Source organism: Psittacula echo (assembly GCF_963264785.1).
Source record: "Psittacula echo genome assembly, chromosome: 9".
NCBI lineage: Eukaryota > Metazoa > Chordata > Aves > Psittaciformes > Psittacidae > Psittacula > Psittacula echo.
In genome coordinates, this window is record NC_137745.1 from 7,059,808 (window position 1) to 7,203,986 (window position 144,179).

General features: G+C 44.1%; 1 protein-coding gene across 1 annotated transcript; it reads right to left on the bottom strand.

Annotated features, from left to right (window-relative positions):
- Positions 1 to 3,583: 3,583 nt before the first annotated feature.
- On the bottom strand, positions 3,584 to 83,429 carry ADAMTS9 (ADAM metallopeptidase with thrombospondin type 1 motif 9; the record flags this gene model as incomplete). The annotated part of the gene is made up of 38 exons (XM_080625664.1): positions 3,584 to 3,673; positions 5,707 to 5,811; positions 7,435 to 7,526; positions 8,965 to 9,098; positions 9,193 to 9,287; positions 9,447 to 9,541; positions 9,773 to 9,905; positions 12,406 to 12,600; positions 14,058 to 14,228; positions 19,781 to 19,954; positions 24,541 to 24,708; positions 38,425 to 38,601; positions 39,172 to 39,333; positions 39,960 to 40,244; positions 40,449 to 40,616; positions 40,763 to 40,867; positions 42,838 to 42,957; positions 43,810 to 43,974; positions 45,002 to 45,166; positions 46,083 to 46,293; positions 48,077 to 48,203; positions 48,767 to 48,896; positions 49,002 to 49,168; positions 51,444 to 51,539; positions 51,805 to 51,922; positions 52,870 to 53,006; positions 53,108 to 53,289; positions 58,859 to 59,004; positions 62,913 to 63,017; positions 63,448 to 63,589; positions 64,437 to 64,583; positions 66,349 to 66,454; positions 66,571 to 66,611; positions 67,015 to 67,136; positions 67,234 to 67,317; positions 68,272 to 68,558; positions 81,488 to 81,650; positions 82,836 to 83,429. The coding sequence occupies 38 exons, from the start codon at positions 83,427 to 83,429 to the stop codon at positions 3,584 to 3,586; spliced, it is 5,904 nt and encodes a 1,967-aa protein (XP_080481790.1).
- Positions 83,430 to 144,179: the final 60,750 nt, after the last annotated feature.

Sequence of the window (144,179 nt, forward strand, 5' to 3'; positions counted from 1 at the left end):
TCAAGCTTTTTAAATACCACCTGTTCTGTTTTCTGCATCTGACTGTTTCAGACAGCATGAGAAAGGTATCCTCTCTCCTTTTGGATTGAAAACATGGAAGCTGAAAAAGGCTGGAGCTGCCAGCAATAAGAGATCTGCTGCCTTTTCTGAGGCAAAGCATGAGGAGCATACAAGGGAGGACATAAAAATGCAGCTTCTTCACTCCCACCTGCAGCCTCTGGGGCAGAAGCAATGTAAGACTCTGCTGTAGTTTGTCACTTGGTTGCCCTCCACATTTGGTCCCCACATTTGCTTTCTCTCAACTCAAATTTCTTCTTCCCGAATTGTCTTGTAGATTTGATACTTTTTTTTTTTTAAAAAAAAACAACTTAGAAAAGTTGATTATTTTTGCAGATTTCTTTAAATAGCACTGCCAGCAGTGTGGGCCAGGTCTAGCATCCCAGCTCATCCTTCAGAAACATTTGGCTCCCTTATTGTCCCATGGAAAGGGATGTCCCTGGTGCATGGATGCCAGCACCAGCCAGACACCAGCTGCACAGGGCACCTCTGAGATATGCTCGTGTATGTTTTGTACCTCAGATCACTCCTCTTGTAGAAGAAATTGCGAAGCATCAGTCTATCCAGCTGGCAGGACACAAGTGGGTGGCTGGGGCCATTCTCCAAGATGGTCCCTGGTCCACAGACCCCAACGTACGTCTCCATATAAACAACATTATTATCCTCCCTTATTCCTTTTGTGTGGGACGATGAAACAAGGAACCCAAAGCTTAGAAATAAACACCAGCACAGAAAGGAATGTTTACCATTCAATGTATTATTCCCTTGTGTACAAAGTATTTTGCCTCTATAATAGCACACATGTATTGAAATACGATGGCAAATGCACAAAGACCATACGGACATGTCTTATGGGTCTTATGGGTCATTTTGTTTGAGTATAAGCAGAAAGAAAAGAAACACTGTACAGGAAAGTGCTTGCAAAAAATACCTCAGTTTGTAGAAAAATAATGACATTGATATAAAACCCCCAGAGTTGTTTCTTGAACAAGAAATGCCTAATGTCCTCAAAGTCTGTTCCTATTTAATGAAGCCCTTTAATGAACCACAGGATCAGTGCTCTATCATTTTTTTTCCCTTGTAGTTTATTTAATATTCTTTTAGGTTTCACTTGCTCTGTTAATAGCTGCTATGAAACTATATGGTAGAAATGAATGTGTACAGGTCAAAATAATACCTCTTTTTATAAATAGCCATTCACTTCATTAGAGAAAATATAAACCTGTACTTTCTAAGCACCACTGTTTCTTTCTAAAGTTCATAGTGCAATTTTCCTTTTTCCCCTACAGAAGTTATACATAAGCAATTATCATTTAAAAACAAATCACTTTTCCACTACTACTCCTTTCCCCTTTCCCTTTTTGCCTCTTTCTCTTTCCCTTTTCCCCTTTCCCATTTCCTTTTCTGCTTTTCTTTCATCAGGTCTGTAGCTGCTGGACTGTAACACAGCCCTACTTGTCTGCGAGATGTCTCCCAACTGACGTGGATGTGTCGATCCCTGACTGTCAGCCTGGCTGACAGGTTTCACTCTGAAGGCTGAACACAGCCCAGTGCACATGAGGTATGAATTCAGGGATCAGATCGTTTATCCCTATTTATCCAACTGTTTTGTAACAGACTGATTACACATCCTTTGGGGAGCTCTACGAAAGACTCACACAAGATCCTGAGGTTGCGTTTGTTAACTGTTTGCATCCAAAATTGAAAGAATTATCTGAAGTAGCAGATAAGCATCTTCGTTTTTCCAAACTGCTGGCAATTTTGTGCTGAAAAGCTTCCTTTCCTTGTACTTTGTGCTCCTGGCTGCCCCGACAGAGAAGGCAGAGGGGCAGCATCTTCCTATCGCTAAGTAAAATCGTGGAGAAAGAGATAAGGGACATAGTCATAGACTACAAAAATAATCTGGTCACATCACCCCCGTTCAATGTGCTACGAAGCTCTGCACAAAGGCGGCGTGCCATCAGCAGTGGGCTATGTACAGGCAGGAACTATTGCACAGCCGCATCTGGTGCCTATGGGAGATGGCTCCTCGATTTATATATATATATATATATACATATATATATAACAAAGCCAATACTAAAGGTCTGGTTGTACATAGGATGGCAAACAGGCAAGAAGCACAGATGCCTTACCAGGAAGATTCAAAGCAATACAGAAGTAGGCGTAAAGCAGCTTGTTTTTGAAGGGGGGGCAGAGTTATCTGTAAGTACAGAGTGATCTTGTTGAAATAAGGCTGAAGCTTCCCTTTGCAGATGGTCTGTGAATGAGTAGGAAGCTGGGGAAAAGCTGCAGGTGCCTGCAATAGAGTCCCCTGGCCAAGAGAAAGGGGTGGCTTGCTGTCCCACATCCCCTGCAGTCCACACTGGCCTCAGGGGAGATAGCACCGCAGGGGTGCTTTCAGCTTCCCTTTAGGATTTTGTGACAACGTCCATAAGAACCCCCATCACTTCTCAGCACACAGCCCAGGGAAACATATGGACTGATCAGCCTGTCTGGGATGAGTTAATACCCCGCTTCCAGATGGAGCAGGAAGCACAGTGGCACATGCAATTAGGAGACAAAGATATGTTTTTTAAAAAGCAAGTTCTCTTCAGAGCCCTATGAAAAAGGGGCTTGAGCTGAAGATCCATCTGCAGGAATTTTCCTAAACCTGGGGTAGATCTTAATTTAGAATCATAGAATCATAGAATAGTTAGGGTTGGCAAGGACCTTAAGATCAATTTATTTGAACCTGACAATTTTTCTGCTTTCTTCCCTTTTTCACCAATAAAGGCACTGGATTAACTAAAACTACAGAGCATTAATAAATACCATGTTAGCACCAAACCAGTGCTTTTAGCACTGGCCACAGAGGTCATGTGAAATTCAAAACATACCTAAAAGATAAAGATTGCTAATGCAACTAGCACTGTATTCATTGTCATGTTTTCCTCAAGTGCTGTCAGCCTAATCCCTAAAAATAAAATTTAAGCACATCTTGTCTATTTTCCTTAACATAAAGACAGATTGAAATGCCAAAAATACCCCTATGCAGATTGTGTAGCACCGTAGAGGGCAAAAGCAGCCCATAACTGAAGGAAAATTACTGATTGAAAGTAAACAACTGAATACAGTGACAATAAAGTATCACTTGTCATAATGCTACATATAATGTAGAGTACGCAAAATGCAGTGGTTTGACTGCAGGATTTAACAATAAAAAATAAAAATAGGAAAAGCAACCTTAATATAATGATTTTACGTACAAAAATATTAAATCAAAATAAATAATTCCAAACATAAATATTAACCTGTACATTAAGAATATGCGATCTATATACATACATAAACATAAAAAAGTGGAAGGCAGAGGTATTGCATCGCTATCCTTCATTCGTCTCATCTCCGCTTGCAGACAACCTAGAAAATACAGACAAGGTGCACATTAAAGTCAGACCATCATCTTCCAGAGCCGTATCTGCTCCTTTAGGATGTTTTGGGAAGGATTTCCCTTCATGCAGAAGCAGCAGGGAACTTACCATGGCTATAACACCTGAACATCAAGGCCTGTTCCAGATGATGGGGTACACTTCCCACAGTAACCGCCACATTTTCCTACTACTTTGGTACCATCCTGCAGGCAAAATCAGAAATAACATCTCAGGTAAGGGCTCAGGAACATCATGCTGTGGAAGGGCTAGATCTGGGTTATTCTAGTCAGGGGTTTTAATAGAAAATGCCTTGAAAGGAAAACAAATTATGTCTGAATCAGTGAAATCAATGTTATATTTAAATATATGCAAATGTAATTCTCTTTAGTGCTACCAGGTCAGATGGTGAACACAAATAAGAAAGGGTAGTTTTGATTTATTACATTGAAAGATGCCCAAAGAGAAGACCATTTGGAGGGGTATCTCAAGGGTATCTGCTTTCTCCAAACTGCCCCACAGTGAGTAACTGTAATGAGTGGAAAACTCAGCTCATGCAAAACCGCATCTAGAAAATAACAGCTTCTCAGCTGTGCCTGAGCACGTGAAGGGCACAGGAAAGGTATTTGCAGGCAATGCCAAGAAACATCCATTTGGAAGGAAAAGGTCTGGAGTGGCTGCAGCGACAAGAAGGAAAGCAATGGGCTGAGGCTCTGCCACTTGCTAAGGTGCTGTCCCTCCTCAGTTCTGCATTTCCGAGGCCAGAAAAGACAAAGGAAAATGTGGAGTGGTCCTGGGGTTAGCTTAGTCTCCAGGAGAGCTCAGCAAGGATGATGCAACTCTGGTCTTGAGTCAGGAGATCAACATCTCCATCTGACCTTCCTCATCCCACCTCTGCAAAGTCTTTCTCCTCTTGGTCGTTACGATGGACAGACAGTCCTTGAGGGGAACTCAGCCCTTAATTACCAGAAAATTGGACCTAAGTGCAGGACAAGCTTGCACAAAGCGTTTATTTTTAAACGAGCTCCATCCTGCCCTTGACACTATTGATCCGTGATTGCAGCAGGCTGCTATCATCTCTTCTCATGATGCCTGACTGTCTTCTGATCCTGCAGGCAATTACACCCTTGGAACAGCACTTGACAGATGCCAGTGGGTGATGGAGGTAAGAGTTGTCTCTTTGACCCTTATTCTTTAAAGTTTGTTTTAATTCTGTTAGCTGTGGTGGTGTCTGCTCTCCACAACCCCCAAGTTGGCTGCATTTTCTTTCAGAAAAGGAGAATAGCAAAGCACCTGCCAGAACTAAGCTACCAGGTCTGCGCTGGTCCTACCTGCACTGGAAGATGATTTGCTGCAAAGTGGTTGGACCAGTAGCATTTAATTCTCCTTTAAGAGCACCAGCACTGATGAGGCTCATGGGGCTCCCCGGAGCCAGGGATACTGATAGCAGTACAGGAGAGGATATTTTGCAAATTGCTTTCTGTGAAATGGTTACGGTGACATCCGTAAGTTTGGAGAGCTTTAACAGGGGCAGTTGGGATGACTCATATGAAGTAACAGCCAAAAAAGCAATCCTGGGTTTCTCCAGTTTCAGAACATGATGCAGAAGCAACAGTTTGTGAAGGCACACAGTGATGGGGGTGTTAACAGGCAGGCAAATTAAGCCATACAAGTTCAGATTTGGGTGTGGGGTGATCCTGAAGGTCTGCCTGGCTTACCCAGAGACTGCAGCTTAGAAAAGCCACAGGTAGATGCAGGGGACCGTGCCCTGAGATGCAGCTGTGAGGACTCAAGTCTCTCCCAAGCAGATAAACCCACCCCAGTGGGACAGCCCATGTCTTCCTCACTTTATTAGCAGCCTTTTGGGAACAATTCCTACTGAGGGCACTTGCCTGGCACACAGACCCTCTGCAGCAAGTCAGCCCCTGCTCTGCAGCCCTGACCACATGTGTCCTGCCTGCCGTGTGATATACACTTTGTGCTGGACATCTCAGACAACTAATTAAGGATATGGCTACCCCACAGCACTCATGGTTAAGCAGGCTTGCTAATTAATTGCAACAACTCACATCAAGTTAAACCCGCAAGCTCCCCCTCTCCCCATGCAATTACAGGCAACAATTTAATGTCAGATGCTATTCTTTTGTTAGTGTCTACTTGGAAGATGTTACCATGAAACACAACATGGCAATTAAAAGCCTTATGAACAGGTATAACCATAGGTAAAATTACAACTCACTGGGGATTTCTGGATTTCTGACACCGCATAATTCCCTTGTGAGAGCCACTTTGCTCTTCCTGTTAAGGACAGGCCTGTCCCGTACAGGTCGATGCTGAAGCGACCCTAAAAAGCAAGCAGATGAGCCTGGTTAGCCCAAAACACCATGCTTTGGCCTCCCGTGGCTTGCCATAGTGTCACTTTTCCAACAGGATCTTGCCAGCGATGTTTTAAATGTCTTCCATTGCTCTGACAGTGATTAGCACATCTTGTTTGAATCACAGCATGTCTCGGGTTAGGGATTTCCTTCTTCTTGGTGGCTGCAGGAAAGGAGGGGGTTTATCTTGGGTTTTCACTGCTTTTTCGCGGTTTGCCGGCTGAGGGCATTCTTGGCTTTTCCATGGCAAACTGCGGAGCATGACGTGCTCCGACAGCTGATGGGAAAGGTACCCCACGGATGCGCTGCAGCCGCTCTCACTGCTCCCTCCTCAACTGGAGAGGGCACACTTGTCCATGTTTTCCTTATTTTCCACTGGGCTTCCCCCCTCTGCACTTCAGTAAAATCAAAACTCTTTCAATTGCTTATTTCTTAAAAGTGTCCTTCACTTCATTCCACCCCATCTCCAAATCCCCAGAATGACGGAAAACTAATGGCTACGCCTTCATTCAACACACAGCCCCCTGGCCTTCCCTTTAGCCCCATGGCACACCCCAGCCCTTGCCTGTTTTGGGACTGTTTTGGGATCATTTGGACACATCCCCAGGCTGACCCACAACTCAGCGTGGTACCAGATGGTTGTTAGCTCTGCTCCTTGCACTTGCTGCCTTGAGAATGCTGATTTTCTGTGAGGATCAAACTGTCTGGGTCAGGTAGATGGACATTAACATTCATGAGCCTTCCTGAGGTAAGAAGTCAATCCCTAAGCTGCTGAGCTATGCAGAAAAGCGTCAGCTCTGAAAGTATGGAGGGAAGGAGATGGAGAGATTTGCCCTCTACTGTGTGTTTCAGTGACTCTTTGATTAATGCTCTTTGCAAACATGGTCCACTTAATAGCCTGGACTATCCAAACATAGAATCCTAGAATAGTTAGGGCTGGACAGGACCTTATGATCATCTAGTTCCAACCCCAAGCACATCACTTATCCTCCAGCTCCACAAAAGCTAATTGTGCTGGGGACAGGGAGCAATCCACCTATAGCAAAGTGTTAATCAGTCTCCTAAAGACTTTGAAGAAAGCATATTTTTTCCAAGCAACTGGGCTTGGAATAAAGATCCTACATCACCGCCTAGAGCTTCCAAGGAGGTAACATAGCCTGTGCCCAGCTCCATACTTTTATGGTCAGCACCTCATGGTGCTGGGACAGGCTGGATTTGCCCTGATGCACAGGAAATGTTCAAAGCCAGGTTGGATGGGGCATTGAGCAACCTGGTCTAGTGGAAGGTGTCCCTGCCATTGGAGCTAGGTGATCTTTAAGGTCCCTTCCAACCCAAACCCTTTTCTCCTTTACTGTTGACTGAGGCCCAGGGGAATGTCCCTTAGCCAGTCCCAACAGTGGCCTGATAATGACCTGACATTTTCCCTCATGAAAAATGGAAGGTGCTTCCTTCATGGACAAAATGAAGCTTCCAATCACTAAGATGAGAATGTGACGCTCACTGAGATTGGGCTAATGTGATCAGCAGTAATTAATAGAGGGCCTGAACATAACAAATGTCACCAATTGCTATGAAATGCGATTGTGAAATACCTGCGGGCACTTGGCTGCACTGTAGCAGTCCCCAGCAGTGGCATAAGGAACAGGTCGTCCATCATGTGTCCGTGCAAACTGTAAATCAGTTGCTGTGGAGAATAGTTGGTGAATAACATGGAAAGAAAGACGCAGGGGAAGAGACAACACAAGTGTAAATATGCTCTTTGCTAAAGTTTAAATTCACTGAAGCCAGTTTCACATTTTCATTTTTAATATTAAATCCCTCTATTCATCCCACATGTGACTCCCAGGATGTGAGCATTGACTTCAACAAGACACTTAAACACTCAAACTTCACGGTTCAGTTTAAGCACATTGGTGATTTAGGGCCTAGGTATAAATAAGAACAAAACTCAAACCCATGACTTGGGGTTTATTTCTCCATCAGAAAATTCCCCACTTTCAAGAAAGCCATGGAACCTCCTAAATCTCCCTTTTAAACAAAGGCAAACAACTATCTCAGTGCTCTCCTGGCTGCCTCAGCACAGGGGTCGGGGTTTCAAAGGGAATTGGGGTATTTTGCTCTGGAGGGATGTGAAGTAATCAAGACTCATTTAGATTGGGATGTGAGATAGCTCCTGCCTGACAGAGGTAGGTGCCCAGCTCCTTTTGAAATTCAAAGGGAGCTGGTATCAAATTTCCCAAGGGAGGTTCTTTTGAGCTCTTTACCTAGGAGCTTTTACAGACTATTAGTAGCTTTTTACAGACTTATAGACTGGGAGGTCTCACGGCTTGAAAATTAAGTGATAAAAAAAAAACCCTTATCAGATAAAGAGTCATTTTACAAGGAAGGATTTTTGATTCACTGAAAAACATCTCTGCTAGATGCTGAATGAACCCCCAACAATATGTTGTGCTTTTAAATCATTTGATGGAAACTGATAGTATCCCTGGAGTCTGTGGGACTGAAACCATGACCCTGTGGGATGCTGCAGGCTCCCAGCTCCCATGAATGATAAGAGAGACAGGGTATCACTTATACTGCACAGCTACATTCTCCTCTGCCCCTGCAAATCCAGGGCCTCAGCTCCATCACTCTCCACACAAGTTATTTCCCCATCATGCGGCTCTGTCAAGAGCTTCCTCCACCCTGGCCCAAAGGGACCAGCATTCTGATCCCAGAGCAGTCCCCTGCACTGGGATCTCCTGACACACATGTGTGTTAAATGAGGTTAAGCCTTTTGAGTCCCATCTGAAAATAGGAGATCAAATGAAATGAAGTCCTTAAAGAGCCCCATACACTGGCCTGCCAGGAACATGCAAATATTCATTCTGCACAGCAGATGTACCAGCAACTGTTTTAATGTCTTTCCATATTCTGGAGAATTAGTGTGAGCATCTCTGAGGTACTCAACTTGCAGTCTCTAAGCTTAAAGCAGCAAAGAAGTGACCAAGTTTCAAAGCAGTGTTTAACAGGAGAGCTCAAGAATGCTGCTCACTACAGTACTACTGCTTGCTTCTAGTTACAGCTACATTTGTGTAAAATAAACATATTGTTTTTAACGGCAAGGCCCTGTTTTTACTCACTTATTATTTGCATAGTGTTCAGGTCCAGCCTTACTTTGCTGAAGGTGGAAAACCCAGCTGCTGTGTAATCTTTCCTACACTGGCAGTCTTCTCGTCTGCTCCCGTTATACGGACATTCAGTCGGGTTATGCAATCTAAATCAAAAGAAAACCCTTTCTACTCATGACCGGAAAATATTGCCAAGGAAAATAAAACCACTGTGAAGCTCAGGATTAGGGGATTTCCTACCTGTATCCATACACTTCTGAAAAATTCTCTGCATCCCCATTTACAAGGGTCACATACTCCTTGGGGCTGTCAGTCTGCATCCCAGAGCAATACACCTGAGAAAGAGAAGCCAGAGTTTCGTCAAGCATCCTGTGCAAAGGGATGGGCAAGAAAATCAAAGGTAGAAAATCCAAGAGCAGAAGTGAAAAGCACACACAGGGTCCTCTTGCACCTTAGGGAAATGCATTAACTATCAATCTGTTGCTGAAATGCACCTTTAATGTTTTCCCTTTGACTTGAAGGAAATATTCACCATCTTCAAGGACACCTTTGAGATTTTTAATGTCCTTGCAACTCCTTGGTAATTCACCTGAAACAAAACAGAAACACTTGTAGTCACTGAGCAACTGTACATCAACATTTGTTTTGTAACACTGTGTGGCATCCAAAGCACCAAAACACCTTGTTTATCTTATAAGAGGTTTCCCTGAAGTGCCTTAGGGCTTAGCTGGATGGCTCCCAGTGCTTGGAAACGCTGCATATCTCTAGTTTGAGCGGAAAACATGTTGAAGCCACAAGAAAGGCAAATCTGCAGACTCACAGTCATGGACATTGTGGCATGTCCTCCTCTCTTCAGGTTTCAGATCCGCATGGCACAAGCTGCTGACCTGGTCATCGTTAGTCAAGCACTGCACTGAGCGGTGCATGACTCCAACTCCACAGGTGACAGAGCACTGCAAGACAGAGATTCATGCTTTATCTCCAGGGTTTATGGGCTTCAGAAGTACAGGCACAAACTGTTTCCCTTGTACCAAGAGACAGCAGCAAAGCCCCTGATCCTGCAAAGTATTCAAACCCAGACTTAATTTTAATCAAATGAGTAGTCCTTTTGATTATTAATCACTTCATTATTATCGTCATTAATTGTTTCAAGAAAATGACTGTACTTTGTTTAGCACTTGCACACTTTACTGGATGAGCGATTTGGTTAATGTCAGCCATGTGCTCATGAAATTGTTTATATTTCACATTAGGAAGGTCATACAAGGGAGAAATGTTCACCAGAAGGCCTGAATGGTAGAAATCCTCTCCTGGTGGCTGGGAGACATTGCTTGGGTCATAGAATCATAGATCATAGAATCATAGAATAGTTAGGGTTGGAAAGGACCTTAAGATCATCTAGTACAAACCCCCCTGACATGAGCACACTAAACCATGCCACCCAAGGCCTCAGCCAGCCTGGCCTTGAACACCGCCAAGGATGGAGCATTCACAACCTCCCTGGGCAACCCATTCCAGTGCCTCACCACCCTCTCAGTAAAGAATTTCTTCCTTATATCCTATCTAAACTTCCCCTGTTTCAGTTTGAACCCGTTACCCCTTGCCCTGTCACTACAGTCCCTGATGAATAGTCCCTCCCCAGCATCCTTGTAGGCCCCCTTCAGATACTGGAAGGCTGCTATGAGGTCTCCACGCAGCCTTCTCTTCTCCAGGCTGAACAGACCCAAAATTTCTCAGCCTGTCTTCACACGGGAGGTGCTCCACTCCCCTGATCATCCTCGTGGCCCTCCTCTGGACTTGTTCCAACAGTTCCATGTCCTTTCTATGTTGAGGACACCAGAACTGCACACAATGCTCCAAGTGAGGTCTCACAAGAGCAGAGTAGAGGGGCAGGTCACTGACAGGGTCCTCAGAACAAACACAATGTGGGTTGGTACTTTCTATCCATATTGCACCAAAAAACCCACATCCTCCCAACCCTCTCTCCCCTCACCCTCTGGAAAAATCTGTGCAAACAGCAAAAATCTGTCATCCTCAAACAGCCCAAATCAAGGGCAATCTTTATGCTGAAACTGCACAAGTTACTGGAGCTACGGAGCAGCAGCTTGTCTGAGTTGGCTGCTGCTAAGCTTGGGCTGTGGGAGTTGGGAGCATCTTGCTCCACCTTCACAGCTTATTCTTTCAAGTACTGGAGAACTCAAAATCAGCTCTTTCTACAGGTACCAAGCTGGGCCGCCAAGAAAATTATGCTGCTTGTCTATTGAGAAATGATTAGTCTAAAGGAGCACACCATGAAGGAGAAGGTCTTCAATGGCTCATGGTATTCACAGCTTGTCATTTATTCTTCATTAGGTCCAGATCCATAAAACTTAACTAAGGAGCTGAGCAGGACTCTCTTTGTCCATCAAAGGTGATGGTCTTTTACATTAAATCCCTTTGAAAATCAGAGATGAGAAGGGTCATGGCACGTGGTAGTCACTGGGGTGCTCAGAAGCCCAAAGTGAGGAGAAAGGTCTCGCTTTCTGACATAGATACTCTTTGCAATGAACTTGTATTAATGAGTTGGACATTTTACACTGAAATTCTGGGGGAAAATACCAATTAATTGAGGCTGAGCTCTTTGCTGTAACTCCTCTGCCTTGACTTTCAGGGATGATCTGAAACTTCCTATGGAGCAGGAGCAACTTAGGTTTCAAATGGCTCTGTCATTTACTTTGACAATCTCCACTACGTTTTGCTTGATTTGACCCTTGTTGCCTTGTAAAGGTTTGACAAATTCCTACAAATGCCTGAGCTGGGTTAATAAATCAAATTTATGGGAGGAACACCACATTTCAAAGGATGTCAGGAGCCCAAGAAGTGAAATGTTATCACCTTAACTAAAACCCGATCTTGCAGTTCAGGCCTCCAAAAGAGGCTCAACACAAATAACTTTAGCAGAAAGGCTAAGTTCTTTCCCCTGCCCTGTTCCAGCATTTATAAGGAGGAGGTCATGTGGAGGGGGAAGAAAGTAAAATGCTTTTAAGGCTCAGATTACCAGCATTTTGGCCTATAGGTGGTTCTCAAGTCATGGACAAGATCAACCCTAGTTGCCAGTTATCCATCAATCCTTCTAGCACCACACTTTCAAAACACTCCTTTTCTGGCAAAGACCCCACTTTCTGACTAAGCATTCAGCATGACCATCAACACTGCCACCAGTTTTGGCTACATCCAAACTTGAAATCATGATTCTACTTGTAGCTGCTGGGACTCCTCCATACGATGGGGTTCAATCTGGAGCACAGAGCCCTACACACACCAGGGCTGCTGCTACACGAGGGTATGCATTGCATTCATTTATGCAGCTTTTGAGCATTTCCCCACCAAACTTTCAGACCGTGTCTCCTAGTGTAAGGAAAAACAAGTTTGTTCCAATGATTTCGGTTATAAAAAGAAGTTTGCCAAACTCACGCTTCCCCAGTTGCCAACACGCCAGGATGCTGAGACAGGGCACTCCCCGAGGTAGCAGGGCTGGATGTTGGGTGGCTGCGTGCCGGGACAGTTGACTGTGTTCTGGTACCCGTACTCATAGTGGTCCTTCCCGGTGTAAATCTCGCTGCAGGACACGAGGCGCTGCTTGTATCCCTTCCCACATGTAACGGAGCACTGCGAGCAGAGGAACTGCCTGTTAGCACTGCATGCTTTAGGAAGGCTGCCCAAAATGGCAAGGAAAAGCAGGCTTGACAGCTTGAGGGATCATTAGTAACTATTTAAGCCAGCCATGAATACTGTGAGTGGCTACAAGTGGACCAGTGCCTGACACTGAGAACACTGTTCCTCCCTGTGTCACCCCTACAGCTTCTCCAGGACTTCCTACTCCAGGTTGGCTCCTGGGCACATGGAATCTCTCCCTAAGGGGAAAGAAAGGTGCACAAGATCCTTGGGAATTCAGAAGTGGTTCTGTTATTTGGGTTTTCTTTTTTTTTCTTTCCCCTTTTTTGTTTTGGTTTCGGTTTTGCCATGGAATGCACAGAGAAAGAAAATGGTCAAGATTGACCCTGAATAGCAGGTACTTGGCAGTAACTAGACAAAAAGTGAAGATTTTGCTTGTAATTTGAGGGCAGACAGTGCTCCTATCCTCTTCACCAACAGGCTGAGTGGGTGCTGCGGAGAGCTGAGCTCTGGCTCTGTGAGGCTTTGCCCACCTTTGTGTCTTCATGGGTCTGAAGGAGGGGGCTCACAGGAGGTGGGAGGGAGTGGTGGGTGTCTGGGCAAGGGGCAGCCAGGGCTTGATATTAGCACCTTAATATTTCTCTTAGAAAACCACCCAGGAAACCAGGCTTCTCCAATAAATTCTCATCTCTGCGTTTCTCCCTCCTGCGCTATCTTGGGTGGTTTGTCTCTCCTCCCCCTCAGCCCCAGCCTGTTTTCTTTTTCTCCCTTTCCTTGTTCTTTCTTTCTAATCAGTGCTGTGTCAGCAGCTGCCTTGTCATTTCCCTCTGCTGCTCCTCCATGTGGAAAGTAATCCTTCACTCGCAGCAGAAGGAAACAGGCTGAGATTAGCCCAGGTCCTCCCGCATGCAGCGCCTGCCACAAAGAAAACTCATCTGCTTTCCTTGCCGAGCCCTCTCCCAGCAGTGAGAGCGAACCTGCTGCCTTTGCTCATGCCAGAGACAACACCAAGGAAGGATGTCCCTTCTGTCACATCCAGGCTCACCTTTACCCCTTGATGCTCACCCAGACCCTTGCTCATGGAGCTCACTGGGAGGGGGTGGGAATAAAACCAAATAAATGAAATGTAATAGCAGAAACCCACAGAGGGTGCCTGTTGGAGGCAATGTGCTTTGGAAGAAAATTGCCTCTAGGTATTAGCTAGGATGCTGAGCATGCTGGCATTTATAGTCTTTAATATCCTGGTTTCTCCCACAGCCCTGCTCCTATGTCTCCAGCAGGGAAACTGCATACTGAAACAACCCCCAAAATAACAATTACACCACACAGCACTGCCCTGCCACTGTTGATTTGGGCTGTAATATCTCAGCGAGGCTGGTGGCAAGCGGAGGAGAGCGTGGCCTGGTGTGAAGCAGCACATCCCCTATGGAGGGAGAGGGATGGGGACTCACCTCCGACCACTCTCCGGTGATCCAGACATACTCGCAGGGTGGCAGCCCGCAGCTCTTGATCTCGGGAGGGCGTTTGCTGGCATCGCAGTAGCCACTGTTCTGCGGTTGCTTGTTCTCATCCACACAGAACACCTTGCGGTACCGGGACGCTTCCCCACATGTCTTCATACACTGTTTGCAACAAACAACAGCTCATGCAACACATCAGGGACTTTAGCAAATCAATCCACATCCAGAGTAAGCCCTTCTGGCAGCCTGAGTGAGTAGATGGCTTTGCGCCCGCCCCATGTTGGCATCTTCCATTGGTATCACCCAAGGCCAAATTTGATGCTGGGCATTGAGGAAGCGTCCAATGACAGGCTGCTCCCATCCTCTGGAGCAAATTCCAAATGCAGGGAGAGAAGAGAAACTGAGGTAGCAAGTATTGGGATGGGGCAGATGTGGAGTCCAGTGATGGGACCAAGAGATGCAGGGATGGGCATGCCAGGCCAGGAGATGCGGCAAGGGAGAAAGGGGCCAATCCTCAGCATTTGATAGTACAAGGGAAAACAGCTTTAAACTGAAAGAGGGGATACATAAATATTAGGAAGATATTAGACATTAGGAAGTTCTTCTCTGTGAGGGTGCTGAGGCGCTGGCACAGGGTGCCCAGAGAAACTGTGGTTGCCCCATCCCTGGCTGTGTTCAAGGCCAGGTTGGACACAGGGGCTTGGAGCAACCTGCTCTAGTGGAAGGTGTCCCTGCCCGTGGCAGGAGGTTGGAACTGAGTGAGCTTTAAGGTCCCTTTCAACAGAAACCATTCTGTGATTCTATTTCAGCCTTAGTAAATACAGCTGCTTGGAGAATGACAACCCAGTCATTTCCCTTCCAACATACGCCCTTGGCTGTGGCTGGTGTGGCTGGTGTGGGGGGTTCCCTTCCCCTGTTCCTGCCAGTGGGCGAGCAGCAGCATTCTGTCCTGCTATGGCACGGGGCACACCTCTGCAGCTGCTGCAGCAGAGGCAGCCCTATGGGTTTATTCTCTTTTCAACACTGTACTGAGCAATATTAAGAGCAACCCATGCTAACTGAGCACAACTGCTCCCTGGGGGCTTCTGGAGACTTTAAGGACTTAGTTCTTTCTCTGCCCATGTTGGAAAAAGCTATGCTTCTGGGAATGGGTCTGTGCTTGGAGAGCATCTTACAGAAAACACACATAAAACAAACTAAACCAGTGTTTGAGCAGCTGTCTGGATAAAGCCCTATTTTCTTAGAGTTATATCCTGAAATAGACTTCTAACACTTTCAACTAACTGGATTAACAACGAGAAACATGCATGAAAATAATCATTTTATGTAACACTCAGGAAATGTCTTCCCCTAAGGAAAAGGATAAAACATTCAATCAGACCATCCCTATTTGTACAGAAACACCACTTGAAGTCACCTAGGACTGTCCCAGTTTAATTTAGTTAGAGTCTCACCCTCCAAACATCATTTCCAGCCTCCCCAGAGTGACTCCTGCTTTCCTGACTGGCCCACAATTAGCAAGATCTTAGTGGGTTCAGCTAATTGCAAAGCACAGGCACTGTCAGGCCTTCACTTTCCATAATTAGCTGTCAGAACCAAGACTTTGAAAAATCAGATCAATCCATAGCAGGAGCAGCAAACCAGGAATGTCACAGCAACCTTGGCTGTAAATATTTAGTAACTGAGCAAAGCGGAGGGCGACAGTGAAGAAGAGGCAGCCCCACAAAGCAGCATCTCTTCTGAAGGAATAACTTAGGAGCTCTCAGGCAACAGTCAACACTGCAAAATCTGTAGTCTGCCAGAAGACCCCAAGGGCTTCGTGTGCTTTCGACCTTATTTACTCTCTTGCTATAAAAGTCCTTGGAGTGGAAGCTCCTCCCAGGTCTGTGCCGAAACACAGTGATCCTATGGGGACTGGAGGAGTTTGATTTCCCCAGACAGCAAACAAGCTGTGCTGTATTTGCCCTTCTCTGATATCTCCCTGTTATATAAGAAAAATCTGGAAGGGGTTTATGCATGTGAATAAGGAATCATTATGCTCCATCATCACGTAGCTTCCCTTTCAGGGGCAGCATGAACCCCAAACCTTCCTGCTCCTTCCCAGCAAGGGACTCTCCAATGCAGTGAGAGTGGTGCCATGGGATGCTCAGAGCCTGCCTTGCCTCTGGTTTGGGATACACCAGCCCAGCACATGGTCCTCAGCAAAGGGTGAATCGTTCCAGCCCTCTGCTGCTCACATTCAAAGGAGGCACCTTGTAAGGATTAGGAAGACACAAGACTGATTTTGTGTCCTCCCCTTAATGTATAATTAAGCCTAAATTTACAAAGTACATTGGATCAGGCTTAATTTTAAAAGGATGAACAACCTCTATGCCATCAACGCATCTTTTGACACTGTCTTTGAAGAGTTATCGTATCAAAAGCCCGTCCTTGTTTAAAATCATTAGTTGCTGATGAGAGATTGACAGCTTCAAGCACACACCAGCCTGCTTTGGGTTTCTCTGCAAATAATGGTTGCATGGCCAAATAAACTTGAGCTAGCCTCTGTGCATTTTATCATCATCAGTAAATTAAAGTTTGATTATTTGTATTTTTAGGTATAACTGGCAATTAAATTAATCCCATTGAGATATTAAATATGGCTCAAAGACAGCGAGGCCATCATAAAATAAATCAAAGAGAAGCACTGCAGAGTTTCCAATCAGCCACCCCAAGGTTATAAAACATTATTCATGTAGGAAGTGGACAGTTCAGCTAGCATGAAAAGGCTATTTTTCCTTTTAATATGGTGATAGATTTTGTATGAAATCTCATGTTCATGACTGATCTAAATCTCTCACAAAACAAAGGAGCCAGGGTATAAAAGCTATTGATAGCAAGGGCTGAAAAACAGCTCAGGCATTTGACAATATTCGTCTCTTTTGCCTCATTTCCCATACTCTGAATTGTTTTCCTGGCAGTTCAAATTAAGAACAATTTCAAACACTTCTGCAACTGTTTTGGAAGAGTAATAATAGTAATTAAAAACCCCAAAGGCATAGCTTTGCAAAAGCATTCTTTGGCATTTTATTTTAAATCAAAATCTGACACAGAGATGAAATGAAACCCCAGGCCACGAACACTCCAGACATGCCTTGGGTAACTCTTCAATCCCAGTCAGACAAGGGTTTTCCCCCAAAAGGCAAATGTCAAAGATTCAAGCACTGCACTGCAGCTTCCAGAGAGGTTCATATTAAAAAAACCCCTTTCTCTCCCCAATATTCCCTTTTTCTTTGTGACCATGGTCTGAGTTTTACTTTGACACTAACAAGGCCCTTTCTATTGAGTTTCTTCTCCCTGATGTGGGCATTGAGGACAGCTAATTAATGGTGATGCACCAACAGAGCAATAAACGGTTTCCAGTAAGTTCCCTATTCCTTTCATTGGCAAGACCAACCTTTTTTTCTAAAAATAACAACAAAAGGGAACAACACAAAACCCCATCTTTACAGTTTCCCTTTAAAGATAAGAAATCAAGAATAAGACAGCGCTGGGGTGTTATTTTACATCCTGCCTTTCATATCAATTAGGGGTCATTGCTGTTCCCTGCTCAGAGATACTAACGCAGTCTCTGCCTCCTCACTATAAATAATGTGTAGCCCCTACTTATGGCTGAGGAGAAGCTGCTATTACCTTCTTTCACCAGGTACATCAGAACAAAATAAGAAGTGCTCAGAACTGCTTGGAGTCAGCCAAAGGGCAGAGCTCACATTTGGGATCTCCTGCATGTCTCTATTAATGGTTATTTATGGGTGAGGAAACTTCCAGCCCAGCTTTCCCCTAGCAAAGCTCCCCAGGGGAAAAAAACCAAACCTCTGTAACACAGTAAAGTTTTTCCCAGTGCTGGGAAACTGAGGAAAACATCAGCATCCACCTCTCACCAAGGGCTTGGTGCGGTAGAGGCAGGCAGAGGCCTCTTGCCACTGGTTTGAGAAGCTGTAAAAGTAAAGTGAAGAAGCAAAATGACGGGGTAGGAGTCACGGCTTTTCAGAGCTAATTACACCATTGGATAAGGATTGCAACTGCATGCTGTTTGCTGACCTACTTTGCTGCCTGTAAATTTATTAGCTGAGGAAATTTAACGGGTTCTGTAAAAGCAAAAGTTCATTGCAAGGAATTTGCTCGAGCCCCCTGGGCTGCTCCTACGTTTCTTTTCCAGGCTGGGATGTTTCTGTTGCTTACCACTGAGCCATCAGCTCAGCTCTGAATCATAGAATCACAGAATGGTTTGGATTGGAAAGGACCTTAAGATCATCCAGTTTCAACCCCCTGCCATGGACAGGGACACCTCACACCAGACCATGTTGCAAGCTAAACTTATTTACACTGTTCCTACCAGGCCAAGGTGCCTGGTATATTAGGGGACATTAGACAATGTCACACACCCAAGTGCTTGCAGTCTGGGGTGCTCGGCACAATGAGGAGCCAAGAAATAGCTCATGAAGGAGGAAGGATGAGAGAAAAGCAGGTGCTGACCTCACCTTGAACCTTTCCTTGCCGCAGCAGAGAAACTGCATAGTCTCTGTATATGTGAGATGCTTTTTCTCTTATCAGTAAATTTGCTTTTCCTATCTTCCCCCTTCTTTTGTTTCTTTTTTCCTTAGCGACACAACAAGGGCAGGCTTTCAAGTGCCTGTGAACACCAAGGCTTTGAGCAGGAAGCCAGCAACACTTCTCTATCTTCTGCTACCAGAGCATGAGGCCCCGTTTTGCATTTACACCATGGCCTCTTTACAGTGTCTCAGCAGGCAAAGGAACCTCAGCCAATTTCATTCAAGACCTCCCTGGGCCATGCAGGAGCAATATAAAAGCAGCCTGACTGCCAGTGAATGCTGGACCCCTCCATCCCCTGCATCCCCATGGAGGGCCCATGATGTGCAATTCCCTCCTCCCTATGTGATGAGAACATCCTCTTCACAGGAGTGGTGGCCCCTTTGCAGGTGTGTGACACAGGAGTCAGCTCCCCAGAGCTGGCAGCTCCATCACCTTTCCCTTTTCCAAGGCTGGCAGTGCCTGGGAAGAGCCTGGGACAATACGACAGGGATGGACGAGGACTGGGGCAGGGATGACTGAAAACTGAATTAAGCCAGAACAAAAGTCATCATTTTGGTGCATGATCTTTGCTCTCTCTGCCAAAATCTGTTGTATACTCAAAGCCTACCACAGTGGGCACCATCTCCTGTGGGACACTGCATCTGAGCTCTGCTTATAGCTTGACAAAAAGCATGGACCAGGAGCTCAGTGAAAGCAAAGAGAAGGCAGAAGGAGCTGGGGGAAGGGGGCAGGAAAGTGGGAATTACCAGTCCTTCAAACCCAGAGGCACAGGGCTGACTGCTGGAGCAGTACAGCAGGGCTCAGCCTCCAGGAACAGACCCAAATCTGCCCTACCCAAAACCTGCTCACCATTTGCATAGGTCCCAGCCAAAGACAGGGCAGCACAAAGCCATATATTAACCCTATCGAGGTATTTCTCAGCTCCCCCTTCCAGCCAGCACATGCGAGTGTTTCCTCTGCTGTATCTTTTGGCAAGCCCAGATTGCAACCCCAAACCCCCATCCCTCCAGCACCGATCTCCAGCCTCAGCAACTCCCCATCTCCAGCACCATCCTGCACCGCACACATGAGAGCACAAGTGACGTGACCCCAGGGAAGGGAAGAGGGGGGACCCCGCTTACCGCTTGCCATTCGCCGGCTGCCCAGCTGTGCGTGGGGCACTCGGGGAGGTGGCAGTCCTGCTGCGGAGGGGGACGGCTGGACGGGTCACACTCTGCCTCCTCGGCTGCCTTCGGGGTGCCGCTGTGACAGTGCACGGCGCGGCGCTGGACGCCTCGGCCACAGGACACCGAGCACTGGAGGAAGGGACAAAAGGTGAGTGGTGGTCGCAGCCGTCACGGTAAATTCTATGGGTTCGCCCTCTGCTTTGAACTCAGCGGCTGTGATAGCAACGCGCTAAAGCCAGCATTTAAACTTCCAGGGGAGGCTTTTCTGCAGACAGAAACCCCTGCTCCGCTCAAGCCAGCAGGAATTTTTGCAGTGGGCTTCAGTGGGATCAGGATTTCCCGGCCAGGATTTCTGTTGCAAAAAACCTCTGGAGATAGATAGCCGCACTGCTAAACTTAAACCACAACATGCCAGAGACAGGCTCTGCCTATTACTTTACAGGCACTCAGCTCAAGAAGGTAATAGCTCAAAATATACCAAATGCCACAACTGGAGTGGACTTTAATGAAAAGCAAACTTGGATTATATAGAAGAAAGAGTGTAGCAGTGGAAAGGTAAAGGTATGATACAAGCTGGGGTTTCTTTCAGCGTGCGTCTAAACATGCCCACGCACACAAGCCTGTTAGTTTGTGAAAATAAATGCCTTTTTTTAATGAACTGCATTTCACATTTACTTCATTACACCGTGGGCACATTCCTCCCCACTTCTAGGCACAGCAAAAAGAGCCCGAATTCCTCTGTTTCTCAGACATCTTCAGATTATCATCTTCACCAAAATGCTTTTAACAGCTTGGTTTTAGTTTCATGCAACATTTCTTAGTGTTGTGGCTGCACACTGTGATATGTTTAGCAGTACTTAATGTCCCTTTGGTATGGGTTCTTCCTGGCTAGATCTTGAAGTATACTGTACAGATTTGGAATAAAGAGAATTTGCATTTATAGAAGAAAGCATGTAAAAATCAAAGGTATGTATTTACAACACAGCTATTACAGTTAGCCATCTGCTGAATTAACCATTAATATAAGTAATCTTATTAATACATCAGGAGCTAAGAAAACAAGTTTACAGCCCGTTATTGCAATACCCACAGAAGTGAGACTTCTTAAGGCAAGGAATTAAGCAGTGCCTAATGGGGAAGCAATTTTCTCTTCTGCAGAGTATTCCTCTGTAATTCTCTGTTTGCTTTACTATCCAAATGCCCCATAAAGCCAAGAAGACCAAAGAAAAGCTGACTGTGAATATCTGCCTGGCTCCAGATATTTGTTAGATGGTGGAAGGGACTTTTTTTTTGTGTAACTTTTGAAAGTAGCAGTGAGATTTCTGTCACTGGTGATGCAAATGCTTCCCATATGCTGCACTGCTGCCCTGTGATTAACAGCACTGTGTTTGTCCTATGCATTCCACAGGGAACAATTAAACTGAATAATGGCCACAAACTTGGAGAAACATGTACACCAGGATGCATACCATGCTCCAAAATGCCTTTTGGTTTGCATTTATCAGTCACCTAAAAGGCACATGCCCGGGTATGTTATGATAAAGGAGCGCTAGTGATGCAGTGGGTGACACAGAGCGGGTCTGGGGAGACAGAGGTTGGTCCCTATCTGTGCTGGGCAAAGCACGACACCAGGTAAAGCCACAGACTCATTTCACTGTGTTCCTAGGTGAAACTTGGCCCCTGTGTAAGCCCCTGAGAATAAATGCTGCACCCTGATCAAATGTGTGCAAGGATTTGCAGTGGGGGAGTGAAGTCTTTCACTGCATTTATGGCTAGCTTCAAAAATCACACCATTCCACTCTATTACAGAGGCAAGAAAACAAGGTTTCTAACATCATTTTCATCCTGTCTGTTTTAATCCAGAACAGCCAACCTGTGTCTACCTTGGGGAAATACAGCTGGTTGACACTGCCAGAAGATACTCAGTCTGGGGCAGACAGCTTTTGCTATACCTATATATATTCTCCTACAGGATGCCATGAGTCAGGCAGCCTGTTAGTCCTTTCAACAACGTCCATATGTTTCCCCAGGAATGCTCCTTTCCCCACTGAGAAAGTCAATCACCAAACTGCCAAGTGCCAACACAGCTATAGGGAAGTTCTACCTGATGCTCTACCTGTTTTCAGACCAGCCTGGATTTCAGGCTGTAGCTGCAATATGTAAATACCACACAGCAGAATAAATGTTGGTATTTTTGCTAAGTGAAAGGTAAATGGCCATAATTGATACCACTTAGGAGATGCAAATGTATTAAATCTGACATTTCAGTGCGGATACAAGCACATTTAAAACTTGGAGAAAAAGCCTTTTTTGCTTGCTTTCTGATATTACAGATATATTAAAAATGCTTTGCTGCAGGGAAGTGGATTCATAACAATCTAGAAAAGAATTATCCAGCCTCTGAATACAAAACATCCAGAGAGAAAAAAACTGGAAGCGAAGCACAGCTGCCAGCGGGGATTCAATTTAACCATTTCTGTATTTTTTAATTCTGATTTTTGAATCATTTGTTTTCCAAAATGAAAAAGAATAAACCCCCCCAAAAACCTTTAAGGTATATGAGGTCCTGTGCATATGTGGTGACAAAAAAGATGCACTCTTATGGGAAAACCCTGCCTTATTTCTTACACAGACTTTCACTGGTTTACCCAGGATGGATGGCAGCCAGCTCACAGCAGCTCAGCTTTGGGATTATCTTTCTGAGGTAATTAGACCTTCAGAAAGCTTTTTCTTGATAGGATCGAAGAGCAAACTGATCACAGCTCCTCTTTTCAACAGTGGCACTGGTGATGGGGAATGTGACACGGAGTTACGGTGCCCATTTCGACCCTGATCAATCTTCTGTGTATTCAGAGTGCCAAACCCCCTGCCTGTTCTATAGCCTTAATGAGAAGTTCTGCACCTAAATCCACCTTGGCTCTAAGGCATTAAATCTTCTGCAGAGCCGTGCAAGCCCTATGCTCTCACATGGCCATGGCCAGTGCCCTGAACGTGCGACAGCTGCAACTCTTCGTCTCTCACAGGAAAAGAAGCTCTGCCAGCACGAGTGAGGATCAGGACACAAGGAAGCCATGTCAGAGCTTCCAAAAGCACAGCTTGATCGTGCAGAATGAGTGTTTCTAACCCTTTATTTTTCCCCAAGCAAGATGCCGGCTGGCTGGCTGAGCACACCCAGCATCAGGGACCTGGGCTGAGGAGCCACCTCTGGAAATGCACTGCCTGTTCTTATCACTAGCATACAAATATTCCTTAATTGCCTAGTCACAAGAGATTACCTCAGGCCATAAATCACCTCATCCTCCTATTACCTTGGGTTTCTTTCTCCACTTACATAAAATTAACTCTGATCAGGCGGTAGAATGTTGGGAATTTTAAAACACATACTTGTATCAACTAATATTAGTGTGTTTTAATGCAAACAACAGACCATTACATTATTATGTTTACAGTTATTAGGTGTAAAAAAAACCCTTTAAATAAGGAGCAAATGGGATATGATGAGACTATCTAATGGCCTCAGGCTCCTTTTCAATCTAGCTTCCTGTACAAAATTGAGGTTTCAGTCCTGCAGGTAATAAAGGTAATAATATTGACTTGATTTCCAATATGGGAGCATTTCACAGGGCTATGCACAGCTACCTGAGTGCTCCCAGGCATACCTGGAGTAAAGGACCCAGACCTCAGTAACTGAACCTCCACACTTAGCCCTTGACACACATAATGGCAAGTACTCCTATCCTATGAATTCAAAGGTAAGCATTAAGAAAAAGTACAAGTCTGAAAACAATTACAGAACATCAGTGGCTTTATTGTCTTTTTTAATAGTCGACATTAAACAACGTTATGCTGTCCTAGTCCTAGCATTTGCATGTGTGCCTGTAGCAATGTTAATGGTTTATCTTTCAGGGAACTTGCATGCAGTGAGAACGGGTGTTTTGTACCTTAATTTGAAAGACAGACCTCAAGAGAACATGATGTTTCACAAGTTAACAGTTCATTTAGTCTAGGATTTTCAATAACTGCTGATTAGCACACTAATGAGGTAGAGGGGAAAAGGGAGGCTCAGAGAGAAAAATGTGATGCAGCAGATTCGAGGTGATGACAAAGACATTATTTTTCAGGAAAACAAGGATTTGAGGTATGCTTTCAGCAAACAAAATGCTTAATAACTCCAAGCACTTTCACATTTCCAGCAGCCTCTGCTCTATGCATCAGTGTCTGACTTTTTAACGAAGCAAAATCAAGCAATGAGCTTGTTAAGAAACAAAAGGCAGAGAAAAGCATTTTTAATGAAGAGCTCTGATTCTACGTTAAGCTTTCCCAGGAAGCCAATAATAAAATTAGTTTCAGATTTCTCAGAACTAAGGAAGGTTTTGCTTGGGATGTGACATTTTAAATAATAATGATATTAAAACCACAAATAAGTAGTAGATTCTCTTTAATATTATCTACTAATGCCTCTACTAGCAGAAACAAAATAAACAACAAGGAATTGACTTTCAGATAGACACTAAAAGCAAGTTGCTGTGTTTTCAGCTGGTACAAATCACTGCTGTCCAAGAAGCTACACTGTTTTATACCATCTAAGGATCTCACCCAAAACTTTTCACCCTTAAAAAACTCCAGATGACAGAAGTGATGGGAAAAGCAGCTTCCAACCAATTTGACGGAGGAAGAATATCCAAGGGTGCACAAGGGTATACAATGTGTCTCACCTGTCCCCAATCTCCTGCTTTCCACTTCGGACATCTGCCCCCTCTGCATTTCTTTTGCATGCTGGGCTTAGCAAGGTGCTTGCAATAGTCTTCTTCTATATGCCTCCCTTCCTTTGACAAACAGTACACACTGCGGTGCTTTTGGCCCCTTCCACAGGAGACAGAACACTGTAAATATAAAGTAACAACAGATCAGCTTTAATGCAGGGCCATCTATATGGTTATATATGGGCCATGGCTACCCAGGGCATTTTCGTATAACTGGACCAAAAAGCACATCCCCAGGTTCCCACAGCCTACACGAGGCTTAAGGGGGATACAGAAGGGCAGAAATAATATTCCCATTTGCACTTAATGTTGCACGATATTATTGGTCAAATCATCCCAAAATGCCAGTATCAAAATAGAGAAAGCAGCTGACATTCAGCAGGGATAACAGGCTGGATTCCTGGCAGCGCTCCAGTGGTTTCAAAGGAGCAGAGTCATCTTACAGGGATCAAGGCAAGAGCCCTCAGTATCTACTTAGAAGAACTTGAAAGGAATTATCTCCATTTACCTTGGTACAAAGGGAGGTAAAATGTTGGTAAATCAGGAGAGTAAAGTGTGATATACACCTTTACAGAGGGGAATAACTGCACAAAGGACGAAGCAGAAGAGAAAAATGCAGTTTTGCCATGCCCCTGTGTTAATGCTCGTATCTGTTTTACCAGTGTAGACTGATTTACTTGGTTTTTTTAACCTAAACAGACTGAAATCAGGACATGCTCATCCTTTAGATGTATGCATTATGAAACCAACTCAGAAGGTAGCAAGAAAGCAGAGCCTGAAGAATCAAAGCGAAAAGCAAATCAGCAGGTATGTTAGCTGTAAGCTTTGTAGTGAAGCAACCAATTTCAACCTCCCTCTGCAGGTTCACTGAACTTTTTCAAATGTGACCACTTCTGGCATGCAAACCCCAAGCAACTTCCCTTTGATTTCAGATTAGTCTCCTCCAAAAGATTTAGGAATCAAAGGGGTCTGCAATCACGACAAGAATTTAATATGACAGTTCCATGTAGAACAAGCCTCTTACTCAGCGTGATGTACCTAGAGACTCAGCTTCAATTTCTTCATTACATACTATGTCATAAGCACCCTGGTTTAATCCTTGAGCACAAACATGCTATTTCAACCACCTCTCAACATAAAATGTTCTGATTTCTTTACAGAACAGAGCAAACATTCAGAGATGAGGCTTCTACCTTCATTTTGGAGGCACTCCCATCAGTATATTTCCTAAGAAATAAATTACAGCCCAAGTTCTTCCCAGCCTATGAATACGTTTAAACTTAAAATCCGACAATTTATATATGTAACAGATCTGGAAGATCTGTTAGAACAGAAACTGGCATATGCATTGACAGCTGTGATTACTTTAAATTACAGCCATACTTCCAACTCATTCAGCCCACAAAGAATCAGTGAGAGAGCAGTAACTTGCTCCAAAATGGAAAAGTTCAGAGCAATGTGGAGAGAAATGGATGTACCTCATCAGATCAGACATTGCTGCTTAAAATCTTTTTATGAGCAACGTCCTGAAAGGGCTGTTTTTCTGCTACAAGGTGTTACAGATTGACAAAAGGTAGGTCACCTCCCTTGTGATCAATAAGGGTTTAAGGGCCAGTAATGATGCTCCTCCACCATTAGAGAGGTGGGGAAGCCAGCCCAGCCTGGGGCACGGATGGCCACCTCTGAGTTTTCCTGAGCCCAGATCCAATTTCAAGATAGGCAAAAAACCCCCAAAGAGCAACATTCAACCTTGCACTGAGAAACAGAGGAAATGCTGTCCCTTGTTCTAAAGTAAGACTTTCACAAGTTACCCAGATTCACAAACTTCACTTCTTTTCTTTAGCATCAACAGAAAAAAGATTGAGTTAATGCTATCCTATTTTTATAAGCCTTCAAATTTCATCAGAAGTTCATTTTTTTCACTCCTTCTAAATCTCTCCCCAGGCAATGAACGTCAGCAATAAGAAGGAAATGTCAAATCCTACCAAACCCAGTTGTAAACTTCTAATGCTTTTATCCATTTACTATCTTTGGACTAAGCAGCAGCACTGATACTTTAGCAATAATTCAAGTGCTCCTCAGTAAGTGCTTTCTATGCAGGTTGATGGCGTTTTACTGTGACAGCCAAAGCTAAACAGTAAATTCACAGATTTGATCAGGACTCTCTCTTGCCCCACATATCCCAGGCAGGTACAGCCTAATGCATCTTTTCTCTAATTTAAAAAATGTATTGGATCCACTACTTATTCTAGAAGAATAATATCGTTACTCTCAATCCTTATAATAATAGTTATTCTAAAGGAAGAATAACCACACTGTGCACAAATGCAAGCATTTTTCTGGGGACCTGAAGTTGGTTGATAAATATTCAATCTCACAAATAATACAGTGCTAGTAATTTCCAAAGTCATTATCCCCCATCTACAAATTGCTTAACTTCAGTATGGTGCCTGATTCTAACATTATCTCAGGATCAAACAAGACGACTGCACGGATACCTTGGTGGACTCAGAGGCTGAGGCCTAATTTGCCTAATTTTGTTAATACTTACATGTAATTCCCAGGATGCTGGAATTAATAATTTCTGTGTCTGTCTTCAATATAAATCAAAGTTAGGCAATGTGCATTTTTAGATCTAGATCACTCATTTGCTTTCATGCACATGTGAGTTATGATCTTATTTGCACTGACAGAAAAGAGAGACTGCATAATCCAATGTAGCCAAGTATCAGACTGAAAACTCCTTTGCAAAGAGACTACTTCATAATTGCTTTCCAATTCATCTCAGGTATTTCCAACTTTTATTTGGCACATAGATTTTAAGCATATGTGAGCTACATGCAGAAAACAATTTAATAATGGACTTCATCTCAATGCCATGTGACTTAGGGAAGCCACTGCCATCAGCCCCATCATTTATTTTGGACCCTGGAGAAACTTTGCATTTCATTATCAGGACTCCTCATTACTTATGATATCTATCAATAAGACTGCCATCGCGAGGTAAGCTTTGACCTTGCCTTCTTTACAAGATTCGAGTAGCACAGACAAACCTGCTCCTTTCATACTTCTCCTTTTCTTTCTTCCTTTACTATCTCCCATCTCCCAAAGGAAATACTTCCAAGTACTGGGGATGGACAGGCTGCACTCTGTGGAACAGGAGTCTCATCCAAGGTTCTTTGCAGTCAACAGAAATACTTCTACCGGTTTTCATCACCTGTGGATGCAGCCCTGGAGGTGTAGCCAAGGTACTGTATTGACTTCTTCCACTAACTCAGCTTTCTAGAGTCCAGGATCACAGTCTATTGTTGCCCATGGCAAACCCGACTCTGCCTCCACTCAAGTGGGGGGAAAATGTTGCTTTGAAATGCTGTTTCCTGCCTGTGACTGAGGCACAGCAAATAGCACCCCTTGGTGAACCTGGGAGGGTGGCCAGGCATGGAGAATGGTGTGGAAACAACACAATGTGTTGTTTCTTAAGAAAAAACCACAAGAAACAATTTGACTGTGGCACACAAAATAATAGAGAAATACTCTTTAAAAATAGCCATTACACTAAAGACTCTACTAAACCTTCCTCTTGTTGTTACCTTCATTATCTCCTAAACTCACCACAGTCACACCTGGTGCTTTACATGGAGAACAAGAACAAAAGGACTTTCCTAAGAGCATTAGAGCACAGATTTAAGGGGGTTATGTTTATTACATGATTAGTTTTTTTAACATGCCAAGGACTGGGGACTGGCATACTGCTGAATCATTGAAACAAATATACTGCCTAGCATAAATAAAGGCAAGAAAAAAGCTTAAATAAATATGACAAAAATATTTCCATATCAACTCTTTCCAGAAAGGTCAGAACATGATGCTAAATATCTCCTGCAATGCATCACTCTGCTTCAGCAAAGCAGCAAGCTTATGCTTGTGTTTCCACAAGAAATTTTCAGAGTCTAGCAATGACCAGGATCATTCTGTTCTACCAAGTATGTGCAAATTGCTTTAAACTAACCCTTGCTGCATTTCCTATTCTGATCATAGAATCTCAGAGTGGTTTGGGTTGGAAGGGACCTTAAAGCTCATCCAGTTCCAACCCCCTGCCACGGGCAGGGACACCTTCCACTAGAGGAGGCTGCTCCAAGCCCCTGTGTCCAACCTGGCCTTGAACACTGCCAGGGATGGGGCAGCCACAGCTTCTCTGGGCACCCTGTGGCAGTGCCTCAGCACTCTTGCAGGGAAGAGCTTCTGCCTAATGTCTAATCTAAATCCACCCCCTTTCAGTTTAAATCCACTCCTTCTTGTCCAATCAATACATGTCCTCAGAAAAAGCCCCTCTCCATTTCTTGTTGGCCCATTTAGGTATTAGAAGGCTGCAATAAGGTCATCCTTCTGATATTTTGGATGATGACAGTATGTCTCATTCATTAAGACTTCTCTAAATAGAAAGGCTGCTACTTGATTCATTGGGCTGGTAGCAGGGTTGAAAACAGAATATGTACCTCAAAAGCTCTTAAAAACTTGTACAAAATGTCTGTCTGGTTGTGCCCAGGTTCTGAGCCTCCTGTGGGAGACCATGACCTTCTCTTTTGCTCAGGGAGCTTATGCTGGGAGCAAGGCCGGTTTGGCACCAAAAGGACTCAAAGCCCTGGGCACAAATGAGCAAATCCTGATGAAAACAAAGAGGCAGCAAAGAACACTCAAGAAGAAACAGCAGCTCCATTTCTTGTTAACTTTGTGCACTGAAGGAGCTGCTTGACAAGGGACAGCAAAGCAAAACAACAGCAAGAACCTGGGGACATTCTTCCCCCACAACGTGAAAAGCTTCAGAAAATGCTGTCAGATCACTTTTCCGGTGCATCAGCCAACGATCTGGGAGGTATTTGAGATAATGAATGCAAGCTGTGGTGATCACCAAACGAATTCCCAAAGATAGGTATGCTCTGATAGCTCACCAAGGGCAGGGCCGGGGGCTGGGAAGAATTAGACTAAAACCAGCTTTATCAGATTCTGCCAGGAGCAACTTTTTGGAGGAAATTAAGATAAATCCTTTCAGGTTTAGATTTCCACACATTAAGGATTATATGGAAAGTAAGTAAGCCCTTGTTCATCCTTTCCAACTATCTGAGCTGAAACATATGCTGGGTGAAATAAAACAGAAAAGCAACAGAGCCCTACAATGCTTTACACCCCCTTTTCTGTGAGGGGCTGTGCTCCTGCATGTCAGCAAACTTCTCCAACTATGAGCAGAGCCCAAACTTGCACCCTCACAGTTACATTTCAGCACCCTTTAGTCTACATCAGCTCTTACTATAACTCACACTGCTGCTATCAGATGCTGAAATCACAGCCCTGTGACTTCCATACCTTTGAGATCTCCCAAGGACACAGGACATGAGCAGACACACCACCAAGGAAAGCCTAGATCATTCTTCACCAGCTGAACCTTTACTGGAAGTCTTAAAATGCCTGAGCTGTGTGTGTTCCCCAGCAATAGAGACTCTGCGGCATCCAAACTAACTTAATTATCTTCACAACAGCAAGGTATTTAGCAGGTAACTCCCTTGGCTTCAGTGAGACAGTCAGCAAGCTTAAAACAAGGGTTCAGCTCCATGCTATGATTTCTCCAGTGGCTGCAGCATCTGAGGAGATGTTTAGGAAATGATTTCTTTGAAACCTTTTTCTTTCCACAGATCTGTTTTAGCATGGTCTCATGCCCAGCTGCATTGGCATGGTGAGAAGTCCATGCCTGTGGGCTGGGAACATGGCAGGGAAGGATTCATCCAGCTGGGCTTTCCTCTCCTACCTTAACACACACAGCTGGGTGATTTTAGCTGGTACTAGGCCAGAAAATACATTTGATTTTTGTATATTTAAAAGGGAAGAGTAGTCTCTATATTCAAGGCAGGGCAGCTGGACCAGAGACCTGACCAAAACACACCAAAGCATTGCACTGCAGTTTGAAAGAAGCTTTAGAAATGCTTAATCAAAGCAGACTCCCCAGAAAAATGGGAGGATTAGAAAAAATATATGAACATTAAGGATTTTTGAGTGTGCAGTTCAAGTAGGCTTGTGAACACTGTCCAGAATCCCTATGGAAATGTCCCAAGGAGCCCACCCAGAGGGCAGCACTTGGTGGGCACAAGAGCAGGCCTTGCACCAGCATCCCCAAAGAGAGTTCCTCTCCCTGGGCATGGGTGACAAGGAGCATCCATGCTGGCTTGCCCTGACTCTCTAGTGCACATAGGGTCTCCATCCTCCAGCTTTTCTGCTCTCAGCTCTGCAGCAGACACAGAGTTTCCCAAGTTTCTTAAAGGAAAAGGTTCAACTGGATGTGTTGCTGCAGCAGAGGGAAGAGGTTGGTGCGTCTGGAGCCCATTCCTCCAGCAGCCAGACTTCCGGGAGAAAAGGATGATCTTGGGTTCTTTAACTCCTGCAAGATTTAGAGCCCTGTCAATACAACAATTTCCCTGATCTAGGAAACCTCACAAGATATATGGGAGAAAAGCAGGTAACTGCAGCAGAAGTCTTGCATCTCCCCTTCTATGGCATCCACTTAGTAAATAGCATCTTCTCTCCCTCTTTCACCAGCCCTATTGTTAGATCCCACATAAAGACTTCACCAGGTACAGAAAGCAGCAGAGCTGTGAACACACAGAACTGCCTTAAGAGCTGCATCCCTGCCCTTTTCCACGCTATTGAACCTGAACACCAAACAAGCAAAAGCCCCCAGATGGCCACTGCAAGTCTCTCCAGGGAGTGGGGGGTTAGATGGCATTTCCTCAAATCAGGAGGTGTGTGAGCTACCCAAGGACACTGGTATAAAGGCATGCGGAAGGTGCTGATGGAGCCTATTTTCCATGCTGTGGCACTTTAAAGAGAGTAGCAATTAAAGCAGCAAGCAGCCCAGGCTAACTGTCACTTCATATTTTAGTGAACAGTTGTATTATAATGGCATTTTATAACTCCCATTTAAAGAATGGGACTTTCCAGTATTGGATGAAGTGAACCACAAAGCTCTCAGAGGAATGCCAGCCCTATTTTGCAGGTGTGTATCACACCAGGGGTTTGTAGGAGCACTGGGCTGTTGGTTTTATAAAGACAAATCCTGACTCAGTGCAGTAGGGATCAAATATTGTCAGCCTGCAGACAGTCTTGAGCATCAGACGCGTTTTCATCTATGCTGCTGGCTCACTCAGCTCCCCTGCGAGCTAGTAAAAATTAAAACATGAAAAGAGCATTAAGTGCCTTTGGAACAAGACTGAGTACATCATTTTTCCGTAAGGACTGCACAAATCAGTCACCAGGAAAGTTAGAAACACAGTAAATATCTTTGTGTTTAGTGTCCCTCATCATCACACATCCTTGCTTCTAAACGCTACAACCCCTAGGATCTGAGCAACAGCAATTATTGCAGTTTGGGGTATACAGTGTGAATATGGAATATGGACAAAAACACACACAGACCTCCCAGCTTAGGGATCTGCTTTGAGATGCTGAACCTCACAGCTCATCCTTGTGTTCCTGCTCTAACCTGGCTCCTGCAGTCTGATGCATATTTCAGTTGCTGCACTCACAGACAGTGCTTTGGGAGACAAATGTTCCCAACTACTGCCCTTTTATTTATGGCTTTATTTCTCTCCTGCATGTGTATGTGCATATGTGCATGTATAAGAGGTCTGCAGACTTTATGAAGCCAGCAGTCATGGATGGGCCACAGCTGATGACATGGAGACAAGCCAGCCATTGTTGAACAGCAGTCCCATCACTTGTTCAAGTTCAGGCCAGCTGTGCACAGCCTAAAAATGACCATCTCGCTGGGAAAATGTATAATGGGGGACCTGTAAAAAGGCAACCATGGAGCCATACCAAATGCAGCCAAACGGCCAAGGTATTTCTTTAGAAGGAGAAAGGCAAGTATTTTATAGTAAGTTGGGACAGAAGCATGGGTTGGATGGTAAGAAACATCAGTGAATAGTAACGGATATACCTGCTCTGAGTGGGAAGGTGCACTGAGGAACTTGGGAAAAGATGCATCATCTGGGGCAGGGGAGGAGTTTAAAGACACGAGAAAATAACCTTCCTGAATCTAACCACTGGTCCAGCTCCTGGCAGTAGCAATAGGAGAGGCTATTGAGGGAGAGCAGATGAGACAGGGCATTCTCTGTGGTTCATCATGCTGGTACCTCCCCAGCCTTTGGTCACTGGGTTATGGAGGTTAGAGGGGACACTGCTGCCCAGTCTTTTACTCCTCCATCAGATTAAAAGACACTACATTTAACCACCAGGTCAGATCACAGTGGGTGCAAAGACTAATGGATGCCTGCATGGGAGGAGTGTGGATTGCAACAGCTGAGCATTAAGTTGCAGGAAATCAAGTCCTGCGAGGAACGGATGCAGCAAAGCACTTTAGTGCAGGCTCGGTGTTAAGCACACAGTGCCACAGGGCCTGATGGGCTTCAATGCTTGTTTTCCTGCTCATGGAGCATCAACAATATCAAACAGGAGACAGCAGAACCGATAGCAACAATATACCTATATAGTTCTCCTTATTTAAGGAGAAACAGGACTGGCAATGAAAGATGGTAATGATAAGCAAACAACAAAATAGAAAGGAAAATAAAAAGTGGAGATTTTAAAGTAGCAAGAGAGGAGTAAAGTGATGCTCCTCTAATAGGCAGCTGGGTACCACTGACTTCACCCACCTGTAACTGTGGCTCTGAGCCTTGGCAGGGATGATAGACACTGAGCTGAGGAAAGAGCTGCAGGAGCATCTATCACTGCTGCCCCAGAGGAACAACGGGGTGAAACTCTTCGAACAAAAACCCCAACTGCATTTACCCGCTGGGACAAGCTTTGAGAAGGGCCAAGGCAGTGAACAGGTAGACTCCCATCTATGACCCAGGGATGTGCATGTTTGGAATGGGTGTGGAACTGGTGGTGGGATGCTCTGGATGGGTGTCACACAGGAGGGAGCACAGGAAAGGGCTGAAATGGGTCTGGTTTGCTTTTTGTAAACAAAAGCAAAGAAGGATGCACTGTCAAAGGCCTTTTTCTGACTGGGAACCAAAGCAGACAACTTGTTGCCTTTCATCAACACACCAAACGGACGGTCCCTGGAATCAGTATGTCTGAGTGATTCTAGAGAGGAGGAAGCCAGGAACTCAAGAGGGACAACAGCCTTGGTGAGCCAATCTGAGCATACAGTAAACAGCTTCAGACAGATGGCTGGGGATAGCCATAGGCTACCAAGTTCTCATTTTGGTCTGGATGAGCTTTATTAAACCTTCACTAAGCCATCTATTTCTATATGTTTTTCTAAAAGCATGCGAGCCACCCACTGCCTCCCTCTGCCTGCATTATGGGTGCTGGGATCATTCATGCAGCCTTCGCATTTATCCTTCCCTCACAGGCTCTCAGGGTAGGACTGGTTTTGTTAGCGTTCTGATAATATCTGGCACTACAGAGAAATACAGACTTGCTGTTGAAGTCTCAGAGCCATCATCATGTGAATGAAGGACAGGAAAAGCAATGTGAATCGCTGAGTGACTGAAGGGTTCAGCATGCCTATCACTTCGTTTTCAAGGCTGGCTTTGTTAGTGCAAAACATGTGTAAAGAATCATACAGCAGCTCAGTAATGCTGCTGTCACAGCAAATTTGTTTTCTGCAGAAGAGAGGAAGAGCACAGCACAGTTATATACACTTGCAACCAAATCTGCCGCTGGTTATCACTTCTGCCTTAGCAAGAGCCAACATCCTGCCTGCTACAAATATTATCAGAACAACGACATGGAGAATATTGCTGTTGAACAGCCTATTTTCAGCCAGGGAATGGGGAAGGCATGTCATAAACAATGTGTTGGGGCTTTGACAGAGCTAAATATAAATAACATGAACTTTCCACTGACACCAATGTTAAGATTAACATTCTTGAACATCAGCTCCCTGACACAGATGTGGTCCAGGCAGTTTCCCCTGAGGTCAAAGCCCCATCACTGCTACCTACATCCCTGCGTGCAGCCAAAGAGCCCTGCGAAGCTGTCAATACCACCAGCTTCCAGCTAAATACAGCAATGTTGTCCTAACCCAAACCTGAGTTCACATTGACAATAACAGAGTTTGGAACTTAGCCAGATAATATTCTAATTATTTTATGCCAAGCTTCCAATTCTTCATTGTTAGATTGAAAGGCCCTCAAAAACTAAGACAGCAGCATCTCTGTCTTATCAATAAAGAGCTGGGAAGCACACACTGCCATTTTGCAGGCACAAACAGCTTCACAACCACTGCATTAGCAGCTAGAACTTTTGATACCCAAGAATGGTAAGTACTTGCCAAAGCAGATCACTTTTGAAATTGTAAGACTCTTCTGAGAGAAGAACCCCAAACCCCAAACAGACAAGCAAATAAACAATTTAAAACCTCACCAACCTATTTTGCACAAGTCAAAGCCAAATGATTACCATCCCAGTGCGTTGAAGCTCAAACGACTCACCCAACTGAACCAAGACAGGGTGCTGTGTGATATAATAGTTTTACCTTATCTGTGCCCATTTTCTAACTTGGAAGGAATGAGAAGCCCATGTTAACTGCATTATTCATAAATGGTATCAGAATACAGTTGGACATTATGGTAACCTCAAAATCTCACATGGATTATTGCAAGGAGCAAATCTGCTCCCAGAGAAATGGGTTCAGCCTTGGGTTGTAAGTGAAGAGATGGTTAATGCCCTCTGTGAACATCTCCCTCGTTCTGGAGAACATGGCAAGATGTCCTTCGGTATTCAAGAGCATGCATGGAGATCTGCTTTCATACCATAGGGCATTCAGAGGAGCTAAAAACACTCTCTGTATCCTGGTGACAGCTTCTGCATGTTTTCTAAAGCATTATTTTAATAAAAATATAAGGTCTACCACATGTTGTACAGATCTAGAGTGTTTTAATACATGTTCTTAAATAAGCAAGGAAATGAAAGTATCACCTCCTCTTAGTCCTCTTTGAACACACATTACAATGACAAGGCATCTCACTAGTCTCCTGTTATAAAATTATCATTTACATACAAAAAATCCATTTATTCACTTAATTATCTCTTTAAAACCTGGACTTAACCAGCCAGATAAAAATCACTTCTTTACTGTATAAATTCCCAGTGGAATTTCACCTGAGGAGTGTGGGTGTTGGACTCTTCAGACTCTCTCTGCTTTAATTTGTATGTATTTTATAGTACTAATTTCACTGAAACTTGAGTAAAACTGAGCCAATGTGATGCTTGCAAGAAATTCATTATCCAAACTTTGTAATTTATATGCTTTTAACTGTGTTTAATTATTGAGAATGACAGTTTCTGTTGGAGAACACAGCAAGTAAAATAAAAGCAAGTCAAGAGATGGAACATCGCAGTAGCATTTCAGAAAATTTAGTTAAAGTTACCAAAACTAGGTATATGATCTTAATTTAGCAAAAGACTCAAGAAATCATTATACAAATTCATTTATGATTACATTCTATTTGTCTTTAATTTTCACTGTTCAACATTAACATTAAACATCGTAAATGTATGCAATATTTATATAAAATTAAATAACAATATTGGAAAAATAAATACACTTTTACATAAATACATAAATCCATACCGCTGAAAAGTTTCAGCTAATACTATACTCTTGTTTCAAAAGTGACCAAAAAATATGGTAGTGACACTCCATCCCAACAGATGAAGTATGTACAGCTGACAGAATGATGTTTGCAACCAATGACAGAGCTAAAGCAAATCCGGGTGATACCACACTAAAGAAAGTAAAATTTGGATGTTACTACCTACAGTAGTAGCACGAGGTAGACATACATGTGGAGTGGTCTGCAGGAGGGACACAGAGCCCTGTTGGCCCCATAGGTACAATTCAGTTTTCAAAGAGCTCTTGGGTCCCCTACATCAGAGCCAAAGGACACCTCGGTAATAAGACTGAATCAAGTCACTTTGTGGCAGTGATGGGGCTCAACTCTGCAGCCCCTTCCCTGCGGGAGCCCCATGGGTAGATGGGAGGAGATGCTGCAGGCACGGAAGGATGTCTCTGCCCTCTGACATCCGACATCCTCTGCCTGACATCTGACCCTCTCCCAGGAGATGAAGCAAGGATAATTCACCAAGGCTAATACGAGTAAAGTCAAAGGGATTTTTCCTAGGTAGAAAAAGAACAACCAGAAACCAAACCACGAGGACTGCACCCTGCATTTCCGACAGAGAGGATCGGGTGCAGCCCCGGAGCCTGCTCCCGAACAGCTGTGAAGAGGCTGAACGCTGAGCGACACCAAAACGCAACACAACTCTGTCCACACTTTTGGTTCTTGCAAATGGTCCAGCACAGGGAACAAAAGGTTGGCAGCAACTCCCAGCTGGTAATTCCACTGAGAAGACACCGCACGGGTCGCTAGCTCTGTTTAGCTCACCTCGCTCATTTGTAGCACCAACTATATCAGCATACAAGTGATACATTAGCACCTCAAATGAAGTATTTCAGATCACTGTCCCTTGTACTGGTTGAAGCACCGTTTAAACGCCAGTTCAGCAGTTTGATGGCTATTGCATAGCTCACTGAGGTATGGTAAGGATATTGAGGAGTGGTACTGAAGGCACCCACAGAAACCAGTGTGGTTACGTTTTAGTAAGATGACTTTTCAAACCATGACAATTAAAGAAGTCCAATACATTATAAACAGGCCTCTTTTTTTTTTTTTTTGCATATAAAGTGCTTCTAAGTCAGATTAAGTTTTTTTTAAAATCTTCTTCAAATGCTTTTATAACAAAACACGCAATAAAGGTTGACATTTGTTTGAAGGCCACTCCAAAACTGGCAGGTCTGTGGTTTCCAGTGCACCAGGAGCATCCCGAGCAGCACTCACCCTTGTACAAGGCTCAGCACCGATGCACACTGGGGCTCTGTGCTGAGCAGAAAGTGTTGCTCTGGGCAGGGAGCATTTCAAAGCTGCAGGGCCCACAACAGCATCCCAGCCCTGTGGTTCAGGGCTTCTCCTGCCCTCACAAAAGTGTCTCTGTAGCAGACTCCTCCAGCAGCAAAGGAGCACCAGAAGACACCTCTGCTCCAAACACTATTTTGTTATTAGAAAACTCCCAGGGCTTTTAAGCCTTTCACCACCTTGCTGATCTAATGACTTCTAGAGCAGAAGCTGGAGATTAGGCCAGACAACAGCTCTCCAGAACCAGAGATGCACAAGAATAGCTTACAGGTGCGTTTACACAGTACATCACACTCATGTATACACAGGAACAGAAATAAAAGTAAAGGTGTGACTGCAAATGTCCTTCTATATAGCTGTGTGTGCAGGCAGGTAGGAACATACACACACATTTATACACACTTGTACATGCTTGGGAGTCGATGCAATTTAGTCTAGATTTTCCCCTGTCATCTTGCTTTTGGTAGAGAAAACACAACTGGGTAAAGCAGGAGGTGCACAGTGCAGTATTACCATTAAATACCAGAACAATTTAACTTCAATGGCAATGTACTGCTTAAATGCCAGATTTAAATCCATATGCAAAGAACTCCGTCAGAACCAAGACTCATAACGCACAGCAATGTAGTAACACGGAGAAAGGTGGCTAGCTAGCAGAAAGTGCCTTTCAAATTAAAGGACTTGAGCTCCCCTAATGTAAGCCCTTCCTGAACAGTTGTTATTCTGAATATATTGTCAATAATCCTCTTTAAGTGCAGTTTTAAAACACGAAGCATTAGCACCTTGGTTTGAAGCAAATTAAATCTGTTGTTACAGGATATCCACAAAACGGTTCACAAAGAGAAAGAGTTTATGGTCGTACCGAGCTCCAAGGACCAGCGCTCCAGGCAGCATCTCTAGGACAGTCTTGCACATTGCACTGCTCTCTGTCTGGTGGCTTGTCAAGGATTTCACAGCTCAGATCTGTAAACCTTTCTCCATTAGGGCGCTGGCACACCACCAGCCGTGTTCTTGTCCCAGCTCCACATGGCTTTGTGCACTGGAAGTCAGCAAAGGACAGAGCAATCACTGCCTGGGTAGCAGAAACACTGCTGACCAGTCATGCTAAGCACTACCACCTCCTGAGACCCAACAGTTGTTTCTCTTCCCAACCAACCCACTCTGGCCAAATCCCCCCCACCACACGCTTCATGTCGTCAGACAGGCATCAGCTACTTCAGCTTCTCTCTTCCCAAAGCTGTTCGTGCTGCTTCACAATGATACTGCCAGATCCGACATGATATTGGAGGTTAACATCCTAATAGTTCATCTCAAATTAATTTGCAGAAGGGAGCAGTGTTTTTATTACAAAAAAAGGCCTTCAGTTAAACTTCTCTTAAAAAGAAAATCTCATTTTTCATAGAATTCGCTTTTGCCTGGGAAGTTTCCCCATGACAAATGGAAAGCAAAACATCACCAAGCAGTTGCTGGGGCTCACTCATTTACCAAGCCTGCCTTTCAAGCTCCAACCTTTCTAATAAACATCACCACAATATCCCCCCTCTTCTCCCATTTTTCAGCCAACCCCTAATGAAAGCCTTCCCCTGCGCAGGATGAATGCTGCACTCACCTCTCCCCAGTTGCCATACACCCATTGAGGACAGGGGCCAGACTCGCACGATCTCTGCTCCACGGGTTTGCTTTTCTCATCGCAGTTATTTGCAGTGTATCCGTTTTCATCCTGGCACACCACGACCCGCCGCTGGAACCCCCCTGCACACGTGCTAGAGCACTGGAAGACACAATTGCCCGTGGCTTCATTGAGTCCAGGAATAAGTTTGCATTCTCAGCTTCTTCCCGGTGCCTTGCACCGTGGGAATGCACCACTAGAAGTCTAATACAGCTAACAGGCATTATTAACTTCAAAACCCCACTATTACTAATAGCAGTGCAATGACTTAGGTGCTGACTAAGCAAAGAAAATAAACACAAGCCTAGTTTTAAGCAGGTGAGTAATCTCTACTGCCTTTAATGCAGTGTTTGACATCCCATTTGTGTTTAATTCCCTTCAGGGACTTCCATGATAAAGTGTTGCAACCGGTTGGGGTGAGAGGAGCTGGCATTAAGGCTCTTCTGTGCTTCGGCAACAGCTCTACGCAGCTGTATATGTCCCAGGATGTGGCCAAGAAGCAGAGGCTTTGCCTCATGGAAAATGATGCCATTAGCTTTCTGACTAGTGAGTCTTGGAGATACAAAATGTGAAAAGCAATGCTTGTGCCCTACTGCAACACTTGTGTGAACAGAGCAGACACCAGGGAGAAAGGTCTCTCTCTTCTCTATGTGCTGACTTTAAGAAAAACATGGAATAGCCCAGGGAAAAAAACAAAACCTCAGCAATAAGAAAACGAGGTCACTTACAGCACCCCAGGGACCAATCCTCCACTGATTGCCTCCTGGTATATGTGCACGGTTTCTGTTTAGGCTGCCTCCAGGGTGCACTTTCAGGCGATGATCCGGATAGAGGAAAGGGTGGATGGGCCTGCCATAGTCATGGCTGTTTGGATGACAAGGAGACATGGAGCAGTCTTGCTCTGTGGCAGGGAGGTCATCTGGATCGCACTCACTCCTATCCACCAGCTGGTCACTGTAATCGATGCAGATCACTTGTCGCGTTGCCTTACCTTGACCACAAGTCACCGAGCACTGCGTTACAGTGGGAAAAGGAGACATGGTCACATTTCTAGCTTTAAAAATCAGACAGCTGTTGCTAATAACCAACAGCAGAAAGCTTTAATCTCCCCACATATAAAAGGGCAAGTGCGACATAAATGAAACACTAATGAAATTAATTAATTTCCAGCAATGAGGTCTACAAGGCTCTAATGCAAGAGACAGCGTAATGCTTACAGAACTCCACTCCAAGGCTTTCCACTGCCCGCATGGCGTCACGGTACACATTTCTGTGGCTGATGGCTTCGGGAGGTGGAAACAGGCTGACTCGTCGGCCACAGAGCCCTGGTCATCCCGACAGCTGACGTATCTCATCCGGGTACCCTTCCCACATGTTGCGGAGCACTAGGGAAGAGTGACAAGAACTCCACTAGAAACTTTCCTGATATATGTTACAAGGGCTTTGGAAAGAAAAGTCGATCAAAAGCTCTTAAGAATGTCACATTGCCTACTGTAAAATAATGCTGAAAGTATTAAAAACACATGCTTACTGGTGTCCAGGATCCAAATCTCCATTGCGTCCTGTGAATGCCTGATAGGGATCTCTTGGCTTCAGGACTATTTGGATGGGGAGGACACGCTGCTATTTCACAGTCCTGTATGTGAAATACATGAGGTAAAAGAGGGAAATGAAGAACTTGCAGATGTTGCAGTTAAACCACCTCCTCTTCAATGTAATTACAAACAACACACAATGTCTTGAAAATGTGACCTGCGTGCTTGTGGGTTGGCAGGCTTTCCCTCATGTCCTGTTGGTGAATCAGCAAAACTTGGTATCAATACCCCCAGGGCCTCACATGCGGGAACCTCAGTGGACTTTTGACTTATTAGGAACTCTACAAAAGGGATCCCCATAAGTATGTGCCATCTCCATGCATTAAAACCAGATGTTCTTGAAGCAAAAGATGAAAGTTCATTAAGAGACTTTCTGTTTCTGGTATGAACACACATCTGCAAATCAGCAACTTTATCTCCCTTCAAAGCTCCTTTCCTTCAGCACAAGACCTGCAGCACACTTAATAAAGGTTAAGCTACTGAGCTGATTGTGACCCTTTGATTCCCTGCAGCCCACCAGACCACCTATATCATACACACATTCACCACACACTAAGCATGCAAGGTTTTGGGGATGGTCATGTCCTTCTGCTCTGCTCAGCCTTGGTACAGTGCCTGACAGGAGGGCTCTGGGCCTCCTGGGAGGTCTGGTGACAGAAATGATGAATAGCCATGACTTCACTCCATGAGCTTATGAGTAAGTCATTGCCAGAAAGGAAATTAATACTAATTGTCACCATGAGAGAGCGAGCAGCTCTGGACAAATGGCATCAAAGATTTCCACATTGCTGTGATTTTACTTACACTGGAGATGTGCATGCCAAATGATGGCTGATGACAAGTGGGTTTGTTACCCCTTGACTATAGTATCTCCAGATATAGTAAAACCAGCCCTTTACTAAATGTTGTGACCCTAGTCAAACTTTACTATGAGGGTGCTGAGGCGCTGGCACAGGGTGCCCAGAGAAGCTGTGGGTGCCCCATCCCTGGCAGTGTTCAGGTCTAGGTTGGACGGGACTTGGAGCAACCGGGTCTAGTGGAAGGTGTCCCTGCCCATGGCAGGGGGTTGGAACTGGATGACTTTAAGGTCCTTTCCAACCCAAACCATTCTATGACTCTATGATTCTAAACATCACACAGGACTAAAGCTGGGCAGGGCATCAGCATTACAACTCTCCTAGATTACAGATAGATGGTAATTTTCTGTTTTATTCAACTCCTTCAGACACCCTGGACACATCCTTTGCTTGAAATGGGAATTTACACGTTTGCTTCCAAGTACCAGTGAACATGGCATGGAAAAGTCTCTTCAGCAAGTTTACAATGGGTGCAACATTTCTCAATTCATCTGGCCCAGGGGATGTATCTGGAACTGTAGCTGGCACATTATAGTGTCACATGCAGCAGACAAGAAATGATGGCCCCTGGCCATCATTTGGTACCACACAGTAAAAGTCCTGCAGCCAAGTGAGCTCAGGCTGCAGCCAGGCATCCCATACCCCATGCAAGCCAAAGGAGATGTCTGCTGTGTTAAGACTCCAACCCCTGAGGCTAGTAAGCCCTGTCTCATTTTATCCTTCTGGTCTCTGGTTTTCTTCCCATGTACCTCTTCTGCTGCTTCTTTAGCTCATGAGCTCTAGTGACCAGCTTCAGCTCTGAGTCTGCACAGCCCGTCACACATCCCATCCTATGACTAGAGCTCCATGGATACAAGCCATAAGCAAAGTCCCGCAAAGTCCTGATGCCCTCACAACAAGTCATCTTTTTGGAAATCTGGTGTTTCAGAGTGTAAGGTTAACCACGTTAGGAGTGGGTCTGGATGGAACCCCCTGAATATAGCTTCTCTGTCCCATTTCTACCATAACAGAGTGCTGTGCTACACCTTTTCAATGGCTGCGTAGAAAACTAAGATACTGCTCTGCATGGACTGGCATTCAGAGTCCTGAAACTGCAGCTGGAGTACCTCCATACACACACTGTCAGAAGATGGAGACAGGATGGCAGGATTTACCTGGGTATCTGTTGGCCTGGTTGCAGCATTACACTCATTATCATCCACCACTGACATGTAGGTGCCCACAACACACTTCACCGCTCTCATCTGGTAGCCTTGGCCACAAGTCGTCGTGCACTGGGAGAGGACAGATGGGAAAAAGAAGTGCTGGGTCTGAGTAGCTGCTTCCAGCAGACAGTATTAATCAGCCCAGCCTGTGTTTAGGCACACAGCACAAGCAGCAAAAATAAAACACAGCTTCCCTTCTGGTTTCTCTCCACTTCATGCATTTCAGCTTTAAATTAGGTCAAAGTTTTAACTCGCTGTGCCCACCAGAGCCTCGCATGCTTCACTTGCTTTCTTGGGAATGAAGGCGTGAGCATTTAAATGATTAACTTTGATGCACACAGTAAATCACAGTCTGGTAGAACCTGCATCGTATCCTTCTTTAAAACTGGTTCTTCAGCCCCATGGTAGCACAAGCAGCTAATGAATAATTTTGCTGATGGGAAATCAGTCCTACTGGGACAACTGGTCTGGGTTTGTTGCTGTGTTTTTAAGTCAAGAGCTAACAGCTTTGTGGAAAAGGATATGCCAGAACACTCTGGGAGAAATGAGCAACTCGTATTCTAACAGGGAAAAAATCACTCACCAACCCAGAAACTAGAAAACATTAAAAGCAACAAAAGCTCTTCAAAGGGAGCAGCTTTGCTGCGAAAATTAGGCCATGTATTTACATGCTTAAATATGGATTTAAGAGTGTAACCTTGGAAACCCTTTTTTTTACAATCACGGCCAATTTAGTATGACAAAGATTAAATTTAGCACAAAGGGCAGGTACTGTTACTGCTGCCCATCTGCTGAACCCAAGTGAACAGAGGGCTGCTTTGCTGTGCAAGCCAATTAATGCCTTTGATTTTGGATGAAGGGACAGTACCCAGCCTCAGACATCAGCACCCTGGTCCCATGGACTGGGGAACCCTGTGGTACCTGGCCCCATGGCCCCACTTGCCACGAAGCACACTCTTGCTGCTGGCATGTATGCACTGACTCCGGCTTCGTTTCAGGATCACAAAATCTGTCATTTAATCGATCTTCTCCAAACTGGCACCAGGTCTGGCGGTGTTTGTGCCCCTTTCCACAGGTCACCAAGCACTGTGAGGAGGAAAGCGCAAGTTCAAAAGGTGCTGGGGATGCGCTAACAGCTCAGCATCAGCCCTAGCCCTGGAGACCCACTGCAATCACTGCTTACAGACCCTGTGCACTGAAAAACTTGTATCTTTTATCGAGACAGGATTGCTCTCAGGAGCTGGTCCAGCACAGAGGTTGGAGCATGGAGAGCATGGCCAGGCTGGGACCCTTCAGCACAGGCAAAGCAAGACCACAAAGACTCTTGACTTCCAGCTGCATTGAGACATGGAGCAAAGCCCCAGCACTGCCCTGTGGGGCACAACACGAGGCAAAGGCTTGCAAGAAGACTTGTTCGGGTTCCAAGTGTGGATGTTAAGGGTCTCAGCTCATGTGTGCTTGTGATGATGGCAGCTCGACCCAGAAGAAATATTTTGTAGAGAACAATCCCTGTTCCCACTCAATTGCTGTCATCATTTTCTTGAAGAATGTGATTCATAGAACCAAGAACCATTTGGCCTCAAAGGTGACAAGCAGCCTTTGAAGACTGCTTACCAGCATTCCAGCTCCTGCTGCAGAGAAAAGCCTATCAAGATGTGGCTTTGTTGCATTGCAAAGGACACCAGCAGCAGTGGAAGAAGTAATGCTAATAAATAGCAGGCAGAAGGCTGAGCAAAACATTAGTAGGGCAAAATCCTACCCTCCAGCGACAGTCAGAGCTGCGAAGGCTCATGAGGACAATATCAAGGGAAAATGAGCATTTTTCTTCCCAAATATGTGGAGGAACCATGGAAAAACTGGGTAGAAATTACCGCAGGACTGCAGAGGAATTAACCCCTGTGGCTTTGCGCGGAGAGAAACAGCCACTTGATCAGTGACCTTGCTGCCTGTCTCAAGTCTCCCTGTGTTCAGGCTTGGGGAGACCTTCTGCAGGAGGCAAGATGCCACTATGCCCTGGGGCACAACAAAACACCATGGATGAGCAGGGACAGAGATGGCTCTTTGCATGCACCATCCCCTCAGTCTGAGCCCACCTCGGTGAAACAGCACCTACCTCGGACCAGTCGCCAGTCTTCCACTGGGGGCACAAGAAGTCGCTGCATCGCTGCACTGTCAGCTTCTCCTGCTGACTGCACTTGCTGTCATCCAGGACATCATTGTAGGTGTTCACACACATGGCTCGCCGCCGCCGCGTGCCCCCGCCACAGCTCTTGGAGCACTGGGAAGGAGAAACACTGAGTAAATACTTTCTGCCACTCTATTATGGGCTGAGAGCATGTTTATGGCCTTCACCCCCTTTGCAGTCAAGACTGAAGAGACTGCAGAAAAGCTCTGGGAGAACTATTTGTACTTTAAGTAACAGGCTGTTACTCTATATATTCCTTTAAAAAGCCAATCTTGCTAAGCTGAATAAAAGCTCGTGGCAATGAGTTTCACAACTCATTCTGGGTTATAACCCCATTATTACTTTTACAAGTGTGGCCTTTCAGTTTTCCCAAATGGCTGCTGCTCATCCTCATTTTAGGAGAGATTAATTCCCTCTAACAAGCCAGAACTCCCTCATCATTGTGCCCTCCCTGAAAAGCCCTAGGCTCATCATTTTCTTGGTCCCAGGCCCACACTCAGGAATTTCCTTGTTTATGGAAAAGCTAAAAGCCACAAAGGATAGAAATTTCAGAAGTCCTCTACTGATGATAATATGTCCTGCCCATTCCTGGCAGTGGTGCTGGCTTTCATGGGAGAAGTGTCCAAGGCCAGGCTGGACAGGGCTTGGAGCAACCTGGTCTAGTGAAAGGTGCCCTTGCCCATAGCAGGGAGTTGGAACTGGATGAGCTTACAACCCAAACCAGTCTAGGATTCCAAGACAGTCAGCAGAGCTTTAACATAATGAAAAACAAACCTTGGGATGCTTAAAGGCATAAATTAGTTGAGAGAAATAAGGAATAATAAGGGAAATAAGTTGAGGAAAATAAGGAGTACCAGACTGATTTCGACTACAGCATCCTCCAGGAAAAGCAATGAAAGCAGAATCACTGGGGCCAACTTTATACAAATGCTGTTTGCAAACTAAACAGCCTGACACATCCCTGTACAAGAAAGAGACCGTGTTCACCGTATCACTGAGCATCTCTTACCTCAGTCCAGGCTGAATACCGCCACCCTCCCACATTACAGTCTCCCGTACACTTCTCCCTCGTGCTGGGCTTGGGCTGGCTGCTGCAGAACCGGTCGTCAACCTTCTCTATCTTCCCCTCCAGCCTGATGTACTTGGAGCAGTAGATCTCCAGGGTGCGGTACCCCAGCCCACACTGGGCCGTGCATTCACTCTTCCTCGCGATGTGCCACCTGAGCCAAGGAGAGCAAACATCAGTGGTGGGGCTCTGGGACCCTGCAGGTAATGTGCTAAAGGGTGTTTGATACAAACAAGGTTAGGCTCAGGTTGCCCAAAGAAGTGATGAATGCTCCATCCCTGGCAGTGTTCAAGGCCAGGTTGGACAGAGCCTTGGGTGACAGGGTCTCATGTGAGGTGTCGCTGCCCATAGTAGGTGGTTTGGAACTGGATGATCTTAAGGTCCTTTCCAACCCAAATCATTCTGCAATTCTATGAATAAGGAATATACACCCTTGAACTGGAAGTTTTGGCTCTTTGTAATACTTCCCAATGTTTTCTGGCTTCCAAAACTCTAAGGCAATCAATGCTGACATTGCTCGTTGCAGAAGGAGCTGTCACCAGGTCCCTCTCACAGGCAGCAAACCAAACCTGTGGGACCATGCAAGGCGGCCTTGGGGAGTTTGTGGCCAAGCAAAGAGCAGTGCTTTGAAGGCTTTCCACCCCATGTGCCTTGCAGGGGTGCCACCTTGGCCTCTAAAAACTAAAAGCTGAAAAATACAGCATCATAAAACAATCTGCACAGGCTTGAAAGGCACTTCCCATGGCAGGATGTCTGTAGAATAGTTTCAGCTACTCGAAGTGTGAGTGAATGACTTGCTCCAAGACACAGCAGCCCCAGAGGTGTCAGTGGAGATTTTTCCTGTGGACACACAGATTCCTACCCTGCTGCCTCCTTCCCATGATGGACAGCAGGGAATAGTGCTGGTGGCCTCACCCCTGCTCCACATCATTGCCGGCAAGAGATGCTGGACATGTGGCCTGATCCAGGGAGATGTTGGAGACCACGGAATCAACAGGAGTTGATGGCTCCTGGGAAAGGAGGTGCTGGGCACCCCTGGGCTGGTGCTATAGCCTGTGTGGGGAGCAAAGAGCCTTGCTCTTAAGCCAAGAGAGCAAACTTCAGCACAGCCAGGAGAAGAATAAGATCAAGGGGATTTGGAGTCAATAGCTCTTGAATAGCAGGAGCCCTCACATCCCTGCCCACTTTCAAACTCCTGCATTTGCCCTTCTCAAGTTTCCAACCTGTTGCAATGGCAACAGCTGTTACCTCGACAACCCGACCTACAGCCCCTATAGAGCCCCTATAGACAGCCCAGGCTTGAACACAGACAGAGAAACCCCTTCGGAAACACGGCTATCTGAATTCCTTCACCAGCAGCCGTTTAATGCCACCATATTTAAGTTCCAGAAAGGAAAACAGATTGCTTTTTAAAGGAAAATGGGCAGTGATGATTTAGACCATGCTCTATCAATTCCAGCTCACCAGGAGTTGTCTGGGGACAGCCCCAAACCTGCTCCACACTTAATCTTTGCTTTCAGCAAACGGTGATAAATCCAAGTCTTAGTTACTCTTTTGCTTTGAGCATGTGTCTTTCCCTCTTTGCAGGCTGTTTGGAGGATGGTGCTGAGCATTTCTGATTCAGGCAGATGCAAATTTCAAGGCACAGGGAGATTTTTCAATATTAGGTGATTTTTCTTTCTTCTTTTTTATAGTTAGCACTGATTAATCCAACAAGAGAAACGTGAAAATGTAGAAAAGTGCCTCTCAAAACACAGCTTGTGGATGTCAATCCTTCTTGGTTGACAAAGAGGCAACTGCTAATCCTTTTATTTTTTCTTCTAGATCTAATACAGATCTAGAAAGAAAAGGAATTCTGGTGAGAGGAAAAAGGGAAGAGGAGTAAACAACAATAAATGTATGACGTATATGTATAGACACAGATGAGTAGAGTGCACCTTAATTCACATTCTGTGCTACAAGGCTCCGTGATGGGGTCAGGCTGGGGAATTCGATCGCATCGCTGGTCCGACACTGTGAGCTGATCTGACTCTCTTGTACACACGGGTTTCCTCTTTCGTTCTCCTACACAGAAAAAAGGGCACATTGATCATACAGGAAAGCAATCAAATCAGTTATTTCTCTTAGTCCTTTTATAGCAGCACTTAAGAGATGTTTAATTATGCATTTAAATCTCTTTCAGAAACAGGGAGGGGGTTAAGATTATAAGAAGAGCAGAAAGGGGTTAACACAGATAAGATGACGCAAGGGCAAGGATGGGCGCTGTGTGTTTAGCAGGGTCAGCACTGGCAGGGTGCAACAACTGGATGTCAGACCCCAAACCAGACCCTGATGCCCTTTGCTGCCTTAGGAAATGACACGTAACTTCTCCTGTGCTTGATCTTAACTCAAGTGCACACAAGGTTGCCAGGCTCATCTAGCTCAGAGGGGCTGTAAAGATGCCCTGCTCTGAAACCAAGAAGCAGCAAAGCAGTGCTACAAGGCCTTGTACAACATTATCTACTACCACAGGGAAACGATCACACCCATAACGTGAGAATCTCAAAGAAATCAAACAGCAAGGGATTTGACAGCACTGCTCAGATCCCAGACAAATCCAGGACAAAACAGCCTTCTCCAGCACCCACCTTGGCAGAGTTTACTACAGGGCTGCCACGGGCCATACACATTCCAGTAAAACTGCTGAGGTTTGTCCTCAATGGGGATATTAAATGTGTAACGAACATCAGGATTGTACAAATTGCCCACTGATAAAACCTGAGAGGAAAAAAGATGAAGCAGATAAATGAAGAGCCTTTGCTGCTCACTGTTTTCAGTCCAGTAATGCTGGGCAGACTTTTCCACACACAACGTATACTTCACCTGAAGCGTTATTTCTTGCTCAATCCGATCTGTAGAATTAATCCTTTCAATAGTATTATCCGATCCACTGTATTCGATCACAGCATTTCCAACTTTGATTTCCCTTTTAAACATACTGACGACAAAGTCTCCATTTAATATAAAGTCTCCTTGACTGTTAGATAAGGCTGCATAGGTGCAAAAAACAAGAACTAAAGAGGCAGAATTAACTCATACATACGTAATAACATGGATCATGTGCTCTCAGTGCTCCTTTTCATTTGAGTGAGAGGAAAAGCCCACTGGCACTCTCAGACAGAAAGGATGTAAACAAAGCAGCAGAGCTCTTACAGACATTGTGTCCTTCTTCCACTGAAAAGACTCATTAAAACCAAGGCTGAAAGCATGAGGTTGTTTCTAACTAGTTCACCCATAACCCAGGGCAGAGATATACCTAAAAGGCATGTGGGGCTGGCTGCAGTACACAGCACACACTGTCTGTATCCCCTCATATTCCGCAGAAATAATCCTGCCCAAAACATCTTGTTAGTTGTGTGGATAGGGTGGCTTCCCTGTTGTTTCCAGGTGTGTTCTTAGGGTAAATGTACGTAACCCTAATTGCCCAAATGTCATTTTCTAGTAGGTAATTATAGGGAGTTTGGTCAGTATCTCCCCCTCTCCCTCCTCCCTCTGTACTTTTTATTATTCCAAATCTTAAGGTATGTGAAAGCAACGAAGGCTTAAAGCCTAAATGCTTTATAAAAGGAACAGTTTCCTGAAAACAGCAGTCTGCTGCACAGCTTCACACTAATGCGATTATGTAGCTAATTTCCTAAGTTAGTTTCCCCACCATTTCACCCATCACAGCTACATTACTACAAAGACTCTGTACTGAAAAATCCAAACTTAACACCAAAACACCAAAGAGAAGGGTTTTACACTGAATGAGAGATAATGAAGCAAAACAGTGCTCTGTAGCAAGCAGACATAGATGGAGGAAAGCTCACAAAGCAGACACTACACTCAACTAAATTCCATGCTTTGGAGGCTCTAATGTCATTAGGCAGTAGTAAAACTCATTAAGGGATTCCTTCTCGTTTACTGTATCTCCTACGACAGTAGGTACACGTCTTGGACTTGATGACAACATCAAATTCCTCCTAAATTGTTAAGCAACTACAAGGTTCTCAGTACTGAGGGCCCAAGATTTCACACTCAGTGAGCTGCAAAATAAGTGAACACATGCACACTTCTCATTTGCTTCTAGTCAGGCCTAATATGAAGAGATGCTTTCCCAGCAATATTAAAGCAACATTAAAGAAGATTTGACTTCATTGCTTCCCAAGAAGATTAAAGGCCCTCCAAGAAGAACTGAAAAGTTCTTTGGGGCTCCTTCTGGGGTGAACAAGTTGGAATTGGCAGAACATGGGGAGGAATGCTTTTTCTAGACAAGAGGAATAACAAAACATACCTCCCTCCCCCAGGATGGAAAACTATCACACCTCAGTAAGGCTTTCTTGGTACTGATGTGCATTCATCCTGCACCATCTCTCATTGCTGTGAATGTTCAAAATGATGCAGTGCGGCTACGAGCGTGCAAGGGAACTGCTCTAGCGTTTCAGACAGCCAAAGCTGTAAGCACTGTTTCTCTTTGGTACACAATAGCATCCTCTAGTCGTTTCTCAAGTGGGTTCCTTTACCTTCAATGGCCTAGAAACCATCAACCTAGTCCCATTTTTAACATGCCCAGTTATGGCGAGCACTTGGCCTAAGCCACATGTGTGTGCTGCAGGTTGGTCTAACATAGCACTCCAAGCATTTTCATCTGCCTCTACAGACATACCCACAGATAACAGTGACTACCAATGTCCAACAGCCAAAAGCCAAGTTATTTATTGGGTTTAAATCCTGCCAGTATCTTTGGTGCAGGGTGTTTCTTTACATTTATGTATTGCTGTCAGGCAGGGAAAAGAAGGGCTCAATTTAAGTGAAATCAGAATTATTATTCTTAGATGAGTAGCAAACAATTTCCCTTTGAATTTGTTTGTACACATGTTGTTCAGGGTACACCATATTTAGTCTCAAGCCAAGGCACAGTGAAAGCAGAGAGGTGTTAAGTTGTGATGAGGAGGCTCCAGCAGAACTTGGAAGTCTGTTTGGTCCCAGCTTTGTGCCTCAGCTGCCACCCACACCCAGGCTCAATAGTCCCTCCAGTTCCAGAGATGCCATAATGGGATATTTCTTATAATGTGAACCTCCCAAACTTTCCATCAAGGATGGCATGCACAAAAAGAAGAAACAAGACAAGCCTGAGCATTTGGTAGACATACGAGAAATTCTCAATAAGAAAACATCTCCTTTAAATGAATTCTTCACCCTGTCTTGCAGAGATCACCAGTAGAGGTATCGCCACAACCAGATAATAAAGCGAATTTCTGGACTGAAACAAGGACTGCAACTCACCCAGGTAGTTGTCATCCTCTGGCTTCCCTGAGTAACTGTGCTGATGCACATCGATATTGGTTGCACCAGCTGGGATGCGGACCACAACATTATAGCCTAGAAAAGATTTAACAAAAAGCCAAGGCTGTTACACAGACATTTCATTTGCTTTTTACAGGGGGAAGGGAAATGAGCAAAATTACCTCACATTACACAGGCTGATACTTTTCATTTAGGGATAGCATAAATAGTTATAAAATAGAATATACTATAGCTAGAAGGGTTTTGCATTTTACATCAGTGTTTTTTGTAGATTAAGTGTGGTAATGGCTTTTATAGACCCACATTTTTCACTATAAAGTTTTTAGCAACAGATTCTTACCATAATGCACCGTGTTAAATGTGCCTGCAACAGTTTTGCATGAAGAATTATCCCCACCACAAACACCACATTTATCTCTTCTCGCTTTTGAATTCAGCACATGATCGCATCCAGCTTGCTTTAAGAGAGACATTGAAAAAACTAGATTGAGCAAATACAGACTAGAACAGCATTTACAAACCTCCCAATTAAGGCGCACAAAAGCTGTGTATGCAAAAGGCTGCTGTGAGACAAATTGTTTTGCTTCCCCACATTTTTCTGCTGAATTACAGTGTGGCCATCCCACACCATTTCCAAACAAAAGGCTTCCGTACAAAGCGAGAATCAGAGCTGCCATTTGCACCAGGCGATGCCTTCGCTAAAGAAAACTTCCTCCATCAATTGCTTCCATAGAGAAAAGTGTGAAAAATAATTGTGAATGGAAATGTAAAGTGCTCTGGGGTCTGACCGGGAAGAACCAGGGCAGGGCATAGAAGGAAGCATCGTTTGGATTCAGGCTTAGACCTCCACAGCCCTCAGTAACTTAGGACAGATGTACAAACTTCCTCCACTTGAGTGTGTCCAAAGAGCAATGAAGCTTGTGAAGGGTCTGGAAAACAAGTCTGTGAGGAGGAGCTCAAGGAACTGGGGTTGTTTAATCTGGAGAAAAGGAGGCTCAGGGGGACTTTATTGCTCCCTACTACTGCCTGATAGGAGGATGGAGTGAGGTGGGACTTGGTCTCTTTTCCAAGTAACAAGTGATAGGACAAGAGGAAATAGCCTCAAATTGTGCCAGGAGAGGTTTAGATTGGATATTAGGTTGTCAAGCATTGGAGCAGGCTGCCCAGGGCAGTGGTGGAGTCACCATCCCTGGAGGTATTTAAAAGATGTATAGATGTGGCGCTTTGGGACATGGTTTAGTGGTGAACTTGGCAGTGTTAGGTTACAGCTGGACTCAGTCTTAAAGTTCTTTACAACCTAAACGAAGAGGGCATGCCAACAAGCAGGTAGAGCAAGGTGCAGAAGCACCAGCCTGATGTGCAAAGCTGCAATCACCCTTTGCTGAAGAGGAGGGAAAATACTTACCCGGCAAAGGCCCTGCACACAGATATCATTGGTGTCGGGGCCGCAGGGTGTCCCATCAATAACTCGATCCCGCAGCTGGTAATACGCCGTATTTCCTGCCACTCGGCAGAACAGCTTGCACCGATCCTTCATTAGGACTGGGGACAGGAGAGAGGAAAACCAGAAGCACGTTATCCAAACGCCATCACCCTGATGCCGCAATCCAGGAGGCAGGATCCGCATCACCCCTGCCACTTACTGCCGCTGTATTTGGGAACCCAGCGCACGTTCGTGGGCAGCCCGTTGATGTTAAAGTGCTTCCCATCAAAGTCAGCACACTGCTCATCCCGGAAATCCTTCTTCAGCTTTGAGCATGGTTCGGTGTTGCAGGATTTAAACTTCATGCGGCGCCCCACGCAGTATTTCCCACCGTTTTTAGGCCTACAGAAACAAAATCAGGCTGGACATGAGATGTAATCTCCAATTCTGCAACCTATTCAGCACAGCCAGGATTTGTGATACCATTTTGGGCTCTGTCCCTGTGCACGTCTTAAATATCCCAGACTGACAAGCAGGAAAGATTAGGCAGGTGCCTAATAAAAAAGACCATATATGCGATGCTAAAAGGGAATGAAAATGGGAATAACTGCTGTCTGCCAAAAAAAAGTGATAGTGAGAGAAGCCAAAGAGGAAGAGCAACATCTTCCTCCCCATCTGAGGATGTAGTTTCAAACTGAGGGATCCCATATGGGATCATGCCCCCACAACCCCACTGATCCTATGAACTTGATGCCTGAAGGTTTGCGTGATTTAGTGGGTTGCAAACAACTACACACCACAGCAGAAAGAAGAGGCTTTGAATTTCCCAACTCCAGATTCAGGGCTGTAGTCATAAAGCTATTTTTGTCCTCATATGTAGACGGAGCCTTTACCAGCTAACAGCTCACTTCAGGAACTGAAAAAGCCTCTCCCGCTCCAGCCCCTGTCAGCAGTGCAGGAGTGAGCTGCATGTGGATGGCATCAGAGTTGCTCAGCAGAAGGCACTTTTCTGGTGAGGACACATTTTCACCTCTAGTACCTTTCACCTCACTTCAAGGAAAGTACCCTTCGGATAACAGCTATTTACTGTCTGTTCAAAGGACATTTCATATGTTCGGACTAAGTGCAGCCTTCTATGTATATAATGAGTTGCAATAATAAGATAAAAAAGGATGCACCATGCTTTAAATGTTCCAAAGCCCCCCCACCATCTCTACTGCTCTCTCCTGAAACTTTAAATGACATTGCGAGGGCATGCTGAAGGTGTCTACAAGCTACCTCCATCAATATGCAGTACCACCCAGGCAGCTTTGCTTTTCCCATTATGATACAGAAGGAAAGATACTGCCATCCGGATGACATGTTGCCAGGGTCAGCTTGGGCAAAGCTGTAATTATCCAGAAAAGAAAAATTATATGAAATACGACATGCATTCAAGGGAGGTGAAGTTAAGATGCACCTCAGCCACTGGCATGGGAAAGTCTCCACCTGCTGATGTGAGACCCTCACCCTTTAGTAGACAGTTTCAGAGGAGTCAATGGAGAGCAAAAGCATCCCAAGCATCCCAAGCCACTGTGCCCTAACTGCGGGGCACATATATAGAGGCAGAGAGAGGCCCTCGAAGCTCAGGACAACATCTGTCTCAGTTCCAGCCTCTGCTGCAAAATAGCCACTAAACCTACAACTTCTAGTTAGAACTAGATTTTTAATGTCCCTTCCAACCCAAACCACTCTTTGATCCTGGCAGCTGTGGGTGAGATGCAGAGCATCACCTGCTACATACATGGGATTCTTCCTGCCAGCATCCTCTCCTCACTAACACACTGCCGTGGTGCAGACCCTTCAAGTCCTACCCTAAATGCAGAGGGGTAGGATTTGTCTTTAGGCACAGCCCAGGACTATTGCATGCTTTAAATTACACAAACTTCTGGCAGGGCATTTCATTAAAAAAGCTGCAATCACAACATTTTTATGGTACCCACATTGCTTCCAATATAGATCAAGTTAATAAAAATGAAACTTTTAAGTAGTAAGTTAGTTAAGAAGAACATACAAGAGCTTTTTAAAGGGTAAGGCTAACAAAATCCAAAGATTCCAAGCTACCTTATAGTTTCCTTTTCTCTACATGCCCCATGAGATTGAGATAACATTGAACACATGGACACACCACAAACTGAAGGATGCTAAATATTGCCATCATATTGCAAACTGTCTGCTTCCTAACTGTGGCAGTAAATCTCCCCACAGCCAGTGTCTGGGGCTGAAGCACACTCACACTGCTCACACTGCAAAACAGTCCCAAAGCACCCTGAGAGCTTTAGGGTGTTTTCAAAGCAGAACTGCTTTTCCCAGAGTTTGAGTAAGAGCTGACCCCCAAAGGAAGCCAGCCTCATATAATATCGATTTTCAGTGTCATGAAGAAATACGGATACTTCCCACTATGTAATATTTTTATCACAGAATGGTTTTGGTTGGAAGGGACCCTAAAGCCCACCCAGCTCCAACCCCCTGCCATGGGCAAGGCCACCTTCCACTAGAGGAGGTTGCTCCAAGCCCCGCCCAACCTGGCCTTGAACACTGCCAGGGATGGGGCAGCCACAGCTTCTCTGCCAACCTGATGCTTAATGCATCATCTGCAATTACTAACACTGAGTATTTTAAACTGCAGACCTTGAGGCAGCACCCAACTCTTAGCTACCCAGGAGCACCAGGTACAGGCACCTCACCAAGAAGCACTCTTTTGGGGATCCTTTGGACATGCTCAGCCCCACAGGCAGCAGCTCTGTAGGGGACACCCAGGCTGTCACAAAATGCCCCTGGAGCATTTTGTGGAGCATTTGTGCTCATTTGCACATCTGCCTATGTGCCTCTGCAGAAAAACCTGTGAAGCTCTAGCGTGCACACATCAGTCTGAGATCTCTTTTGCAGCATCCTGGGAAGCACTGGGACAGGGAATTGGTACATGTGCTGCCAGTGGCCAGCATAGTTATTTATAGATGTGTTTGCATGTTGAGCTTAGACAGCTGTCAGCACAGGTGGATACTTCCGTGATGGACTAAAAGGCAGACGTGATCCGACTCGCACCCAGAGACAACAGCCCCCTATCCAGAAAGCCATTCCTGAAAACAAGGCTCCCGGTATTGGTATCTTATGAAATATGCCCTTTCCCCATAATTCTGCAGCTAAGCCTTGCTTTGAAAACCAGGGCTTGCACCACAGACCCTCTAATGTGCCGCTCCACAGCCGCAGGCTTTGTCTGTACCAGCCAGCCTCAAATTCCCAAGCGGGCAATCTTGGTGGGAAAAGTCTGGTCTGGTTAGCAAATGCATTCCTTCAGTGTATGTCAGAACAGTCTGCTGCCATTTCAGAGGCTTACAGCTCTTCCTACAGTCCTGCAAGATACTTGTCCACGTAGGTGTCAGAGCACATTACAGAGCTGCAGCTTTATTTTGTGTCATTTTCAATGCCAGGTTTAACACAGTATTTTACTGGCGTGCAAGATCCCTTCCCAGATCCTTGTGCACAGAAAACACTTTAAAAAGCTAAATCATCTTTGAATACAAAAGACTTATTGAACACTATTTCAGACCTTACTCAAGGTATCTGGGCTGGGTTTGACGCCTTGTATATAGAGGAGAAACGCTGTGTAATGTTGAAGTACCTTGATAAGCAGGAAAGGCAGGCGAGTACCCAGCAGTGTCTCATCACTCGCATTGTTTCAGCAGCCCCTTGATAACAGGGACGCAGATGGCGGGAGCCCACGTTACGATGTCAAATTACAGGGATAAAACAACAGAGTCGGAGTAAAGCTCTGTGGACAGAGCTAGGACAGGCTTTGTGAGGGGCTGGAGAAGAGGCCATCACCAGCTACACAGCTCTCAAAAGGGAGCCTGGAAAACGACTGCTGTTAATGATGACCACGTGTGATTTCACAGGCAGCTTGGTGCTGAGTGCATTTAGGTGCTTTTGCAAATCCCAGCCAAAGCAATCTGCCTCATGAAACATCAAGATACAAAACACTAGCTGTAAGAGAAGATGGAATTCAAAATCCCTTTAGGATAAATGAGATTTTCTACTACAAAAAGCTATCAATCCAAACAGATGCCTCTCCAGAAGAGAGTGATACATCTCACTGACAGCATCCAAAGGTTCGTCTGCATAGCATAGCTGGTTTTGTGTGTGGAAAAACGTGTTAGTTTTGTCTCTTCATTGCTACTGAAGACCATATGGCGTGTGCTGACTCAGCACAGCGAGATGACAACTCCTTTGCACTCATGTGCTTCTCAGCATCATGTTAATTAATGTGCTGCTGTCCTACTCCCTTATAACCTCAGCCCTTCTCCTCCAACACTTGCCCAGCTGCTCTGAGTCAGTCTCTTATGTCACTTCACCACTGGTGCTGCAGCTACAAGCACTCTCTTCTCCCATTAGCAGTGATGAAACTGTCACTGTCACACCACTGATGGCAGTTTCCGTCGCAATAAGCTGTCCAACACCAATGATGAGAAGGTGGAATGAGCCTGCTCATTCTTTTTAAAACCCCTCAGTCCAGCCAGCTCTACTGACCACTCACCTCTCCATGTCTGAAACCCTAGACAGCAACCAGCCCAGCCCTTCTTGCTCTTGTGGCCTGAACAGAGGCAGTTAAACAAACACCAGCACAGTTCACAATTTATGTAAACAGGGTTTTTTCATAACAGTTGCTCAACCTATTACTAGTGTTTTGCTGGCCACACATTTGTTTCCCTGAAGCCCATGGCAAAAATTCCTGCCATTTCAAAGGGAGCAGGATTTTGCGTTCCAGTCTGATGGCAATCATTTTTGAGTGCCACTTTTCAATGGGGCACAGGTTTCTGCTGAGTTTTGGCTAGTCTGCACCAGATGACATATAACTGTATAAAGGATCAGCTGCAAAAGCAGCCAAAAGCTGCAAATCCAGCCAAAGCAGGAGTGAAATGGTAGAAAACTGTATAAAGTGACCTGTAGAAACAGCTGCAAAATGGTGAAAAATGGATAAAACCATGGCTCCTTCCCTTCTCCATCTTTTCTGATCCATAACTTTGGAGAAAGAAAAATGCCTTGGGAAGTGGTACTCTGGTTGTGCCTCCCCAGGAAAACAGGAGTCATGAAACCCACACAGATACTAGCTTTTTTCTTCTTTCTCCTTAGAATGGATCCCTTTTTAGTGCACTTTACCCATAAACCAGATGATGACTGGCTCCTCCTTAGAGTCATAGAATCATAGAATAGTTAGGGTTGGAAAGGACCTTAAGATCATCTAGTTCCAACCCCCCTGCCATGGACAGGGACACCCCACACTAAACCATGTCACCCAAGGCCTCATCCAACCTGGCCTTGAACACCGCCAAGGATGGAGCATTCACAGCCTCCCCTGGGCAACCCATTCCAGTGCCTCACCACCCTCTCAGTAAAGAATTTCTTCCTTATATCCTATCTAAACTTCCCCTGCTTAAGTTTGAACCCATTACCCCTTGTCCTATCACTACAGTCCCTATGAAGAGTCCCTCCCCAGCATCCTTGTAGGCCCCCTTCAGATACTGGAAGGCTGCTCTGAGGTCTCCACGCAGCCTTCTCTTCTCCAGGCTGAACAGCCCCAACTTTCTCAGCCTGTCTTCATATGGGAGGTGCTCCAGTCCCCTGATCATCCTTGTGGCCTCCTCTGGACTTGTTCCAACAGTTCCATGTCCTTTTTATGTTGAGGACACCAGAACTGCACACAATGCTCCAAGTGAGGTCTAACGAGAGCAGAGTAGAGGGGCAGGATCACCTCCTTCGACCTGCTGGTCATGCTCCTTTTGATGCAGCCCCTTGGTTGTTATGATGCGTTGTCCATGGCAGGCAAAGCATACATGGGCTGGGGACAACCAAAGGGGTTTTCAGCCCATTTGGGCAACCCAGCTGTTTTTCCCACCTTTACCCCCCGGTGCTTCCTGTAGCTCCATACACTTACTCAGGCCTGTTGCACTCCCGTATCGCTGTCTTTATGCCACCACCACAGGTTCTCGAGCAGGTACCAAAAGGGCTCCACGTCCCCCATGCTCCATCTATCACTGGTGTCTCACGTTCTTTGGGCACACACATCCCAAACCGGCAGTGCTGCATGCGAAGGAAAGAGATGGGAAAGGTGGGATTGCATTGCTTTGGCATTATGAACTGACCAACAGTGACCAGCCTGGGTGACAAGACTCAGGTTTACTTCTTTCTCAACCAAATGCATCATGCAGCAAAGATTTTGCAATCAAATATCACCAAACCTTACTTTTTGTCTATTCCCTCCATATTTTAGTTTCCCTGCACCCTTAAATGGAGAAGTGAAGGCAAGGTGCTGAGTCCATGTGAATGATTTATGGGAAGAAGACTGAGGACAACAGTAACCACTGAATATTCCCTGTTGACTTGTGCTGAACAGCACGGCAGCGCTTGCAGCACTGCTTATCTGATTTCCTGGAGAGCAGTAGGAATTGCACTGTGTCAGGGGAGGAGACAGGCAATGGGAATAAAACACCAGGGAAAACTCAAACCTCCCCACAAAGCGGGAAAGGAAACTTCCAAATCCAAAGGGCAAAGGAAACAGAAAAATGAATTCCTCAATCCAAAGGTGGGTTTTTTTTGTCTTCACTCAGCTATAACATGGGATTTGCCAAGGCCTGGCCTAGACTTTTGTTTTCCAGTTATAATTCTTGTTTTGTTTTGTTTGGAAAACTGGCTTAAATTATTTTGGCAAGTCCCTGTTCCTCATTTTTATGGTATAAATTCTGTCCATTTGGGGTGTGTTTGCTATTTCAACTACACAGACTTCTGGAGAGGTGAGATCTAGGAGACAGTCACTTTCTGGCCCCACAAGAATAGATGGAAAGGTGTCCCCAAGACCATGAGAGTAGGGCTTCTCTCCTACCGAACAGCAGATTTAAACCCAGAGGCATGATCATCTGCCTGTGGATGTCTAAATCTTTGCAATTATAGAAAGCCCAAACATTGCTGATTGCTCACAGATTAGAAGAATTTACAGACTTAAAGAAGAAAACAAGTAGTGCATCATTAAAATATTCGCTTGCAATATTTCTCTGCGCCAGAGGTTTTTCAGGCAGGAAAACACCTGACGATCTTTATGGGAGTGGGCTGAATTTACTCATGCACTGCATTTCTCCAGCTCCTTCACTAACGGTGGAACAAGGTTGTGTCAGGATACACCATGAGCTCATCTCCCTTTTTTAGACATCCTCATGAACCACCTTGGAGAAATCTACCTAGGAAAACAGAGCAAAATCAAGCTATGCTGGAAGTTGTGCATCCAGCCCATAGGATACTGGCTCTGCAGCACATTTAACATGTTTTGCTCATGATGGCCAGCTCGTCACATTGCTTTGCTGATGAAGAAAGCTGATCTCAAGTGCAAATGCCTATGCATTTGCAGGACAGCTGAGCAACTCATAGCTTGCACCCTAAACGTGGTGTTTGGTGAGAGATGTGCATAGTCTCTAAGGCTGCAATGTGCCCTAGATTTGCTTTCATATGAAAATATGAGTCCCCAAATAGAAACTGGCTAAAAAATCTCTGCCACAGTAACGGACAGGAATAAAACAAGCTGAAATGCCTGTTTCATTGCTGCAGGACAAATCTTTATGATGCATAACTTCTGGCATTTAGACGGCTGAAAAAATGCAGGCTGGGACCCCTATGCTAGTCCTGCATAGGGACAAAGAGGTCCACCAGCTATCATCAACGTACAAAAATATATGACACCAATTCAACAGCACTGTCCCAGTGGAGGAGAGCTCACAGCAATGTTGATGCTCACAGCTAAATATATAACCACAGTCATGCTTGGCACCACTGACCCAGAGAAGACGACCGAATAGCTAACTAGTGAATGAGCACAGCTAACAGACCGTGACATGACCTATATGTCTCTCATCCTGGTTGAGAATTAACCAGGAAACCACCTTCATCCCTTGATTTGATTAAAAATTGGGGGTTTGGAGTTGATGGTAAATCAGGGAGGAGAAAAAAACCCCAAAGGAGCAGCCGTTTTACATAAACAGCAAGATTATCTTATGGAAATGCAATGGTGTTTCTTGGAAGCACACTGTGAATAGTCCGGCTGCACAATCTTCATGCCTTTTGTGTTTTAAAAATACTTTCTGTTGAGTTACAACAGAAAAGCTATGAAGCCTGCCAGGGTTCTCCTTCCGATGAGCTTCCAGAGCAGAGAATGAAAGAATTTTTGTCTGGAGTAAATTCAAAACAACTTAGACACACAGTTGAGCAGGAGAGCAATGGCAGGGATGGGAGATACTACAACAGACTTTCCTTCCCTTTGTCTTGCCACTGGAGTCCCAGATAATTCACCACATCCAGCTCCCATCCTTGGGCTGACTTTGGCTGAATAGATTAGCAGGGGGCAGACAAGTGCTGTGAAGCTCCATGCATGCATAACATATATGCTACCTGCTGCCATACAGCAGGAGATAGAAATGATTACTATTCGTACACTTTTATTTAACCATTCTTTAAACAACCCAGATAACCAGGAAAGAGTCACACCACAATACTTTACAAGCCCAAGTAAACACTAAGGAGAAGCCATATGATGATCCAAAACTTAAGCTTGAATTAGACCAACACACAGATAAAAGAATTACTGCATAAAGCCTTTTTATGAGAATGCATTCAAATGCCTGAACATGAGTGGCCTGCATTAGCTTTTCTTAAGAGCCCATCTGCTCTCAGCCAAGAAGTTCAGGTCACACTTGTCTAATTTGTCTAGACTTGTTAAATTATCTAAATTTATGGGCTGAAATGTTTTTGCTTACACAGTCTTTATTAAAAGCCATGCAGCTGGACACTGCCTCTTGCATGACACAGGGTAACTCTGAGGAGGTGCTAATCTGCCCAATTGCAGTTGTTTGCACATCACTGCTCACATCACAGGGTAACTGCAGGTTTGTCGGAACAAAATTGCAACCCCAATTTTGGAATTTCAAGAAAATAAGCTATTTCTGAGCTTCCAGCAACCCCAGGGTCACCAATGGAGGAGCTGAAGGCACAAGGTCTCATGTCACAGGGATGCCACAGTTGCCTACCTTTTATCCTGAGTCTCAAAACAGTGTGGGTTTTACATAAAACATTAAACATTGGTGCACCGCTGGCTCCAAGGAGTAGCACAGGAATAGGATTTCCAACCACATCCCTCAACAACAAACCCAAACATACATTCGAAAGACTATGAATTAAAATGTTGACTCTAAAAGAAAACTGTAACTGATCATCAACAGCCAGAAAAGCAAATTTTTAAGTCAACCTTGTAGAATAATATCTTGGGTTTTTTATTAGACCCACACAGAGAATACTTTTGTTGAGACACAAATGATGAAAACTAGTTATCATTTTTCATCAAAAGCTTCAGTATCTCAATGAAAGAAGAAGAAAAATCCTCTGAACTATTTTTCTCCAGATCTGGAAAACTAAAAACTAAAAACTTATCCTAGAAACCACGATGCTAGCTGGAAACTAACATTGCACATGGAAATTGAAAGTTTCTATGAATTACTGCCAAAAATGTTCCATGCAGAAAATGTCAATCAGTTCCATATTTTACTCTGATATTGTCAAGCTATGATACCAGTTGGCCAGTTTATGTTACACAAAATTACTAATTGCTCACACCATATAGGAAATTTCTAATAAAAGCCTAGGGAAGCTTTGCAAAGGTTTTGCTCAAGAGTTTACTCAAGGGCATTAACTGAAAAAGATAAGCACTCTAGAAGGAATACCTGCTTTAAACAACGTTATGCCAAGCAGTCAATGTTAATCACATTACCTGGGGTAGAGCTGACCCACGCACACCAGGCGCAAAACTCAACAAGATGCTTTGGGCTCTCACCCCTGCAATCAGAAGCTGTTTCCCATACAACTGATCTCTGGGATAGGATGGTTTGGACTGATATGCTTAGCCTAAGCCCTAGGAAACAGCTACAAGGCTGCAACCACCAGTTACTACAGACCTTTCCAGGCTCACATTCTGTCCCGTCAGCCCAAGGTGTGTGTTGGGTACGACATCCCTTGTGTGCGCCATCAATGTTGATACACCAAAGTCGCCGACACTGCATCTGCTTCAGGTATTGAAAAGACGGAAGTATTAAATATGCGCCATGTACCTTTCCAGATATCTGACCTTTTATGAAATTATCCCCCTAGCATTTATCATTAACTCACAAGCTTGACAGTAATTTGATGGCTTGTGAACCTCCCATTTTTAGACTGGATATTAGGAAAAAGTTCTTCACCAAAAGGGTGAAGGTATTGAACAGGCTGCCCAGAGAAGTGGCCAAGCCACCATCCCTGGAAGTGTTTAAAAAACATGTAGGTGTGGCCCTTAGTGACATGGTTTAGTGATGGACTTGGCAGTCCTGGGGTAAAGGTTGGACTTGGTGATCTTAAAGGTCTTTTCCAACCCATATGAGTCTATGAATCTATGATTCACCCAACCCCAGGAGGCCTTATTTTGCTCTGGCAACATCAGGGTGGAATTCCACTTACCATGTACGGGCACACTTGAGATCCAGGTCCAAAAATTAACTCACATTGTTTGTTGACATCATAAATCAGCCCCGGAAGCTGCTGAGGCAACGTGTACGTTCTTGATGAAGGCTCATCAAGCAAACACTCCCCATAGCCAGTGCTACAACACAAATCAGATAAATGGTGTTAAACAGGAGGCCATGAGACTAGAACCCATTGCTGCTTACCTGAATTAACCTTAGGGCAGATGCACACCACATTTGCCATATTTAACAAGCACTACAACAGCGCTACTGCAGACTCAAGCACAGGGGGGTGCATCACCCATTCATCACCACCACCACCATGCTGTGCCAACAACCATCCACCACCTTGCAGTCAGCTATCCTGGCAAAGCGTATCTGAGTGTGCACAACCTGCATTTAGTTGCTAAGCAAGCGCTGGTACATATCTAGAAAGAACATTATTGATTAGCAGAACTGCCCAAGCTCCTGGAATTGCCACCATGGCTCTTGTTCTGTTTCCCATCACAACACATGGGGAGGCTTCACAGCAAAATGGGTAATCATTGTGCATATCAAACCGACCCGTGGGCTCCTGGAACAGTGTTCCCACCATGGGTTAGTGCCAGGGCTTTATCTTGACCTGTGGAGCAGAAAGGCAGATGCAATCTGCCTCCTAAAACACAGCTCTGCATCTGGGCTACAGGGCTTGAAAAACTCACTCTTCAGGTTCGAGGAGAACGTGCATTCCTTAAAAGCAATATCCATGGGGTTAGACATTCTTCCCCATAGAGACGCCAGTCCTTGCCAGCTTATCATGAGGCTGAACTGGCAGGGACTGGATAGCGGGGGTGCATTCCTGCTCTATGTAAAGGATGCGTGCACACACAAATCCCTGTGATTTCCTCCAAACGCTGCACACTAGGACTTCAGATTAACCAAGGAACCCCATGGGATGCATGCATATGTAAAAACAGCCTAACTCATGCATATGCAAGGCCTTACTCCAGAAACTCAGTGATGTATTTCCTACTGCATTTTGACCACATCCAGGGGTTGGTGTAGAAGTTCAGTGTTGGCGCCATGACATGCTGTTGATTTTTACCTCCATCTTCTTTGCACTTATGATTGTCATCGTGTGGCATGTTAAATCTAAGAGAAAAACAGCAGGGAAAAGCAGAGTCAGTTAAGTGACAAATGTCAAGTATTTAGCATAGCAACAGTGTGAACTAAAAGTAAGCAAACCCAAGAGATTTTCCTAGATATGCTGCGGACGGGCACTGCAGAATATATGCACATATTCCTAAGTGTCAACAAGTATTCCTCAAATGCAGGCCCTAGCACTTGTCTGCAAAAAGCTACAGAACATCCTGGTAAGCTCTCCACACATATTTAGCCAGAGGGAGCCTGAAGTAAGATGCTATTTCAGCTTTTCACTAAGAGTTGGCATCCCGCAGGCAAGCTGGAGTTTGGTCCCACCACCATGCAAATAGCAAGAACTCTGGAATTGAGACAAAGACCCAAGAGTTGATCCAGGGGAATATGTTTCTGAAGGAGACAAATGTCTTGAGCTCACTGCCCACCTGAAGTCCCTTGTGTGCGCCCTACATTGCCTGCCAAATATTTTTTAATGCAGTTGAATACCTTGGGCCACACTGATCCCTCATGCTGCTGGCTAAACAGGGTCACACCAGGGAGAGACTTGGCTCCTATACTTTATGTAGCAGGTTTACAAAATGCCACCAAGCATCAATATCAGCGGAAACCCATGCGAAGCTTGCAGCACATGACATACTGGAAAATGCAGCAAATATGCTAGGGGAGAGAGAACAGCTTAAAGTGCTTGGCTGTTTGAAGTGGAGAAGGGGAAATGACCCGGTGTGATCCTGCCTCTGAAGGCTGGGAGTTTATATCCCATTAAGATTACCTCCAATGAACCACCTTTCCCACTCTGCTCCCTGTAAAAGAGCAAAGAGGCATTTCCTGCTTGGGAGCACTGCTAACCCCTCTGGCAGATCTGGGGCATTAGGGAAGGAATTAGCCACAGGTTAGGTGTGGGGAACACCAAACCTTTGGGGACTTTCCATCAGGAAATCTTATTTAAACAAATACTACTGTAGTTAAAAATAGACCGTCTCAGCCAGCTCCCCGTGAAGAAAAAGGGAGTTTAAAACAATGAGAGATCTGTTCTCAAGTACTCATCCATCTCAAACCTACAGACCTCCACTGCAAACCAGGCATGAGGTGGTTTGGGGCTAAATCAGCTAAGAGTTGCAGCTGGGGGGTAAAGGTAAAGGACTACGTGATCTGAGATGATTTTCTCCCAACCACTCTCAAAAGGAGTCAAGATCAATTAAAAGAAGTTTCCACTGGAGGAGGTGCAATCTTGAATGACAGCATCTCTTCTGGGGATGTCCAGCAGCATGAGATTTTCCACCACGAATTAGTTAAAGAGAGGGATCAGGCTCACTTATACATCCCCATTACCGGCCAGATGCCCTGGGTAAATTTCTGCCTTGACACACAGCTGGGCTGCCTTCAGTAGCACCACATATGGCAGTGGGATGAGCTGTGACAGGCTGAGGACCTGCCATCTGCATGCAGATGTGAGAAGATGCAGTGATAAGGGACATCTGTTAGCACTCCTCCCTTGCCTTGGTGCTGCTTGGGGTACCCTATCACTCATCTTCCTCAAAATGTGGTTTTGCTGCTCTCAGATGGGCTCTGGAGCACTCCACCACCTCTCAGAATCACAACACAGATCAATCTTCCTTGGTGGTGCATCTTCTACCCAAGTGTATTTATCTCCTCTCAAATAATTAGGCCCAGCAGGTACCAAGTCCTAGCCTGGCTGGCAAGCCCTAGCTAGTATAAATCTTGGGCTATTTAAATGTAAATGTATTTACATAAAACATACACATGGCCAAGTTCATGTGCTATTGTGAAAGCAGTGCTCAGTCCGTTATCTTCACTAATTGAACAGCTCCTGTATGGGTCACAGACTGTGCCCAGCTCTGCCAGACCTAGGAGAGAACAAAGAGGTTTATGATAGGGAAATGTCTCCCATAGTTCAGCACAGGCAACTAATATTGTCAGTACAAAAAAAGTTATTAAAAGACAAAGAAAAGGTTTTCCTTACCCAGAGTATCACATTTGTCGTGTGCTCTACAAATATCCTGTCTGAAAGCAGAGCAGACCTGACACATTAATTTTCAATGCAGCAGTGAGTTAAGGTACAAGCACAATAACAACATCATCCAAAAGCAATTCTTGGTCCTCCAACAGACCTTCTCATACTGGTTTGCCACATCATCCAGAGTCCGAACCAACTCCCTACCACAGTAAATGTTTTTCACCCTATGCTGAACCCATGGGCAGACCTTGGACAGTCCTGATGCTCTCAGTCATCTATCGCTATGCTGGTCACACTATCCCAATTCAGCTCACAGTTACATGCTCCTGCAATTGCAAATGTGACTGCACCCACATCCAAACCTAATAATTTCCCATAGCTGGATACGTGACATGCTCACAGTTTCTTATGTATGACAGGGTATAGTTTTTGTGAGAATATTCACCATACCTGGTAACAAGCACAGCCGTATCATGTTGAAGGTGACTTCCTTCAGGGTGGTTCTGGGATTGCTGCCATTGGCAAAAGTTTTTTAATGTTGTCTGGGCATTGTAAGATATTGCAGGACCATCCTAATAAGAAACAAATGGCAGGAATTTACTTATTCATCGTAATGCCCACTACAAACGCCACTGTCAAACAGAAGGTGAAGAAAATCGCTTCCATTACCTGTTCATTATGTATCACCACCAATTTCACAATAACAATATTAATTAAATTTCCAATGCTCGGATCTTTGTAGATAGAAGCCACCTGATTTGAATAGAATTGTTCAGAATTATTGTTAACATTCAAGGAAAGAAACAACTAAGACAACACATTGCATGTTTTCCATTCTGCAACTGTTTTATTCCAGAGCTGCTCTTCTGCCCCACTCAGTGCTCTGATGCTACTTGGAGAGACCTCCTGCCAGAAGCACAATTTCAGAATGAAGCAAACCTGCTGCTATTGCAGAAACTAACCATTTTCTTTTGCTTTAACGCACATTTCACCAAACTACAGGATCATTCTGCTCTGAGATACAATGACCACCAATCAAGACTGTCAAAAGCAACTTATTCTCCCAAGTACCTCATTTTGATGTAGAAAGTTTTAGACCACATACTGACTGCACTTTTACCTTCGAACAGGATGAAAATACCTCCAGTGACACAACTATGCCAGATATTCACTTCCAGTTACTCTGCGTCTATAGAGCTGCCTGTTTGGGGATGGTACTACTGCATCCTAGTACCAGCAGCTACTAAAATGCTTGTTCTCTGCCAGGAAAGCCAATCCCAGCACTATGCTAAGGATCCAGGTGACCACAAGCTGCTTCTCCTTCCAACAGCAAGGGAAGGTAGGCAACTGCATAACCTGCTAGCATTGGTCCCTTGGAAGGCACACTTCCCAAAGCACCTTTTTAATTCAGTTGCTATTTCACATGGGTTTAAATAAAAAGAAGACATGGATTAAAGGGCCAGTGATATTCCTCATAATGCTTGCTGTTCAGAAAGGTAGAAGGGAAAGGTGTAGGAAATGTGATGAGTCTGGGAAGAAAGATAACTCCAACTAGTAATTCCAAGATTTACTCTAATCCCAGCACTATCTCCATGCCTGGCCTAGGCAAACTGATGGTACTGCACATGAACACAGCAGAAAGTGTGCTCTGTCATGCCTAGAAAATGATCCATGGGTAAATGTACTCCTCCTAGTTGAATTACTCACTATTGACATTAATGTTAAGACATAGTGCTGTAGATTAGCTCCATGGTAGGCAACCATCCTGCTGTCAGCCACCACCATCACTTCCACAAACCGAGGATAGGAGAGGAACCGCTTTGTTCGTTTGTGGCTCTTCTTTTCAATGATGTTCCCAGTCTTGTTGCTATCTGCAGAAAATGAATTCACTTCCAGACTGTGTTTCAACGTCTCCATGTCAGATAATATACTGCTTTCTGCCCACTCTCTTCTCCAGTGTTTCCGCTTGTTCTTTTTGTGACTGTGTTCATGATCTATGATTGAAAAGCAGACAAAAACATCAAGTACAATCTGGAGTGAATAAAGTTAATACCACACGTCAAAATAGCTATTTCACTTCAATGAAGAGTTAGCAGGCTTGCTCCAAACAACTACCCAAACCAGAAGCACTCTGTGGAAGGCCACCATGTAATCCAACATCTAAGACTTTTCTTAATCTTTAAACTAACCTTACAGAAGTCAATGTCACTTCAAGGTGGACATTCCCATGAAGGCTTCCCTGCAGCAGAGCTGTCTCCTTGCCCATGCAAGAGGGATGGAGCCTGGGCTGCCGTTCAGTTTAACACGACGTGAGCCCCATGATGGTAATTAGCCACCGCAGTGACAGTGTGAGGATTCTGGGCACGTCCAAGGTGGCCAGGAAACCACAGGAAACAAAGGTCCAAATCCTGTATTTCTAACTCAGGCATGAAGGACGGCAGGATTTGGCCTTCATAGCAAAGCAATTATATATGATTTATTTCTGTCTCTAACAATAACACGGCTGGGCTTCAGTTCCCCCCCTCCCTTTATTATTCTGTGCTACAGGAATGGTAAAGGTCATCTAATAGCACAGCTGCCACTGGCTAAAGAATAGAATTCAGGAAGTTTCACATATACTGCTTTTGATATTCAATTAGGCCAAACATAAAAGCAGCCTGAAAATATACTCCATGCTGATACAAAGACGACAAAGCGAAGAGGGAGAACAGGCAAATAAAACATATGGAACGTGTACAATTAAGATTTACCATCTGATTAGTATGTAATTATAGCATTATTTAAATGTAAGAGCAAAATCAATCTTATTTGATGCCACTTAATTTTTAATCAGTTCATCATAGGAAGTAGCTAATTGAGTGTGATTCATCCATGAGAGACTGTTTGCTTCTGCATTTAATACAAAGCCAGATCTGAACTACTCATCTAAGACTCTAGGCTACAACCCTCACGGTCTTTGTAGCTTTAGCTTAATTTCATCATGGTGGTGAAAAATATCACATTTCCTTATCTGACCCACTGAGTAGGTTAGAGGAAGCATAATATTGGGGAACAAAGGAATACTCAATGCTCAAACAAGATCGAAATGATAGGAAACTTCTTAGCTATTTTTCCTGTGTAGTTTCCTCTTAGGATATTTTGTAATAATTTCCAAAAAAGGACGTATGGGCAGGCAAAGGGGGTCAGCCAGCTTCTACCTATCTGAAAAATACTATCCTTCTGTCCTATGTGTAAACAGATAATATAGTATTCAAGAATTAAATCCTGTTTGCTCTGCATTACCTAAGTCCTATGAATTCCCTTCTTGATATAATCCAGACCACCTTAATACAGCAGAGAGCCTGCAGTTATCTGACTAAGAATTTGAGAAAGCCAATAGCATTTGTGGTTATAATTGGATTGCCCTAGTTCCTCTGCACTAATCAATGGCCTTGTGTTGGCAAGGTTGGGCTCTTATGCTGGCACCGCTTCGTGGGCAACCATGACATTATCCTAACTCATTCAGTGCCAACCAGTGCAGGAAGCCAACTATACATACAAATAACTTGAAGGTGAGAAGAAGACCAGACTGAGGAGCAAGTGCTAACAGCCCTTCAACCAGCTCCCCTCCTCTCTGCACCCTCAGCCAGTCCCTTAAATTTTCCTTTTAAATAACCAACTTAAAAATAGAAGTGCTAAAGGAAAAATGCATTCAGGATGAGCAGATGACCAATAGAGCTCAAGTGAGGCTGAAGGCAAAGCTGCAGTGTGAAGGCAGAGCTCTGCACTATTCACCACCATAGCTCCATAGGGCCCCAAATGGAGCCATGGGGCTAAGGCATCTTCTCCTCCAGCCTCCCTGGCAGATGGCAACAGAAGAGGGAAAGGCAAAGGATTCTTTGAAGAGACACTAGTTATACAGAAGGTATTTGAGTTGTTGATATTCACTAGGCTTGCACTAAAATCTTGCAGCTAGTGTAGAACCTCAAGCTCCACTAAAACCCAAAAACCATGAAATGCCAGGTCTGATTCTAAGAGCCCCAACCTGATGCACTGTGCAGGACCACAGCCCAACACAGGCAGCTATGCCCAGCACAGAGGAAAATCTACCTTTTTCCTTTTGCAGAGATCTGGCACAGTGTCACAAAATCATTTAGGTTGGAAAAGATCCTTAAGATCATCGAGTCCAATTGCCAACCTAACACTGTCAAGTGTCAGTACAGTATCAGTGCACCTCCCCTGTCCAGCACATAGATCAAGTCAGCCCCATCATCCCTTCAAAAGCTGACATTATTTTCCAGGTATGGATCACTCCAACACTTACAGCACACTATTTGGACAAGTCACATACAGTGTGTTTGCCAGCCTAGTTACTGTAAAACCAAGCACAAGTGAGCGGGGGTGCATTATAAGTAAAGCCACTCCTGGACTTTGACAGTAGTGAGCTGTTATCTTCACCCATCTTTCTTGCATATAACTACACTCAGAGATGGTGCACATTCACCTGTAAAAAACTAAACACTAATGGAAGGGCACTGCTCTCAACCCATCCATAAAACCCTCACCAGCATTAATGGGAGTTGCATACAGGCACTGCCAGTACTCACTGTGCCTGGTGCTGCTGCTATCTTGCTCTGTCACAATGGCCACAGTAGCCATACCCTTATTGAATGGTGGAGCACACTGCCATTGAATCAAGCAGAAGTGAGATTTTCTCATGTTACAGAAGAAAAGTTCAGTTTTACAGTGACAGCTTCCTACTGCCACACACAGCACCAAAAAAGGGTGCAATGTTTTTCCACCTGGGTTTGCCTTTTTTTAAGTTTCCTATTGTGTTAATATATTAACAGAAATCAGGAAGAAGAATGGTTTGCTTGGCAAGCTCTCAATCTCTGCAAATGACCTTAAAAACATCTAGCTACACATGGCAGGAATCAGTTGGGTTGAAGCAATAAAACATTTGCTTTAATCTGCAAAAAAACCCAAAGCTCAATGGGTAGACCAACACTTTAAACCCATGCAAACTGAACATCAATAATTCAAGTACTGGGTGAGTCTATGCACTGATTCAACAGTTAATACTCATTCAAGAGGTGGCTAAAAGGCTGCTAGAATAATGCCCATTTAACAGCTCGCTTTACTAAGCTAGTCTATGCAGTTTGCACTGTCTTTAGACAGAGCTGGAGGTCTACGTCCATTTTTCTTTCTGCCTGGTTTCTTCTTTGTTATGTGGGACTTAAAAAGGAGACCCAACCCTGTGACAGGGATATTCCTCCTTGATGGCATCTTCCCACTTGCACTAGAAGCCTCAGACCAGTGCCCACTGAGCTGACTTATGGATGATTTCTACTGATTAATGGACTTTGAATCTATCCCAAGGGAGAGGGCAGGGGAGACGCAGGCCCTACATGAGTACTTTGCCTGCATGAAGGGGTGACAGGGCAGAGCCAGGGACTGCTTTTGAAATAGTAGCTATTGTTACGCTAAACCCAAAAATTAAAAGAAAGAGCGATCGCTTATCCCAACAGTTCTAATTCTTTCCATTTGTACATTAACTTGTCCTTGGAATAGAAAGCAATTTGCACAATTAAATAAGACATCTGACAATGCAAGCAATTCTAGTTCAGCTCCAAGTTCATGAGAGCTGCACATAGCAGGGGGAAAACAGCCACCAAAAAAGAGACATAAAAGAGATCATGAGGGGGGAAAATAATCTATTTCTCGAGCTAATAGCACTAACAACTACTCCAAGCTAGAAATGGAGCATGGTCCTTTCAAACTAACCTACTATCAGACCTTTCCTGAATGTATGACCTAGGATATTTAACACAAAGTTTGACGCTCAGTGGTTGGCCCATAGCACTCCTAGACCTGCTCTGATCCAGCTGCACAGATGATAAAACCATCGTTTGGAAGTTATTTATTGCACACCTCCAGTCAGTGTGTGACCAGCAGGAGCCACAGCAGCAAACCTTGTTCAAACGTTCCAGTACAAGCTACAGCTACAGTTGGCTGGTCTGAATTTGCTGCCTGTAGCTGATACAACAGCAGCCATTGAAGTGTCTGTCATCACTTGGAAAAGAGAGGCAAGAGGCAAAATGGGTCTTCTTCATACAGAGGTCAGACTGGCTGAAATCAAACCATGTTTTTAGGCTCTCTTTGCCAGGAAATGGGATCGAAACTGGCTCCTCTTGAAGACCCACACAGGTCCTAAGCTGGATCAAAGGATTTTTCTTAGCTTTAGGTCTGCTTTAATTCTCTATCAATATGTTTTATATCTCTATCTTTCTTTCAATATATCTACAGATACAGATATCCCTTTGTTGCCAGCAGCTTCTCAACAGGAATGGTAATGTGGGAGCAGCAAGTGCTATGACCTGCACCACACTGAGACAACTATGAGCAGGACTAATCCTGCCTTCCCTCTGGATAGCTCCATGGCTGCGCAATTGGAGCTGCTGCTATAGATAGAAAGGGGAAACAGGCTTTAGAGGTGAGATCAGTGACTACATCAGAAGGGAAATGAAGGATCAGGGCCAGCCAGTACCGAAAGAGAAAGATATCCTGCACCAAGAGTGGAAATGAAAGTTTGCCCAATTATTCTAATCTGCAAACCAGAAAGTGTTCAAATGCAAATTAATCTGAACCTATTTAACAGAGAGATCAACTGAAGTATCAGCCTTCATCAGCAAGAGCTGGACGAAACTGCATAGATCAGACCGTGAAACGGTTGGAACTATTAAAAATGCAGTAAAATATCAGACCCTTCACAAGTGCCACTATTAGAGAAATATGAAGGAGAAGTAGTTCAATTTTGCCCATATTGTTCATACTATGGTATGGGCTCAAAAGTGTTCCCTCCCAGGCTGTTCCAGGAGCATCAAAATAATGGGCTTCTACAGAGAAGTTTTCTTTGCTATTAAGAGAAATGTTTCCAGGAACAGATCACAAGCCCTCATTACCCAGGTACACCTTGATAATTTCTCATCTTCCTCCCCTTTGAGTTACATATGTACACTTTACTAAGTGGCTTCCTAGATCTCCAACTGGAGCAATGCTCAGACGCTCAGAAAGGTCCGTGTCCAGGAGCATGATGCTGAAGATGTCCCCAGTGTCAAGCCCAGAGCCTGGAATCTGTGTTTGTAGCCTATGAAAATACTCTTCAAGGCCAGAAAGCAACACTACAGAGCCATGAGCAGTTTAGAATGGCATGAAGCATCACTGATACAAAAATCAGCCACTGCCGCCTGCAGTGGCTTTGGCTATAAAGACTCAACCTTGGAGCTGCCAAGGCTCAAGGTGATGCTGAGCCCACCTATGTCATTCAGGGTGATCCTGCCTTTCTTCCTGCTGCTTGAACCAGAATGCTTGAGAACCATGGACTTGCAATTAGCACCAATCAACTCTCAGTAAGAAAATACTCTGTTGTTATACCATGCAAGCACCAAAGACCACACATACTCCAGACATTTCCTTTCCTGATGATGTATGTCAGAATGCATTCCAGCTTTAAAGAATTCTTTTCTGCCTAAGGTAAAAACTTGTACGTGAAAGCAGCTATCAATTTCACACAGTAGAAAGAAACCAGATTAATGAACAAAACAATAAATTGCCTCTGTAAGAAAGCAGATAGAAACATGTGAGCTGACCATGTGGCAGAAAATGATTCAAGATCATCTTACAGAAAAGAAATAACTAAATAACTGCACCTCACAACCGCAAGGCACAAAAGGACCATTGAAGTGGTTCAAAATTGGTTTAAGGTATGGTTGACAGAAAGCTACGGTGCTGAAAGTCATTTATATCAGTCCCATAATCCACTCGTTCAAGAGAAAAATAAACTAGCCCTGGAGAATGACTAAAAAAACATGGCAAAATAGCTTGAAACCCACCCTGATACTTTAAGTGGTTGGGTAGTTCACTAAAGTACATCCCAGTGTTTCATCTATGAGTAGACACGAATTTGAGCCAGGTTGTGGGTCACACCAGTATGAATATACCATGGGCACACTGACATACACTGGTGGTATTTCAGTACATCAGGAAAACAGGCAGAGCTGCTGCCTTTGGCACTGCCAGGGCTAATTAAACCTATTTGCCTGCAGAGCTCTAGAGGTTGCACTTGCTGAACCTGACTTCTGCTTTGCAAGCCACCGGAGCAGCTGAACTGCTAAGCTTGTTTGCTTGCTTTTAATTCAACTCCCAATGCATGACAGCCTCAAGTGCACCAACACGTTATCCATGTCCATGTCTAGTGATACCTAGGAGATACCACGCCAACAGGAACAACACTGGGATCACCGTAGCTTTGTACTAAACTCAGTGAAAGATCAAAAGGTCAGAAAAAAATCCCATTTGAAAGAAAGAAACTTCAACCAGTAATGACAATACAGACACGTGGAAAGAGAAACATAAAATCACTGAATGGTTTGGGTTGGAAGGAACCTTAAAGATCATCATGTTCTAACCCCTGCAATGGGCAGGGACATCTTCCACTAGACCAGGTTGCTCCAAGCCCCATCCAACCTGGCCTTAAACACTCCCACGGATGGAGCATCGCAGAAGTCACAGAATAGTCAGCCTGTTTACTTTCACTAGTATATGCTATGGGGTACAGATGGAAAGGACCAAACTGATACCTTCCTGCTTCTCCCACCTGCCCTTCTTCAGTGGATGTCCACACAGGTGATGTAAAAGTAGTTGAAAAATCACAATTACATCAATTTTCATTCCAGGAGAGTAATTTAACTCTTTTCACTTACCACGTTCAAGTTGCAAAACAATAACCAAGCAATAACGACTTGTTCAGCCACAATCTTGGTTTTCCACCATTAGAGTACCAAACTTGATACATTTTTAATACTAACAACAAGATAATTCATGCACCTCACTTGTAACTCAAATTGAAAAATTCTAAAACAAAACCACAGTATGGGATCTGCATTATTGGCTGCAATCATATTTTTTAACCAAAGTCAGTCTAATACCTTATTTTACTTGCCAGCACACAGCAAGATAGCACAAATATCCCAGCCTGATCCCTTCCTAAGTCAGTATGGGAAAAGCTTATGCTTGACATCCCAGGCCCATCTAACCAAGTACTAGTTGGCTGTTACTGTGCTATTACCTCAATAGGAAGCCAGAAATAGAATTAATTACATTAGCATATGGGACTTGTGACGTAACTCTCTCATTTGCCGGTTTGGGGAGGGAAGGAAACCTGAAATAATTACTATCTTACTATAAATTACAATTCACTTCCTCAAGATGAGAAACTTTTCTGATGGAAAGAACGAAGTCAATGTTTTACCCTGAGGCCAAAAGCAAAGCTGACAGCTTAAACAGACATTTGAAAGAGCACAGGGATTGCTCAACCTGGAAGCAAAGGCTTAGGAAAACCTCCCTGCAGATCTCCTGCAACCCCAAGGCTACGTGAGACCCAGCAGCACAGAATTTGCCTGAAGACCTGCCTGGAAACCAGACACCTAGAACGTGAAGTTCTGCTGGATGGAGGAGTTGAAAACCAAAGTAAGGTCACAGATAGAAGGAAGACAAAAGGTCCAAAAGGGACAGGAAAAATACAAGAGGGCTTTAGACCAATAGCTTGACTGAAAAGGAGCTGGGATTTCACCATGGACCAGTCACCAGAACACAAACATTGAGTCCTGTGGAAAAGGACATTTAAAATTTCTGCCTCAAACCTGATATAAAATAAGAATGTAACATGTATAAGTGATCTGAAGAATGAGTATGAAATTTTCCACCTCTGGCCTGTTTAGTCACAGGCCCCACCATTGCCAGTCCTAACACGCGGTATATACCTCAAACTGCAGCTCAGGCTGGAGAAAGAGCTTATCACCTACTTGAACCAACAAGAGACCATGATACATGGAAAGGGACGGCCTTAGCCATGGTGCCAGACCTCCAACACATCCTCACCCATGTCAACTCCTTGGTCACAGCACTGGTAACACATTAGCAGATCCACTCCCTATCAACCTCAACCTGGCCACTCCTCAAGCACATGGGAACACAGTGGCAGGACCATCTCCTCCTTGTGCCATGGGTTCATCAGTGACTCTTTGCATTTGGGTGACACTGGGAAAGAGATGACAACCATCTGTAAGGGCTGAGCAGGCTGATGCTAATTATCATGCAGAAAGAAGATTGCAGTCATGGGGCTGGCAGCACCATTTGCTTGCTCAAGACCCAGGGCAGCACTCCTTTGCTCTGGGGGCTCTCTAGTGTCACGTTCAGTGTGAAAGAGTTGTTACATTTACTATGAAAGGGTAATCTATTACAAATTACTCATTAATGCAACTGAAAAATCAGTGACATATTACTGATTAAGCCCATGTCATGCTAGCTCAGCAGCAAGACTTGCTTCACGCTGATTTGTCTTGTGCTTTTTACAGCAACCTTTTCAACACAACTTACACGCACACAGCTTCTTTTCTCCTCCTCACCCATATGAGTACACAGCCTTGCTTTATGGAGCTGAAGTACACATGTGCTGCCTCCTGAGTAGTCCAACCGCTTTAACACCTTGCAGCTAAATACCCAGCTGCAAATTTGAAATCCTTTTACATCCGTTTCTGGGAAGTGCTAAGCCTCCAGGCTGTGCCCAGCAGCTCTCTGTGCTGGTAATGCATACGGGTTTTGGAAAGCAACCTCAGCAGCGGAGTCACTGGGCTTTCCTACCTCTGCCGGCAGCCAGCTCTGCCCAGTAAGATCCGCTCTGTCCTGTGCTCCTCTGAGCCCGCTTCCAAAACCTCACCACCTCAGCACGAATTGCTGGAAGGCCTCTTTGCTCACTGCAGCCCCTTGGCTCTCCTCCAGAAACAGGAAAAGCTCTAATCATCTTCCTACTAGTTTGGCACCGTTGGAGTGTTATTGCTGCTTCTGCATGAGGAGTTTTGCCGGCGGTGAATATTCCCACTTTAAGCACTCTCATTAAGGAGCCAGGACTTAGTGCAAGATCCTCACACACAGCCTTGGAGCCCACGTCTGACACGCCAGCCTCAGAACAGGCATGGCTGACCAGCAACAAGTCATGGGAACAGCTAATGCTCACTGAAGATTTAGTCCTTGATTCATTCATCTTAGCCACTGGTGGGCCTTGAATATAAAAGAATTATGAAACAGGGAGGTATTTGACTAACAAAGATGGGAAGGAAATGGAAAGCACAGATCAGGAGAGCAGCAAAATGAATGCAGTGGGAACAAACAAGGAGCTGCCCCGAAAGAGTTCATTCAGGAGCACCGCAACAGGGTCACAGTAAAAGCAACAGGGAATTGGCAAAGTCTGGAGCAATGACATGGCTGAGCATGCAGCAGAACTGATGAGACAAGAAAGCCCGACTCTTGCATTTATAGTCATGGACACAAGGCAACTGTGGCTTGGTGCCACCAGGCAGGTGGAGGCCAATCTGTCTCAGAACAAGGGGTGGCCAACAAGCAGAATGGTTGAATAAGACTCAGTAAAACACTAATGCTACCCAAAAAAACCTGGAAGAGAAGAGCTTCAGAGAATCCAACAACCAAAATATACCTAAAAAACATATCAATGACAGAAAACGTGGGAAACGTGAGAGAAAGAAGAGGCAGCAGAAAGGGACACAAGATGCAGAGCAAGGGGTGGCCCATAGTGGTTTATTCAGGTGATGACTAGAGGCAGTGTTCCGTTGGCATCTGGAGTTGGACATCTCTCTGCTATACCAAACCTTTGGGGTTTCACATGGAAACCAGTGGGTAAGGCTGGCTGGTCTGCTCCTTGCAGGAGGTCAGACTGGATGAGGCGGTCAGACTGCTGCTGCTGGCCCCCCAGTACTGGCCAGCACAGAGGGACACAGCTGCAGGATGCAGCTTCGCGCCTTTTATCGTCAGAGTCAGATTGTCCCTCCGCGGGGCGCAGGAAAACTCCACTCTCCAGCTTCGCAATGAGCCACTTCCTTTTCTTCTTTTTTTAGGATCAGAATTTCTTTTCCCTTCCTCCTCCACCTCAAAAAAGCGGATATTAATAATTTGGATCGGAAAAGCTTGTTATCGTGAAGCGATGGGTGGTAGCGGCGCTGCACCTACTGACATCACGATCTCGACCTGGCCAAGTCTTCATCCCGTCAGGGCTATTCAGTAAAGCGCAACTAATTATTCTGCCAGATCCTTGACCAGATGACAAATTGATTCACGGTACTAACTAAAAGAAGGGAAGGAGGAGAAATTGCACCATTTCCTATGACTGAAACTACATTAACCTGTTACCCCAAGGAAAACTTTGTCAAAAGTTTTTATTGCAGTGGCTAAGCTATACGCCAGACGCTGAAGTGCATTGCCAGGAGAGCATGGTGTTGTGCTATGAAAGTTCATATGCAGAGCACAGTTTGCATTCGATATCCACCAGCGTTCAGAGAAGAAAGGCCTTTTTTCACAACATCTGCAGAGTATCTCATATGTCAGAGGACCTAAAACCGTTATCAGAAATGGCTAATTAAAACTTCTACAGAAAATCAAATACATGTTTTTCTAAGCTGACCTGAGGATGCTGAAAACCAAAAGCAACACCAGGAGACCACTGGAAATGAAAGCTTTTACTCAACCTGTCAGTCAACTCACAAGGGAAACTTTTCCTGGATACTGCAATAAGTCTATAATTACATCATCATGGCAAGGGCACACCAGTGTGTTGCTTATTAATCGTTTCCAGGAAGAAGACTATCAGAAAGTTGTTCCTAATAGCCCCACTGCCCGCCAATGCAGGCTCCCTTGCTCACTGCAGGGTGGGTACCAAAGATTTCCTTTTCATTAATTTCCTCTTTGAGCAAATTTCAATCCCTGCCAGAAGCCTACAAAGCAAATGCACCTTTTCACACGTTCTTCTCACTGGATTCACACAACTACCTACAGCTCTAACAAGCTCCCCCAGACTCTCATGAAACCATTCTTCTCTGCTAGGAGTGACAGATGCACCCTGTTCAATACAGTGAGTGCTACCAGATTTTGGTTTTTCTCCTCTGCTCCAAGGACATGTGAGATACTTTCTTTCCACCAGATTCAGGGGGAACACTAAGGTTCAGCATTGCTCAAGCTGCCCTGCACTTGCTACTTAAATTAAGTGACTGAGACTTCTTCACAATACATCATTCTGTTTCAAAACCTTGGACAATGGTGAAAGAGGAAGCAAGAGATGGAGAGAAAGAGGACAGGAGGACAAGTAAGACTGTCACACCTATCTGGAACCTTAAACCTTGTATGTGAGAGGCAAGATCTTCTCCCTCCACTACATGAAGCAACTGAGAAGAGCAAGGAAATAAAGATAAGCAAGAGGCAAAGCATGTTGGAAAAGAGGAGAGAGATATACACCATATATATAATACCATAGATGGAGCATTATTCTTGTAAATCATGATCCAGAAGAATAATACCCTCAATGGAAGCTATGACACAGTGGGGTGAAATACAGCAGACTGTTATAATGGCACAGAGTGAAGTTCACAAGCCAAAGCCAGAGCCCTCCCAGCTACCTTCGATTCAATGAGTCCTGTGATCTGCTGCTCCGTTCCTCCAAGGGCTACTGATGCAATGTGCCAGATTCCGTGTTTCTTTCCAACTGTTCTGAGTCTCCTGCATCTGATCTCAAAGAAGGGAGCAGAAACAGCTGGAAGAGAGAAACCAGAATGGCATAGTCCAGCAGCAACCCTTGGAAGAACAAACAATGATGGCCTTGTGAGAGGTACCATTGTCCCCCAGCACGTATGCCTGTATGTGGACATGTGTCCACATGTCTTCTAGAAGAAAAACATGTTCCTAGTGCATCAGCTCTGGCTGGTCACAGAGCACCAGAGCATCTTCTGAGGTAGCACGATCAGTTCAAGCTGAACAGACCGACAACTCAACAGCACAGCCACAATCCACAGTCATGGGTGCCAAACAAGTCACACGTGTTAAATGAAGCCTGAATTTGGCACCACGCTTCTCTTCCAGTGGTACCTTTACTCCCTGAGTAACTCCACCTACTTTGCAGCACATGAGTGGCTTGCAGCCTGCACAAGGGAAGCCAGTCAAGGTCTACTCTGTTTAGACTTTAAAGCTCCTGCAGATCTAGCTGCAGGCCAAAGGAGGAGGGCAAAACAGTAGGTGAAACAGGAGAGAACTTAGTTATTTGCTGCCAAAGGAGAGGATTAGTTGTGAAAATCAGGAAGTCAATGAAGCAGAGAGCAGCAGGAGGCCACTGCAGATAACAGGGACAGTAGGAGAAAGGCTATTGCTCACCAAGGCAAGTGAAGGGGAGATAAAGCTTTGTGCTCTTTCATATGTGTGATGACTAGAAAGAGGGAGTGAGGAGGTCAGGGAGATGGTGCTGGTGGAGAAAGGGCCACGATGGAAAAAGGCCTTTGAAAATGAACCATGGAAAAATGATTAATAAGGGAAGAACTGTCAGGCTTGGTGTTAGGACCTTCTCATTTCCACTAGAAAGAAATAACACATTGCAAATCACAAACACATTTGGGAAGGGAAGACCAGGAGCACAGCAAGACCAAGAAGTCATTTAAAGGACAGAAAGAGAATTTCAGAGAGAGAACAAATTAGATTAGGATGGTTAGGAATTACACGTAGGAGAGGACACAAAGCAAGTTGAAATGTTCATGGGATATTTAAGGCAAGACAGCCCAACGGATCTCTTGCCAGCCTCAGCAGGGATGAAACGGAAACTTAACATTTTTCCTGACCACAACTTCCTTCTAACCCATTACTAGGAAGCATAGGCGCACCACATCTCTCCAGGACAGCAGTACCACCACGAGCCTGGTCCTAGCTCACACAGTACCATTTCTAGAGGGGTCCCTCAACTCCACATCCCATGTGCCCCACCCAAACCTACTGTTTTTACTGCATGAGTTCCCTTTCATAGGTGCCAAGTCACCAAGAGCAGTAACAGAATGCATACCTGGAGTGTCGCAAGTCTGCCTGTCCCCTGAAGAGTTCATTGGAGGTGTCCGGTGTCGGTAAACTAGATGTGGTTTATTGTGCTCTTCTTCATACTCCTGTTCTTCGAGTGATAGCAGTGGCTCTACAAAATAGTCCCCATCATCAGACTTGAAGGTGCCTAGCTGAGAGGGACCAGAGAGGAGCAGGGGGTTAGCTTTGGGCAATGACAAACCACAGAGGAGGACTACCCAACGCAATGAGTGGTTAACGAGGGAGTGCCTGGTTCTGCAGTGACCCATGTGAGCTTCAGGTCCCATCACACCAACACCAGGCTGCACTGCACCCTGCAGCCATCCCACTGCAACTTACGGAAAGCAAATTACTAATCCATAGGCCAGAAGCACAAGAGAGGCATGACTACCAGACCCTGTCCCTATGCCATTTACCACACCACCCCTACCCAAGGGGAGATGGTGCTGCAGTATGTTGGAGGTCTCAGTGCAACTCCATCTGGTTGTGCTGGTTTTCATACAACAGCTCTCCCTGAGACAGGCTTTCAACACACATGTAAGGACCAGAGGGAGGTGTCCAGCCACTGAAATCCCAGCTCATGATAAAATACCAACACCCCTAGTTGCATGTGACTATGAACATAGGGATTTGGCGGGTAAACAAGATATCTAAGACTAAAAGCCATCCTACACTGGGATGCATGACCAGTAACTGGTAGGGAGGCATGCCCATGCACACACACGTGCAGTAGCCGGGGTGGACACACCCAGGGGAGCAACCGACCAGATGGAAACCAGCAGAGACAGCCCTGGGCACATCTGGGACAGACACCCAGGGTGCTATAAGGCACCAGAAAGGTCAGCCCTACCGGGACCTTCTCCTCATTCCTTTGCTAACATCCTCCTGCAAAGCAGGGCACCAAGAGGGGCTGCCAGGCAGCGTGCCTTCATCCCCCGTCGGGCCATGCCCTGGGGTGCAGGACGGCTCTGGGGTCTGCGCTGCGGGGAGCCTCCGTCACTCCTTTGCAGCGCTCGCCCTCCTCCGGGACCAGGAGGGTGTCCACGCCCGGGGTCTGACCCGCTGACCTTCCCGCCGGGGTGCCGCTGGGTGGCAGTTTTTCCTCCCAAACCCGCGGAGCACCCGCTGCCGGAACCCGACGGAATAATAAAAGCGGGGTGGAAGAAACCCCCGACAGAGGAGAGCCGATCCCGACAGCCCCATTTCGCGGGCGGAGGGAAGGGGCCGTCCCCATCCCAATGCCCACCCCTCCCTCGTCCCGCTCCTCCTCCGTGCTTCCGCCCCGGCGCGGCGCCGCTGGGCGCCCGGCGGGGCCGGGATCGGGACGCGGGTCTCACCATCCCGGAGCAGAGGCTGATAACGGCGGTGTGCCGCGGGCGGGCGTTGACGTGCCCCCGGTAGAAGCAGTGCTTCACGTCGGCGTCGGCCGCCTCGGCGTACAGGCGCCGCTGGTCGGCGGCGGGCTCTCCCAGGAGGCTGACGGTAAAGAGCGGGGCGATGAAAGCCGAGCTGGCCGTCAGGTTGAAGAGGAACTGCTGCCCGAAGGCGGAGAGCCTGTAGTGTGCCTTGGGGGAGGCGGCGGAGGCGGCCATCCAGGCGTCGGGGGCAGCGCTGGTGCTCCGCCGCCGCCGCCTGAAGTGGACATCGGTGGGGAAGGGCTCGCCGAACTCATTCACCCGGGTAGGAGTCACGATCTCGTACTCGCTGAGCTTCTCCAGCAGCTTGGCTGCAAGGGAAGAGAACCACACGCCCCTGAGTGGGGAGGCCGAGCCCCCCACCCCTCGGGGGGGCATCACACCAGCACCCCCCCAATACCCCAACCCCAGCACCCTCTTACCTTGCCTGGGGTGCAGCTTCTGCCTCCTCGCTCCTATCCTCAAGCCGTCGATGAAGAGCGTGGTGAGTGCCAGCGCCAGCGGCGCCAGCTGCATGGTGCTGCGCGCTGTCCTCAGAGGAGAGCAGCCTTCCCCGCTTCCCTTGGCTCTTCTTTTCCTCCTTCTTCTTCCTCTCGTCGCCTTCCCCCACCCCCCCCACCCCCCTTATTTTTTTTATCCTTACTTTTTTTCTTCCTTCTCGCCCCCTTCTCCCCCCTCCCCGCCCCCCCGGAGCGCGGCCGGGGGAAGGCGCCGGAGCCGGGTGGCGTTAGGGGCGGGCGGGCCGGAGGGGCGCGGGGCGCCGGGGGCCGCGCATGGTGCGCGGGGGGCGGACGGACCGGGACCGACACCGACGGGCCGGGACGGGGGATCCGGCCGCCCGCCCGCCTGCCTGCTTCTCCCTCGCTTTCCGCCTCTCCCCCCGTCGGGCTGGTGGCCGGGGCGCTCCCGGGAGCCAATTTAAGGGGCTGGGCTCCATAGATCAAGCAAGAGGAAAGATCCCGCCCTGCAGGAGAAGGGACAGCCCTTCCTCTCTCTCTTTCTCCCCCCACTTCCAACATGTCACTTTCTTTCATTCCCGAGGAACGCCGGAATCGCAGGTTTTCGCCAAGAAAAGCCCTCGCTGCGGCGGGACGGGATGGGGCGGGTGGCTCTGCTGCGGCCCCCGCTGCTCCTCACCGATGGATTTAAGAAGGCAAAGTGGCCCGGGCAGAGCGTCACCGGCTGCTGCTGAGCTGCAAGGTCCTGGGGGAAGAGCGACCCTGTCACTCGCTGAGAGGAGAGCCGAGCTTTCTTGCATAATTGATTTTCCTTCTTTCAAGCATTCTGAGGGAAAAGAGAGGTTATTTCCTTATCTGAGTTTATTTTGGTTTACAATTTGGAAATTTTTTCTATTGAAATCTTAAGACATCCTTTAGAATTCAATGTAATTAAACATTGTCTTCTACCCTTCCTTAAACCAAAACCCCAAACCTTGGTTTTAAGTTGTTCACTTTCTTCACTCGACTTTGGGACAAAGAACAAATGAGTGTCTGCTGCACAAAGGTAAAGCTTTAAAATACATCAATTCAGAATCCACTTCTGGCCAAACAGCACCTCCTGGCTCTTTTAAACTAACTGGTAAAGCCCTAACAAACCTCAACCATTAGCAGTAAATTATTAATTTGGTACAATGAATATAAAACTCAAAGTAAGCAAAGCATCACCTGCAAAGCCGTGTGTCATTAGCTGCTCCTGGGCAGACCCTCAGCCACAGCTCTGCACAGCATGGCACAGTGCAGGAATCTCCATGCTGGAGGAGACCCAAGTCAAGTCATCACACCTTTAGGGCAAGGCATAATGGCACATCACCTTCCAGCATGGCATTGTGCCCGCTTTTACAAACCAGGTTTAATTGAAGTCTTGGATGCTTACAATAAGATAACTCACCTGTGTTGGCTTCGGGGGCTTGACAAAGATGGGATGCTCCAGACTTAAGTTGCCTCGCATGCAGCCAGCTCCAAGAGCAGCATTGAGTCTTCTCACTATGTCCAGTCTTAGGCTGGTGTGAGCATGGCTGTGGCTGTTTGATGGTCCCCCAGATCTAAGGAGCAGAGAGGCATCTCCCTGCTTCTACTCTGGGTGTGCAGGAGCAGTGATGTGCCCATTCTGGTACATGTTGTCCTCTGCCGGGAGCAGCTCTTCCCTATAACCAAATGTGGTTGTATCTCCATGCACTCACCTGCTCATGAGCAGACCTGGACCAGATTTGCTTTTAATGACACAAAGGGCTGCACAAGTAACATCTTCCTATCCTTGCAGCTAATTGCTTGCTCATGCCCCTATGTTAAGAAAGAAACCCTCAAAGGAAAAGCAAGACTAGACTATTCTAAAATAACTTCAATCTGCAAAGCCTGCTGAGGCTGCCAAGCAAACTCCTGGCTTACATGGCCTTTCCTGCCCCGGCATGAAAGAGCATGGGCATTCCCACCCGTCCCAACACTGAGCTGTGTCCTGATTGAGTCGGAAAAGCCACCGAGGTCTTTGGGCTGCTGGATGAACAAAAAGGGGAATCTCAACATCATCGCATAGCAGCCCAGGAATCCGCTCCAGGCATGTTTTCTCTGATTCTTCATGCTTTCTCTGTCTCACCATCAAATAAATGACTTAACTCACAGCAGAAGTAATATCTGTTCCCTGAGCTGCAGTGTTGTTCCACTGGGCTGGCAGGAGCATCCTGTGCATTCTAACACCTTCCCACAACTTCCATTGTCCCCCAAACTTTCAGACTTCACAGGGAGAGCGATACAAGAGTGCTTGGAGCTTGGGCTAAGGCCTCACAAGTCATGGCAAGGGAGAGGGAGGCTATATCCCATGCTCAGGTGGGTGCAGACAGGTATCCTGGAAGTGCCAGGGCGAGCCAGCTCTGCCTGTTGGGTGTGTTGAGCCATATCAAGCTGCCGGTCAGCAAAGGGGGAGTGAGGAAAAGTGAACAGAGTTGCCTGAGGAAGGAGAGTGAAAAGCTGAGCATAGCATTAGAGCTGAGTCAGAGAGGAGGTGAGGAGGCTTACGTGGAACTAGTCCTGCAGGTATCCTGGGGGAGAGGGGTGCAGCCTTCCTGCATCTCCTCAGTCCTCAGATCAGGATGGCATTGGGAAATGGGCCTGCTGCTGTTTTATTTGGATTGCAGAGTGCCCCAGGGCAGCCACTGTCTCCATTTCACATCCCACATCCCACTGCTCCCAACCCCGGCATCCCTTCTTGCCAAGTTTGGCACTGGTGGGAGCTGCCTTGCTTCTATTCAGCTGCTGACACAGGGAAACCTATCAAAGACTTTTCAGCTTAGTTTTCTACAAGGTAAGCAGTTATTTTGGCTCTGAGGTGGGATTCAAAGGAGCTCAAGTGCAATCACGGGGTGAGAAGTGGCAGCACCTACCTGTGACTTGGGTGGGTAGGACCCTGTTCTTGTTGGCACTGAGCTGAATGGAGTAAGGCTGTCTTGAGAAGGAGCATCCTCATCGTCTTGCTCACTGATCTGAAACCTTGGCACATACAGACGTGAGGATAGGCAAGAGAGAAGCCCCCTCCATCTTTCAGAAGAGGGGAGCTGAACCATGGAGGGACTCATTAGATCTCAATTATGGGGCAGAGTTGGGAGCAGACTTAAGTTTACCCCCAGGACCAGATCCTGATTTTGCAATAGTCCTAAATACGCTCTAGCACCATGGCATTACTTACTTACAGTGCTATTTCCACTGACAAACCTAAGAGTTGTATGTTGTGCAGCTTTTGAATCTTTACAGCTGATGATTAGGAAGTGCAGAAGGAAAGCCGAAGCATAAGTAAATTGATTACGTGGAGTTTAGAGAAACTAAGCTATAATCTTAAATTCAAATAACTTTCCTATTAGGAAAGATCTATTAATACTTACGGTATGGTAATTGTGCAGACTCCAGGTCATTTCCCAGTCAAAAGTAACCCCTAAGAGCCCATACCTACCCATGGAAAAATCTCCTTAATACACCAGAAGTCTTACCTATGTAAATAATGCAAAAGCCGAGCTGCAAATGCCCCTTCTGTAAAACACAAAATGAGAACTTGACCACAACAGCAGAACTTCAGTAGGAGATTTAAAGCAGTGCACACTGCTGCAAGAATACACTCGAGGAACCCAAATTTCCTGAGGTTTTTGCACTGCTTTTCACTCCAGTTAGTGTTTCCTTTCCCCCCTGTGTGTAATCCCCAGTCACTAATGTTTGTTCTTTGCTGCTGAGCCTCTCCAGGTAAGCGTCATCTTCCTTTATCTGCTGCAACCACTCTCCTGCTCAATGACTGTCCCAGAAGGCAGACTGTTTCCCTTGATGGTTGCTCTTCAATGCCACAAGCTAACTGAAGATAGCCAACATTTTCTCCTCCATTTAATCTGTGTGGTCAGAAAGTGAAAGATTTCATTTCCTTCTAACAGCTTTGCAGACTGGATTTCAGCCTCTCTTGCTCATCTGTCCTGACAAGGATACCTTGTGCTGCCTTTCTTTCAGTTTAGGAAGGTGTTCTGCTCACATAGAATCATAGAATGGAAAGGACCTTAAGATCCTCAAATTCCAACCTCCTGCCACAGGCAGGTATGCCTCACACTAGACACAGACCCAAGAGACTGTCCAACCTGGCCTTGAACACTGCCAAGGATGGAGCATTCACCACTTCTTTGGGCAAGCTGTGCCAGTGCCTCACCACCCTCACAGTAAAGAACTTCTTCCTTATGCCTAACCTGAGCTTCCCCTGTTTAAACGTATTACCCCTTGTCGCGTCACTACAGTCCCTGATGAAGAGTCCCTCTCCAGCATCCTTGTAGGCTCCCTTCAGATACTGGAAGGCTGCTATGAGGTCTTCATGCAGCCTTCTCCTCTCCAGGCTGAACAGCCCTGATGTTCTCAGCCTGTCTTCATACAGGAGGTGCTCCAGCCCCTGATCATCCTCATGGCTCTCCTCTGGGTCAAGCTGTGCAACTCCATGTCCTCCCAGCCAGTGAATTGCAGCAGCAGCTGTGTCCTGTGGGAGCAAGCTGGGTGCAGTAGAGATGCAAGTCTACCCCTGTCCTTGCAGTCATCACCCCTGCTCCTCGCCTGGATGGGGAACTATCATTTGGGAACAGGAGGTGAAGGAGGAAAAGCAAACAAGTCATATTGCTCCACTCACATGAAAGGAAACTAGCTCTCCATTTGCCTAGAAACAACTTTGACCCTGAAAAACAGAGAAATGAGTAGGAACAGGGGCTGGGTGGGAGGAACAGCAAAGCCCATGTAGGCACTGGAAATGTGAGGGATTTTCAGCTTCAGGTCAGCACGGATGGACATACTGATCCCTTGAGGGTTTCCACTTAAAACTGCTGGTTCCACTCGCCCCTCCCCTCCTCCCAGCATTGTGCAGACTTTTGCTTATACCTTTTATCTGCCTTGTGGAAAATGCACGCCCAGAGTAGCCCAAGTTCTGGGTCTCGCTGCAGCCTGGCAGTTCCATTGGCTTGACAAGCATTTATAGATCCCATCCCCTACCCTTTTTACTACAGGTAGCAATCTGGGACAGGTCCTGAGCCAAGAAACACTAAATACTGGACCTTCCCATTTTTGCACAAATTAAGCTATCAAGCTAAACACAAGGTTGGTTTATTCTTTGTGTTTGACAGGCTATAAATCAAACAGGACCTGAATACACTCCTTTTGACTTCTGATATTATGTACATATGCATCTATGCTGTGTTCCAGGTGCCCTTGCCAAAACGTTAACAGCAATACTAGGAGGACTAAACAGAACAGATGTTCTGTAATCCCACACCAAAAGGCAATCTGGGAACACTGGAAATTCTACAGGTACAAAAAACTTTACCCCTCGAGCCATGTACTTTTATTCACATAAGCTAATTATCATAACAGCCTTGTGAGGTATCACCATCACCTTACGAAAAGGAGACTGAGATGGGCAGTTTGGCAAAGGACACAGTCATGGTGTTCTGACCCTGTGATCAGTTCCACCCTCTCACTGAAGCCTGCATGCAGTCTCAGTGTACAATGTAATATTTCATTGCAGGGATCATTAAGCTGTAAAACTATTTTAGGAGGGTTGTTTTCATTCTTTTCCCCAAATAGCAGATTGCCTTTAGAGATAATAAAATACAAATATCCATTAGAGTAGGGAAAAAGCTCAGCAGCTTTACAGATACAGGCTCGAGAGGTGAACCTCAGCAAGGCTAAGTGCAAGGTTCTGCACATGGTTTCAGGCAATCCCAAGGCAATATTTCAGGCAATACAAATACAGGCTGGGCACAGACTAAATTGAGAGCAGCCCTGAGGAGAAGGACTTGGGGGTGTTGGTTGATGAGAAGCTCCCCATGATCTGGCAATGTGCGCTTGAGCCCAGAACCCCCTTGTGTGCTGGACCGCATCCCCAGAGCATCAGCAGCAGGTCAAAGGAGGGGATTCTCCTCTGTTCTGCTCCCTGAGAGCCCACCTAGAGTACTGTGTTCAGCTCTGGGGCCCTCAACACAAGAAGGACACAGACCTGTTTGCTTGAGTCCAGAGGAGGCCACGGAGATGCTGCGAGGGCTGGAGCAGCTCTGCTCTGCAGCCAGGCTGAGAGAGCTGGGCTAGTTCAGCCTGGAGAAGAGAAGGCTCCTGAAGGGGAGACCTTAGAGCAGCTCCAGTGCCTAAAGGGGCTGCAGGAAACCTGGAGAGGGGCTTTGGACAAGGGCCTGTAGGGACAGGACAAGGGGAATGGCTTTAACCTGACAGAGGGGAGACTGAGATGAGCTCTTAGGCAGAAGCTCTTCCCTGTGAGGGTGCTGAGGCGCTGGCACAGGGTGCCCAGAGAAGCTGTGGCTGCCCCATCCCTGGCAGTGTTCAAGGCCAGGTTGGACACAGGGGCTTGAAGCAACCTGCTCTAGTGGAAGGTGTCCCTGCCCGTGGCAGGGGTTGGAACTGGATGAGTTTTAAGGTCCCCTCCAACACAAACCAGTCTGGGATTCTATACCAAGTTCTTTTCCCCTAAGCGGTTTTATTTCCCTACGGGTATCACAAGGGAGGCCAGCTAAAAGCAAAGGCATCTTCCTGTGGGAAGTCTTTGTGATGTTGTTGCATTTGTACAGCAGTAGGAAGTCTGTACCAGTTATAAAAACATTAGAAACATTTTCAATGGCTAATAAATGGGAATGTCTTAGGCCTAATCCAGCTGCTGCCAGAATTCATCAACAAAACTTCCACTGACTTGGAGAAGGGCAGAATCAGGACCTCTGTCATTTGCAGGAGCGATTTTACAATATCACATTGTGCTTATTAATACTTGACAAGCATATATTACAGCCAGTATTCCGTTACCAAGATGCAACAGCTTGAAACAACACTTCTCTCTAACTGAAAAATACCTCTTCTCTCTAAGGGGCAGCGCTGAAAACCAGGGATCTTCAAAATGCTGCCCATGTAGCTGGACACAGACTGGCACAGAGAAGGAAGAGGTAATCTAATAGTAGCTCCATCACTTGGCACAACTTCTGGCATCACATCATTAGCACAGCCAGAAGGTGCACCAAACCAGAGCAGTTATGTGGGATCGCTCCACTAATGCTAAAGGAGTAAGAGACACTGCTTGAATATGATGCTGCAGGTGCATCTTCCAGCAAGTCTCTAGCTTGCTGAGTGCAGGATGTGCTGAGGAAGGAGCTCTCCTACATGTGCTTCTACACTCTTGCACCCAATTTCCTCATTTCCTCTGAAAGCAGCATTGATAAGGAACAGACTAGGGTGGTGTAGAGTCAGCATATAAACATGCCACCAAGATCTAAAAAGGGATTTGGTCTTTCCCCAACTATGCTGTGTTTGCCCTGGATGAGTGAGCGGTGAGCAAGCTCTATTTTCAGCCATGCACTGTCTACAGTGCATGGCTGCAACAACCTGCCTGTTTCTCACGATGGCCATTGTCCTGCCTGAGCAGCTAACACAAGATCCCTTACACTGGTCTGTACCTGGATCAGTGCTCTGCTGTCAGATGCCTGCAGCTTTGGCTTTGTTACTTAACTTCACTGTCAAGCTCTGCTTTTGCAACCAAAATAGGGCACTTAACAGTAAGAATTCAGTGTTTCTTAAATGATGGAATTTAGGTGAGATGTTAAGGAACAGGCTCAGAAGTAATTGTGTGCAACCAGGGGAGAGCAAACTCTGGATGCAAAGCTGCAGCAGAGATGCCCTTTCCCTCCCTAGCTGTTTCCATCAGCCATCTGTGCTCCATGCTTTCCTGCCGTCTCACTCACTAAATACCTCTTTTGATGGCAAATGCTGTGTAGTGGCAAACCTGGCACCCATACGTTCCCCTCGCAGGTACAGGGAGAACTACAAGAATGATGTGGATTGGCTACAGCCTTTGTAACCACATTCATGTCATGCCACTCAGGCTGGGCTGCCGTAGAGAGAATTAATGGAGTGTAAATCCTTGTTTGGAAGTGCACAGCATCCTCCTTCACCCCCTTTGCAAACCACATGAGGAAGGGATCTCCCCAAATAACTGCAGCTGGACATTTTGGGTCTTGATAGAAAGAAGTGGAGTATTCACACAGCCAGAGCTGCGTGCTCATGGGTTCAGGGCTAGCTGTGATATTTCCAAGGGAATCTGTAGTCCTGAGACTAAAGCAACAATCCTCTTTTAAAGTTATTGTATGGTTTGGCTACAAAGATAAGGCACCAGATGCCTTGGGAAGAATTTTTAGGAGACAATTGTGCTGGTATGCCTGGAAAGATCTTGAGAGTTTACATTTACAATAGGCTATGTCTTTGGAGGCGAATGTTTGTCAGGATTATCAGTTTTAATTACTTGAAATGTAGGCTGTTTCTAAATACAGACAGTGTTAGAAGGAGGGTTTTTTACTGTCTCTGTTTTCTTCCTGAAGAGAGGACAGACAGCAGAAATCACTTTCTTTAACTTTATAGGTAGCAGATTGACTCATGAAGACTGATATTAGAATCATAGAATAGTTAGGGTTGGAAAGGACCTTAAGATCATCAAGTTCCAACCCCCCTGCCATGGGCAGGGACACCCCACACTAAACCATGCCACCCAAGGCCTCATCCAACCTGGCCTTGAACACCACCAGGGATGGAGCATTCACAACTTCCTTGGGCAACCCATTCCAGTGCCTCACCACCCTCACAGTAAAGAATTTCTTCCTTATATCCAATCTAAACTTCCCCTGTTTCAGTTTGAACCCATTACCCCTTGTCCTATCACTACAGTCCCTGATGAATAGTCCCTCCCCAGCATCCTTGTAGGCCCCCTTCAGATACTGGAAGGCTGCTATGAGGTCTCCACGCAGCCTTCTCTTCTCCAGGCTGAACAGCCCCAACTTTCTCAGCCTGTCTCCATATGGGAGGTGCTCCAGTCCCCTGATCATCCTCATGGCCTCCTCTGGACTTGTTCCAACAGTTCCATGTCCTTTTTATGTTGAGGACACCAGAACTGCACACAATGCTCCAAGTGAGGTCTCACGAGAGCAGAGCAGAGGGGCAGGATCACCTCCTTTGACCTGCTGGTCACACTCCTCTTGATGCAGCCCAGGATACGGTTGGCTTTCTGGGCTGCGAGCACACACTGAAGCCGGCTCATGTTCATTTTCTCATTGACCAACACCCCCAAGTCCTTCTCTGCAGGGCTGCTCTGAATCTCTTCTCTGCCCAACCTGTAGCTGTGCCTGGGATTGCTCCAACCCAGGTGTAGGACCTTGCACTTGGCATGGTTAAACTTCATCAGGTTGGCATCAGCCCACCTCACAAGCATGTCAAGGTCCCTCTGGATGGCATCCCTTCCCTCTGGCGTATCAACCGAACCACACAGCTTGGTGTCATCGGCAAACTTGCTGAGGGCGCACTCAATCCCACTGTCCATGTCACCAACAAAGATGTTGAACAAGACCGGTCCCAACACCGATCCCTGAGGGACACCACTCGTTACCGGTCTCCAGCTGGACATCGAGCCATTGACCACAACTCTTTGTGTGCGGCCATCCAGCCAGTTCTTTATCCACCGAGTGGTCCACCCATCAAATTGATGTCTCTCCAATTTAGAGACAAGGTTGTCGTGTGGGACAGTGTCGAACGCTTCGCACAATTCCAGGTAGATGACATCAACTGCTCTGCCCCTGTTCATCAATTTCGTAGCCCCATCATAGAAGGCCACCAAATTGGTCAGGCAGGATTTCCCCTTAGTGAAGCCACGCTGGCTGTCACCAAGCACCTCGTTGTTTTTCATGTGCCTTAGCATGCCTTCCAGGAGAATCTGCTCCAAGATTTTGCCAGGCACAGAGGTGAGACTGACTGGTCTGTAATTCCCTGGGACATCTATTTTCCCCTTCCTGAAAATGGGGTTATATTTCCCTTTTTCCAGTCATCGGGAACTTCACCTGACATTATGCAGTTTCCATCCCAAGTACTATCCTGCAGCACTTTCTTTCACTGATTAGTTATTCTTTGCACAAGCAGGTATTTCTCATCACTTATTCATATGACTTATCTGCTTTCAGTTAATAAAGTAAGCAGCTAATTTTGTAGGCACACAAAACCATGGATCAGTCCTCAAAATTCCCAAGACTTTAAAACCAAGCCTTACATTGCTTTTTGGTTGCAAGGAGGGATGAACTGTGACAGGATCCATAAGGATGCCAGTTAGAGTAAGCAGCATGACTGAAACAGAAAGCAACATGCCAGTATTCTAGATGTTGCTTTCATAGAGTTACTCCTAAAACAAAGTGTGATCAGTTTGCAGTAAGGATTATAGCACTATTACCTCCAATATCAGGGGCTGAATTTGATGACACTAAGAATAGAACTCACATACACTCAGTGTGAGGGCATGACATTTCTTTCGCAGCTAGAAGTGTTATCCAGAGATAGTTAGAGGATTTGGACCATTTAGACTTTCCTGATAACCATAACTCCTCATCACTGGCAGGTGCATGACAGACCTGAGGAGATGTGACATGCACAGCATGTTTTGTATGCCTGGAGACATGGCAGCACTGCTAAAGGTGCAATTCCCTGTCTCATGACGCATGAATTGGGATATACATGTCATGTTTTTCAGGCCTCTCTACTTTCTGTATACACTAGACTATAAATAGCATTACTGAATGTTGGTGATGGGAATCAGGCTCATGTTTGTGAGCCAGCTGTTCCCACATTTTTCTCCCCATGTTTTATCAGCTTAATTCTTAAATATCCCTAACATTTCCATCCAGAATTTTTAAAGGGAGGAAGCATGACTTGGAAATCACTGGAACATGAATGGATTTGTTGACTTAACTGACATTGTTTTGACATGACAGGGCCTACCAAGGGACCAAGACCCCTTTGTGCTAACTGCAGAACAAACACAGGACTGAAAATGGAGCTGGTATCAGAGTTCCCCTGCCTTATCACACTCAGTTAATGCATTACTCCATGCAGGCTGGCCAGCTAAGAGTAGCATTTGTTTCAGGAGAGGGAAAACTCATACATAGCAGCAGCATTGTTTCTCTATACTGTTTTCATAGCAGGTTCCTGCCCATGGCTTTTTGTAACTCAAAGCCCATATTCAAAACAGAGAATTGTCCAAATCTGAGCCATTTCATCTACCAACAAAAGTGGACTTTTGTGTTTGTACAACACCAGGACAGGGAGGTTCTGGCTGATGATGGCTGAGAGCCCTAGACCATCATAGCTGGTGAGCCATGCTGGCATCTCCCAGCACCCACAAGTCAAACACCCCAAGAGCCAAAAGAATACGCCAAGAACAGATGTGTAATACTGGGCTCATCAAAACAAATACATTCTTATCCTGTTTGATTCTGTGAATTAATTAATGCCCCTAAATACTGAGAATGTAACTTTGTAGCCGTGGTTATGTGTATGTAAAACCATCTGGTTTAGAGCAGCCTATCTGACTGCACCAAATATTTTTGAACACCACTGTGAATAGAAAATACGCCTCTGAGACAGAAGTCAGCAGTTTTCAAGATCTGACGTTCTTCTACTGAGAGCATCAGGAGGGATCCAGTGTCACCACCTTTCTGCTGCTTCGGCAGCCTCATCCAACCCAAACCATTCCATGACTCTGTAACATCTCTAACCAAGAGCCACCTCCATGGCCCTTCTGTCTCACAACCATTCCTAAACCACTTGTTTGCAACCCACTGCAGAGCACAAGGAACAAAAGAGGAGCTTCTGCATTGCTTAAACACATAAGAACTACTGCTCTGTTATGGCCATTTCCATGCCATGTCCAGGGCATGCCAACAGTGATCGCTCAATGGTGACAGGTAAGAACAAGGTAAGCTTTGTAAGCAGTGCCATACCTGAGCACCAGTCCATCTTCTGAGGGTGTGCCATTGGGTGACCCATGCCAGAGGTGATGTCCTCTGCTGAGCTGTTCCAGGAGGAGAGGACCCGAGTCTTGTCTGGGGAGATACAAACATCACTGGAACTCTTCCCGCTTTGCAAATGCAGTGTTGGTGTTGAAAGGCTTGACCTTGCACTGTCCTGTGCTCTGACATCGATACCAGTTATGATAGCTTAGCTTCCACTGAGCACCCAGAACAGACATGGCTATAGGAATCCCAGCTTAATAAAGTCTGATTAAAACCAGCCCTCCACAGTCTCAATGGCATGTGTATGCAGCCAGACTAGGGTTGCCAATGGCTGTGAGCTTTAAGCAAAAAAGGCTGTGAGCTCTCTCAGTGCATGGAACTATAATTACAGCTGTCAAGAGCAGAAATCCTTTTCACTTTCCTCATGCCCCAGCCCTCTCCTTGTGTCTTTCCTTCAGACCATGCATCCAGGTCACCAGGGAGTCATGTTCCTTTGCCTAGAAACCAGCTCTTGTCTTATCGGCAGATCTTTTTCTTTCTGCATCCACTGAAATCTGTAAAAACAAGACAACGCACAGGTAGCTTTTTAATCTAATTATACTTGGTTTACTTGGATATTTTTCAACCAATTTACCTGACCCAGCAAAGAAATGATTGGATGAAGGATGGATTGACCCATCCAGAAGATAGGCGTGCGTACAGATATCTGCCATCAGTCTGAAATGCGGTGCAAGAGTGCACTTCGCTACCAAAAGCCTTCAGCAAAAGCGCCCATGGCTCATTTCTTGATTTCAGGAGATATGTGCAAATGCAACTCACCTTACCCTGTGGTTGATGGTGTCTGGAGCAACTTGCAAGTGGGGGTGCCTGATCCCCATGTCACAGCCATGAGTCCCATGGTGTATGAGTAGCATGGCAATTGGAAAAATTCACATAGAAGACCTTGCAAGCACATTTGCTGGCTGAAACTTTGTCCTAAAGATCCTGCAACTGTGAGAAAGGAGGCTCCTCGTCATTTATAGCTGAGGTCAGTGGAGGGCCAGAGCAAGGAAGTTTGTATTGCAGCAATTTGTACCTTATCTTGTTTATAGATGTAAACAGAAGGTTTACGCTTCCGTTATGGAACTCTTCTACACCAAAAATGTTCAGTGCATAGAGGAGGCCAGGGACAGGCAATATGTGTGCACACTTATTTCAAGAAGTACAGTTAAAGAGTCCAGTGTTTCTGAAGTGTTTGGAAATCAGGACTCTCTTGCAGTGATTAAAAACCCAATCTTTGCAGACCACAGGAGTCATTCTAGGATCTCTGTAAGATCTGGATGTAACTCTCCAGTGTCATGGACTTGGGTCAACACCACTGAAGTCAAGAGTCCTTTCATGAGCTCCAAGTCACTCTCAGTTGCTTCTGAAGTCATTGCCCAGGCTTTTTTCTTTTTGGTAACAGTACCAGAGTTTTATATCATTTGAAAAGGTCCCAGGCAAGGGACATATGGAGCCTACAAAGGCATAGTTACTGTGCTAGCAAGCTCCAGTCTCATGCCAAGCAAATTATTCATGCACACTCTGTGGATAGGAGGCACAAGCTTTCATGTGGTTATATGGATAAAGGAAGGAGAATTTAGGCCACTGACTCAGCCTGACAGTAATGTTTTCCCTTAAATACATCCATGGAACTGCAAAGCAGAGTTCTCACAGCACTGATGCTAGAGCAGTACTCCCTTTGGAAAATGTGACCCCTTACTTACATGCCACTTGGAAACCAGTATCATATAAGGAGGCCAAACTCTTCCAGAAGTCTGGCCTTTTGTTTATAACCTCTCATGAAAGTAAGCAATTCAGCAAAAGCAGCTTAGAGATAGCATTTCAAACAAGAATCAGATGGCTTGCTTGGAACATGAGCAGTAGCAAACTGGCCCCCCTGGCCTGTTAGAGACCTGACCATGCTCTGTGTGCTGTGCTCCTGCATCCAAAAGGAAACCTGACATTCAGCAGGTGTTCTGCTTTTTGGGTAGTCTCATGGAAGGAGAAGGAGTCTGAGGAGACACAATACAAAAAGGTCCTTTAAACACATCTACTTTTCCATTTCAGCTTCATGACCAAAGTGCCTTTCTTTTCCTCTCAGTGGATTTTATTCAATTACCACTGCAGTGGCTACTGCAGAGTGCGAGGTACATTCCTGCTTCGGTTGTCTTTGTGGCCATTTGGCAGCAATCCTGAACACCCAGAAAAGCAAACAGTTGCTGGTTTCCTCCATTTTTACTTTCTTCTTAGAAATATTTGGCTTTTCCACACTGCAAAAAAAAAAAAAAAAAAAAAAAGGAAGTAAAATTAATAAATTCTTATGATTCTTTCCTAAAAGAATCAAATTTACTCTATTATTTCAGTTAATGGAAATAGAAAAGCCAATCAGCTGACTGTAATTGTACAATAAAGCCAAGAGTAGTTCATTTCAATCCTTGTTCCATAATACTTATATAATTCAGACCTGGAGACAAAAGCACTAAGGGTCATGGATTAACAGTGGCTTAAAGTTGAAAATAGCCTGAGGAAGTAAGGATGACAAAGTAATTACTAATGGGCAAATCATATGTTAATGGGTAGTTATTTAGTGTATGACATTTAATCAATATAAATGAAACAAATATAAAAAGAAATTCAACTTTTAAGGTCTCCTATGAATATATGTATATAACTAGTGTCTATAATTGAAATAGAGCTACAAAAAAAACCCTTTGAAATGGCAGTGATTAAAAGAAATGATTTGGTAATAATTAAAACAGTTGTTGAAACACAGAGATAGTCCTCATGAACCTTGTTTTATAAGCTTTTTTCAGTGATGTATAAAACTAAAACCTGTGCTGTTCAGCTGAGGTGCCAAGCAACTGAAAAATACACTGCAGAAACTCATCCCTTACCACCTGCCAGAAACTGCACTTTTCTACATAAAAGATCAGATTTCAGAAGTAAATAATTTTAGCAATTCAGTTTGCTATAGCATTAAGGTAAATCACATCAAAGCCTTCAATATACATACCCAAACAAATTAGTGAAATCCATAATAAAAGCTCTGGTGGGGTTCACACTCACCAGTGCTGGCATTTCACAAGACACATAGCAATGGTTAGTTAGGATCACCTATTGCAAGAATTACAGCTGGTACAATAGTAATTGCTGTGCCCAAGATAATTGCAGAGATTGCAAGAATGCAAAACACAGGAAAGGAATTCTGTAACAAGAATGCCGTGTGATTTTTTCCACAACAAACAAGGGAAGAAAATTAGATTTCTAAATAGAAATCTATTTGCCAGGGTAACTGCTACTGCCTGGACAGAAACCATCCCTCTGAGCCTGTGGGATTCAGAACAAGAAGCAGCTGAACACATCCAAGAACAGAAGCAATTAGTTGTTTAGTGCTTCTGTGCTAAAAGAAATTACACCTGCACTCATTATTGTTGGGTTAAAAGACCATACATCAGTAAAAACATATATGCAATAGCTCTATTATTGATCAGACCACCCCTAGCCTTATTGCCCAGGACACCTTTTTGAAGAAGACTGCTTTGCCTCAGTGATTGGAACTTACTGAAAGAAGTTCATCTTGGCCTTTATTCATAGCTCAGTCAGAGCAGAGAGTTTACAGAGACCTTTTGGGTCTTCGCAACACTGTGTTAGTAATAGCAGAAATAAAACCACTGTCTTGGCATATTGCATCTTCTTTTTATACAAACATTTCATCTCAAAGTCTTAAATAGGCAATAAAACAATATTTAGTCTTATAAGTCTTCTTTGTTTAAGTTCACAGTGTACCAACCTACCACTTACATTCTCCGCATTCAGAACACCTAGAAACTTCTATTTATTAGAAACCCATCCCAAAGTAAATATACCATTTGAGTCAAGGATAATCTATTCTGAAGAAAGCTGCTAGCCAGGTCCTGTGGATATGGGAGGGTAAGGTGCTCTTGATTATTTAACAACATAAGTTTTCCATTTCAGAAGTGAATTTTTGCACACCCATATTCAAAGCCATGTTTTCTTCCTTTGGATATAAGTTATGACCTCAAGAAAATATCCATTGAGCTCTTTCTTACTCCCAGCCTCTGGATGCCAGCATGAGGAAGGCAATGAGGCCTTACATACTATGCCCACATACACAAAGCACGTATCTTAGACTGTTTCACAGCCCTGTCCTTCAGTTGCCCCATGCAGAAGCAAAATGATTGTTACATATACTTAGTACAACTTAAAGACTGCTTAGCAGGCTGGTTCTCATTTTCTGTGTCTCATGAGCCACATAATCCTATTTAGTGTTCATACATGACTTGATGGTTCTGTGCTGCTCCTTGTCCAGTGTTGGTAGGTAATAATACCTTTGGCATGCAGCACTCAGCTGAAGCAAACATTGAAAGCGTTAACTCAAAGGCAGGATAATGTCCTATTTGGATGAAGTAAAAAGTAAATAAATACAGGATTTACTGCAATTTAAGGCTTAAGATGAGATCAGATGCCTGTCATCTCCAAACGCCTCTCAATCAGCAAAAAATAATCCTTCTCAAAATAGATTGTTGTTTCTTGGTGCAAGTTTTTCTGGAGAAAAGGGAGCCATACATTATTTTTCTCTAGAGTGGAGGGAAGTGAAGTCTAAACTCAGCTGAAAACTTATCCAGGGCTTCCGGCAAGTGCAGGGCATTTGTGCTTCTTACCAGATCTCTGCATTTCATGAATCCCAGATGATGTGCAGGGGGATCTCTTTAAAAGGATACAGGAAGTTACAGCTATCATCAGCTAATGAAGAGGGCAGGGAAATGAAGAGGGAGCAAAAGGGAAAGTGGGCTGAGAGCTCTGCCCCCACCACACATGAGAGAGGAATGTTCCTGGGAATTACTGCATTAAAGCCACCTGCCTACAGCGTTAAATTTCTTCCCCTCTTTATTTCTTTACTTTCAGATCTGAGAGAAGCCTTGAAAATGAGAAGCCGTCCTAAAGTAGACCTATTTATAAATAGTTTAGAAGAACACCATGAACTGCAGGAGGGGAATTTTCTACACACACACCCCCCCAAGCATGCTGCCTCAGTGAACACAGTGGCACACTTGAATTTGCTTTCTTCATGTATCAGGAGACTGTAGCAGAAAATGAGGTTAAACCTACAAGCACAGGACCCAGTTCAGTCTAAGTGGCACTGGCTCTGGTTCTCCTGCAGTGCATGAAGGGGATGCTCTGCAAAGTATGTCCCTAGTCCCAATACAGACCTTCAGGCTTTTGTTAGTGATCCTGCCTTATGGAGACAGCCCCTGGGCAGGGCTGCTGAGGGAAACAATCCCAAACCAGGTCAAGTGGTTCGGAGGTAACCTACCTTCAAGGACAGAGGGGCTGCCTTTGTCCTTCTCTTTCAGCTTTCTCCAAACTAAAAAAGTTTTCTTTTATAGGGTTCATAGGAATAATCAAACAAACCAACCACTCAATTGCAAAAGCTAGTAACATTAAAAATTCAAAAAAGGGGAAACTAACCCAAAACATCCAGCACTCAAGCTGTCGTGGATTCTTGTAACAAAGCAGATTTCTCATAGCCTGCAGCTTGCGACACAGTTCTCGAGTCACATCTACTATTGGCACACTTCTGCTTGGTTGTTACTTTCAGTTCTGAACCTTAGCTCTACAAGGACTTGTCTGAGCAGATGTTTAATCTTTGTTTTAAAGGATGTCATAAGTAAAAACAAACTGTGCCTTGCAAAGCTTCCTTGCTTGTATTCCCTGCCCAATTACTTGAAAAAGTAACCCAATAGATTAAATTTCCCTTTCTGAGAAGTGTTACCTAATGGCAAACCAGTGCTGATGTCACCATGCAGATGATAACAGTCACGAAAGTGCAGCTACTTGATCAGCAGAGGTGGCTGAGGTGCTTGAAAAAACAATGCAGGAGCATTTTCCTCCCTTTTCTGTCTGCCCTACACACTAAAACAGTGAGCATCAAGGCAGCTTTCTGGGTACTGAAAAAGTTAGAGGAGATTACAGAGAGATGGCTGGTCACATTCTGTATTTTTTCAGAATAATTCCTAACTATCTGTAAGTACTGACATGTCTTGGTTTCTCCTACCTGCAGACATCACATGCTCTCTCTTACCCCCATTTGAATCATGTCGCAAATGCCACTGGAGCATATGGTGACTGGGAATAGAAGTGAATTAAAGGCAAGATGCAGAGAAGAAAAACACGCATCTTTGGCATATCTCTATAAACAAAGGTCAACCCACTTTCCCCTCCTTTGCAGGTCACTGAAAGCAGAGTGTATTTTATCAACCCAGACATTTCCAGCTACTTTTATCTTCTGTTTCTCATCCAATTTTTTCCCCAAAACCTCTCTAACAAACTTCAGAGGTGATTTCCAGAGTCAGGGTGGTATCTTTGTATTTGTATTTCATAGCCCTCAGTAGAATTGTTTTCCATTAACTCATTTGGTTACTCCTGAACTAAGAAGATTCAGAAAGCCAGCTGCAGAAAGGACTAAAAAGAAGATATCTATTTTTTTTTTCTTCTGGGTAATAGTCACAGACAAACTCCTTGCTCCAGCCAGCTGCTTGAAACATCCCACTCCGTTTCATAGGAAATAATCTTGTATACGGGTTACCTTGAAGGGTCATTGCCATTGACGTAGCCAGACATTTGCTCAGACTTGCTTCCCTAGGAGAGCTGTGCCTAAGTTACTTTAATATCTTACAGGTCCACTTTTGAGTTCAAGGGGAATAAGAAAAAAAGATAAAGACAAGAGGTGAGCCAGGCATGGCAGCATCCACCTTGGACAACCTGCTGGTGACGAAGCAGAGACCCCAGAAGTTCAAGCATATCTCAGGACAAATCAGGACTTGGTAATGCCTGGGGTGACAAGGGAAGGAGCCTGAAAGTGTTTGTGCTTGCACCAAGGTCCCTGACATTACTGGCAAAGCACCCATTGAATTTATCGGCTTTAGATTAAGCTGATTAGAGAAACAGCTGGGAAGGCGAGTGTCTTTAATTAAATGGACAATAATGTACGAATTACATTGGATGCCTCATGGTAAAAAATAAACTGTTTATTAATAATGGGTTTAAGGCTCAGTTCCTGTTTTTTAAGCAAAATAAATTTAAGCAAGCAGTCCCAGCTGAGCTTCTGATGGGAAGGAGTTTACTGGAAAGATTAAAGAAGTTAACAAGGGAAAACGCTACTAAGAATTTACTACAGTTCATTTGCTATCTTTATGTTTTAGGACATAAAGATGACAATGTGCAACCTAGCACTTGGACTTCAAATAAGCCACTAGCAACAGGCACAATTCTCCTCTAAAAGAGAGCTGAGAGTCTTGGAAGCTCTCTCACTTCTTCTTTGCTTGACACTGTAAATCTGTATTGTATACGAACATATGCATACACACATGTCGTGGTTTAAGCCCAGGCCATAAATCAGAGCCCCGAAGTCCACTTCCCCCCCACCTTTCTTCCCCCCACTCCTGGAGGGACGGGGAGGAGAATCAAAAGAATGCAACTCCCATGGGTTGAGATAAGAACAGTTTAATAACTAAGGCATAACACAAATCACTACTGCTACCACTAATAGTAATAATGATAAAGGAAATAACAAGGAAGAGAATACAACCGCTCACCAACCGGTACCTCCCCCCCGCACCGCAGTCCTCTAGCCCTTCCGGGAACTCTCAGTTCTACATCCTGGACATGACGTGCTGTGGTATGGAATACCTCTTTGGTTAGTTTGGGTCAAGTGTCCTGTCCCTGCTTCCTCCCTGCTTCTCCTCCTCCCTGGCAGAGCATGAGACTCACAAAGTCCTTGGTCAGGGTAAACATTCTGACCAGCAACTGAAAACATTGGCTTTATCAGTATTATTCCCAGGCCAAAAGTCAAAACACAGCACTGCACCAGTAGAAAAAATGACCGCTACTGCTAAACCAGGACAACACACTATGTATATTTTTAAATATACACACACACATACACTGATACATACTTATATATATATGCTTTTTCCTGTTGCAAAGCAGTTTGGGAGTTTCCCTCAACAAAGAATTTGGCAGCTGAAAAGCGCCCAATTGAAGCTGGCAAACTCTCTAGAACACAGCACACGAGATGGAAAGGGCAGCAATTAAACACCATTTTTGTTATTGAAGAAGGATCAGTTCCCTGTGATACTTCAAATTCCTTCTGTAACCATGGGTGAATGATTTAGTGCCAGACATTCAGAGGGATTTAGGTTTGCAAAGATGCAGATAGAAAACTTAGAGGAATTTCTTTAATGCCTGGTGCCAAGGGGAGCTGGACATCTGGGGGGAATTTTGAGACTTGCTCTGTGTGCCTCTTTCTGTCCTAATTTACTTCAACAGATGTAGCTTTCTCTGCGTCAGCTCTTCCTATTTAGAAAATGTCAAAACCAGCGATTTCTTCCCTCATCAGCAAGGATTGGGAGAGTGAGGCCCTCCAGCAAACAAGACTGCTGCAAAAAGGAGATAGATGAAGGAATATGAAAGTTTTATGCATTGCTGCTCACCTTTACCAGACATGAACTACCTATGAAATATTTATCATCAGAACCACTGTCCTCATGCTAGGCAGTGCTACCTAGAGCCTATATGGCATTGTTGCTTCCTATAACGTTGTTTTCCTTCTTTTACACTTTGCAACAAATGCTCATGCAGACTTGGAGGAGAGCTTCATGCCTGAAAAGTGGGGTTCAGCTCCAACACCTTTCCTCTGTCACTTGTGAGGGACTACTAAAACCATAGAGCTGAAAACTAGTCCCTGCGTGTTCCCTGCCATGCAACAGGCCTAATGTTTTTTCAACACTCAGAGGACCGTTATAGTCCAAATATCAATGTCCCAGGTAGAGTTCTGGGATCACAGAGACATCGCACCATGTTATATGAATCTGACATGTTTGCATTCTAACCTTATACAAACCTCTGTCCCACATCAGTGATGTTCTCAGGTTGCCATCCTATCTTATGCCATAAAGCCTTCCGTGTCCCCTGCCCTCAGGTTCCATTTCCCTTCTGTGCTCAAGAATTACTAGTAAAGAAAGTACTGGAAATGTACCTCCCAGGTCAGTTGCACAGTATTTGATGGAAAAAACATCTTTGCATATTTAGAACCAAAAACCAAAGGCTCACACGCATCTCTGACGGTGAAGTTAGGAATATGTTTAACAAGAAGCCAATCTGTGAGCAACAGAACCTGCAAAGCCTTGTTTCCTTTGGCTCCCTGGCTCAGGGTTGGGCCAGTCTCTGGGTAGTAACACACAAAATCAAATCAGAACATCTCCTTTAGCAGGAATACTTTTCCTATGAGTAGTTTGTGGGATCTGGAGATTTACTTGAGATTACAAGGCAACTTCTGTTCCTGATTGGGGGGCATGAATTTAATCTCTCTTTTCTTCAGTTGTTTATCTTGCTATTGCTGACATATCTGGCTGTCAAATTTGGATTAAACTTAACAGTGTATTCAGGCACAGACTCTGACTTACAGTGTGATGGTGGAAATTTTCACTTTAGGAAACTAGATTTAAAAAAAAAACCAACAAAACTACATAATTGTACTTTGACTTGTGTACTTTAGCTGTGTCAACTCTGCTGATGGCTCATGGGAAGTTACTGAAGCAAGTTCACGAACCATCACCGATGCACAGCATGGGAACCCTGCTGGTTGTAATTACTAGGAGGATTGGTTGGAGCATTAAATGACAGCCATTTATTGGACTAAAACCACAGAACTTAATGTTCCTGTAGGAAATGCAAGCAACTTTTGATATAAGAGGAGTGACCATGGATGGTCTTTCCTTGTGGATGTAGTACATGCAAAGAAGCAGCTGCCTTTGTTCCATGAGACTTCTAACATCTTCCTGAGTAATATCCAAATGAAGGACCATCAGGAAATTCAGACATAGTCCATTTTCTCTCCAGGATACATCCTGCTGGGTTTTCTTGCAGGCCATTAATATGTTATCTGCTGAGCCATGAGACAAGCAAAGCCAGAGAAATGCAGTCTAGTGAAATTTGACATGAGTAGAGAACGCACCAGTTTGCTACTTAAACAAATACACGTTTAAATACTTAACAACAATTTTGGTTTAAAAGCAAAAGCTCCGTGCGAGAGAAAGGACAGATGAAAGCTGACATTTTCTGGACCAACAACAGATACAACTACTGATCAAAAAAACCTTGAATACAGAAAGCGCTGCCAGATTCCATTTGGATGGATAATAAATGGATGGAGTAGTTAAGTGAAAAGAGATGTTATGTGATGCTAATACATAAAGCTCCAAAAGGCTGTAATAGGGCTGCTTTGATCAAGTGGAGAAAGAAATTCTACCTTGGCTCTCTGTAGCAGGGATGGTTGTCTTGGCAAAGCTGGGGAGAAATGACTAGGCTTGCTCTGAATTAGTGTCAGCAGCCTCCTGATGGTTCTCTATCTGACCTTGCTGTACAGGAAAGCCATGAGACAGAAGAAAGCAGTAGCGTGAGTAGGAGTTGTCCGGGCAGCGCTATTCCACTTGGGGAGAAGTTTCAGTGTACTACACAGCAATGGCAAGGGGAGCACATATTAACCATGTACAGTGGAGACTTTGTGCAACAAACAGCCCCAGGTACCCCCTCTGAAAGCGAATGTCAAAAAGGACCATTACACTTTCTAGACTTTGGTCTCAATAGTAGGAAAGCTTCATCTGCTGGCAAAAAACTTACAACTAGGATATAGTTCCACTCTGAACATTAACAACCAAATGGCCAAAACATTTCACAATCCTCTCACAGGAGGAGTGATGCCCAGAGCTCCAGGAACTCAGTGTTTCCTTCCTTCGTATACTGACCAGGAGAACCTCTCACCTACCTCAGTTTTACTGTGTTTTTACCTCACACCCCCCTTTCACTCCAGCTGTTTACCAAAAATCAGCCACTTTATTAATCAGAACTAGGAGAATAAGCAACTGATGGAATATCTTGAGGGAGTGCAAGTATCAAATAGAAGTTATTCAGTTATTTTTCATTCAGAACCATGCTCAAGAGAAAATGAAGTTGTGACGTTTGGCTATTTCCTAACCTAAAAGCAGTAGCTGATAAAAAGACAAACATTTTCTTGCATACTTGTGGGAGACATCTGCTGAAGTCCAAGGAAAGATTACCTCTACTTTAGAGTTTAGGTCTTCAGAGTCCCTGCAGATGTCCAGTGCATCACTATTAAAAGGTGTGTTCCCATTTCAAGGAGGGGTACATACAGCACTTACCAAAATCAGGCATCTTTGGGTCAAGAGGCAGATAGGTGTGCTTAGTGAAGCAAGGCTTTCCCTTTGGAGAGGTCTGTGCACATGAGTTGACTTTCTGGTATTGATTCTGCACCGTTACCAGCAAGATTCCCAGCCCACATCCCTAGCTTCAAGTTGAACACCTTGATGCCTGACTACACACCCAAGTTTGCAGAATCATTCGTAGTCAAGTCCTATCTTCACAAACCCAAGCATCAATATCTTCAAGTTTGTAGGACAGCTACTAGACACCTGGTCTAGTGGAAAGTGTCCCTGCCCATGACAGGAGGTTGGAACTAGATGATCTTCAAGGTCTCTTCCAACCCAAACCATTCTAAGACTCTATGAACTTCAAACTGAGCGTATTCTACAATCTGCATTTGCAGAATATCTTACTGCTTGTATGTCCATAGGTTAGCCTGAAATATTAACTCAATAACTGTACTATATGAATTCTGAAAGCTGTTTAAATCTATTCAAATACAGTCCCTTCTCAGAAGGTCCTTGTTTTTGCAACAATATGTGTTTCCTTAAATAGCACAATGATCAAAACCCTGGTATATTTTAAAATTATATAAAACATGTCAAATTTGAAGTTACACAGAAAACTTCATATGGACCATGTGTGTCCGACCACTCAGCTAATATTCATTTCTGGAGTTCTGGGTCACAAAGTAATATGCATTTGAAAAGCTGGCTAAAAGATCACTTGGATTTTATCCTGTTGGCTTAAATCTTGTATATCTTGTACAACTTCCTGGCTGTGTAGATGACATGTTGCAGCAGTAAGCACAGAACACTTAGAGAAATAAAACTGAGCAGTCTTTGGACACTGGAACAGTTTTCAAAGGCCATTGCAAATACACTCAATCTATCATTTGTTTTGCATTACTCTAAACCACTTACATTCCCTGGGAAATCTAAGTGCATTTTGGTGGGGGGCGGGAATGGAAGAGGGCAAGGGAGGGAAAGCAAGCAAATGTAAATACTTGAAGTGGAAATTAATATTGAAGAAATAGTTATTTGTGCTAAACAACTATTACCAGGCTGAATATTAAACATTTTCTATTTAAATATAAACCAGGCTATCTGCGTAACATAAGCATAGTTGAGAAATCGGAGCTTATTTCAAGTAAATATATATTTTCTTAATTAAAATAATTGCTCAAGCTTCTGAAATACCTCAATTTTACAATGATTTAATCAAAGCTTGGCACAAGTACTGGGACTCTGTATATAAACCAAGCCTTTGGTACACAGTGGAGCATCAGAGGATATAGACTGTCCTAGTGCCCAAGGCTACTTCTAGAAACTCTTGAGTCAGTTTCTGAAGTCCTGCACATGCTTTCTTCTCCAGCATCCCCTTCTTGCAAAGCAGAGACAAACAAAAGAAACACAGCTTTGCTGACTTCAGCCTGCCCTCATGCTGTGAATGCCATCACATAGTGCCTGTGACACTATCCCATTGAGAGTGGGCAAATAAATGGCAACATTCGCTTCACCTCTCTGCTCCTCTCTTGGCCAGAGAGACCTCTCCACTTTCTTCTCACTTCCCCTTCCCCAATTCACATATCCAATAGATGTCTTCTTCCTTTAGTCTTTCCCCTGGGAAAGCCTTTAAGATTCTGCCTGGCTCTAAACTGAAATCAAGTAGAAAGAGTAGGCAGTACCCAGTTTAGGGAGATAGCCTAGACCAGAGGACAAGCATGGCTGTTCCTCCTGTCATCCTCCTTATTTCTAGAAATCTCCATCCCAATGTTGTGTCTGAGCCCTCATTCAAAAGCCATTTTTTAGCCATTACCCATGGATTTGTGTAGCTCCTTTTGATCCCATTCATGCTTTGACTTCCTCAGCTTCCAGTGTCAAGGAGCTCCATGACCTAATTGTACTTTTGCTGGACAACAGTGCAATAAAACAAACAATGCCATGGACGCATGGCATTTTGGCTTTCTTCCCTGTTCCATCCATCCACCCACAGCCGCAGACATTCATGCAAGAGCTCCAAATCCGACCAGTGCAAGCACAGACACCCTGAGCCAAGCATCTGCACAGAAGACACATCAAGACCCTTGATCCAAGCAGCCGCTTTGTAGCTCTGTTCACAGCTCCCTCTTTTATTGCAAACATAAATCAGAGAATTGAGTGGGAAGTTTGTCCAGTTCATGCCTTTCTCTGCAGTGGAGCATGCCATTGCTGAGACCTTCCCAGCGGATGGTTTACCTGCTCAGACACTGCAGTGACAGATGGTCATGCCCTCCAGAGGCAAAGCCTTTCCATTCTCAAATACCATTGCAGTCACAAAGTTGACCCCAATGCCAACTCTAAGTCTCCTTCTCCACACTTTAAGCCCAACCCTTTCTGGTTCCCTTCCCTGTTTCTGGAACAGAGTAGGATAAAAGGAGAACATGCAATGTAAAAGATGCTTGGGCGACGCAGAAACTATTCCAGATTGGCTTTTGGAGTAGGCTGGTTGTCTTTTGAGCTGTGGTTGTGTTCAAGCTTCATTGTGCCTCTCCATACCCACAAATTCCTCAAATCTCTCTTAGCCCTTCAAGGTGAATGGGTAGGACAGATAAGCTCGCTCAGCGATCAGGGAGAGGATGGTATTTCTTAAAGCTGTTGCTAGTGAAAGCCCAAGGTTTTACTTCTTAGTCTTCTCTAATATGTGACATTCAGTCAGCTCACTAGTACTGCAAAACATCCCATGGACCTAATAATGTACAGCATCAGATTTTGGCAAGGCAAAACAGCAATGCTGGGTGCAAATCAAGTGCTAGCAAGAAAAGCTTTGCTAGAACAAAATAATTTCCAGACTGGATAGCTCAGGGAACATTCTCTTCAGAGAAGTGGGTTTCCGAGTTGCTTTGATCAAATGAGTTTCAAAGGTGATTACAGCCCCATAAGTGTTTCCCTAAGCAGTATCCTGTGGGATGGGGAAGACCAGAATTCAGGCAGAAGCTTTCCCCTGTACAAAAGCCTTGCCACTGACATTGTCAAGGGATCTGTTGCACTCCATTGTGTCCATAATCTTCAAATTAAAGCTCCCTAAATCCACAATAGTCTAATAAACCACAAGCCTGTAACAGCCCCTTCAATTTTCCACGTTAATAATCCATGGATTAAGAGTCCCTCTGCTGCTACAATAGCCAGAACTGATCTTCTCTACTGTGTCAATGACCCATGAATTATAGGGCTGTGTCTCAGATGGTTAGATAATACTTCACTCAAGTCCCCGCGATAGATTTTTCTAACACAGCAGATTCTGTTTTGGAGTAAAAGCACATTGTCGCATTCCCATTTTTGGAACTGCTCTTCCTATTCCTCTTGGCAGTATCCCCACACAAAAGCACAACCCCCTTTTTATCATATCAATCATTTGATTTTGCAATAAATGGCCTAGTTGCCTTTCAGTTTCAACTGTACATTTAATGCGTCATATGAAAGTTTAATAAGAGGCACAGTTTCGTAACTGGTTAATCAATTGATGAAAAATCCTTAAATTTTCTTGTAATAGGGTCTTATAATAGTCTGGAATATTTTATACTGATTTGTGGATAGCACTTCTTAACACACTTGTATTGCTTAATAACCCTTTATTATACCATTTTCTGTGAAGTACATACAGCATCTACAGCAGTCAAATCAGAGGGTAGAAGAAAGCAGAATGGAGTCACTTCAGAACTACTGCCCAAACCCATCATCTGTAAAATGCTCATCTACTTTTCTGATCAGGAGCAGCTGAGTTTCTCTAACAGCTGCATGATTTCACCTTTCCAAATGCCACTGCAGCCAGAAAGCCTGGATTTTGTGTATGAATGGAAGTGCCCTGCCAGCCACTGGCATGGAAAGAAATACGATGGGGTAGGAACAGACAGATTGTGTCTAAGGCATTTTCACTGGGGAGTACGATCCCAACGGCACATCGTCTGCTGGAACAGAATGGTAATGTAATTTCCCTCCCCCTTTACTTTTTAAAACAGAAACCTTCATATCGAACTTAAATCACTGCACGCTGTTGCAGAGCTGTTGAAGCCAAGGAATGCCTGTTAGGTTAGCCAGCCATGTTTCCCTCAAAGCCTAGCTGTTCCATACCATATCTTTTACAGCGTTTGCTTCAGAATCCTATGACTTGGGACATTTAAAACTACCCTATCAGCTTGGGTAGACATGGGAAGAGGCTCTGCACTGCAAGTAATCAGCTAATTCCACATCTTCTGCCACATTTCAAAGTGTATTGAACAAGAAGGTTGCTTTTATTTTGCCCTTCCGCGGGCAATAAATCATCTGGTCAAAAGTTACAGCAGCAATGCTTTGGGGCAGGTGAAGCTGTGACCATGACTTAGGGGCCAGGGTGATTCCCAGTCAGGAAGGATCCATTGTTGAAGAAATGTATTTGCCAATTCTGTGTTTTTCCAGACAGTCAGTGAAGGTCAGTTTTGTAAATTACACCTAGTAGCTATGAGAGTCCGTTAAATAAAATAGTCCCAAATAAAGACTTGTTAACATCGATTCTGGAGCTTAACTTCACTGTTAAATCTTTCAGTGTCAGAAAGAAGATCAGTGCAGCATCTATAGGCAATTAAAATTATAGTCAAGGTAACAGAGGCAGTAACCACTGTAGTGGCTGATACAGGGTGAAGATAAATCTCTTCTGATGCAACAAAGAGAGTGGTAGAAAGGTGGAACAGTAATAGATGATATGATTTTAATGTTTGTTTAACAATTGTGACAACACGTGTCAAGCCAAACTGAAGTAAGCTTAGTGCTGTTGCCTACCACGTACAGAAATCTGCAATGCCACAAATAATTGGATTCACCTTCTCTGGCTGCCTAGTTTACAACTGTCAGAATCACACCTCTTATTTCACCCTAGTGGAGATTTTCGTAACTTATTTTATTGCCCTTTAGAAGATAATAAAACAAGGCTCTGAATTGCCTATATAGATCTTGAGCTGCAGCTCAGATTTGTGAGACCAGATGTACTGCACGAAGTGGCAAAAATAAAGAAACCTGACCCATTTGCTTCATGAAAAGGCACTAAAATCCTGTCATCAGTTCATTTCCCTTTGCAAACAGGCATAAGAACAATAACTGTATTGTCATTAGCCTGCATATAGAATAAATAAAAGGAACAAGCCCATGCTAGCTGACCCATGTGCGATCGAAAGTGCTGCTTTATCTCCTGAGACTGCCAGGACCTGTGCATGAGTCTCCCCTGATTTTGACACAAAGTCGTCATTGTCTTCTGAACCCATCCCAGCCTGTAAGTTGACCTCGCTACTGCAACTTATTCTTGGTTGTCATGCTGAGCGCAATGTTTATCTTGTTATAGTATTTATACAGAGCAGACTAGTTTTCCAGAAGGAAATATAAAATGTCAAGCATCTGAAAGTCCAGAGGGTCATATACTGGGGCCATGCTCCCTGCTCTGGAGATGGTGCAACCCTACTATACCCCAGTGGGAACACTATGCCAGTGCTGAGCTCCCAAGTGCACAGCACTCGAACCTACATACATTAGTGGTATCTAAGGCATTCACCACTTCAGCCCACATTAGAAGACTAATTGCTACTGTGGGACCTATGGAAGCTTATGAAGTAGGGTAATACCATTATTCCCATTTAATGATAAAATACTAAACTCAGAGAAATAAGGACAGTGCAGCGCATGGAGTTGCCACGCAAATAGTAGATACAGTCACTCCTCTCACACAGAAACAGTCTAGTTCCCTGGGTAGATGGGGCCAGGAGAAGTACCACTAACATGCTCCCAGCCAGGCAGATCCTTTAGAGATGAGGGCAGGAGGGACACCTAAAGGACAGCTATGGATAACCCCAAGCCCATTGCACTGAAAAGCACTGCACATGCTTTGGGTTACATGAGTCCCCTCTGTCCCCCCTGCCTCCAACATATTCCTACGTGCTCTCAATATACACACAGCTTGTTAGCAGCTCTGCAGGGTTCCCAGGAGCTGTGAATGAACAGAACCCGGGATTGTATGATCATAACAACCAGCTCAGTTTCTTGTCTCTTAAGCTCCCCTCCCTAAGCACAGGAGGAGTGGCCCCGGAGGAGAGGCCATGAATTTTTTATTTCCCTGACCAGAGGGTGATTTTGCCTGGTCAAAGCTGTATACATTGTTCCTTGTTACTAAGGCAACAGGTACCTTACAAATGCTGATAATACATAAACTAATACAACTCTGTAGTTTGCTCTTTCTTTCCAGTGCAGCTTAATAACCCATGTGGATGCTGCTGGCTGCCTGTCTCCTGCTGCGCTAAATGAGCACTTCAGGAAGTATTATCTCCCTTCCAGTGAGGATTCTGTGGTGCCTGCACAAAGACGAGGCACTGAACTGGGGAGCTGGGTCACTATCAAAAGGCAAAGGGGTTTCAGAAAGCTCCAGGGAGGAGTGGGAATTGCTGTGGGAACACCATAAAAATCTGCTGCAGCACTGCTGCCTTCCTAAAAGCAGCAAAGGATCCTTAACGCTTGCTGTCCAGAGGGAGCACATCGCTTTTACAGTCCTCTAAAGGGAATCCTGAAGCACAAACTCTTCAGTTCCAAGTTGTGTCCTCATCATCGGTATCAAGAGATAATTGGATTAAGCGCTGTTTGTTAAACTCAACCTCGCTCCCACTCTCATATACCAGCCTCTTTGATGCATATGTCCAGTTGTTAAGTAAACATGCCAGGACCCTACTGCTCTTGTGGTGAGAGGAGGGTTAAATGTTTCACTGGTCTCCTTAATCCCTCTCGCAAGATTTAGTCAACATCAGTGGGGGAGAAAGACCCGTAGGTTTTGCCTCTATGCCTCCCCCCTCTTCAGGAGGCAGGGAAAGAGATGAATTTGGTGTTGCACTTGGGATGGATGCTGCGAGAGCTGTCGAAACATCACAGAAACTATGAATACCGAGTGCACCCAACAGGTACTGGGGCTGCATCTGCAGAGCTTGAGACCTGCTCCTGCCCTAGACTTAAAGCTTGCTTTTTTTCACTACTGAACACCATTTAAACCTTGAAACAGAGAAATCAAATAGAAATTCAAAATACAGATTTCTGCTCCTGCCCAGTGCTGCTGTAGTTAGTTCAGTGATGGTGAGATGATCACCATGCAGTAGCAGAGGGAAAAGCCGTCAGGAAAGCAGAACAATTCCAACTACTGGATGCATTCCTCCTCAGTGGACCTGATATACCAATGATCTATCTGCAGAATTTAAGTTTCAAGAGCAACAGTTATGTTACAGAAACAAAATAAGTGGCCTTATTTCTGGGGACTGGATGCAAGTGATGCAAGAGTCTAATAAGAGCTCAGAAGAAAAAAAGACAACTCAGAAACCAAAGCAGCTCAAAACCTAACGACTAATCTTCACTCTTTATTTTCCCCTTTTTTCGTGTTTTGGGGGTTTGTTTTAGGGTTGGGTTTTTTTCAGGAAATAGACTCATAAGAGCATATATTTCAACTACTTTATGCTTGCTACCAGTCAGCTCCTTTGTCCCGGTGATCTAACAATAACACAAATAACTTAAATAATGTATGCTTAACTTCCTTCCAAAAGCAAACCACAAGATGGGTAGCGCACTCTCTCTCTCTCAAAGAACTACACAAGCACAAACCAAGGACAGTTTTACAGACCCCATTCTTGTGCTGGATGACTTGCTGCTGCTGCTGCTGCAGGACAAGCGCCTTTTATTGAAATCCCAGCAGAAAAGTAAACATTTGAAATAAAGCTAAACAAGAGTTTAGTTGTTGAGGAAAAGACAGTCATCTATCAGCATTTGGCAAACAAACTCTTCTCAAGAGCAGCTTTATGCTGGCCTGGGACTCCAGAACTTGCATTTAACCTCTGTAGTCTGAATCCCTTCTACCTAATGAAAGGGCTCCCTGCTGTATCAAATTTGCAGCACTGTTGGCTGCTGGAAGCATTATTCATTTGCTAAGTAGATCTTAGGAAAACAATCCTGGGTTCCAAGTCTCAGGAGCACCAAAATATGCTACTGCAGGAGATTTCCCCAAGAGAAAACACTGTGAGCTCACCACCTCCTATTGAAAGCCATTAGCAAATGGTGCTTGTCCTCTAGTTGTGAATTCACTACCTTCCTATTTTCTCTCTCCGGACCTTGGCTGTACTGTCCTCTAATCCAAGCCAACCTTTCAGGGTACACATGGAGACATATGGAACCAACGGATGGGCTGCCAGGCTCAGAGAGTAGTGGTCAGGGCCTTGACACTCAACTGGCGGCTGATCATCAGTGGAGCTCCTCACAGTTTGATACTGGAATCACTGTGTTTAGCAGCATCAATGTGCCAATGGGATGGAGTGCACCTTCAGCATTTTCACATGAGATACTAAATTGGTGGGAATGGCTGATATGCCAGAGGGAAAGGCTCTGTTCAGTTACATCTTGACTGGCAAGTGAAGTCAACTCATGGGAACTTCATGAAATTCAACAGTCAGTGCCAACTCCTGTACCTGAAGCAATAATCCGCATGCATGCTGCAGATTATCTAAATAGGAAGCACCTTTGCAGAGGAGGAGGTGGGGTCTAAGTGGACAGGAATTGGGTTTGAGCCATCAAAGACACTCAACCACATAGTGCACTGAACTCACAAGAACTTAAGACAGCGGGTCAGGAAAATTATTATTACCCTGTATTCCTATAGAAAGGCTACCTCTGAAGTACTGCAGTCAGGAAAGACATGAATATTCTGTAGCCAAGGCAGCTGGAGGACAGGACAGACTGAGAATGGCATTTATTCAGCCTGGAAAAGACAGAGCTGAGGATGGGTGCATCTAATTGCTTTCTCCAGCTATCTCATGTGTGGCTATGATGAAGACACACAAGCAGATGGTGCTGCTTTGTACAGGCATTGCAATTTTATTTTCCAACCTCAATTGTTCTATGACTCTATGAAACCATTCCTGTGAGAATTGTTTTGCAGAACACAACATTCAAAGCAGTTGACTCCTGGATAAAATATAGAGCTTGGATTCACCATAAACTCAGAGAAAAATGAAGTAAAAGGGTGCTGCTTCTCATCTACTAAGTCCTTCCCTTGCTTCTGGGTGACTTGCCAACCCAAACACATGCTTCATATGGGTAGAATGCAGCAAATAGCTGACCCATATCTGTAATTAATCTTGAGGGCATTTTGGTTTTTCAGAGGATTAATGTACCCAATGTCCTTAATAAAAACCAAAAAGCCAAAACCATCCAACCCTTCTTGAAATCAAGCAAAACCTAAAGCAGATGGGTGGACAACGTTTGCAAACTAAACAAATATTGCATGGTTCAGCTCAACTTCAAGTAAGTTCAGCACTGAAAAGCTGAGTAAGCAAAGACAGTGTGTTACCTTTGGCAATCTGCATGGATTCAGCTTTGAAGTATCATTTCTGATCTATGCAGTCTGATAATCAGAAATGACTATTCAGATTCTAATAAAAATAAACCTCCAAATTACATCAGATATAAACCATGGCCAAGACTGAAATGTCAAGTATTTGAAACAGTTCTTTGTCTCTATACCCTAGTTCAGTCAACCTTGTGCCAACAGATTATGCTTCAGTCCTTGGTTACATAGAGTGTGTGAAAACTAATAGGAGAGACATGGTCAACCAGCCGAGCTCCCACTCTATCAGAATGACACCATTCAACCTCAGCAAGAGCAAGGCACAACACAACATGCCCAGGAAATAGCAAGACCTGAACATTCTTATAACCACATTTTTTTTCTTCATGAAGCATTAGACCATGAAGATGATCAGGAGACAGGCTGAGAGAGTTGGGGTTATTCAGCCTGGAGAACAGAAGGCTCCAGGGTGACCTTAAAGCAGCAACAGTGCCTAAAGGGGCTACAAGAAACCTGGAGAGGGGCTTTTGACAAGGGCCTGTAGGGACAGCACAAGGGGAATGGCTTTAACCTGCCAGAGGGGAGACTGAGATGAGATACTAGGAAGAAGTTCTTCCCTGTGAGGGTGCTGAGGCACTGGCACAGGGTGCCCAGAGAAGCTATGGCAGTGTTCAAGACCAGGTTGGATGGATCTTGGAGCAACCTGCTCTAGTGGAAGGTGATCTTGAATATCCCTCCCATCCCAAACCATTCTGTGATTCAATGATAAACATCTTAGTGCAGCCAAAATTTACAATATACTGTGTCTTAGAATTAGCCTCCCTCTTCCCCAAGATGTACTTTTGACTCACTTGTTTACGTTTCTTAGGTTAGAAACCATTTATCAAGAAATAACTCTTTTGTTCCCCTTCAGGTTTTCAGGTGTCACACAGTTTCTCTAGCAAAGAGTCACAGCATGTCTAATTAATAGGATAGGAGTGCTCTGGGAAATCCATTGCTGGAATATATGAAAGAGGAGGGGGATCAGAAGATGAGAGCACGAGCGCTGGATGAGACTGGGATTATTGTACAGACCTTTACACCACAATTCCTGGAGGCGTTGACAGGTACAGACAATTCTGCCTAGAATAGAGGATATGAGGGAAGGATTAGTTATGGCACATTTTAGTGCATCTGACCTGCTCCAGATTGAAAAGCCTGTTCTGTGGTTGCTGTTCAGGTCGCTCTGGGGGGAAATCCCTGTCGCCAGATACTCAACTTATCCTTTCATGCTTTTTGATATCTACCAGGAACATAATGTTTGGCCTGGACAGACATACAAGAAGACAAGTTTCTCCTCACTGTGACCCAGCCAACAGGAGGCCATCTATAGCATTTCTCAAACATGTATCTTGTTGCAACTTTTCTTGTTATTTTGGTACCAGCCTCTGGCAGACACAGCTTAAGTTTCTGCACATTAATCAAACTCCTCCACACCCCATCAACACTGCTCTTGGCATGCAGCTACTTCTGTCTCTGGGACTCATTGAACTCTGTGCCCAGAGTCTACAGAAATTCCCCTCATCCTCCAAACCTAAGAGAGACAGGGTTATGGTCCTGACGAGGGATGCTGTGAATGCATCCTCTGAAAAGGAGTGAGCACCGAAAGCTCTGAATTGTTAGTATTACTACACTAGAAAGTATGTTAGTACTAGGATGAAGCCTAAGCCATGAAACATGAATAACACTGAAAAACATGAGATGTCTTAGCTGAGTAAGACTTTTTCCCCCTCTTGGTTCTTGGCCATGTCTGCAATGGAAAATGAGAAACAGTGAAAAAAAGTACAGCTTTCCTTTCTCTCAAGAACTCAGGATGGCTTTCCACCACAAAATATTTCTGACAGTTTCACTACCCACCTAGGTCTCTCCAGCTGACTGAAAACTCAGTTTAGAAGAGGAACCAGACATATGCTGACTGCAGCAATGTGTATTGTGTTTCTGGTACTGAGTCAGAGTGCCCAAGAAGAGAGTGCTAAAAAGCCTCATCCATCCATCCTAAGCACCCCTGTTTGTTTCCTGGGTTATATTTGCTGCTGCAAGATGCTGCTAGACCATTGACTGCAATCAGATGTTGTACTCATCCACGTGAATAACAGTTCCTTTGATCTTCAAAAGAGTTTTACTTCTTTGATTACAAGTTTATCAGTAGCACATAATCAGGCTGCAGACACACGCAGTTAAGTCTTAACCCATTCTGATTACAGGTACCCAGCCAGCAAGTGTGCTTTACGCTGTATCCAAGTATTTATTGAGATAAACTGCCTTCACTTTTCCAGGAGACAGTCTTTCTTGGCAGGTGTAACAGGGTGAGTTTCTCAAAGTATCGAGAGCCATCACAGCTAATAAACTACCTGCACTGTGATTTTCGCTCAAGATGAACTTTCAAACACTCCATATCACACGTCAATCCCAACAGCAGTGTATTAAACATACAGCATCTTTGCACATGGTTTGACTCTCCAGCTATGTCTAAGCAAAGGGGTGTGAGGAAAAAACCAAAATCACAACGCATTAGTAAAATTTAGAATTAGGAAAGGATGTTTCTCCTTTCACTTACTCCAAGTTGAAAGCAGAAAGAGACTCTAACCTGGAACTGCCCCACAGTCCGGTACAGCCCGTAAACTAACAGAAACGCACTATCTGCCCATTGATTGTTTAGAAGTACTGAATAAATTAATGACTTTGCATAAGTATTTGGTAGCTGGTTTGGTTTGTGACCCCCATGGAAGGGGCAGCCAAAACACCTGCATAAAGCATCAAAGCAAGGGCAAAAAACCAACTGGTTACTTCGCATTTGCAAGCCTACAGCTAATGCTATGAAATGTTTAATTTTAATAGCAATGTGCACAGCTCTTCATGCAGTAGAAGAAGATGAAATTCTGTTTGATGTGGATGTGATGAAGTTGTGTTAGCCACATGAGGCAGGGAAGAGGGACTTGCTAAGCAAGCTCCTCCAGACATGCCCTTCAGTCTGCTCTCCTTCCTGATCCCTCCATTTCATCACTGTTTTCTCCAGCTTTCTGCTGCTAGCCCAGACACATGAGCTCTTTGCATTTCTTTCCTGTGAGTAGCATCAAACTAAGTAAAAGGATCCTGTCAGAAAATGGACTTTGCAAAAATACTAGGAATGAGGAAAAAATGGTCAGTATTTTGATTTTCAGAGTTTTTTGGGGCGTTTTTGAGAGCAAAAATCCCTTCCATAGCAGCCAAGACAGGACCAGATTTTTCAGAAATGTTCAACGTGCTGTTTAACGTATCTCAATGTCTCAAAAAATCCTGGACCCCATTACAACATTGAACACCTGGAACTGACCGTGCTTAGTATTGAATGTCTGCTCTTAAAAACAACAATAGCTTGTGCTGTTGTGGGTAATTCAATTTTGGAAGCAGAAGCCTTGATTTATATGAATTCCATGCTAATGGAGAATTACTTCCAGTTTGTTACAGATTTCAGCGCTGAAATTAGGTGGTTTTCTTGCCAAATTTGGGCCCAACGTGATTCCAATCAAATGGGGTTTGAAGAGCTCCAGTGCTTTTTATAACACTGCAGCATGGCTTGCAAACCAGCTTTTACATGTTTGGGGTTACCCAGTGCTACAAATTGTTGTTTTATCAGATGCAGCTGACTGAAAAATGAAGAAACACTCCCTTTTCCCTCCCACTCTAAAAGCATTTAAAATGCAGCATTTCCGGGAACCTGGCTTGGTGGAGAGAGTTGGCAGGGTAGATTTGTAACGTATAAAATACAGAGGGACAGATGTTAAGCTGATGGCTTTAACAGATACAACAGTAACACAAAGATGACAGCTCTATTAGATTTCAGGAGGTTATGTGTCACTTGTGCAGTAGGCTGGTCCACATCTTCATAAAAAGCACTTTTTATGGGGTGAGACTTGAGAGATCCAGATAAAAGCGACGTAAGAATGTTAGTCAGCCATAATCACGAACTCAATTAAAGATTTGCTGGAAATCACATTAAATAGGATCTCAAATCTGCAGATCAGCTCTGTGGCATTCCCAGCTGGCAGCAGAGCCTTCTTTCTTGCAAGCCATTACTCCCTGCTGCATCATCTTGCCTGGTGCTTGCACTCAGATGAGGATGATACTGTTTTCAGAGGTAGAAGACTGCCCATTGCCCAGAACATTGCTACACAATGGACATTTAGAGAAGAACCAGGGTTGAACTAGTAACATCACAATAGCATGGTACCACTAGTGACAAAACACAGGCTGAAAATCCATATGATCCACGAGGCAGGAGAAGCCTCATCTCTAATGATGTCTGCTCCTCCATGCTATTAGTTTTACCTACCCCAGTCTCTGCTCTTTTCCTGTGACCTTCTTCCACTTCAGCTTGTATTTCCTTTTTAAATATCTTTTTCAGCTCTTGAATCCCAGGTGTTTCTCTTTCTTCAGCTGACACTTAGGCTATGCATCAGGCAACCATCATGACTTGGCAAAGGTTTACTGGGTCAGTGGAGGAAGACCCTCGGATCCAGATTTTTGCTATTAAAGTTGTCAGTCATACAAGTCCTTAGAGACTGCAAGAGCATGAAAATTAAATCTGTGGATTGAACTATCCTGCATGGTTTGGGTTGTTTTCTTTTTTTTTTTCCTTAAGTGCACATGTGGTCTTGTCATCTTGTCATTTTTATCATTGTTAGTGACAGTCCTCAACAAAATAGTGAGCAAAGCTATCAAGTTTCTTATTCCTGCTGCATGTTGAATACCAAATATGAACTCAGAAATTGCAATGACTTACTCTGCTTCGTCTATCACACTGTTATTCAGAATGTTTGTGTAGCATTTGCAATCAAAGCAGTTTTGAATGGGTTTTTGTTCTTTTGGGGTTTTCTTAACATATAGAAAAAGAGAAGATTTCCCTCCCACGACAAAACAAGGAAGGTTACAGATTTCAAACTCCACTGATATTAGACTGAGATTCCTAAAGAATTACACTAGCGACTTGGAGCATACAAGAAGAATTACACCACAGGCAATAAAGTACAAAATGATGTCCTGACATCAACAAGTGGGGCTACCTCAAACCATTTGCACCCTACCTGGCAGTCAGTCAAGTTAGATGAGAAGGTAGAAGTAATATAGTGACCCTGACCCATAGATCTTGGTTCTTGGTCAGTCACACTCGGTGCTGGGAAGCAAGACATTCACAACAGCCCTTGGAATTCCAGGGCGAAGAGTATTCAGTCGACAGCTATGGAAAAAGCAGTTCTGTTCATTTTAAAGGTCAAGTTCATTTCTACTAAACTTTCAATCCAAAATGTCTAAGTAATTAAGATAAAACTCAGACCCATGAAACCTTTTGTTTCACATTCACAAGTATTCTTCAGCAACCATCTTTTCTGCCAATATTAACACAGTACCCTATGAAAACAGGCAGAGAAACTGGTACAGTTTTTAATTCGGAAAGAGAGAAAACAGGTTACAACCAGGACCACGCGAGAGCTGTGCAAGCACATCACAGTGAGCAGACCCAGAAGGTGTTGAGGATGGCTACACAAGAACACAAGCAGAATTTCAGTACCTGCCCTGTAGCCATGCACAGCCTGACCAGAAACAAGGAACTGGTGTTATTTTAAATGACTAATCAACAGCACAGAGTTTCAGGTGTAATGACTAAGTTGTTTACATGGCTTTTGGTTGTCAAATTTAAGACTTCTTAAAGGACCTAAGCAGCTGCAGCCCTCCACCCTTGCTGGAAAGTCTGCTTCACGCTGGGCAATCTTATACAGTGTAAATAGCTCACAGACACTAGCTGAGTGTGTGGTAAGGATAGATTTCCTGGGAAACTCTAATAGCAGAGGACAGAATTTTTGAGGATGAAGTCAGGAAAAAAAATCAGTGGGCTGAGGACTATAGTGTTCTTCCTTGGTTGCCTGTCTTCTGTCGAAAGTCAAAGCATGTTCAGTTTGTCTGGTTAAAAATCGACATGAAATGGGTCTTCAATACTCAGAGCAATAAATTTTAGCACTCTACACACAGTCATCAGTGGCCAAGAAACACCTCATTTAAAATGTAGCAGGTTTCATCTTATTTTCACTGGCTGGCACTTTCACCAGTCTCAAGAAGTAGGACAAACATGCTGACAAATCACTGCATGAAGTCAGACCCAACAGCAAATGCTGCTGTGTCTCTAAAGATAAGCAATCAATCCGTCATCCTCTGTCAATAGTAAGTATTCATGAAAAACTGAAAAGGAAATATTTGACTTAGTTGGGCCTGAGGAGTAGGTAAGCAGTTCCACAAGACGTTTGCTGTATAACGTCATTCAATAGAAACCAACTTCTCCAATACACATCAGTCTTTAGGACTCATCTCCACACTGAAAGCACCCCTGTATGGGGATTTAACAATGAAAATTTTACACATAGCTCCCCCAAATGCATCCTTCTCAGCCTCTCCCACCCTTTCCAAAGTTTGCTGAACTTTGATACTGAAAGGCATAAGCTTTCCAGCAGGCAACGTAGGCTGAAGTGTGGCCTATCTATTCTGAAGAATGACAACTATAACCCATAAGAAAATCTGGTGACAGATACATTCTGGCAAATATTAGACATCCAATTCCTCAGCTTGCTCACATCTACTCCATAATGAGGGTCTGGCATGAGTTAGGCAGCTGATAGAGGTCCCTCAGTTGAGTTTCTCACTTCTGACTCTGTGATTAGAAATCAGTTTCTAAGTGTCAGAAGCTTCAATTAGCACAGATTATCAAGGCTAATGAAGCAGTAAAGATCTCTGCTAACCAGTTCTGTTCTGTCTTCTGGCACACATTCAACATCCATATTTATTTATTTAAATAATGATTTTCATATAAGAGTTATACAACTGTAAAGCTGCATTTTACTCACAGTTTTGTATGCTGACCCACCGGTGCTGGTTTCCTGAAGAACCCAAGAGTATAAGTATAGGAAATATGCAAAGTGTCAAGGTCACGTTAGTGGTCTCTTTTCCAGGCTGGACTGCAGGAGAAAGGTATCCCATGGGGAAAAATGAATATACGTACTCAGTAAATTATTGATGCTTCATGAAAAATCTTGGCTAGGATACAACTAAGGCTTATTGGGCTATTGGCCAAAGTAAACCAGTGGGAAAAAAATTCTCATACACAAACTAAACAGTTTTAAAGTTGAACTGGAAGCCTTCTCCTGAAGAGATGTCAAAACCAAATGTGGTTTGATTATTTCAGTATTTGATTATTTCAATTATTTCATGCACTAAGTAGCTAGACAAAGAACTAAGAAACAAAGTTAGGCTGAAAATCCTGAAAAGCCCCAAACCCTCTGCATTAAAATTATAACATTATGAAGGTATCTCACCACTGTCACATTTTGATCCACAGAGCATGGGGTATCAACAATGAAGTGTGCAAAGGGATGCGTGCCTACGCTGTCTGCATCCTGATGTTCCCTGAAAAACCTTCTCCAACATGCAATAATTTACACTGGAGAAGCTTTGTGGAGATACTTTGGGAGACTATGGAAGTAACACCATATACAACCCTTCCCTCAAGGGCAAAAATATTGCTGAACAAAAGGCCTTACTGTGGACATTGATAAAATGTACATCAAAATAAAATATTTTCTTCCTAAAAAAAATCCCCACAAAACCCCAAAACACCCCAACTCCTCCCCCACCCCCCCAACCCCAAATCTCTGTCAGTGGAAATCAGACAGAGGAACAGTTTATGTTCCTCTCCATAATGGATGTCAGTTCAGTCAGGAGCCTAGTGCACAGTGAAGGACCAGAGCATCAACCTCTCATGCTCCCAACAAGGAGCAGTGGCACTATGTTGAATGAAAATATTTAGGCTGTAAATGAAATGTTAATGTGCCCAAAGGAAATAGAAACTTGAGCAAAGGAAAATTTTTTTTTTTTTTTTTCAAAAAACTAAGGAAAATATTTAAATTAGCATTTTTAACAGCCACAGCAGAACAATATTTCTGTCTGTATTCTACTTGCAGTTTGACCTTATCTCCACAAGGAAAGAAACTCCAAAACCCATCAAAAAATGAACCTATCCAAAGTCTTAATCCTCACAAGAAATCTCCCTCATGGCTTGATATCTTAAGCAAAGTTTTCCGTAACAAAAGAAAGGAGAACAGCTATACTCATTTAGAACAACTGAGATTTGGCCCTCAGACGTTCCAAAATCAAAACCACACAGCAGATGCAATTATGTCTCGCAGTAGAAATAAATATTCGACTTACTACAGGAATGTCCCAATGGACAGCTTTTGTAGAAATAAATTTCAACCAGAATTCATTTAGTTTTGCAACAGATGCTTTGAATTTGAGTCTGCTTGTTCTCAAAAGCATGAGACAACAGCTGACCGAAGCCATCTTGCTATCACTCTTATTCACATATCAATTTAAACACTGCTGAATGAAGTTAAGAATAGAATCGATCTCGTGTTTAGGATTTACAAACCATTTGCAGGAGTTCAGCCTGCCTTGACTTTATTTTGCTCTAGTCACTAAGACACATTCATTAACTACTGTTAAAGAATCCCCGAGCTGTTCCTAGGGATCGTAACACAGCTATTAAAAGCCTTTTGGATCCAAACAGTAGTTATTTGATACCAATCTATCTTTTCAACTCGTGACAGGCACCACATAGGCAGACATCGAAAAGAGCTGAGTATTTGATGAAATTTTTACTGAATGATCTTTGAGCAGCAGAAAGGTTACGTACCTCCAGTGGCTGCAATGGGGTTTAGCTTGGGGGGCATAAGCTGGAGGTGCCTCTGATGTACCACCACAAGATTAATATTGAATGTTAATTCAATACTCATTTCCTACAGCATTTGAAATAACAAATCTAAAGCCTCTCAACTAAACATTGCTTATAATCTTAGCAGAAAACAATGTGGGAGTCAAAGTGCATATAGAATAAAGTTTTTTAACTCCCTTCCTATTTTCCTGTTTCTCTGAAAGGGTCCAAGTGAAACCAGCACTGTTCTGTTCTCTTTATCTGTCAAAGGGAAATGTTTTTATGAATGCTATCGACTGTTTTACATCTTAATTAGGGGATAGGTTTGTTATTGGTACTTGTAGAAAAATACATTTTACTGATAACTACAGAGTAAGTATTTATGCCTATTAGTTACAGCAAAAGAGAAATAGTTCAAAAAGAACTTTAATGAGTTGATACTTTACCTGCAAGCAGCATAACTACTCGAAGCACCATGAACGTTAAATAGAAAATCAGTGATGGGAGTCTTCATACTTGCTCTCTTCCCAGAGACAAGGAGAGATCCTAGCCTAGCTTTTATTGTGCCCTGTGATATTTTATTTTACTCACTATTATGTTAAAATGAAGGTGCTGTCAGTGAAAAGTGGATGGCTACTGTGTGTAGTACCCTGTGTGCATTTATTCTACCCTGCAAATGAGTTTGCTTTGGTTTTGCTGCTTTGCAAGTGTAATTTGTTAACAAATCTCTCTGCTAGGAATTTCACACAAACAGCGTTTTAAGCAAGTATTGAAGCATACTAAAGAAAGGCAATGTTTATATTTACAAAATCTATTCTTGAAGCCAAAGACCAGATGCCACAACCACTTATCCAAGGTTAACTTCATGTGCGCTAGAGATTTCACAGACCTCAGGACCTCTACAGCACTTGAATAAAGTAACTCACATGTGACCCTTCAGAAAATAATAGCAGCATAGATTTACAGTCTATATTTGACAAAAACACATGCTTACACCCTTAGTTTTAAGCACCTATTTAGGCCTTAGTAAAGTGTGCTGGAATTCTTAACTGCACAGGGGTGAAATCTGATTCAGAGACCTATGAGATAAGAAAAATACCATGAGAAATGATTCACTCATCATCGGAAAGTTGTTTAAAACTAGAGATACACAAAATTGCTGAGTAAAAACATGGCCTGTTGATCTTACTCTGTTTTTCATAAAAGAAGAGAAGGAGAAATTCAACAAAGTCTGGTGACATATGTCCAGATTATTCAAAGCATTGTTGAAAACATAGGATTTATGAAAGTAGAAATTGTGTGTGGGAAGAAGTGACAAACCTTTAAAGTAACTCTGAAGATTCTCTGTTGAGTAATTATTTCCCCCTCTGTAGATCTTTGCACACCAAGGACATGTTTGTTTCACCCTCATTTGTTTCACCCTCATTTGTTGATTGGCTAAAAATACAAAGTAATAAAGGAAATGAATACAAATGAGTTTTGTTTAAGGGTGATAACCTGTTCTTATTGTTCACCATCAACCGCATTACAGCTCAGCTCGATGAGCCTGCAAACCAAAATGATCACAGGAGCCAATGCTTGCAAATCAAGATCACTTCAGTGCCTGTGTTCTGGTAAAGGTTCTGCAATTACGCTGTTCATTATACAGTGGTGCCTGTGGAGTGCACATGTTTAAGTACCCTACAGGACCAATAGTGTTGGAAAATCAGCTTATACTCCTCAGCCATGCATTTGTGAGCATAAAAGCTTAATGTAAAGATGAATCACTCTGTGCTGGTTACAACGCTAATATGCTGCCTTCAAACACATCCCTTTATTGCACCCAAAAAGGTGTATGCTGGTTTGAGAGCTCTAGGCTTTGCTCTCATGCTGGCAAATGCACAGAAGCAGTCAGATTTCCCTTTGATGTCAGTGATGACAGTGGAAATAAATTGGATTTGAGTAGGAAATGGCAAAACTGAGTCGGAAGCTGGTCTCAAAATTCCTATCCAGGAAAAGCACCTTGGTAGCTGCTGGGGTGGTGAACACAAATCCTCTTGAATGGGTTGCCTGTTTTTTCCAGATATAACAACTATCTGAAATTCTACCATTCTTTTTCTCCATCCCACATCCTACATCTCTCCAAAGAGCATGACATTGGTGACGGAATATGTGATTGCCTTATTCTGCTGGAAAAACAACAAAGTAGTCTGAAAGGGGCAGGGGAGGAGAGAAGTAGGGGAAGAACGAGAAGTGCAGGGAGGAAGGTGGAGTCCTCCTGTCTGCTTTTGAACAACAATCACCACTCAAAACTTTTTCCAAGTATATTCCCATCCCCACAGGTCCAAATCAGGGCTTTTAAATAACACCTCAGAGCAAGGCTTTGTTTTTCTTGGAAGCTTTTACTCGGAAATCTAGACTAATAGATTTGGGCCAAGCTTTTGGATTCTGGGAGGAAAGGATTTCCAACCAACTCTCAGTGAGCAGATATCTACTATCTGTCGTCACTTCTCTGCTCCATAGAGCAACTGGAGAGGATTACTGCTTTTATTCTCCCAAAGAACCTGGTTGTGCCAGGTATCAGAAGATATCAGACAAGTTTGTGCAGGTGTCTCCAGCCGCATATGTGCATGATGTCACCCTTTCTTTACAGAAAAGGAGCGTGATCTACATGAGGCTATGGCACAGTCACAAGATTAATCCCCTCTGCTTCAAGCTCCTCTCCATGCCTCCTTGCTCTCCTCTTCTATTGCTGTGTTCCCTCCTCTGGCACATTAAAGTGGCAATGATGAATGCGGACACTGATTCCCACCACCCCATTTGATGGTTTCCCCAGTACCAAACCTCCAACTCAGGATTGTAAGATGACAAATTAATTTGGTTCCACAGAGTACTTTGGGGATGCTGACTGCTTAAAGCAAGGAGAGATACACGGTTACATAGACCTGGTGTTCTGCACTGCCAGCGAACCATCTTTCACAAGAAGAATTATTCATCTGTCTGTCCTATCTGTAAGAAATGCATGCCCAGTAGTTCCTATTCTAGTTTGAGTTTTCATTAAGCCCTTTGCTTTTACCATCTGAAGCAGCAAGCTTTAAACAGGGTATTATTATAAATGAAGAACATTCTACCTTCACCCCTCACAAAATAGACTAACTTCATTTAAAAAAACTTGACATCAGACGATGCTATTAAAGAGTTCCATATCATTGTAACCTGAAGTAATTTTCTAAATGGATCAATAAAGCGTAACAGACAAGTGGCTGAATAATAGCTCAGATGAGTGTCTAAACAAGAAATATTTTTCTTGTTTTCATCCATGTGGTGCTTACAAAGGCAATGATAATGACAGCAAGGAAATAATTTCTTTAATTACTGTGTGATAGAGTATAATAGAATAAAATGGCTACTGTTGGCTGGGATTAGGATCAGACGGATGCCTCAGAAAGAAACCCCCAAGATGTGGCTGGACAAACACCAGGCACAAATACATGCAAAAATTCCATGAAGCACTTTATTAGTGGGGCCATTCACTGAATGGCAGCTGATAAGGTTTTCAATAACATGGACACTGCTAGTTGTATAATGCTCTGTAATCTAAACATAATTAAAAGTGTTAACAATTTTGTAGCCTTTATCTGAACACATTTTTCCCACATGCTTTAGGTGACCGGGTCATAATCCAAAGACAAGCAACTCTCTTGTTTTACACTATTAGTCTAGCGAGTGGCAATTTTTTTCCCTGTGCACAAAGGTCATTGTACCCCAGGCAACATCTCTTGTCGGTATCTTCCACAAATCCAGGATGCACCAAAACAAACACAGATGGATTACATGTTGCCTATTAACTCAGCATTTCTCTTCCTTTCCTCGGATGCCAAAAAATAATTAAAGAACATTTGTGTGAGAGTGGTGGTAATGCATTCACATAATCTGGCAATTATCTTGTCAGCTACCTTTATTAGATTCTCAGTACTGTAAATTGCTTTCAAGTATGTGCTATAGGGTTCTACTATGCTTGCAACATTAGCTTTTGTAATGGCAAATCAGAGCTAAGCTTTAACAGTAAACAAGTTTTGGTGAAGTCCAGGATGTATTTATATTAAAGCTTTTTATTTTTTGCTGTTTAAAGGCAAACCCCTAAATCTTTCCTAGGAGGCTAAATGGGTTTTTTCTGGCTCTGCCTTTTCAAAAGGAACTTAGCTCCCTTCTAGAGACATACGCAAATAAACCAAATCTGAAAGATGCACAGTGTCCTGAAAATTCCCCTTTAGGCATCAGTAGGCACACCAGGTTTTTCAGTGGATTTTAAAATCTGGCCAAAAGAATATCACCCCAAATCAAGGCAGTGGGAAAGGAGGTGCAGATGTCTGTGTGGGAGCCCAATTTACAATAAGCCTTCACCCCAAACCAGAAGGCAGTGAGAGAAAACACAGAGCATTGGCAGGGAAGGGTATATCAGAGCTAGGATCCCCAACCTTGGTAAAGTGCTAAAACTGAAAACGCACAGGAGTAGAAAAGTGAGGTTTTGTGAAGAACAATATTATTTAATACATTAGAACTGGTGAACTACAGTGTAATCATGATCTTAATGTATCCCAAAATATTTCCCCTGCCATTGAATATAAAAAGTTACAATAACAGCTTACAAAGTGCTTGACTGGCTGTGTTTCTCTCATGCTAGCTACATATTTTAAGCAAAGATTTATCTGTCTCCGGTTTCCAATACTTACTGACACACTGAAATAGACCATAACAACAGCAAAGCCAAACTCATGCTGTGATGCTGAGAGGCGTACAGTGCATATGAGCCATTAAAGCCTACTTCAGTAGTACTCGGAGAACTGACGGATACTTGGAAGGTAATTACTAGCTCACTTTAATTTCTTATGAGCTGGGATAATTGAATGCACAATGAAATTATCTATCTGAATTGCTTGAACATCACGTTCATACTGAAATGTACACTTAAATGCAAGCACTTTTTCCGGTGTATAGTCCCTGACCCTATTCCTAACATCTAAACCCAAGTGATTTCTTTTCTGCTCTGTAGTATTTCTGTTTTGTTTTATTTTTTAATTATAGGCAAGACTGAATGTATTACCTTTCCTCTTGGAAAAGTTTCCTTCCTGGATTACATAAAACCACATAGTTTGGATGCAGGAAAAGTACAGGTGTATGAAGGGTAAGAAAAGATCTTGGAAACTGCACACAAAGCTAGGCAATTTCATATATATTGCCTTTTCCATCACAACACAAAGCATGAATGTGGGCATATTATGCTTGGTTTCACAATGAGGCACAATTGCAGCACTCAATTTAAAAGGCTTAATTTCACAATGCTGACAAAATCACACATAGCAGAAGCTAACATCCTCCTCGCTGTGTCTGTGTCTCTATCAGCTCTCTGCCTGCATGAAGCTACCGACACAAGAAAGCATCTGAAACATCAGAGATGGACTGAGGTAACTCTGCTCTTCAAATTTTAGCAAAGGACATTGAGTCTTGAGCAATCAGGATGCTGGAATGCCTACTTGGATACTCAACATCAGCCAGTGACAAGTAACCACACTGGATGGAGCACACAGGCAAATACTTGGGGTCACCAAGCATGCCCATGGCAAGGGGTTTGGAACTTGATGATCTTAAGGTCCTTTTCAACCCTAACTATTCAGTGATTCCATGAGAGAAAATGTCATATTATCCCTATCCACTATCAAATAGTAATGATGGCAGAAATCTGTCATGGTCATAGGTGCAATGGGAAGCTAGAGCTGAAATCCCTCAAGCTGTGCATATATGACTATGGCATTTTGAGGAACAGACCAGCTGTGGAGTAATGGGGCTAAATCTGATGCCAGATCTCTCCTGAATTCAACTCCTGGATTTAAATATAATCCCTTCTCCAAGCATTATGGCTGTCAGATAAAGTTGAGATGGGAAAATTCATGGCAGAAAGACACTTAAGTCACATAAACATACAGACAACCTATTTTAAAGTTTATAGCTAAAGTTCAAACCAAAGTTAACAAGCTTATTTCAGACATGAAGAAACAGCATTGTTTGACTATTTACTGGATATTCATGAGAATCTTGTAACAATACCACAGAGTTTCTCAATTTACAAGTGATGTGATATAACATTTCTTTAGATGGGCTGAATTATTATCTTTATGTGAATTTTATGAGTGACTTCTATGGATTGTCTATATCTGAAAGATTTAAATAGCAAAACAACCCCCCCAAAACAACAAACTATTACCAAATTGGACAAAGGATTTCCTTTCTTCCCCTTCCCTCCTCCTTCATAAAAGATTTTTCTTTCTTCCCTAACCCTTTTCTCAGCTGGGAATGTAAAACATATCTGCAGTCTTCCCATTAAAGCATAAGCTTGTAATTTAGGAACTTTTGCTTTGAATTCCTGCCCTATTCCAGGATGAGCAATATTAAGGTGACTTACAAGTAAGGTGCCTGGGAGTCTAAAGTCTGCTTTCACAACTTAGGAATGCAAACTGTAAAAAGCTGTGATCTATAAATGCCAGCATACCCCTGGTGTTGCTGTTTCTGGTGTTCTGGATACTTTAGAAAACTCTCACTAGAACCATACTAGATTTAGATAGAAAAACATCTATTTAGACAGCTAAACGTACTGTAGTACTTGGGTACCTTGCCATCACAACAGGATCTGACAGCCTAACCTAAGTATTTATCCTCTATTTAAACAATACCATGTAAAAGATATTGCTAAACACCTCATTTCCAGTAACTCCACTTCCAGGAGAGCATCCTAACCAACACATAACAGGTTCCCTTTTGCTCTGGTTTGAATTATTCAGTGAAAAATCAAACCAATTTTAGCCAAACGGTTTGGGAACATACAACAGGAAGACGAGTGTGGGCAGAGAAGGGAACTGCTCAATGCAGACTTATCAACCTGAGGAAGGACCTCCCCCAGTCCTGGAGCCAGTGGGTTTAATGGGATCTGGCTCCAGGTTGCCAATTTCAAAGAAATCCAGCAATAGATTATTTTCCCTATAGTATTCTGAGCAGCCCAAAGTATAGATAGCATTGTTCTTGTGCTGTGTTAAGTGGTGCTAATCCCAAAGCCACTGCTTCCTCTGTTTGTAAGGGGAGGAAACATTGTGAGCAAAACAGCTCAGCTTTTTCATTGGCATTAATTTGTGTAAGCAACCATCACTTAGCATTGTGGAGTCATGATACTTTTATGATGCTCAAACAACTGCAGATATTTCACAACTAGAACCAACTGTGCCAACTTGCTCCCAGATTTTTATTAAGTTCAAACTTCAGTCTATTGTGTCTAATGTTTCAAGAGTCATTAATGGGTCTATTAATACTACACAAGCCATTGCATTTTGGCTACAACCTAGTGGATCCCCTCATAGCATTGGTGCCACTTACACTACCTAAACAAACTGGCTAAAATATCCTCCCCCAGGATAAATTGTACCCTAGCACAACTGTCCTCTGTCCTGCTGAGTTAGTTTAGGTGGTAAACTTTGTTTGAGCAATACCGCTGCTTGGAAAGGGGATTGAGAGGGAAGAAACCACAACTATAGGAACCTCTGCTAGAGGTCAGCTCGCACATGCTTCGCTGTATGTATCTGGCAGCCTCAGAGAGGCAAATACATAATCAGAGTGGTATGCAATCCTTATGGTAAGTTCAGACCAGATACAATTACACCATCAGGAAGCCCATAATCAGCACTCATTTGCAAAAAGCTGCATTAGTAAGGGACAGTCCTACACCTCCCCAGTGATTTATAAGCTACAATTGTAATTACCTCTTTGAAACAGCACAGAGAATGGCCTCTCAGCAAACATGCATACAACACCCAGACATCACTCCTACCCTCTTCTCAGAAGACAGAAAAAAAACAAACCAAGTTGATTATTTCATTCTAGTAACAAAGACCTTGCACAGAGGGAAAAATGATTCACATTAAATGATTTCCAAGTGGTGAGTGGTTCTAGAGGTAACAGCCCTGCCTTTGAACCTGAGGGGAAAAACCTAGGATCCTATCCAGTAGACAAGTATATGTGCCCTGGTGCCAAAGGCATCTTAAGGTGGGCATGACTTGCAGCTCATGGTCCAGATAGCTGAACCCTTTGAAGATGAAAGCATTAGCTGAGCTCTGACCTGGAGTTGTACCAGTTTTCAACTGTTTATTTATGTTTGTACATGAAGAATAGATGAACAGTAGCCAGGAGACTGAAGAAAAGGAGGAGGCAGGATCAATTAAAACATGCTCAGGAAATCAACAAAGAGAGCAAAACAAGCTAGTGAAGTGAAGATGGAGCAGAGGTGAAGGATGAGCTACATCGTGTGAAATACAGGCAGAGGAGGCAAAGATGACTGTACACCAGCTTTGCATAACACAGCTCCCCAGGGCAGCAGTTGGAGAGGATCTGTACATTATGAGCTGATCCTGCCACACACATGGCACTCCCTTAAAATTCCCCTTTTCCTTGAAGGAGAGGAGGGGACTGGAACAGAGCCATGCACATGAAGGTCAGCCCAGCATCTCCCGGCTGTTGTGCTCCAGCACTCCCCAGCACTTCAGTTGAGAGCATGTTGCAGGACATTCCTTGGTTGTGTGATACATTCTCATTTGGTTTGTGTTATTCACCCTCTCTTAAGATAATAGCAAGGAAGGAAATAGTACCCAAGATCTCTGCTTTAAAACAAACATTTACTACCATTACTTCCCCACATCCCTGTCTGACCTGGGAGCAAACAGGCATTGCTTCCTCAAGCCACCCACACTGCATATTCCAGTATTACTAGAGCTTCTTTTTCAGGCAATGAAACAATATGGGAGCTCAAACTAAATGATCAAAAGGGGGGAAAGAAGAGGCTCAGCTACAAGTCACTTCACATCCTCACTAGACTTCTGCATGTTTAAAGTCAGACCCACCTTCATTAAATAGAGATAAGAAAGGATATCTACCCTGCCTGAGGGACCAGCTTCTTTCTTCTGCCATAGCACCTCCCAGATCAGCCACCTAACAGCCAAAATCTGATATCCTCTGACATGCTACAAGAGTCAATTGCACCAGAAGATCTAAATGAACATCCACAGAATTTACGTAGTCTCAGCCCAACAAAAAGGGACTGACAGGATTCTTGTGTAGGGTTGAGGTGTAATGTAGCAATCATATTCCGAGCAACGTATGGCAAGAAATTCCTCCTTCCATGAAACAGATGAGAAGAAAAGAGATGGCAACAAATGAATGGAGTGAGCCATTGATAAGAAATCGGGTAGGCAAAAGCTAATTCTAGCCTAAAGGGATACAAAATAGGAGATACTTCTCTGCTCTGCAAGTATTTCAGAGTCATTTACGTGGAACAATTTGGTGGGAATGATATCTCCCATTTCTTTGCCAGGGAGTAGATGTGGTCCCATTTGAAAACCAAGTGACAGAGCTAACACTGAGGCACAGACAAAGACTGCGATATGTAGAGTACCAAAAGCAGAGCTACTGCCATGTCAGACAGTGAGGATGGAGTGGCATGTTTTGTGAGCCCTCGTTTATCAGATCCATAGCAGCGACCCAAACTTCTGGCTGGGCACATTTGATAAAAAGAGGGATTTTTCCTTCAACAGAGACTAAGAATTTTTACAGCAGAGAAGGATGCAACTTTCATCACTCAAAATTTGTCTCAGCACCATCTCTAGATGGACAGAGAGCCAAAATGCAGGTTAAAACATGGAAAAAGAAGAGGCATCTCCACAATACACTGAAAAGAAGAAACCCTTCTCATAAATGCCAGAACAAGATTTTCAATTCTGAGCCCACAGTGAAAGCCATAATTGAGTATTTCAATGTTCTCCAAGCACAGAGCATCTCCTCCCGTTCTCTGCAGCAGAAGCTTCCCCATCCCAACTGTTCCAGCTGCAGCAGCATGGTTGCTCTTGATAGGCAGCGGGAAGGCTGAGTCAATGCCACAGGCAGAGGCTACATTTTGAGTACGCTTCACTTGAACAGTGCAGCCTCTTGAGCAAGTGATGGAGTGTGCATAGACTCTGTAGCCTCGCATTTTTGTTAGCCATGAGTCAGAGGGAAATACAGCATCCCTTGACTTCAATTAAAAGAAAAGTTCAGGCAGAGCACAGGAAGATGTTGGAAAAAGCTCAAAACAGCAAAGCTGTTAACAAATACAACTGAATTAGTAGCTTTTTTTTTTCCCAAAGACCACACAATAAGTTGTTTGTTGTTTTTTTTTTTTAAATAAGAACTACTTTACTCTTGTCACTCAAGCTGATTCAGAGCCTGCTGCCACTGCCAGTGAGTTCAGCTAGTGAAGGGCTGAGATGTACATTAATAGAAATTTCTATTCATAACTTGCCTGAGGTTAAATCATTCTCTAGATGCTATCAAATGCATCCTGCTTATGAGCAGATTTATAGATGGCTGCTTCGGAGTAGTCTGAAAAAAACCCCCAACCCTGAAACCTTTCTTTGATGGACCATCGTAGGTTGTAGAAGGCAGATTCATCCTAGGCTCTGAATCAGAGTCCTCCTCCCTGGTTACTCACTGTACTTGGAGCAGAAGGAGACCCCTATGTTAGCTGCGCCATTTCCAGTCCATAAAGGTCTGATATCACCCATATGCCAAAAAAAACCCCAATAGTTTGTCTTCAACAGGACAAAAATGACCAATAAAAGCAGAGTGACTGCTCTAGCTCTGGTGTCCTGCCCAACTTTCTGTCCCTAGTAGCCAAAGGAACTAGCCTGAAGCTGGACTCAAAAGTTAACTGCTCTCCACAGATATTTTGTCTTGCCTGTGTGTGTGCAGGAGTCAAGCTCTGGAGGTTCAGTGCAAGGCACTGCATTACTCAGGGGTGCTATTGAATAAAGTCATATAAAAATGCACAGGGCTTACAGCTTACAGCTGGACTGCAGCTTGTTTCTCCTAATGCTTGCAAATCAGAAACAAACCCTCTGTGCAATTAGAAATCAAAAAAAGAGGAAAAATCTCAGAGATTTATACTGGCACCCAGAGGCTTGCGGACACAGTTCAAGAACATGAAAAATTAAGTGACAAAATCACATGGGTGTATAAGGGACTTCAACTTAACCATAAAAAAATGTCCATGCAATTCCACAACTGCGATGTCTACAGAGTGAGCAGGAGGAAGGGGACCTTTTGGGGCAGGGAAATGTAGGAGGCCACCAGGACTGAGGCTGAAAGGTGGGTGGGGATTGGCTTGAGGAAGCAGCTAAAATTAATACAGTTGATGAGAGAAGAATCTGCAGCACTTTCCTTTGTCTGCTGATCCATCTTGCCTCTCCTCAGCTATGCAGGGACACTCAGCAAAATCACAGTGGATGAGTTAAGACTGCAGCAGACCTCTGGGCAGATACCTTTATCCAGAACTGAAGCTGTCTTCCTATAACTACAAGGCAGTGCAGCATAATACCCTTTTAAATTCACTTTAATTACCCTGTATTATGTCACCTGAATGCCCTCATGCGGGCAAACCATTAGATTTCTGGACAGATCCACCAGACAGGAAGATTTTCACAGTAACCGTTACTCTCACAAGGCTTTGTAGCATGGGTAAGGCTTTTTTTTTTTTTACACTTTGACATAATCACAGACAAAGAACAAATGTATCTCATTGCCAGCATCCAAAAGGGGGCAAGCCATTTATTCACTATTCTCTGCCTTGCTGGGAAGTCACAGACAATCCCTGAACTTGTCCCTCCTCAATGACCCTCTCACCAGGCACGCTGCTCTCTCTATCTGGGAACTACTGCATTAAGTAATCAGGTCCCAAAGGCAGCTGTCAGCCTGGCCTGGGCAAGGGATAAAGAAGGCAAAATAAGCTCAAAGCAAGAATCCACACCCACATGACATTTCCAGACTGACTGCTAATGTATGCGTCTCCAGAAAGGTGCAAACGAGTAAATGGCCCATTCGTTGCTACATTTTAAGCGCTCCTGCCTTTGAAGACAAGTACTAGCCCCAGACACAGTGCACCACATTATCTATTGCTTATTTAAGATGGATGTTACAAAAGTCATTTTGGAAATTCTTTTCTTTCAAACAGGAAAAATATGGTTTTGATATAAAGCAAGTCTTCCAATCCAAAATTTTACCCTGGACAGAGCTAATTCAAGCGCTTTCCAGCCATGAATTCACAGTGGGAGAGGGAAGACTTGAGTGTAAGCGCTATTTAACTGGGATCTCTTTAGATAGCTAAGAAGTGAGTCACTAAGCTGGTCATTCATCAAAACCAATCTGGACAAAGACACAAGTCCTGTTATCTCTCTGCCAGACACTACCTTTTTCCGTATCAGTCTGCCTTGCAGCCTGGTCTCTTCATGCTCTCAGAGTCCTCATCATTTTGGTCTTCTATGAATTTCTTTTCTTCTTGCAAGCATTTTCACTTTATCCACCAGGTACTAGGGTGACGAGAATACTCAGGCAGACCATGTCCTCATTTTCTAACGTTAACTTTTGGCTCTTAGAAAAGCAAAGTCATTTTTTCCCAGCTATCTCCAGGGGGTAAAGAAAGAAATGATCTGCATAAAAGCATTGACCAATTTAACTTTACTGACTTCCTCCTCATCCACTGAAAAAACGGTTCTCTGAGGGAGAAGTAAGGCATTTTTAATCAGATGTCTCTTCTGCAAGAGGCAGAGAAGCAAACAAGTTTCAGGGTGTGGGGGGGAAACTGTCATTAAAATCAAAACAGTAAGCAGATATTTGCCCCTGGATGAGAAACACACAGAGTCTGTATTAGTCACTCACTTAGTGCATGATTAGTGAGCTGTGAGGTATCACTGCAATGAAACAACTGCAATAGCATACACAGAAAAACCGAGAAGGAAGTTTTTTCCTAATACAGGCTTAAATTATACAAGTGGCTCTACAGAGCTCTCTGCACCTCTGTGGAGCATCCTGGAGTTTTAGATGGCCGGTGACATGTGGGCAAGCCATTATTTGCTTGCACAGTGCAAAATCAGACACCCTAAATAGCAGCTTTGTTTCTTGACTTTAAGACTTGGGAACCAAATCGACAGTTGCTTCTCTTGTACAACAATGCCAAAGTCGGTCTGTGCGCAGATCAGACAGTAAGTCATCTGAGATGGCTCAGACAAGCACATCTCCAAAGCACCCTGCGATTCACCACGTCTTTCTTTACAAGAGGCAGACAATAAGCTGCTCACATTCAAGCGTCTCACTTGGAATGATTTCTACCCAGAACAGCTTCCAAATATTGCTTTTGCTGACTGCAAGGGAAATAATTCCCAAAACATTTGTACCAGTGCTCCTGCTTCATTTGTCTCGAGCATATATGAGCAACTGCAACACAAATACGCCATCTTCAGCTGGTGAAAGTGGATATGGCTCCAGTGACCAGCCCAGTGCTAAACCGTCTTACACCCACTGACACCTGGATCCAACGTATTTTCCATTATGTTACAGCAACTGATACAACTTCCATTCCCCTTTATAGTGTCTGTGCATATCTGATTAATTCTTCTCTCTCACAGGAAGTGTAGCAGCCATAGACTACCATTTTATTAGGTAGAGTATATCCAGATGATTTCAATAAAGCACTTAAAAAAAAGGAGACTAGTTTCCTGGTATTACAATAATAAAAAAAGTCTACTTGAAGGGAATAATTTCAGATGATAAATCTGCTGCTGTTCACCAACATTTGTATAACTGATTAGAACCAGTGCATTGTCCCAAGCATGTCCCCTCTGACTCACTGCTGGGAACACTCCCAGCAGTACAGATATGAGACATATTCCCTCTCCCTCCCAATACTAATATTGGTGATTACTTAGTAACATTTAACAGCTATTGTGTTAAATTTCTTGATAGTTTTCACATATTTTTATACACATTTTTGCAATATCTTGAACTTTATATTTAAACTGCCAAGTCTGGAGAAATTAGAACAACCCACCGTCAACATCAAACCCATCAAAAACTAAAGCAGTGTACTGAGGACAAGGGACAGTAGCATTATGGATGCACTCAGAGTCCGACTACATCCACCATATATAACAACTTATTCATGCATGGGTCTAACACTGGATTTTCATTAAGCAGCATGCTAGCATCTCATCATGGCAGTACACAGGGAAGCACACAGGCAATGGAGAGAAGAGCATGAGAAAAAATAAACATCACTTGTGAACATTATGATTGCATTTGAAATGAGTTTGTTCCAGCCAAACTTTTCCACTGGTGTTTGCTGCATCAGTGCTTGCAGTAAGAATTTTAAGCTTGTAAACTCTAGCATTGCCCCAAAAATCATTCAGAGGATGGAGCACTGCTGCTAACATGGTAAGAGACAGTGCTCCCAAAGCCACTCAGAATTCAAAAGAGGAATTAAGTGAACACAAAGGTTCAACACACATTTTAATGGGAGGACCGTGCAAACAAGTGCAGTCATTTTGCAGCAAGAGAAAAGCCAAGCTTTGCTGGACCATTAAGAAATGGTTTTGTTTGGGACTTTTTGCCGCATTTTGCTGACTATAGACATTCACAGTTTCTTTTATTTCTCATGCAACACTGCCCTCAAAATCTCTGTCTATAGTTCCCTACTTTGACCCCCTTACAGAACAGCTATAACCCTGCACATTCAATTCCCAGACCTGAAATATGGATGTAACTGATGAGAACTGGCTAATTTAAACTCCATGTTAAGACTAAGCATAAAATATGTGGAGTCAGGAGTCTGTCATTAAATCCAAATACCCTTTGAAATAGTTTTTATGCAAAAGTTTATTTGTATGACAAGAGGAAGACATCCTCCCTGCTCACAAATACTCCAAGAACAGAAAGCATAATAAATTGTGAAATAGTAGTATCTGTCTAGCTAATAAAATAATGGTTAAACTCATGGGCAAACAACAGACATATGTTAGCTTTTTGGTTATCCTAAAATCTACAACTCCTTAAAAAGAGCCCAGATATCACATCTTATTTCATGCAGGCAGACTGCGATAGATGCATATCTCTCTGGATGGGTGCCTGCACATTGACTGCTGGCCCCAAGACTGACTTTAGCATCAATAACCCCAGCTAAAACTCAGACTCCAAGTACAGCCACGGTTTTCTAGCATATATTGGAAAGCACTACTTTCATTAAGAGTGGAGTTAGATCCTTGTGTTTGTGTAGGTTGCCGCTCCAGGGCATCCCTGTAGCGTTGGATGTTTGTGGTCTACTCAGCTTCCTGCCATTCCATCACTTCTTGCTTGGTGCCTGCCATGAGATATGTCAACTACAACATCTGTGCATGTAACATCAAAGATTCACTTCAGTTTACATTCTGGAGAGATGAAGTAAATGCAAGGCATTTGGGTCTTTTTTAGATCTATTTTTCCTCCTTTTTGCTCTTTAGAAAAAGTCAAGCTACTGATGGGTCTCAGTTCAGTATCAGATTAGCAAAATGAAGTGCAATGGTTGTCTACCAAGGTTGTTGCATATTCTGTCTATGGGAGGAAGGAAAAAAATCATCGCATGCTTAGGTGCAGGGTGTCTTTCCAGGAGGAGACAGTTTATTCAAACTCAGAAATCAAAACTAGCCTAGCATAGCACTTTTCTTATTCCTCCTTCCACTTTCATAGCTACAGAGCACAAGCTTACCAGGGGAAAACAAATTTTTTTACATGAATATCTGCATTAAGGAAGAGGAACCTCACTGCAACACCTACAGGATGAGACTGTCATTTATAAACTGTTTTAGAGGAAGTAATCTGGCCTGGCACATTTAGTGAGACATCTAATCTCACATTTAAACTGCTGTATTCATTGTCCTGTCCTTAATTAGGTACTGAAATATTTTGATGAATCTGGATATGACTCCTGCTGCTTTAATGCCTCACTGCTAGAATTTCTCTACCTATTTCTCTGCCATCTGCATTAGAAGAATAACTATATCAAAGCCTATATCTATATGCACTATAGCTATCTGCTCAGATATCATGGTGGCAGGAGATATGATGGCACCAGAGAGCTTTATACTGCACACTATTTGTCCTCTATTCTTGCAAGCCTAATCAGAAGCTTATATTAAATCTGCCCATTTTCAGCTTCTGTCCAGATGTTATTACCAGTACAAGGCTCTTTGGGTTATCAACTATTGGTAGAGGGGCCAGAAGAAGAATGAGCAGAATTGAGCCACTTAAAGGCTTTAACACATGACCTACACGCAGTGGTTTAGGGGATCAGGAAAACTTCCGCTGCACACAGAACAAATGCAGAGCTGCTGCTGGTGGTCCCAGTCCATCCCGCAGAACAAGTGATGCGAATCCTGCCAGCAGCGATTCACAGGTACAGCCGCTCCCAAATGCATCATTAACTTCTACTCTCCAGAAAGCGTGTCTGAGTAAGAGAGTTCTGCATTTGTCCTCTCTTCTGTAGCCACATACAAAAATGTCAGCATCAGGTCAGAGGTTTAAGGGCAACTTCTGGCTATTTTCATATGACCACATACTGTAAATAAGAATTGCAATTGCTCAACTGTGTAAAGGCCCTTATCCATTTGGCAAAGCAATTGTGGCTTATTTTTAATTAAACAAGCCCCTTAACATCTAGCTTTTCCTTGTTAAGAGGAATTTGCATTTTCAGTGTAAATTCTGTACTTCTTCCTCATGTGTATATCTCCCATGCATATATTTCTACACCCAATTATAACCATGTTGTCTATGAAACTCCCTTTTGAAACTTAGAGCAGGAAAATGCCACTGATTCAGCAGAGAATATTGACATTTTTTTCTCACTGGCCTGGATATCTGCCCAAACAAAGAGCTGGTTAAAGACAAAATACAAAGAACCCTTTTGTGAGGGGCTAAGTTCACCTGCAAGAAGTATTAATGAAGTCCCACGGGGGTGGGGACTCAAACTTCCCTGCTTTCAACGATAAAAGCAGCCAGGCTGAGAACACCAAGTATCCTGCCTTCCTCACCCCTTTCTCTTTCAACTGCAAGAAGGAGTGCTAACATAACTGAGAATTAGGGACCTTTCTGCCATTGATCTGTAGGGTCTGTGAAAAAGAAAGCTAGATTTTCAGATGGAACACCAGCTGCTGCATGGCAGCTGAGAGTCTAAATCAGTTTGTCCGCACAAAAGGAATGGTAAGTCTGACTGATAGACCTTTAAAGAAATCAATACCATAAGCAATAATTACAAGTGATAGCATTACAAATGACTGAACTCAGAATACGGATGTTCAAGTGTGTATTAAGCCATTTGATCAATTTTTTTTGCTATTGCAGAAGACGACAAGAGCATTGCTCTACCAGCAGATTAATGTCCACTTGAGTCAAATATCATCCATGGCATTACTGTGTAGATCGTAACACTCCTAATCAATAACTATTCATGAGCTGTGCTGGGAAACATTTTTCTCTCACCTCATATGGTCGATCATTGGTTTATAGCTTAAAGTTAGAATATTCAAATATATTTATTTGGGTTTGTTCATTTTTCACTTTTCTTTGACTCCCACTGAGCTCTTTGCCTCAACTGTTACATCAAAGCAAGTTCGTGACCTGAACTGTGCATGATGGAATATATATTTCATTTCAGCACACACTGAAAAATAGGCAGTAGATAGCTCCTTGTTTGTGCACTCTCAAGAGAGCTTTAAAGGATGGCTGTGCATGAACAAGAGTCAATCTACATGAGCAAGGTGGCACCTTCAAGGCAGAACAGGCAGCTGTGGAAGCAGAACAGCAGCTTGGGGAAAAGCATCATCCAAGGGATGGGATGCATCTACCCACCTTGCTGATGCCACAGCCATGGCGAGCCAGGCTTTCATCTGCTTACTCATCTATAGGAAGGAGAAATAACTTCAAGAGAAGAGGAAAGGGTTAAGTTACCTTCACACACCTTTGCCACCCCAGTAACTGCAGGAGAACACAAGCTAATAACTTCTTCCTTAGGACAAGGAATTGTACAATGCCTAAACTATTGAAAAGCCTTGAACTAGCTTCACCCACACCAACTGCTGTGGTACGAAAAGAGCCCTGTTCTCCTCAAAGATGAGTCCCATTTTCAAGAGCCTTTTGTGCCCTGGTTTTTGCAGTGAAAGTTCTGCTCCTTTAGTTGGAACATCAAAACTCTTCCTGCGGTGCTTTTCCTCTGCAAAGCAGAAAGAAATCCAAACAAGGTGTGGGGATTCAGCTGCTTTTTCAGCAGTCACAGTGTTAATTAGAATGGCGGTATTTCCAGGTCACCTCATTTATTTTGAAGTCTGCCTCTTTAAACTGCCCCACAAATCTCTTTCTTCACCTCCAACACACACTCACTTCCAGTAACAGAGTACATCATCGCAGCTTGCTGAGGAGGGCTATGAAACCACCCTGGGTTGTGAATCGTGGCTACTGTGAAAGTTATACACATATACTTCTCTACTGAGCCAAGGCTACCAACACAACCACACACCTCTGTCTTGTGAAGGCTGAGAATCACAACTGAATGCTACTAAGAGCATACATTTTGAATGAATAATTCAAAACTAGTAACAATTAAGACAGGCTGCCAAAACAGAAAGATTTATGGCGTTCAGGAAACCACTATTCGGAAGGAGTCATTCTTCAGACTTGCATTAAAAAATAAACTAAATAGTTTCAATGAGCCAATTTCCTTTTCCCTCTGTCATACTTCCCTGATATACACACATTACCTAGGTTTTCTGTTACTTTATTTCCAAAAAACTTAGAAATGCTGAGAGCACTTGACATTGATGCACTGTCATTTCAAGTAATACTTGTCACTCAAGAAAAAAACTACAATAAGCCTGTAATATGTTTTTAAGCAGGGGTCTTATAGAACAAGCTCTATAAAGGCATTTAGGCTGCACTGTAGAAAGTGGAAGTTTCATAGCTGGTCAAATGCTTTTGCTCTGGGTAGCCTAGCTCTTTTTGATTGTTAAAACTAAATCAAAATGAATCTGGTTAGTGTTCTTAGATAAATTATTCTGCCACCTGAAAAACAAGTCTCTGTAGACATAATTGAAGGTTACTACTTTCTGAAACTTGATAGAGGGTGTAATGACTCCATTCGAGCTACACTTAACAGGCAGTCTGTTATGGTAAGTCAATATAACATTCAACAGGATATATTCTACTGCTTTTGTTATAAAGAGGCCAATAGCAAAAAACCAGAAATACACTTTTTCAGGAAGTATAATCCAAGACTTTCTGCAAAAACCCCTTAGAAGAACAAAATAGGGCAGAGTTTTCCAATTCCATCACCAGTTTAAGTTAAAATACGTACACAAATGCATTGCCTGTGATAAACACACATATGCAGATCATCTGTCCTTGTGCAAGAAAGAGTATAAGGTAGCCTATCTTTCTCCAGAGAGCAGCAGTACCTCTTTCACCCCAGCCTCATGTACCACAGGTCACTTTATAACCCAAAGGAGACACCACAACCTTCAGATAGTTTCTATAACTTCTCCTCTCAGAGGAAACAGCCAGACTCACGTTAATCGCAGTGTGAATGCACCTTGATCTTCCTTTGAATCTGAAAAGATCCACTTGCTCTGCTAGAGCTAGCTTGCAAAGAGGC